The sequence below is a fragment of the Prosopis cineraria genome, unplaced genomic scaffold (assembly GCF_029017545.1).
Source record: "Prosopis cineraria cultivar Desert tree isolate PC_DT_omini unplaced genomic scaffold, ASM2901754v1 PC10, whole genome shotgun sequence".
NCBI lineage: Eukaryota > Viridiplantae > Streptophyta > Magnoliopsida > Fabales > Fabaceae > Prosopis > Prosopis cineraria.
In genome coordinates, this window is record NW_026555341.1 from 3928466 (window position 1) to 4052288 (window position 123823).

Sequence of the window (123823 nt, forward strand, 5' to 3'; positions counted from 1 at the left end):
ACCCAGAAACTCCGGCCCTCACTCTCAGTAAATTTGTTGATTCCATAGATCTTTTGTCTCTTGTTCAGAAGATAAGGGTCATTGCCAAGCCCATCAGTGATTGATGCTGAAAGCTTTCCTGCAAGACCACTAACCCCACCATGACATTTCAGCTTCTTTAAATCATGGCCTTCAACAATAGACCCCAATTCATCGGCACAGATCTGAAAACCTTCTGCTTTAACGTCCTCAGGTACAACATAATCACTTTGTGGCACACCTACAGATGCAGTGACAAGTAAGCATACAAACTCTAAAATGCATTTCAGAATAATGCTGAAGAAAATCACCTTGAATAAATTGAAATGCCGCTTTGGAAACTAGAATAGCAACCCTGAGGTTCTCCTATATCAAAAAGACAATGAACATTTGAGAAATATTAACATCGAATGTGGCATTAGGAAAAAGTAGAGTAATATACTCTTCAAAAGTATTTTCAAGTTCTTTTGCTATTAGATAATCCATACATACTTGTCCGAAAATAATAAATAATTTAGAGAAAGAGAGAATTTGAAGCTGGATGAAGAACTAACTGAAACACAAGCAATCACTACCCTTAAGCAAGAACTAGAAAAAATCGTAAAGGGCATGGAAAATCAATAGAATGACTATGTTGGGACGGCATTTCCATACCACATCAACTTCAACATTGTACTATTTCTAATTCCCTTAGAATTTATGGCCTGGTAGTGGTAGATTGATAGCGCCTTTATTTTGAAATTGTTGATATCGCAAAAGTATCGGACTAGTACTGATTCTCTCGATTTGCATTGAACATGCTTATCAACAAAGCAATCTGACCTATCATGAGGCCGGAGCCACTCTGTTTTCTTCACAGCTTATCTTATTAACTATGTTAGCACAATCACATACCACTTGATGGTAGCGCCTGTGTATTGCATGAAATCACATAGTAAGCCATACTGTTTATTGGAGTGAACAATACAACTTCTTATAAATTTGTTACACACACACATATTCTACTGTAGGTCTCATCAAGAGAAGCTTCCAAAAAGTATGTTTTTAAACCATGTAGAAATCTGCTAAGTTAGCTACATATTGGAGCATATCCTTCCTCTCAGTAAGTATCTTCAACCATAGATTATAAAAATATTCTTTTACCCAATCAATGGCGGAAAAACAATGACCCTGTCTTGACATTTTGGCTAAATAAAAATATTTATTTTTTCACAAAAGAAAATATTTCTTCTGGAATACAAATTTAAAATATTTTGAAATCACAGCATTATTGCGCTGCATTCAAACCCCCCCCCCCCTTCCAAAAAAAAAAAACCCAGAAGAAAAAAATGAGTCTGATAAAATACTATGATATTTGAAGCAAATAAAGCAGATAAACCACACGATAAAATTCAACCCCCCCCCCGGCCAAAAAAAAAAAAACACCGAAAAGAAAAAAATGAGTCTGATAAAATACTATGATCTATGAAGCAAATCAAGCAGATAAACACGCGATAAAATATGAGTCACGAAGATACATTTGTCCTTGCATAACGCGATTTAACATTTTAAGATACGTCTACCAATAATTTAGGAAATTTAAGTATTAAAACTAGAAATCTCTGTTTTTTAAAAATATCATTTAGAGCCATTTTAGTTTGTTGCTGTGCCGAGCATGAAGAGCTAATTAACAGATCTTAGATACAACCCGATTCATCTCTCGCAGTTCTAGGGAGTCAAAGAACAGAATCCGTGGAGAATAGGTTGTTTCCCTCAGATGGAATTATAATTTCTTGCGACAGGGCATTTCATATGCCGGACGAAAATGCTCGTGTGTCGACCAAAAATGAATCCCTTTCTTTGGCTTTCATAAATTCATTGTTCGTATTGTTTTTATCCACGGTCTGATTCAACTAAGAAGCATCTTGAATCTGTCGCAATAGTCTTCAACAATGGACCATACATCAACGATTCATACAGGATTGAAATACCTGGTTGGTACGACGTATAGCCTCCGCTTCGTCTCGCTTTGAGAGATTGGCGGTGAAACGAAAGCGTCGTTTGGGGTTCTTCACTATGCCGCAGAGATTCCTCCATTTTTCAAGAGCTTCTCTTGACGAGTTCTTTGATCGCACTCTCGTAAAGTGTTCATCTACAAGATGATCCATCGCCCTTCAGTATCCTTCTGCTTTGCTCTTATCTTCTTTGCGTTCTAATTATTCCTTCTCGTATCGGATCCTTTCAAACCCTTCTTCATCTGCTTCATATATGAATGCCAAGCCCACCTTCCACGAAGATAGCCTAGCCTGCCAAAAGGAAAAAAGACTTGGTGGGGACCTCGCGGGGGCCAGATGTGACCTTAGATGCTGCTAAAGCCGCGGAAAACTTGATTCAAACAGAAGAAGAAGAAGAAGAAGAACACGATGCCATTATTATTGGGGAATGAAGTATAAGCAGGGCATTGTGAGGATTACAGATCCGAATTTTGGCTTGTTCTTCTCTCAATGAATAAACGATCTCCTCGTTGGCTGTTATTGCAAGAACGAGATGAACCGCTTCGGCGAGGTCAACGTCTGCGCCTAAAATTAATGACTATATTTATAGAATACTACTGCTCTTTTTAATAAGAAAACAAATGTTAGATCAAGTATCTACGTAATTATTATTATTATTACTGGTATTTCAAAATCGGGAGATAGATCCGTAGAAGAGGTTAGGTGACGAGGGGGGGGGGGGGAGCTTCTTTACATCTTTTTTCTTAATAAAAATACCGAACAAACAACTAGGGTTACATTTTAATATTTTTCTCGGCTTCTTTAGTTTTGTTATGACGTCGATTTTGGGAGATTTCATTTTTTTTTTCTTAGTTCTTTCATTTCAATTAGCAATAAAACTCTAACTTGAGAGTTTATATTCAAGTTATTAGACCTGTTTGTTTAAAATTTAAAAATAAATAATTTTTAAGTAATTTAAATATTTATAAAAAATGATCTATTGTGTAAAAATTTTATAAAAAGCAGAGATTATTTTATATTTAATTATAATAATTAAAAATTTATTATTAATTAGTTATTTCTAAATTTTATAATGTATTTTTTATTTTTTTATAAAATTAATTTATTATCATATTATTTTAAAATTTTATAATATTTTTGTACATTTTATTTTTTTAAATACTTTCTCGGATTAGATTATTTTTAAAAGTTATTTAAAGTAACTTCTTAAAATAATAAAAAATATTTTTTAATTTAATTATTTTTAAAAATTTAAACAAATATAATAAAAATTTATAAAAATATATTTTCTCAAAAAATAATAAGCAATTTTTTATAAAATAAATTAAAACAAAAAAAAACACACTATAAAATAGTAGCCCTTTAAAGGTAAATGGTGAATTGTGCGATTTCGAGTCATCTTCATCACCCAGTGCGCCACGCGGCATCGTTCTTTTAAGGTTCACCGGACGCGTTGTTTCTTTATCACTCGTTAGAATAGTATTATGCTGCTCAGTGCTCACGCGGTTTCGGACGTTGCTTTTGTCCGGACTGTATTCGTCAGCCTAATGCTGATTAGATCCTTTTTGACGCGTATCAAAAGAGCGAAAACTTACACAAGTCTAATAGATTCTACAAGTTTAAAAGTCTTTGTTGTAATTTATCTTAAGAATAAAAAATAATTTTATTCTAATATAATTTAAAAACTCAATTCATACATAACACAGTATCTATCGATGAATAATATAATATCTATACATATCTAATTAATTACTAGATTTAATAAAATATATAAGTGACGCACACAATATACAATACAATATTCATAGATACACAATACAATGTTTAAGCATTCTCAGCTAAATGTTTCATGTGTGGACACACATGAACATTGTATTAAGAATTCATGAATATCTTCACGTGTATTCATAGATATTGTATTATGCATATATGAACATTGTGTTGTACATAATTTATGTGACTTTATTTTAATTAACCTATAAATTAACTAAATATGTATGGATATTGTGTTGAAAATTCATAAATATCGTGTTTTGTATCTATTGACACTTTGTGTGATATATATTTTAACTTGCATATTAACTAGACACATATGAATATCGTATTATTCATTCATGGATATTATACTGTACATGATCTGAGTTTCAAATTACATAAAAGTAAAATTATATTTTCACTCTCAAAAAAATTTGTAACAAGAGTTCTTGAGCTTGCAATGCAATGTCAAAATATATCGGGTCTAAAGTAAAAATTTTTATTATTTTAAAACTTGTAATGTGATTCTTTCAATTTTTTTTTCCCATTTTGATCTGAAAAGTTTGATCAAGTATGAAACATTTAAATTTTGATTTACGTGATTTAAATTTAATATTATTCTATTTTATATTTATTAAATAAAAAATTATAAAATAATTTTAATAAAATTTTTATTTTTTATATTATTTAAATTTAATTTAATATTAAAATTTTATTATCTATATATTAACTATTCAGATATAATTTATATAATTTAAATTAATATTAGATTAAATTTAAATTATACAAAGTACCTTTGAATAATTAATATGTAATAATTATAAAAATTTTAATATTAAATTTAAACTTTTAAATTAAATCTAAATCATATTAAATATAAAAAATTATTAAAATTATTTTATAAATTTTTATTTTAATAAATATAAAATAAAAACATATGATAATATTTTAAATTTAAATCTTTTCCTTTTGCCTTTGGCCCAGAAAAAAGGAGGCCCAGCTTTTGTCAGGGACCCTCGACACATTAATTGAATTTGATTATTACGTGTCAGAACTTTTTTTAAAAAATTGTATGTCAGAACGCGTTGAGCGAATGAGCGGAGATCCATCGACGCGTTTTGAATTTCTCCGCATATATAGATTGACTAACTCCATTGACGGAGATTATGGCCTTTCTGAACGAAGGTCCGTTGCTAACCTATTAAGCGAAACAACGAGAACCGTTGAGGAGTCTATTTTCAATTTTTCATAATAAACTTGGTTTTCGTGAGGCAGGATTTATTTTCTGCCTGGATTATGATACATGATTAAACAGAAAATATTTTTCAAACATGTCAGAAACAGAAAGAGATGGATATGGCCACGTGGGTGTTAAATTCGAAGCTATTTAATTATCGAAGGTACCATCATGAATGACCTTGGTGAGTTGGTTGGCGCTTTAATAACAGGTTGCCTTCAAAGGTTTGCCGTACAAGCAACAACTTAAAAATCAAACCAAATCAAATAGGTGAATTAATTAAATTATCGACTATACTTGAATCATTAACAACTCAATTTAAATTCAAAAATTATTTTTATAATTGAGTTAAATTGAATTAGAATTGAATCATTATTAAGTTAGTAATTGAAGAGTTTTTTATAAAACTAAACAATTTTAAATATAAAATTAAAAATTTTAAAAATTACAAATTTAAAAATTAGATCATACTGAAAGTCAACTTTATTTTTAAACAATTCAATTGCATAAAATATGATTTGAGAATTTTTTGTAAGTTATTAACAATTATAAGTATATATGTAAATACTTTTAAATTTACTCATATCTAATTTAACCAAAATTCATATATATTTGACAAGTTATAAAATTATAATTTATAATATTATTAATTTATGATTATGTTATGTCATTTATTAACATATATTATATTTTTTCTTATATTTATTATATATATTTAATATTATTTTTATTTAATTATAACAACACTAATTCAACCGCTTGTCTAATCAATTAGACTATAAAAATCAAGAATCGTTTACTTTTTCAGTTCAATGTCTTGTCTGACTTTTAAAATATTGCTTTCAAGTTCCAATATCCCTTACTTCAATTATAATCTAAAATATATAAAAAATAACTTTTTACTTTTATGTTATTTTAAATAATTTGTTGTTTAAAAAAATTATAAATTAAAAACTTAAAACCTGTGAATTAGATTTAGATTGTCCAATTTTTATTAGAACCCTATACGAACATCACATACTAACGGCTTGTTGGTGAAGGAAAATTTTGTAGGCCATGGTTAGGGAGAGGCACCAAAATCTTCTTTACAAACACAATATGTAGTCGTGGGGGTAGGGGGTTTTTCAAAATTCATTTTAATTTTTTACAAGTAAAAAATACAATTTTACTAAAGTGTGGTTGGAGGGGGGGAAGCACCCCTACTCATGGCTAATTAAAAGCTTTCACTTATTTCATCTTGTAGGAAAAATCTCTAATGATTAATTTCTATTCTTTTCCCCGTGGAGACGTTACATGCATGTTGCATGTTTGCTCCTCTTTGTTGATTCCTTTTCTCTCCTGGGTCATATTTTCCCTGTTGGAGTAATCACAACGCAATATTTTTCCAAGACTCTTGGATGGAAATCTCCTCGGAGAATTTGTCCGGGGCCCTTCCGCTGAATTTCTCGAATGTGGAAGAATTTTCCCTCCCAATTTCCAGATGGTCCTCGTGTTTCTTCCGAGTTCGCACGCGGAATATGACTTTGGACGACCAAACTGACCGAGTATGTGCACTTGATTTTCCGCCATAAAGTAACGTTTTCAACGGACAATGATGAATGGTTTCTAATTTTTTTTTTTATTCCTTATTCAAATGTGTAGAAAGTTATGTCTTTTTTAACAAAATTTATGCTATATTTTATATCTTCAATTCTTGATTACATTATACGTCAGGATGTCTTAGTGTGAACAGACATAAATTGATATCAAAAGCCTCAAATTAGATAAAACTGAATTTAATAAATAGCTCATAATAAAATAAAATAAGATATAAACTTAAAAATTTAAAGTTTTGAATTAAATATGTGTTATTAGTTTCATTATTCACGACTCATTTATCATCTCTATATGTTTTCAGGCTCCACTTTTCCTTCTTTACAAGGTCTCCAATTTGTGACGCTAATGGACTTGAATTTGAAGTCAGTCATTTTTTTCTCACCTTTTCCATCCTACGTTCGCAGCTTGTTCCGAATATATAAAATCTGTTTGACAACCTATTTTCAAATTTATTTTTTGTTATGAAAACTAAAAAAATGAAAAAGTATATTTAAAAATATGTGTTCATGTTTGGGAGATGAATCAACCAAACAATCAAAATATCATGCATGCCAAAGATGTGGAGTTTGAAATAAATTGGGTTCCCAAGCTCTTTTACCTTAATTTACCCGAATACAAACATGCAAGTTAAGATAGAATGAAACAAGTCTTATTAAAATAGTTTGCATAAGCACAAATTAGAATGGGTAAATTGAATTGAAAAGTAACACTAAACTAGAAAATAAACTACGTGTATATTTGGTTTTTAATTTATTAAAAGTTCATTTAGTCAAAATTTATTTAGCAAATGTCAATTTAGTGAAAATCAGTTATTGCAATGAAATTTATATTTGAATATATTTTTTAAAAGTTAATTTAATACATTAAAATTTGTTTAGATTATGATAGTAAAATGTGTTTTTAAATATACAATTATCAAAAAAATATTGATTTATGATAATTTATAATTTTTGTTATACAAGTATAATATATTAAAAATATTTACAAAACCGTGATAGAATAAAATGTATTTAACAAGTTTTTAACTTTATTCTTATTAAGTATACATAGTTAAAAAAATAAAATATTCTAACGTTTAATGACTTTCTCAACATTTAATAAAATAAAAGAATAAAGATGGATATAATAATTATTGAAATGCCTTACAAATAAAATCAAAATAAATACTCTCTATTTTATAAATAAGACCAAAGCCCTATAAATAAGTTGAAAGGACTTTTGAAAAGCTTATAAATTGCACCTTCTGAAATCCACTTCCAAGTTAGTTTACCAAAGTCCTTTTGCAATGTGAACTTGCACCTATTATAATTACTCGAACAATATTTGGCATTTGAAAAGTTGAAAAGGGCTTTTGAAAAGTGGGAAGTAACAAATCTAAACGCACCCTAAGGCTCAGGTAAATGATTGAAAGAACTCTTAAGAGTATTGTTGCGTGATTTTTGTGATGTAATTTTCCTTGCTTCTGTTCTCGTATTTATAGTGTGCACAGGCCATTATTAGCTATTTATAATTGCCAGCCTATGTTTTCTAAATATCCATGGATGAGGGTCACAATCTTATGAGATTCAGGGCTCGTTGAGATCATGGTCTCATATAAAGACAAACGGTCTAGCTAGTAAAGTCTTAAGAGATTCCAAGACCCATGTTGATTCGATATAGTCATTATACCATGATGTGGACCTGTCTTTGTTGGATCTCTCATTAGGCCTGATGCTTCACTCACTCGACCCAACATTTACTATAGGCATTATGACCCTTGACTAGGTGACATTTTCATTTTAAGCCCAAACAATGTGTTTTTTATTATCTATTCTGAAAAATAAAAAAAAGTTAAAAGTTGTTTTGTAGAACTAAAAAACTAAAACATCTTTTAGATGTGTTGTTACCTTTTGTTCTACAAAACTAAAAAGAAGGTAAAAAAATATCATGCTTTCATAAATGACAATTATGTTAGGGAAAATTTCAGTGAAAACTCCTTGACCAAGCTTAACTTCAGTCAAAACCTCTAGAATTCTAAAATTTTACTACACACGTAGGGGATTGAAATGAAATTAAGAGCTAATTGAAAGGACTTTGTTGTCCCTAAAAAGCTAGATACTTGAGCAACTCGTATAGGAAAATTAATAATTGATGTTTGAAAAATGAGCAACTAACGGTAGAATTTACAGCTCTCGTTAACACTGTAACATCATCATGAATATAAACAAGAGAATTTAGGTGCATGAAAAACTCATATAAAGAAAATGAACTGTTAATGCATGAAAAATGAACAACTAATATTAGTGGAATAAAAGTTGCAAATTTACAATGGTGTTATGTTATTACTTCTACGATTCTACCTAGTCAGTTGTTCATTTTTCATACATTAGTTATGAATTTTTTTTACATATACTCCTACTCAGAATATGAATATATATATAGATATATATCTCGTACCTTTAAATTTGTTTTCTTTAGAACTCCTGCCTGATAAAATTGAACGTTTATTATAATTTACCATAAAAAGTCCACAATATATGGTAATTAAGTAACTAAAAAAAATCAATGCTAGAAGATGCTGAAGCTAGCACTTGCATAAAATATAGGATTGTTGATAATTCCTTATAAGCACATCTCCTGGAAACACAACCAGCATTTAAACAACCAATGAAGACATCAAATGTGGATTAATATATTTTTCCAACCTTCTTATTTGAACTGTAATATCGCACTACTTCTGTAGGAAAGAAAAGGAATGATCACATGAATATATAAACAAGCTTTAATTTTTTATGCCATGAAATATACAACAAACAATACTAGATTAGGGGTATAATGTGTGTTACATTGTTAACCACTTTATTTAATTTCTAATTTCAATTTTGTTGCCTAAACATGTGCCAGAATATGGTCTTCTCCTTCCTCTTTCTTGATTTTGGGAGAAGTCATGTACAAACTCAAATCATGTCATCATGTACTCATAAAAATTAGTAGCTTTGGCACTCTATTTGAATCCCTCGGCCACAAATCATATTATGAGTTAATACACCAAAATCAAACAAAGTAAAAACTAGATATTTGAACTTATGTCATTTCCTTTGTAATCAACCGAATGAAATTTATCAATAGGCAATAGCTCTTAAGATAGTTAGAACCAATGGATAAATTTAAAGTCTAAGTCTTGTTAAGGACACTGTCCTTGAGAGTTATTCCACTACACTGTATCTATCGCGTGACATGTAACATCCTATTTTTTACTCTAGAATTTAATTTAAAGAAATATAAGATTAAATTTTTATTCAGGAATTTAATTTAAAAAAATTATAAGGTTTAATTAAAAAGTAAATTGTGTTTTGAGAAAAATTAATGTTAATGAGTTCGAGTTCCTTTGTTATGCTGAAAAAGGCCTAATACTAAAGCCCATTGTGAGTTTTTCTAAGTAAAGTAAAGAGGGGTCAAATTAAGTCATGAGAGAAAGATTATATCCATGATTAAGCTATAGTCATCTGAGAGAAAAGTAGAAAGAACATTATTTTTGCATCTACACAAAGTTCTCTTAATAAATCAATATTTAAGAAATCGTTAAACATTGGATCAGGCTTAAATTTGGTCATACGATTTATAAAATCTAAATCATCTTTTTCAAAGGCTAGATCATCGATTACTGTTTTGATTAGAGAGTTATTAACTTTGTCATTTGTAACAGCTATTTTCATATCTTCATCAAGAAGTCTAGGTAATCAATGTTTTTGAGTTTATCCATCGTTAGATTGGGCTTAAATTTGGTCATCAAGTTCATAACATTCAATTCATTCTTTTTAATAGTTAGATCATTGATTAGTTACTTGATTAGAGAGTTATTAATTTTGTCATTTGTAACAGCCATTTTTGCATTTTCATAAAGTAATCTCAGTAAATTTTTGTTTGTAAATCTATTTACCATTAGATCTAGTTAAAATTTGGGCAGAAGGTTCATTGCATCTAATTTAGTATTGTCTATGGTTGGCCCTTTCTTTGTTCATCATGTAAAATTTATTAATTTCATCTTTCATATAAGATTTAACTTGAATCCTTAAACCTAATAAAGAATCCTTATGATTAAAGAACAGACTGTGGAGACTTAGAGTGGGTTTAGTTAGACTCTTAAGGATGTCATGAATTTAATAAAGTTAATGAAAACTCAAAAATAATTAATGAAATGAGTTTAGAGTATTATGTTATGTCATGGGTAGTTTTAGGCATATAACTATACCCAATAATGATAAATCTTATAATGTTAATTGTAAATTAATGTTTTGTGGATGCTGTGCATGATTTGAGACCATCTAGAAGTGTGCTTTAAGTGTCCTTTTGATTGACTTAATGAGTAGAGGTAATCAAGAACCAAAATTCCTTCGTGTATTAATTCTAGCAATTATTATATATTTTTCTAAATGATATTCTTAGAAAAAAAAAGGTGTAAGCATGAACTATATATATATATATATGAAAATGTGTGAAAGATGTATGTGTATGTAATTTATGTAATGCAAGCTGAGTGACGAACTAAAGTATTGAACTATAGTGAATAAATTGAGTTTGTGGATCTGAATTTTGGCTAAAGGGCTTGAATGGGATGTGCTTCTACTTTAGATTGGCATCCAAAATTAATTTAAACATAAATTAAATCAAAGGGAAAGCTTACACTTGGTGCACATGCCCTTAAGTGGCACCTTTTCATTGGTTGAGGTAATAATTCATATGTGTATATAAATATTCTCATGCTTTGCATTTAGAAAATATGATCTGACCCATCCTTTAGCCATTTACCATGCTACTCATGCCCAAAATTCCCTTCTTGTACTTTCTTGATCAATTGATACAAGTCCTAATGCATATATGTCATTTATGCCATGTAATGAACAAGATTAATCAAATAAATGCATGTGACATAATAATTTATATTTTGAAACATGAAATTAATTATTTAGATGGGAAAAAATAATAAAATGCAATCCAAGGGCTACCTCATGTGAAAACTAACGCACACATATATGCACAAAACCATAATTAGGTAAATAAAGTTACCAACTTTAATGTGATTTTTAATTAATATCTCCCAAACTACTTTAAATTTTCAAAATCTAATTTCACGTTCGTTTTTCTAGGAATCAAACACATTTTGAATAATTATTTTTCTATATTTCCTTAAAATTCAAATTTTTAAACCAAAATACCATTAGTGCACAAGTTTGCCCCTTAGGCAATTCTCTTACTTTTAAGACCATGAATGCATGAAAATGGAGAATATATCATGTAAAATGGGTCTTAAATGATTGGATGAAATATGTAAATAATGTGTCTTATCAATATGTTTCCCCCGGTTACCTCAAATTTTTAAAAAGTCAAAAGTTTATTTTTCAATAACTTACTTTCAAGTTTGCTTTTCAAGCTAAATATGATGCTTGAATGATTAATATATATATAATCACGTCTAAACTCACCAACATTACCAATATACACTTTTAACTCTTGTTTTTTTTCATTTCTAAATACTCAAAGCCCTTATTTCTCATATTTAGGCTTACTCATTGGGTATATTAACTCTTTCTAGTTCCCATTAACTTTATTAAATGTTTCAAAGGTCATTAATGTCTCAACAGCACTTATAAATTTAAATTTAATGTCTATTTTCAAACATTAATGAGGCCCACCCACCAAAAATGTGAAAAACTCTCAATTATTTGTTTAGATACCTCAAATAACTCCCATTAACTTCATTTTAGTCAATAGGTTCAAACTCATAACTTATATTGACCAAAAATGGTCCCCCATTGTGAAATTATAACCAAAAGCTTAAGAAAATGGGATGGAAAGGAAGAAGAAGAAATTAGAAGACTTGTTCTTAGGATTTAGAAACTTCAAAATGTCTCCAATCTTCTTGCAATAGAATCCCAACAGAACCTAAAGCTCTATCCTTCTCTCCCTCTCTCATTTTCTCCTTTCTTTCCTTTGTCGTTTTAGTTTGATACATGACTTAGTTCTCTAGAAAGTAGGTCGTGCATCATGGCATATAGTATAAAGAAGGCTAGTTTTATGCTTCCATACGCGGCGGCACATGCTACATGCGATATGACATGTAGCACAGATACTTCCTTACTTGGTTTTTCTCTACTTTTAATGCCCAAGTGACCTAAATTCACTTTGGGCCTAAATTTATGGCTAAAAACACAACTAAAATACTTATTAGTCCTCTCTGACCACACACCACATAAATTCTGTTTAATTATGCTAATTATCAAGGTTTAAAGTTTAGGATGTTACAGCTTGGCTTAGCCTGAAAGCTTGTTTAAAACTCTACTAAATAGTAGGAAAATACTTACTAAATAAGGGCTTTAAAGTTCTCATATAAGTTTTAGGATTATTAAAGTCTACATATGTAGAACTTGATTTACTAACTAAAATACATAATAAGTAAGAGGACTTATCAACAATAATACAATATTATAGTAACAATATTAAAACCAATACATGCATAAGTTCAATCTAATTAAAAACATAACCAAGAAACCAGAAATGAAAAGGAACATATTGATTAAAAATTAAATGGTAAAACCTATGTATAATAAATTCATCATACAAAAGATATTGAAAAAACATAGGCAAAGAACCATCTAGAACTTTCAAGTTTCAAGAAGGGGGTTAAGAAAGGGGGTAGAGTTAATCATATCCAAATTTATAAATTAAATATTATATATTTATATCTTATATATACTTAATATGTTATACTTCTTTTAGTCCATATTGTAAGACATATTCAATCATTTCACGCATTTTAAAAAAATTAATTTTTTCTCATTATCACAAAAATGAGATGTACTTTATTTTTACCTTTGAGTTTTAATAATGATCACTGTTATTAGAACTGGATTAGGCCAGCCAGTTCAACTGGGAATTGATTAGGTATCTGGTCTAAAAATGATGTAGAACTAGGAGAACTCAAAATCATCCTCAAACCGCTTGAACTAGATGTGAATGGAACTAAATTGGAGGAATTGATGGTTCAAGCAGTTCAGATGGTTCATTCTTATATTTTTTCTCTCCTCAATTTCAACAAGACAAAGCCTGTTTTGCTTTTTTTTTAAAAAAAAATCTATTTTATAACCTAAATCACTTTGCTCTTATAGTTGAACCAAAACCCTAACCTCTCTTATCCTTTAACCATCTTCATCATTTAGTCAATCAACACACTCCTTTCCTTTGTCCGTCAATCTCTTCAGCTTTAAGGATTGCCCGCGACTGTCTTCCTTCATTCCAACCATGTTTTTCTTGTTTGTGCTGTTCAAGTTTCTCTCTTTCCATTGTCTTCTTCAATTTCCTTTCATTATCTTCAACTCTTCATCATAGTCACGTAGTCGCTCATTCTCAGTCCTAATCGACGTCATCTTAGTCTCGAGGAGTCAGCATCAATTTGTTTGTTAGTGTTTTGAATTTTTTATTTTCATTTCCATTGACCCACTATTATTTTTTTTTAATTGACTTACTATGATTCTATTGAATCAATTTGCATACCATAATCGATAACCTCTCTATATAATGAAATATAACTACTGTATGTTACCTTTCTAGTTAATACTTTCTTATTTATTTATTTAATCATTTAATAAGTTTCCTTGAGTTTATCACTTTACCTATAATTTTTAGTATAAAATATTTAAAATATATTAATTTAATTATAAAAAGTCTAACCTTGGTTCGACCTTTGAACCGTAAACTAGTGCCTTGATTGATTCAACAGCTGGTCCGATTTTAATAACATTAATAATGATACAACTATATTAAATACTTTCACATTAATTAAGAAAAGATAAAATTGAAAAAAAATAGTTTAAACATTATAAGGTATCTTATATTTTAGACAAAAAATATTTTTTAAAAAATACTTTATAAATAAGACTAGAAGGAGTATAATAATATACATGTAAATAGACTAGTTTATAAGGCTTGTAAGTTAGGCCTTGCAAAAATAGATTATTTCATTTATCTAAACTAGTAAAGTACCCGTGCATATACTAAAGTTTTTATAAACAAGTATCAATCTTGCAAAAAGATTTTTTTAAAAGAATAACTTATAGCATACCATCTCCAATACTCCATATCATTTTATATGTAGTAGGGCTATGTAATTATCATTTTTAACATCAAATATGCATATCATAGCTAAGTAAATGTAAAAACTAAATGAATACGTTATGAATGGATATAATAAGAAGCATATTAATAAAAATTCATAATTAATTAGATCAAATTGTCAAAAACTTTCCTATTAACAACATTAGAAGTTCTGTCTGTGGATTGATCATCCTTATCAAGAACTAAAATTTTTAAGCCCTTCCTGCTTTAAATATAAGAAACAAAAACATATAACTAGCCTTGCATGAAGATAGGACAAGGCAAGTACAAACTGACATTGCACAGGCTTTAGCCTTGACTCTTATTAATAGTCATTACAAAGGCCAACATAATAGAAAATTGCCTCCTTTTCATGGTAAATAAAAACCTAAAATCAAATGGACACATAGCAATATAAGGTATACATACTTTCATCCTTGTAGTTGACTTAATTCTTAAGCCTTAATAACATGTTTTTCAGTTTGTGTAATTATGATATGTGTATTATTACACAATCTTATAGACTTATCAATGTTTCACATTAAAATAATTAGGGCACTGACTTTCAACCTTATTTCATGATTCAAGAGTCCTGACATTGTAATTGAATTTATAAAATCTATAAGGTACAAGTCATCAAGTGAATTCATGTCCCCATCATCCTTCACAATGCTATTAGAACTCAAGTATACAACTTCCTCTTTAAGGATGATGAACAACATGTTCCTATTTACTTTTTCAACCATAGGCAACATAGGTCCTAAGATAGCCTTATCTCTAAAATGTAAAGAGTTATTGACATTGTCAAGGAAATTTGGCAAAGTTGAATCAACAATGGACTTTATTTAAATCATCTAGTAACAAATCAATCGAGATCTTAATATCCACAGATCCTTAATTAACTCCAACAATAGTCTTATCGCTAATTGAGATGATTCAGTTAGCAAAATATTGAATAGTACTATCAGATGCCATATTATTTATTACCATAAGTCTTATGCTTCTTGTTAGTGTAAGGAGTTGACAATTATTCCAAATTTATGAAGAGTTAATGATAGTAAAAACAATCTCTTCTCTAGATCCACTTGGAATAACAAGAAGGACTTGCTTGAAGTTTCCACCAAACATAACAACTTTACCTCCAAATGAAAGATTAGCAGCTAATGAATTACTAAACTTTAGAATATCTTTTAAGCATTTTTCAAGAGCTTCAAAGGCATAAATTTGACCTAACCTTTCAATAAATTGGCTTGACTTGCAATAGGTTAGCCTGTAGGCTCTTGATAAAGATGTGATGTACTTCCTTTTTTTTTGGCATGCATCCACCTTTAGTGATATGATGGATGCCATTAATAGTAATGATGGATATCTTTAAGACACGAAGGTTCATTGCAATCAATGTGCAGATAAGCTTGTTAAGCTTAACGTGAATGAATATGGGGGTTTTCACAAGTCAAAAAAAGCGTGAGCATTACTGTCTTATGTCATTTGTTGTTACTTGTTAGAACCAGGCAAATGGGTTAAACTTGGATAGGTTCAAAGCCAATCCGATTTAACCTATTGCACCTAACTTCTCAGAAAAGCAGACTATCCCATCTATCCTGGCTTTTATTTTTAAATGTTAAAGTTTTTTTTCTATAATTTTCTTTGAGAAGTGTTAGATATTTTGTATTAATAAGTGAAGAATTTTTTTTCTTAAATTATTTTTTAGGGTAGCAAAAATTTTTATCCATTAGTGATCTATTAACCATATCATTTTCTGCTAATGTAACATGTTATTTAGTGCTAATTTGTTCATGAACTCTTTCTCTAAGAACGTTGGGCACCCCAAATTTTGTTAAAATAAAATTTATAAATATTATTTAAATTTTTAATATTTACTAAGAAAATTATTTTTAGGAAAATTAATATTAAGTAAGGCTTTTAAATTCTCTAGGTAATTTTTTTTAATCAACTAATGGTCAAATTAACAGATATTTAGAACTACAGTTTCAATTTTTCTTAATTGGCATTTTCATAGAAATTGATAAAATTAATATTACCTTGTTGAATTTGTAACCCATTTTTCTAATTTTAAAATTGGAAACAAATTACATTATATGAAAATACTAATTAAAACCTTCCATTTTAAACATTCATTAAGTTGACCATTAGTGTGGTTAAAAAAAATTATAGAGAACAACCTAAAAACTTTTTGAGTCTTAATCAACGTTGATTTTCTTAAAAAATTATTTTCTTGATAAATATTATATTAAATATTTTAATAATATTTATTAAATTTTATTTTAACAAAATTTTAGAATGCTCAGCGTTTTTAGTAAAGAGCTTAAGAATAAATTAACATCAAAGAACATGCCACATTAATAAAAAAAATGATAAACTTAATGGATCACTAATAAATAGAGATTTTTGCTTGTTTGGACAATTGTTCAGGGAGAAAAATGCTGCATTTGTTAGTATGGGGTGCTCAGCGCTTTTTGAAGAAAAGTACAACAGTAAAAATGAACCACTTTTTTTAAAAAGTATTTTTTTACATTTTTACTTTTACTGTAACTGTAAAAAAAATTTGCGTTTATTTCAAGTATAATATTTATTTAATATCATGGTTTTGTTTCATGTTTGATTTCTCATTTTCTTTATTAATATACTAATTTTATATTGAAACAATAATTATGTAAAATAGATTATATGGCTATATTTGTAAGTATGTAAAATAGATTATATGGCTATATTTGTAAGTTTTGGAAGGAATTTAATCACAATAGAAACAACTTGATTTTATTCTATAAAATTTATAATTTAATTTAAAAGTTAAAAATTGATTTGAAAACGTTTTTTTTTTTTCAAAAACAACATGTAACTTTATGAAATGTATTTCCAATCCTGTTTGTTGTCTCAGGACTCTTCACCAGTAAAAATTAATAATTAATAAATAAAATAAACGGACTTTAATGACATACTAAATTTTAATGATAACGGTAGATCATATTATTTTCAGTGGAAGTATGTTCAATTTTTTTAATATATTCAATTTAATATTATATTATATACTCGTATTAAATCGAAATGATGGACCACTCGCATTCAAAATCACCCAAGCTGTTTTTTTCAAAAAAAAAAAAAAAAATACAGCGAGACAGCTTATTTGCCTCCATAGAGTGCTAAGTGTTGTAATCAGTGGAAGAAACATTATACTTTATACATTAAACTTGACTACTTTTCTGTATTAAAAAATGAATACACACACGCACACACTTTTGGATTGAAACTTAAATTTATATTCGTCGTGTGCTTTTAATAATTAAATAAGATCAAATAAGTTTAATTTAAAAATAAGTTTAAAATATTAATAATAAAAATTATTTATGATATAAATATGAATAAAAACTTTACTTATGTTATATAAGAAAAATTTACCTATTTTAATTTGATGGGAAAAATATAAAATTCAGCACACCACTAGAGTTTGGGAATATAAGCTAACCCAAACTAAATGAATTGGCTCATATGAGTTGGAAAAAATATGAGTTAGGTTGAGTTTAACATATTTTTATGAGTCGAAAAAATTTTAACCCAACCCAATTTTTAAAAATTGATGGGTTGAATGGGCTAACCCTCTAAGTCATTTATTTTTTAATAAATTTTAAGAAAATACACTTAAATGATGAGTTTTAATTTGATATTCCTTCATAGTTCATTCTAAATTCTATATATACTAAAATATTAATCTATAATATTTGAATAAAATATATTAATTGATTTAGTTAAGCAAGTTATACTCAATATAGTTCATATTCACTAAATTTCTCACCTTTTTTATTTTTTTAATTTTTTTAAAATATGGGGTCAAACAGACCAACCCTAGCCAATGGGTTAGTTGATACTTCTCTAATTCTCTTTATAAATTATTTTTATCAATTTTCTCAATATTAATGTAAAAAAAGTATAAGTAATAAAAGTGCATACACTTCTAAATATGTTCATGCATAATAAATTCAAAAAGTAATACATGTTACTTTTTTTCTCTCATGAAGGATAGTTTTAAAAATACTTTTTAAATATTATTTAAAAAGTCATATCATGACTTATAAATGAAATCAAATAATCCTTTTAAAATGTAACTTATAAATGAGACCGAAGGGATTATGGTTTAAGGGTTATATAGTGCAGGCTAGAAGAAATTCATTTTTATTTGAGTAAATTTATTTTAACCTAACTTATCATTTATGACAGATTATTTAATTTAATCTATATAACTAGATGTGAGAATTAGGGAGGGCCCAACCTTATAGGCTCAAATCCTAAAGCTCGGTTACTCAAAATTTAACTTCATTTTGAAACCTAACCCTTTTTTAAAAGGCTTAAGGCCAGGTCCTTAAGCCTTTTTTCTTAAAAAAATTAATATTTAATTTAAACAGAACATTTTAAAATTCAACATGAAACAAATCAAAGCGTTACATAAAATTTGATAAAGATTTAAAATTTTAAATTTAAAATGAAGATTAAAATTTTCATCAATGTAAATTTAAATCTTCCTCCTCATCATCTAAAAATAAAATATTAGAGTTGAAGATAGTGGTGAAAATTTAATATCAATTATCTCTGCAACTTTTTCGTCACCTCCTACAATAAATATTAACCAAATTATATCATTATCAATCAAATATACTCCATTTATCTTTATATATAAGATATTTTTAATTGAATCATACAAACTAATAAAAGTTAGTTATCTAATTAAAAGCACGGAAACATTCTAATTTTGCCTCTAATTATTGTAAATAAAAAATGAATATAATTTTTAAAATAAATTAATGAGAGTACTTCTTTTTGCTCTTTCCAATTTAATAAGGGCATAGTAGTCCATTCATAAAAATATACTAACAATATCTTATATTTAAGGATAAAAAAAGCTTTAGAAAACCTCTTATATATAGAGATGGAGGGAATATATATACATATGTGTGTGTATAACATAACTGGGTTTGAAGGACCATCAGAGTTTTTTTTTAAAAGACTTATTAAGATCAGGCTTTTAAGTTTGATTAGTTTAAAAAAATTTAATTTTTAAAACTTAAATTTTTATCTAAACAAAATTTTTAAGCTCGAATTTTATTTCTGAATTTATATATAACCTAGCTTCTATTCTCGGTTCTACGCACAAGTAATTTCTCTTCACTTATGACGACAACTTATTAAAAAGAAGGGGAAAACAAACTCATTTTCCTCGCCACAGCCTCCTTCGGTTTTTCGTCAACCTCAGGGCATATCTCTAGTAGATCCCTGTTTCCCGTCGCCACTCTCCCCTTTCTTGGCTGCGTGAGCGTGCAAGGCCTGCGAAGATGAGCAAGGGACCAGGTCTTTTCCCCGACATCGGCAAGAAAGCTAAAGGTGCTGGCATTCAAAATTTGAATTTTCTCCCTTGTCGTGATGATTTCATAACACTAGTCGGAGGCAAAAAAGAAACTCATTCGATTTGTTCTTGCTCCTAGATCTTTTAACTAAGGACTACAGCTCCGATCAGAAGTTCACCGTTTCTACCTACAGTGGCGCCGGAGTGGTAAAACCTTTGGGATTTCAATTGCTTCCCGGTTTTTTTATTTTGATTTTACAATTCAGTTGGTCTGTTCCTTGGTGCTATTTCTCTGTTGAAAGTGTATTCCATTATTCAGATATTCTCCTACGTTTTTTGAACAAGCTCGAGTAGTTTCTTTATGTAGTTTTTTTTTTTTAAATGACAATGCAAATGCCTAAATTAGATGCTTATGTGTATGTGGTTATTCATTTTGTGGTCAACATCCATCGTACCTATGATCCATTCCATAATCGCCGTGCTGCACTTGTGTGGCATTTCAGTGATTGGCTTAGTCCATGTAAAAACATTGAAAAGACAACTGGTTAGTGTCCTGTCTTGCTTTGTTGTTTAAATGCATCCTGAAATTGCCTCCAGAAGCTGGACTGATTTTTTTCTTCTACCTGTTAACAAAGTATGGCATTCTTACATGCGATTGCTAGTGCGTAAGTCAATTCGTATAATATCAAACGAGTAAATGTAGAGTATTTAATGGCTATGTGCTACGTTAAGATTTCTCTTTCTTCGTAAATTTTCATGATGGTAATTCCATTTATTCTCATCACGTATTCAAATAAATCTAATTATCCCAGTCTGCGTCTGTGGATATGCATGCTTTGAAACTTGGAATTTTAGTAAAATAAATTTTAGGTGTTTGCTATCAATTTTTCAAAAAAAAAAAATATATATATATATATATATATCGTGTAAACTTTTTGAAAGACGCAATGATGAGAATATTTAAATGTTTAATTGTTATTTCCGGTCATTTTGTGTGTTTCCCTCTTATGACTAGTTAAGCATGGTGATGTTTACATGACCATGGTGAGGTTAATGGATTTCATTAATGTTGCAATGCAGTATTGAATATGTCTGCAATGTTCTGTCGTTAAGTTTTGAGTTTAGTTCATTTAGATTTATTTCTGGAGCTTATAACACTGAGGGACGTTAGGCTAGTTTATATTAAAAAGAAAATCTCTACCTGTTACGTTTTTGTTGGACAACCTGGATTTCAAACTCTGAATGCTTGTCACAAAAGATCACGAAAACTGAACCAGCATCATATCTGATTTAGAATCCTAACATAAGGAATCACGTTTCTTCTTCTTCAACAAATTTTGAAAATATAGACAATTTTGCAGGTAGAACATGACATTTAATTGATGTGCTTGATGCCCTGAGAAGGTGTTGAGGTTCTGTAATAGAAGAAATGTAGATCCTGAAGTGAAATCAATATTTGCAATTTAGAATGTAGGAATATAAATTAATTGAAGGGATATGGTCCGTAACTTCATATTCATTCTGATAAAGTGTCTGGTCAGATTTGCTGTTTGTAGTCACTCATAAATCATAAAGTTCAAGCTGGTGAATGTTTTCTGGAAAGTGATATAGTTGGCATGGGCAAGTTGTGTGCCTTCACAATTAAGCTATCTGGAAACTGTATGACTAGACTCTGAGCATCAGCACAGGCTGTGAATGGACAGCTGAGTTTGAGATCATTTTCAAGGAGCGCAGAATTCCAAATTTTTGTATGGTCTGATTTGTGTTTCCTCCCTTTTGTTTATCCATTCAGGCCCTTACTTCTACGGCTGTGAAGAAAGGAGGACTCTCCACTGGGGATGTAGCAGCACAGTACAAGCATAAGAACAATACTATTGATGTCAAAGTTGACACCGAATCAAACGTGGGTTGCGCTGTTTTTTAGGCTGTAATAGCGTGTATTTTGCTTTGGTAAATCATTTCATTTGCTTTTGGCAGATCTCTACAATGCTTACATTCACTGACATTGTTCCAGCCACAAAAACCATCGCGTCGTTTAAGCTGCCTGATTATAATTCTGGCAAGGTACAGAAGTTTGTATTACTAGCTGGGAAATTTGCGCACACATTTGTTCTGAAAAATATGTTCACCTTGCCTTTGGCAGTTGGAGGTTCAATACTTCCATGACCATGCTACTGTAACAACAGCCATTGCATTGAAACAATCGCCTATTATTGATGTTTCTGCCACCATTGGTACTCCAACCATTGTGTTTGGCGCTGAGGCAGGCTATGATACCGCATCTGGTGCTTTTAACAAGTACACTGCTGGGATTGGTGTGACCAAACCCGATTCATATGCTTCAATAATTCTGTAAGTTTTTGGCATCTGGCATCATGATAATGGTTCCAAATATTTAGTAATTTGCAATCATTTTGAGAAACGTTTAAATTGTTTCAGTGGCGACAAGGGAGACAGCATTAGAGCTTCATATGTGCATCATCTAGACCAATCTAAGAAAAGTGCTGCTGTAGGAGAGATCAGTAGAAGGTTTTCCACGAATGAGAACACTTTTACGGTTGGAGGGTCATTTGCTGTTGACCATCTGACACAGGTCAAAGCAAGGCTCAACAATCATGGGAAGCTTGGGGCTCTCTTCCAGCACGAGGTCATACCAAAGTCAGTGCTAACCATTTCTGGCGAGGTTGACACAAAGGCCTTGGATAAAAATCCCAAGCTTGGGTTGGCAATTGCTCTCAAGCCTTGAAGCTTTTCTACTTTTAAAATTGCATTATCGGAATTTGGAACTTAATTCAATTTTTTTGGGTGGCCCAAAATGGCGGGGCAGAATAAGTAGTTTCACAGATTTCTAGGTTCGTGACTGTGAACTAAATGTTCAGGTATCCCGGTCATCAGCTACAATCTCTTCTCTTCCCCAACATTTTTTGTCTTAATTTTCGGACGTTACCCCTTCCTTACATGCTGTAGTCTTTCTGGGATGTGGTAGTTCACTAGCACGGACTTTCAGGCATCGTGTGCATTTGTCAAATTGTAATCTTGTGCTTGTTCGTCGCGTGTTTCTGTGAAATTCTAGCGTCGTGGCTGCATTTCTTTCATTTTGGTCTTGGGCTTATAGCAGATAGCAAAATCAAGGTCCAGTTATTCTATCTCGTTCTCGCGTCGTGGAAGAGATGGAAACACGAACAGACTGGTTGTTAGACCCTGCCCGGAAAGAAAAAAAACAAATTTGCCAGATGGCAATAGGATACAAAAACAGATAATTAATGAAACATGGAATTTTAATGTCAAGAATGCAATTACAATGGTGAATCTATGACGAATTTTTATGAGAAATTTTGATAATTCAAACAACCCAGAGGTTTAACGAGTATTAACTTTATTTCATAGCGGCACTCAATTAATCAGCATCAATTTATCGATATATAATAAAATTCGTAAATTGTTTTATTCGTAATATAAATGATATGCTCGTTTTTCAAATTTTATGCAATGACACTTGAAAAAGAAATGCATTTCTATTTAACACCAAATTAACACCACATAATTAGTTTATTTATTTATTTATTTATTTTTCTTTGTCCTCTAGTCAGAAAAATTAAAATTTGTTAAAAATAAAATTAAATAATAATTAAAACAGAATAAAAACATAAAAATAAAAATAAAAATAAAAATTAATATATATATATATATTAAATTACATATGTTATCAAAATAAATACATTATTTAAACATATGACTATTATAATAATTTAAAACATATAAAATATTATTTAAATAAAAAGATTCAAATCCACTGAAATTAAAAGTGGTGAATGTGGATGAAGTTTTCTTTATTTAGTATTTTTAATTATTTTATAATTTTTTATAAAATATAAAATCTTTTTTTTTAAATAAAAAACTTCAAATAAATTCATAAATAAAAAATTTAGAGGATTTAAATCCTAAATAGAATTATAAAAAAAATAGTCACGGAAGGCGACTGTGACTGACATCAGCAGGCACAGATTACTTCCCACGAAAAAAAAAATAATAATAACTTAGAAAAGGAAGAAAAGGCAAGAAGGATATTTAATGATTACAAAGAAAACCCAAGAAGCTAATAGAGGTCAATTCGCTTACAGTTCACATTCAACCGCTGGCAGTAGGTTTGGTGAATACATTGATTAATGATTGAAATTGATAAATTAAATTTTTAACAATTACTTTCCTGGTAACGTCAGTATGTAGAACGGTAGCAGCGGGCTCCAAAGGCTTACTTTTCAAAGCCGAAAACAAAATGCTCACAATTTATGTCTGGTCAAAGTAAAACCTTCAAGAACATGTTTCAACCAGCAGAATAGATTCACCTTACCAGACGACGTTTTTGAAGATCACACGCTGGTTGACATTCACGGGCGGCCTCTCTGTATATATTGCTCAATGCATACAGGTCGATTTGTATCAAAATTGAAAGGATGATCATGGAAGATAACTTGATCTGTTACTTTGCTCTCTGCCTTCTTATTCCGATCACTTTGAAGCTCTTGTTCCAAACAAGATCAGGATTGAAAAAGCTCCCTCCAAGTCCGCCTTCTCTTCCTATACTGGGCAACCTTTTGCAACTGAAACAACCTCTCCATAGCCACCTTCATTCCCTCTCTCAAAAATATGGCCCCATCTTCTCTCTCCGTCTCGGCTCTCATTTTGCTGTCGTCGTTTCATCTCCCTCCGCTGTTGAGGAGTGTTTCACCAAAAACGATATCATCCTTGCCAACCGCTTTCGCAACAGCAAGACCGAGTACATCAGTTACAACAACACCGTGCTCATCACATCTTCCTACGGGGACCATTGGCGCAACTTACGTCGTATATGCTCCCTCGAGATCCTCTCAACACACCGTATCAACTCATTCTCCAATCTCCGAGTCGACGAGGCCAAGCTGTTGCTTCGCAAGCTGTCTCGCCAGTCTCGCAAAGACTTCGCGAAGGTGGAGTTGAGGTCAATGTTTTCAGATCTGACCTTTAACAACATAATGAGAATGGTTGCCGGAAAACGGTATTTCGGCGACGAATCTGATTTAACCAACATGGAGGAAGCGAAGCGGTTTAGAGATGTCATGGACGAGATCTCATCTTTCAGTTTGGGATCCAAGGAGTCAAACCTTGGGGATTTTTTGCCTCTGTTCCAGTGGATTGACTTCAATGGTTACCGGAAGAGATTGCGAAGTGTTGGGAAGAAGATGGATGAGCTGTGGCAAGGGCTGATCGACGAGCATCGATATAAGAAGGAAGGATTGGAAAGCACTAATACTTTGATAGATCATTTACTCGCATCCCAAGAATCACAACCCGAGTATTACACTGATGAAATTATCAAAGGCCTTATTATGGTTAGTTTTCCAACGTCTGCCGTGCGTGTCATTAAACTTGCATGTATGACAAGAGTTGGTTCTCTCCATTTCTTTTCTTTTATTTTTTTTTTCATTTTTTCATCTCCACAATTCATTAATTTTATTATTTAAAAAATTATTTAATAAAATAATTTAAATAGTAAAAATTAGGAAAATGAAGGGAAAAAATGGAAAGATCCTCTTCCTGTATGATAGCTAATTAGCTATACGTGAAACACTTGTTTTGCAGGCGTTGATAATAGCAGGAACAGAAACTTCAGCGATCACATTAGAGTGGGCAATATCACATCTGTTGAACCATCCAGAGGTATTAGAAAAGGCAAGGATTGAGTTGGAAGCTGAGGTTGGAGAAGAGCGCCTTGTAGAAGAAGCAGACGTGGCCAGACTGCCATATCTTAAGTGCGTCATCTCTGAGACTCTGCGGCTGAGCCCGGCGGCCCCAATGCTCCTACCCCATGTGGCTTCAGACGATTGCTCCGTAGGGGGTTATGATGTGCCACGTGGCACAATGTTGCTTGTAAATGCGTGGGCTATCCACAGGGACCCTAATCTATGGACTGATCCAATGAGCTTTAGGCCCGAGAGGTTTGAAAATGAGGAAGCAGACGCCCGTAAGCTGATAGCCTTTGGAATGGGGAGAAGGGCCTGTCCAGGAGCAGGCTTGGCCCAACGAACAGTAGGGTTGACTTTGGCAGCATTAATACAATGTTTTGATTGGAAAAGGGTCGGAGACGAATATGTTGACATGACTGAAAGGGCGGGATCGTTGATGTTCAAGGCCATTCCGCTGGAGGCTCAATGCAAGGCACGTCCCATACTCAGCAAGATTCCATTATAAGCCTATAACCGTAGACAATACTCTGATCGTGCTGTTATTTTAAGGCTTCAAGTCAAAGTCCAGCATATTGGCTTCGGAGCCCGAACTTGCTTTATGATTTGTTCTCTGGTTTTATGGGTTCCTCTTTGATTTGACAATTTACCTCATGCAACTGGCAATGCCCTGCTTGTAATGCTCTTTTTTTCTTAAAAAAAAAAAATCAACATATATATATTTTAAAAAAAAAAGGCATAACGCTCAAATTACATCAACTCCGACCAACACTTTTCCCAGCTTATACATGGAAGCAATCCAACGCCCAGCTACTAATACGTGGGGCAGATCATTCTGTGCCTCAGGGACCAGACACTTGTTCCACGAATGCTGGAAGAATCCGATACTCTACGATCTGCAGGAACGTCACTTGCAAACTTTTGTTGAGTTTATGTTCAGTATCAACACCCTGCCCGATTTAATTCTCTACTCAAACCTAGCACGACAACTAACATGTAGCTGCTGCACAAGAAGCAGATCCTCTGCTACATCCCTTCCTTAAAGTCTCCATTTATCATATTTAATCAAAGGTTTGAATAATGAATATCCACAACACGGCATAACAAGCAAGGACCATCATTTCACAAGATCAAAGTTGGCGTAAGTTACCGGAATTGGCCTCCAATTGGCAACATACAATAGACAACACACATAATTCCTTACCTAAAAGTAAAAGGGCGCAGCTTATGCAACTCATGGCTATGATTATGACACATACTCTCCAATGAATTAAGTTTGGGAGAGGCAAAAGATGCACGATGGATTCAATCACACCCGTTCAATATATCAACTTTTAACACATTTTAATTGGCGCCAACATGATACACATTACAAGAACAGGAACATATACTCAACGAGACACATTGAGGTCTAAATCTACCAAAGAAACGCATTCAAACAACGCAAATATGATTATAAGACCAACTAATTGAATCGTAAATCCGTAAAAATGAACATAAAACTAAGGAGTACTAGATTGAAATACAAAACCACCCAATATTGATAACAGTTGACCCAATCGAATGTCACTGGTATTGCGCTCGATTTTACAAATGGATACCAGATGGATTTAATAATCATTAAATAGAGCACAAGGTCAAGACAGGAAATTAATTACTCACTTAGTACCTCTCTATGCCCTAAGGAATGAAACCTCCACCATCTACATTGGAGGTAAAATGTAAAATTTTCCACATTAAAACATAACTACCTGTGGTTAGAATATCATAGGATAAGCCAATTACTATGATTCTGCATTATAACGTGCGAAACTTAACTGCAGAGGTATGTTGATCAAAATAGGACGAGTCAAACGAATAACCAGGTACACGAGATTTTCAGGAGTAATATCAATCAAAACATTTCTTTAAAGCATGAAAAATCAAGTCCTCCAAATACTCGAATTGTTCGAAATGAAAATCACAAGGCCCGCGATGACAAATTATCCCGTTTTCACTTAGTAAAAAGAGCAAAACAACCTAATACATAAAATAGCAAAACAGATCTAAAAGAAGTTGTTTTGATCGACTAATCAACATTTTGCATAATGTCCTCGGCAGTAAACTTGGTACCCTTGACCTTGTCGGCGGCCGCCCGTCCCTTGGCTTTGCGATCAAGCAAAGACTTGCGGTCCTTGTCCAACCTCAGCTTCGTGATGACAACTTTCGAAGGGTTAATCCCAACATTCACGGTTGAACCATTTACCTTCTCGCGAGTAATCCGCTCAATGTGAATGACCCATTTGCGGCGGTAGACCTGAACCACTTTGCCCTCACGTCCCTTGTAGGTGCCTCGAACAACTTGAACCTCATCGTCCTTGCGAACCGGCATGGACCGGACGTTGTATTTGGAGCGAAGGTCATTCGAGAGAGGCGCACTCATCAGAATACGGCGAACGCTGGACGGCGCCGTGAAGTGTGCCTTGCGATTCTTGCGACGAGAGCTGGAGACCCGAGGATTGTACTTCATGTTCGCTCTCGATGAAGGGTCTCTACCTGCGGCTTCCTTCTGGCCTCTGCTAGGTTCAGCAGCGCATGTCTTTTAGGGTTTGTGAATTTATACCGATGGCCACAGTGAGCGTTTCGCCTCTTGAGCTAAGTTCGTGTATTTGCCTTTTGAGCTTGGATCGGGTTTTGGTATACTCAACAAAGCACAGCCCAATACATGGCATGGGCTATGCAGGCCTAGCTTGACTAGGCCACATGTTTATGCCCAGTCCATCCCAGAAATAAATATAGTACTGTGTGTCTACCCAAAAAAATGTAGTACCGTGTCTGATTGCTTCATATCATCATAAGGCAGCTTATCATCTTTTCACATTTTATACCTACAATTTATCCAATATCCGATAGGTTAGTTTTTTTATACAGTTAATTTAGATTTTCTCAATTCATTCAGTATCTGATATATATTTTTTATGAGAGCCAATTTCTTAAAAATGATATTATTTTTATATGATTATTTAATTAAATTAAATTCAAGCAATGTTGAGAATTCAAACAACCTCAAATTCAATATATGTGCATGTATATATGCACATATAGCGTGAAAGTTTGAATTTGATTTGAGATTATTCATATATTTTGAGTTTTAATTGCATGTCAAAGTAAAAATTTATGACCACATGATGTTATAAAATTAAAATTAGCAAGGATTGTAAAACTTAAAAGAAAAAAGTTGTATATTTTCACAAAAATCTTTTTAAACATTTTAAAAAAATAAAAAAAATGGACAGTTTGTAAGTTTTAAATGAATCTAAAATGAACCATAATCCATCTCTTACTAAATCTAAATTTTTGTATTTTATATTGATGATCTTATTAAAATAAACAAATAAGATGGCAAAAAAAGTAAAATAAACAACTAAATGTGTGGGGAAAAAAAAAGGAGATTGGAAACTTGAAAGAAAATGGGAATTGCTGCGTCAGCCGCCGCACAAGCACGGCGGTGATAGGCGAGTAGGTGTAAATTGTAATTTCTGAGGCGGCTGCGAGTGCCCAGGCCTGAAGAAATATCCAACTGCCTCGCTCTGAAGGTCACATAAACAACGAAGAGAAACCGAATTCGCTAGATTTATCTTTACTTGTTCTTCTGCAATGCGCGAAGCGATTCTACCGGAGCAGTGATTCAAACCCTATTCTTCTAAAGCTATCCCGGAGGCGGCACGATGGGGAAGAAGCAGCATAGCAAAGATCGGATGTTTATCACTAAAACAGAGTGGGCGACGGAATGGGGAGGGGCCAAATCCAAGGAAAATCGTACCCCATTCAAACGACTTCCTTTCTATTGCTGCGCGTACGCACTGTATTCACATTCCAATATTCAAAATTAGCTGTCACCCTCTGATGTTATCATTGAGTTCGAAATTTATAATGTGTACTCTTTTGGGTTCAGGCTTACATTTACACCGTTCGAGTATCCGGTATGCACAGCTGATGGAAGCGTTTTTGATGTTATGTGGGTATCTGTGATTTCCATGATGTCACAATTTTGAGTTTTCCCTGGTGATTTATGTTCAAATGCTATTTGATTTTTTTTTTTTATTCAGTTAGTTGTGGTTTCACAATTTGGCTGCAGGAATATAACCCCGTATATTATCAAGTATGGAAAGCATCCTGTCAGTGGAGCTCCGCTTAATCAGGACGACCTCATTCCACTAACTTTCCACAAGAATTCAGATGGTAATTACTGATTATTATCACACTAGTTTTGGACTTTAATCCACTTTTCTTCTTCTCTAACGAGCATTTATCTCCGTTGCATGGTTTTGAATTGTTTATCTGGAATATCTGTGATGTTGTTGGTAACTATATCAGAAATCTTGGTGGTTATTATGTCAAGGTTGGATAACTAAGTTTTTAAGTTCATATGTTGTTTTTTTTTACAAGTTAACACCTACGGGATAATGGTCTGGTAAATAGAACGTATTGAAAGCTTTAAACTGTCGAAATCTCTACTGAGACTGAAAGAACAAAATATTTGCATGTAGAGTATTCATGGCTGTTTGAAACTGTTTTGAGAACTAGTGTTTTGTAAAACATATTTTGAGAACAAAAAAATAATAAAAATAGGTGTTTTTTTCATTATCTTTTGTTCTCCAGAACAATAATCACAGAACACTTAAAAGTTGTTTCTATTTTTCTGTTCTTCAGAAGAATTTTTTATTTTTTGTTCTCCAAAATACTTTTTAAAAATATGTTACTAAACAGATTTTTTTGTTCTCTTGTTCTAGAGAACAGTTTAACAGGCCCCCTCTCCGGAAAACTGTGCCATCGTTATTCTTTTATGTTTCAAGATTTTTCCCTCCATCCCAGCCCTTGGGGTTGAAGGGTGGGGACGGAGGGCTGGTATGGCTTTCCTAAAACTGTATCCTCTAACCTTTCTCCTTTATTTTGTAGGGGAATATCAGTGCCCTGTGCTGAACAAAGTTTTCACTGAATTCACACATATTGTAGCTGTAAAGACCACAGGAAACGTTTTCTGCTATGAGGTTTGTGTTATTTGGGATTTGTAGTGTTAACTATACCAATTTTGTCTCTATGGTATATTCATGTAATGTGTGAATTCTTGAAAATAGGCCATCAAAGAATTAAACATCAAGACGAAAAACTGGAAGGAGCTCTTGACTGATGAGCCATTCACTAAGGATGACCTCATAACTATTCAGGCAAGTGTCACCTTTGATTGAAAATGGAAATGTTTTATCTATTTTTGTTCGGTTGGCATTAATATCATGCTGATATGTATGTGTATACTCTATGCAGAATCCCAACGCACTTGACAGCAAGGTTCTTCTGGATTTTGACCATGTTAAAAACAATTTAAAAGTTGATGATGAAGGCATGCAATGTCTTGCAGCTCCATCTTTTGTCAGCTATAATTCTGTTCTTTTATTTATTTATTTAGTTATCTTTATGTTGATGATATTGTTGATTCTATTCTTGCTTGTAGTGGCTATGATATCATTGGTCTTTCTTTTTCTCAGAACTAAATAGAATGGGTTCAGATCCAACCTATAATATAAATGTGTCTGGAGATATCAAACAAATGCTTCAGGAGCTTGGAACTGAGAGAGCAAAGGAAACTGCATTGCATGGGGGAGGTGGGAGCAAGGCACAAAAAGAAAGGGCTGCTGCACTTACTGCCATATTAGATGCAAGGTCACGTTTGAAGGAGGATTCCAAGTCAAATGGAGATGCTAAAGCACCTCAGGGATTTAGTATAGTAGACGCTGCTTCTGCTTCAGTGCATGGAAGAAGTGCAGCTGCTGCTAAAGCCTCATCAAGTGATAAAACTGCTGCTAGGATAGCTATGCACTTGGCTGGTGAGAGGGCTCCATTAAATGGGAAGCTGGTGAGTTTCACAGATTTGATCTTGCTTGGATTAGTATAATATGTAATTCAGGCTTTTGTGCATTAAGTGATTGATTTGAATTCTTTTGCATACAATATGAAGGGAGTTCCATTGACCACTTCTCTTTTCTTCCTTTTTCATTTTAGTAGCTTTTTCATTCATGTCAATTGAATTCCATATCTATGTTTTCTGGTGACATGGATGCATTCATCAACTTCACAATTTTAATAAAAGTTCTTCATTTCAGGTAAAAAGCCGATTCACAACTGGTGCTGCTTCAAGATCCTTTACTTCGACATCTTTTGACCCAGTTACAAAAAATGAATATGAATATGTAAAAGTGGAGAAAAATCCGAAAAAGAAAGGATATGTACAATTGCATACAACTCATGGAGATTTGAACATTGAGCTGCACTGTGATATAGCACCCAGGACGTGTGAAAACTTTATCACACTTTGTGAGCGTGGTTATTATAATGGGGTTGCATTTCATAGGAATATACGGTATGATGACCTTTTTTCTTTCAACTTAATCCTTGTTCTCCCTCCCTCCCTTTAGATAATCTTGATTCACATTTGTAGACCTTAAATGCATATTTCATGCAGGAATTTTATGATACAAGGTGGCGATCCTACTGGGACTGGGAGAGGAGGTGAATCAATATGGGGAAAACCATTTAAAGATGAAGTTAACTCCAAATTACTTCATTCTGGGAGGGGTGTTGTTAGCATGGCAAATAGTGGTCCACACACCAATGGCTCCCAGTTTTTTGTCCTCTACAAATCTGCAAATCATTTAAACTATAAACACACAGTTTTTGGCGGAGTGGTTGGTGGCTTGACAACATTGGCAGCCATGGAAAAGGTTCCTGTTGATGACAATGACCAACCTCTGGTAAGTCAACATTATATTCATTTTCACTCTTATGTAGGTGTCGATAGACTTTTCCTGCTTATCTTGTTTGGTTTCTCTGAACTGCATCAAGTTTCAAATTGAGTGATGAAAAGTATACCATCACACAATGTGGCTCTGCTTTATAAAAAGAATCTTCTGCTGTACAAATTTTCTTTTTCTTTTTGGTTGTATCCTTGAAAATTTTATTTGGAGTACTGCATGTCATGTGTAACTAGAGTGTTTGCAGAAGCTTAGGCTTCCATTTTCAAGGTTGAGAATTAGGCTATATTGAGCACTTTTTTGTGTCTCGCTGTGCAACAAGAGCTTGCTGTCTGTTGAATGGTGGCAAGGTTTTCCTGATTTGGAGAGTTCATATATTTATTCATGCTGAGACAATTGGGAGCTTCTAAAAAATTCCATAAACTGTGCTACGTCTTACAGTTGGTTATGTTCTATTTATCTTTTGTCTTGTAGGAGGAAATCAAGATAACAAATGTCACAGTTTTTGTCAATCCCTACACAGAACCGGATGAGGAAGACCAGGAGAAGGCTGATGTGAAGAATGCGGAGGATGAAGATAATGTTTGTTTTATACTCTCTAGTGCATTTCTTACTGGTTATTTTTACTCCTGCGGTTTTTTATTTATTATTTTTGCTCCATTCTTTCGGTTTACTGTTCAGGATAAGGTTGGAACATGGTATAGTAATCCTGGTGCGGGAACATCTGAATCTGGAGGCGTGGGTGGTGGTGGTGGTGGTGGTGTTGGCAAGTACTTGAAAGCCAGGAATGCTCAAGATTCTGCTACTGTTGACAATAGCACATCAGTTGCAGGGAAGAAAAGAAAAGTGGGGGTTGCCAGCGGTGAATTTAAAGACTTTTCAGCATGGTAGGATTCCCAACCTTGTACCACTACAAGATGTTAAACATTATTGTAGGTTTCTTGTAGCATTTATTTGAAGAGGAAAGACACGAACTGTGGCAGCATTCCTGCACTCGGTTGTGTTCCGAAAGCATGTGTACAGTAAGTGTGTTCAGTGAGAGTATATTGGTTACAACTTGCAAAAACAAGCATTTTGCCCCTCGAGCGCCTTCTCTCATCTGAACTAGAAATGACAAGTTTCAATCATGTTCTGTCGCTGCTACGTCGGAAGTATATAACGTGCTTCTCTGTATAATTGGTTTGTCCTAACAGACGGTAATATAATTTTAATGGGGCATCGAGAGCTTCTTTAGCAGCTGCCTGATCTTCCCTTTCTGAGGGCGTTACCAATCCAATCGATCTGGCTATGACATAGGTCAGAGGAGAAGTTGGCTCTTCTATTTTGGCTGAATTGTCTGGCAGGAATGCTGGATTCAGCAATAGTTGTCTTTGACTACGAGCTTCTTAAACGGATTTGGTTTATTTGTGTTTGGGTAAATGCTTCACTCTTTTTCTATTTAACTTTGATTTTTGTTTCTGGCAACAAGTATAAGGAAAAAAGAAAATCAGAGGCTAAAGAGCAAAGAAATTGGATAACTCATGCAAAAATTATCATCTTGGGGATATTACAAAAAAGCTGTTGGGGAGTGCGGCAAGTGATGAGATCCAGGATCCAGCGTAATGGTAATATTTGGCATGCGAGTCGGCAAGGCAATTGCCTTATCGGCAAACATGGTTAGTGTCAACCTGCCAAGCTCGAGAACTAATGTTCTTGAATTTCATGAACCAGTCGTGAATTTAATCTATTATACTAAATTTTTTTTTAAAAAAAGGAATTCCATGTAGATCAAAACATCGCTTGCACTTTGATATCAAGTTTGATGGGGGCGGTTAATGAAATCTTGACGTTCAAATTCATGAATCCATGAAGTAAACTCGATGGCATAAAAATATGGATAGAAATAATTTATTTAGTATATTGGAATATGAATATTGATTTGGCGATAGTCGAATTAGGCATCGGAGCGAGGGATAGAGAGTTCAGAGTAACGAATATTAACTTATAAGGGTGCTTTTGCAATGATTCTACGGATTATATGGAGAAAGAGACAAAGGAGGAAGGAGGAAGGTAAGGGGAATACTGGTCAGGGTAGCTTCCTAATTCTTGCCCCTTTTCTGCAACACTCAGCTTCAGATTGGACGAGTTCAGGGAATTAGATTCCTTGTCGACTTTTATGATGATCTCAAAGATGGAGTATCAGATTGGACTGGTTTTATTCAAAACAAACCAAGCACACGCGTGATGTACCCTATTTGATGTTTCTTTGTAGAAAAATTAATCTTTTAATTTTTTAATTTTTAATTAACTTGTAACTCAATCTCCTTAATTATGATTCATCTACAACTCAATCCCTCAACTTTTGACTCACTTATAATTTACTCCCTCAATTTTTATTAATTGTTTTTTTTTATGTTAGCTTAAATTTCACATTAAAGAGCAAGAGAAGGGTATTTTAAACCAATATATGAGCATTTTTTTTATCCTTTTTATTTTATAAGGAAATTTTTTTAAAAAAAATTAAAAAATAAAGACCGAATTATAAGTGACTCAAAAATTGACAGATTAAGTCACAACGAATTATAGAAGAGGCATTGAGTCGCAGCGACTCATAATTGAAGGATTGAGTTACAAGTAAGTTAAAAATTGAAAGGTTAAAAGATTAATTTTCTCCTTTTTTAACAAAATAACAATAATAATAATTAACAAAACCAGATAAATAAATAAAAGTGCCGACTCTGGCGTGTCGTAGGCGCAGCTTTACAGAGAGAAACATGGTCGTTTCCGTAGTTGCTTAAAGGGAGACATTCATCAGATGATGAAATAGCCATCTATTCTTTTAATTTCGTAAAATCTTTTGAAATGAAGGGGGGATTAATAATGATGATGGTTGCTGAAACTAAACTCTCAAGACGTGGTCTATCTTTGCCATGCTCCAAGCTCCAGAGGGAACATAATTTAGAATTGAGGGCGGTGACGTTTCAACTATATCCCTTCTTATGGCTTTCTATATAAAATAAAGTACGGGGCTCGCCTGATTGAAGAAAAAGGGAATATAATAAAAATCATAGATATCAAGCCGTGAACGTCCATGTCTCATTTGCTTTCATTATTTAATTAACATCAGAGAAAAGGGTATTCAAATCATCAACCATATGAGCATGGATATTTTCTCAGGCTTCATTCAAACCTGCAGCCAGCCTTTCCGGAATATATAATGAACTCGTGTCATTTTGTTCGAGATTTGATCGCTAAGGAGAATGAAAGGCATACCTCAAAACACAGGACAAGAGGGTCAAATGATTGAATTGTTCCTATAGCTGATGCTGTGTGAAGAGAAATAAAAATCTTGAAGGCTTCCAAGCATGTGATCTCAAGCAATATATAAAATGGTACTGGGAAAAAAAAAGAAAGTAGCAGACAGGGGAATACGGAAAGCCCCTCGGAGCAAACAATAATGGATATATTTAACAAATTGCAAGTTGCGACAAGGCAAGACACTACTACTGCGAGGGCACGTAGACTTATGAAAAATGAAGCAGTGTCATGGGGAGTAGGGAGCAGTAGGGAAAATGACCCCAAAACAGAATTAGACCAAGACATGGTAGGGAATGAAGGGCGAAGGCATGCCCTGGCAGTTGGAGAAGTGTACGCATTGGTAATACAAGTGAATATTATTTTATTCTCTCTCTCTGTTTTTTTTTCCCCCTTGAGATGAGAATGAGTACGAAACGTTTGAGAGGTGGGTGATGGGTAGGCGCATTGGGCTTGATCATGATGATCATTACACGACGCTGCCTTTTACTCTCTCTCTCTCTCGAGACCCAATAAGCAATTTCGCACGCCAACTCCCACTCGCTCATTTTACTTGATTTTTATTTCTCTCACCCCAAAAATCTAAACGCTAATCCACTGACAAATATGGTTCTCTCTCTCCCTCTCTCTCTCCCCCCTTGCTTACTTTTTCTCCTACTTTCATTTTTTTCATCTTTTGTCAGGTGAGCATCACAATTCTACTAGGTCATGACAGAGAAACTCTTCATCCCATTCTCAGTCAATACCCCCTCCACAAACCCGTCCCCACTTTTCCACAAATACGAATATAGACCCAGTTAGCTTCTAACCCAAAATGGAGTCATTCTCCACCCAATTCCCAAGGTTAAAAACATCACTGTAGTTTATTGATGTGGGTCCGTTTGTTGTGGATTAGATGATGGATACCTTGTTTAGGGTACTCAATTTTCAACATCAACCTCAGCCCGATCACTCCCTCAACTCCACCACCAGCCTCACTACTTCTGGCAGCTCTAAATCTTCCATGCACAATTGCTTCCCCCCGCCACAGCACCAAGAAGAATGCTTCAACCTTTTCATGGATGAAGAAGACTTATCTTCGTCTTCTTCTAAGCACTGCTATCCCTGTCATCTCCATCCTTCCCCCGCTACCGCGGCCGATTTTTCCTTCTCACCCACCAGTGACTTCAACTCGGAATTCTCCGGCAACGCCAGGTGGGTTTCCGATATCCTCATCGAGACAGCTCGTGCCTTTGCCGACAAGAACAGCCCCCGTATCCAGCAACTCATGTGGATGCTTAACGAACTCGCCTCCCCTTATGGCGACGCTCATCAGAAACTCGCCTCTTATTTCCTCCAAGCCTTGTTCGCTCGCATGACCGACTCTGGCCTCCGTACCTACCGTATCTGGACCTCCGCGTCTGACAAGAACTGCTCCTTTGAATCCACCAGGAAGACCGTCTTGAAGTTCCAGTAGGTCAGCCCTTGGACTGCCTTCGGTCATGTAGCTTCCAATGGCGCCATCTTGGAAGCCCTCGAAGCCGAGCCTAGATTACACATACTCGATTTCAGCAATACTTATTGCACCCAGTGGCCTACTCTTTTAGAATCTTTGGCCACTCGCACTGACGATGCGCCGCACCTCCGCTTAACCACCGTCATCACCAGCAGACCAGGAGGTTTCGTTGCAGCAGTTCAAAAAGTCATGAAGGAAATAGGTGCTAGGATGGAGAAATTCGCTCGTCTCATGGGTGTGCCATTCAAATTCCACGTCATCCATCACACCGGTGATCTTTCAGAGTTGAACTTCGCGGAATTAGATATTATAGACGACGAGGCTTTGGCTATAAACTGTGTGAACGCTTTGCATTCGGTCACGGTCATTGGTAATGGTAATCATCGTGACGCGTTGATATCCTCGTTTCGGAGATTACAGCCTAGAATAGTTACAATAGTGGAAGAAGAAGCTGATCTTGATGTTGGTTATGATGGTTTTGAGTTTGTGAACGGGTTTGAGGAATGCTTGAGGTGGTTTAGAGTTTATTTTGAGGCGTTGGAGGAGTGCTTCCCGAAGACGAGCAACGAAAGGCTCGTGCTTGAGAGAGGGGCGGGACGAGCGATGGTTGACTTGGTGGCCTGTGATCCGTCAGAGTCGGTGGAGCGGCGGGAAAGGGCGGGACGATGGTCACAGCGGATGCATGGGGGTGGGTTCAATGCGGTGTCGTTCAGCGACGAGGTTTGTGACGATGTGAGGGCGCTGCTGAGAAGGTACAAGGAGGGGTGGTCAATGACACAGTGCTCCCACGCCGGAATATTCTTGTCGTGGAAGGATCAGCCGGTGGTGTGGGCCAGTGCATGGAGACCTTGACGACATGATGCGTGGAGCGTGATGTATTCGCACGTGTTCTCGGTTTTTCTGGCACGTGCATGGGGGCGCTAAATAAAGAGTTCTGCAATGTGCTTTTCCCCTCCCCCCACCCCCTTTTTTTTTAACTTGTTAGTTTAGGAATCCATAGGGATAAAGGAGGATTTGGGAGAGGAACATGCTTGTGTTAAAATTGGAAAAGGAACGAAGGACACTGGTTTTCGTTAGACTGGTTAAATTTTTGGGTTTTTTGGATCATTATGGCTTGAATGTGTGCCGTGAAGTTATTCTATTGATCAATTCATTTCTTGTTATTATTTTATTACTGAGCCATGCCATATATAGTTGAATAAATCTGATCTTATGGGTTCATCCACATTGAGTAGTAACTATGTAACTGATGGTTACTTTCTCTTTTGCCAAATAATTACTGCACTGGAGTTCTCTCTCTCTCTCTTTTCCTGATTGTTTTGGAATTTTCGTTTTACTAACATTTTAATTCTTATTGATAAAAATAACGGTGGTTGGATATAAGAACGTTTTAATCAAACAGTATTTGATTTTATTAGAAGTTAACCCATATTTAATACTAAACTTTTTAAATCTTTATGCATAACCTTCAATCATTTTAAAAGTGAAGTAGCTTAGTTTAAGAAGTCTAGTCTCCTTGTTTGCAAATTGATTATAACTAAAATATAATATTTTTTTCATGCTGGTACAAATTTGACCTGAGATGAGTTGCACGATAAATAACAAGTCGTTGGGGGAAATCATAATTAATCTGTCATCCTTGTATTTTTCATAATATTTAAGGTGTTTTTTAGTTGTTGGACTTGGCCTACCGTATTTGATCTTAATTTCTCTAGACAAATCACAAATGGATCCAAAAAGAAATTGGGTTTGGTATTTGGTGTGTAAGGATGATATCAGCTAAAAGAACATTAGGATTTAAATTACCAGGATGGAACTTGAGATTTTATCAGGTCGTTACATGAACTTCAATAAAACAAGGCTCATTATCTTGTTTTTGGACCATAGAATCTTAGGACGGCCACTGAGTTAAATGGATTTGGACTCTCTACATTTCTGTTCCCTCCATTTCCCTCATTTCTTCTATCTTCATCATTTATTAATTTTATTATTTAAAAAAATTATTTAATAAAATAATTTAAATGGTGTAAATTGAAGAAATGAAAAAAAAATAAGAAAAAAAATGGAGAGGAGTTAAATGAGTCATGTTTGGGGAATCTTATGAAAAGGCGCAGTAGTCATAGTGGCTTAAGGTCTTTAGTGGCCTCCACGCTGTCTTGAAAATGGAATTCTATTTCTCTTTGATTTTTCTTGTTTTTCAATCGCTTCTACGGAGTCTGTCACACATATTTCAGCTTTTCGCTCTTTATGGTCCCACCAACCCTGAACTCTTTCTTTCATGGAAGTTTCATGATGGGAAACTTTTGCCTTGAAATCCAATATTTTTTTCCTATTAAAAGGAAAAAAAAAAAACCAATATCGTTTTTAAGTAAATAAACAACGAAAAGGCAATATTGTAAACAGTCGGTTCATCTTTTAAGGTTTACATTTCTTGAACTGCTCCACGTTTACATACCCACTCTTAATCCCTTTGAATGAATGAATATATATATATATATATTTTTTTTTTTTTCCTTTTTCCCTTCGGATTATAAAATAATTCTAGTTGCTTTCATTTAGTATTCTTTAAGGTGCTTTGATGGTGGCCCATGCCGCCTTCTGCAAGTTTAAGCTTTGGAATCCTTTTCTATTATGCTGATAACGACCAGCTGATCCCCTCGTTTTAACGGGACCAGGTTCAAGCAAAAAAGCTAGTTCTGGTGTATGAATACAAATAATAAAGAAAAAACCAGTCTGCTAACTTCAGTCTATTGCAGCAAGCAATAGATACGCAAACGCAAAATGATCGAAGAGACCCAGAACCATAAAAGAATGAAGCTGTCGACTCGTATGTCGTACGAGTAAATCTACTCTCCTCATTGTCTGAAGCTTCTCACTGCAGGACAATATATTCCTATGATCGTGAGAGAAGAATATGGGTTTAAGGACACAATTTTGGATAACTTATCCATTTGAGTTGTCCACAAAGCTGGATAGGTAGCTCCCTATTTCCTTCCCCACTTGACCGCCCAGAAGAGCACCAGAAATAGAATCATTGGTTTAAAGTGGGATTCCGAGTCAGCTACTTTTTGAGATTCTGGGAAGATTTACTTTTTGTATAGCACAAGACGACAAAAGTTTGAAAGTTTCAATGACCCACATAGCATTTTAAAAGGGGCATGTGGAGCAATTCCACTCTTCCAGATGGTGTAGCTCATAAAAATAAAGGAAAAAACGACATACCCACAAGAATGAATGAATCATTTATACGTATACACAAGACATCCTGATACAGCTGATAGACAATGCTGGCTTATTAGCAAAACTCCACCCAGCAGGCAACTCGATAAGAATCAATCTCAGACTAATACAGCCACCTTCCCAAAAGAAAACCGTCAGCGCTCTGCAGGTTCTTTCACCCTTAGGTTGCTATGTCCGAAGCAGGTGAATAGCAATAAAACTCAGCTGAGAGGTTCATCGAGACTTCATATACCATTACAAAATATACAAAGGAAAAAAAAAAAATTCTAAACCCACCCCAACCGAGACAGTCTCCATTTTCTATGCCAATAGATAGAAACTCTTGACCACAATGGGAATTCAAAGTTGAACTCTAGAGGCCGATCAGCAGGTCCTGCCACTATCAAGGGCAACCACACATATCTTGAGTCCCTTAAGTCAGCTGAATTCCATCGATCAGCCATGAAAATGAATGAACCTGAGAGCCCAGGCAGAGGAAAAACAAAAGTGCTCTGAGCAAAGAAGGTTGTTTGTTGAAACACTTTGTTTCCTCCAATGCATGGATTTCCCAATGTCTCCCAAGGCCCCAGGATTGACTCGGCTGCATGAGCCAGTGCCTCATTTGGGGCCCATCCAGTGCAGCCTGATGTAATCATGTAATATGTGCCGTGGTGCTTGAACAGGGCTGGCGCTTCCCTGTGTTGTCCCACAAGAATCCTTCTCATGACAGATGTCACATTGAGATAATCTTCAGTCAGGGGTCCTATGTGCAGTTCACTATTGTCCTCAGAGGAATATATCAGATACGCTACTCCATCATCATCCTTGAAAATCGTCATATCCCTGCTTTCACATCCATGCGGTCTTTGGCTACCAAGATAATCAAAAGGACCATCAGGAGTATCACTGATTGCTACTCCAACAGCTGCCTTGGTATAGTTGGCATCATCAATATGCATCCACATCACATATTTTCCAGTCTTCTCATTGTAAATCACTTTCGGCCTCTCAAGTACATTGGACTTGTGCAGATCATGGGTTTCATTTGTTTCCTGAGCTGCCAGGACGATTCCCTCATTTTTCCAAGCCCACAAATCCTTGGAGGAGTAGCAACCAACTCCTATGATGTCCACCTAATGGAGAAAGTGATGTAGATTAATCTGATATTTGCCACAAAGGTATGCAGCTTAGTAAATACAATATTGATTGAAAAATGTGTTCCCTTGACAGCCACAGAAAGATGAAGTTATAATAGCATGAACTGGAGTCATCGTATTAAAAGAATATCAGGACTATAACTAAAGTTTTAAAAATCGTCGTTTCATTTACAACAGTCATTGAAAGAGAAAAATTGATTTTATCAAGAAGAAGTTCACTTGAAAGACATGAATTAGAGGGAGCAAAAGGAGAAGCACAGATAAAATAATACTATTAGGGGAGTGTATTAAGTGAGAGTGGAGATCTTATATAAAAGGTGAGAAGAGGAGAAAAGATCACCCTTTCCCCTTAGACTAGAATGCAATAATCAAAACTAGTTAAGATTTTGTCATAAATGTGTTTCTTAATTTTCAAATGAATGGTTCTTACATCAATAATAACCATTGGTTTGTGATTTAAGGCTAATTACTTATACTTCTCACCTCTCACCTAGATAATTCATTTCCCTTGATAGAATTAGAACCCCATAATACTCGTGCTCTAGAATATCTTTCAAAGTTATACTTATACCAACTTCATGACATTGCATGCCAATTCAATTGCAAAACCATTTTAGCTCGTGTCAAAGAAAAGTTCCCCTGACCTCTGCAATCACCTAAAACCCTACTCACAGGGTGAGAGAACACACCACCAGATGGAAAGCCAACAACAATCTTTCCCTTTCATTGTTTTTTCATACAATGGCTTTTCCAGATTTTGTCCAACTTAAGTAAAAGCTTGAATGATTTAGAGAGTTTAGGAGACCAATTTTTCTAGGGATTATCAAAATGCCAGAAGTACTGTGATCTCTTGGATGTAAAAACTTCCCTTGAGTATTATTATAGGAAATCATAATAAGTGGACTTTGAGCTTTAAATCGGAGACAAGAAATTTTATGCACCACCAGTTGTTCAAGAAAGTCCCATATTCTTGGAAAAGTATCAAGTCATCAAGCCTTGAACTAAGTATATCAAGCAAAACCATTATATATATTAAATAGACAACACTTCACAAATCCTATTTGCCTCAAATAGAACTGTCAATTAGAGCTAGGCCGGCTGGCCCTAAGCCCGATTATACCTCAAGGTTACATTTTGCAAGGCTCGACCTTGGCCCTCAAGATTTTAGGGCCAGCCCTACAAGCCTCGGTCCTATTTTTTTTTTCAGTTTAAAAACCTAAAAAAGCATATTTATAATTCAAAAAAAGTTATTACACATAACATTAAGTTTAGAAAAATAAAACTAGGTTAATCTACACCACAACAAATATATAAAATTTAAATTTAAATATCCAAGTCTAATATTAAATAACAACATCAAAATTAACACTAATAAAAATTAGACTTTGTTAGCATCATTAACTAAATTTTGATAAATGAATGAGGGAGGGAGGAATGACTCTAGCGTTTTCATTTCTTGTAGTTAAATACTTAGTCTTAAATTTTTTTTAGATTGAAATTTGAAGAAAAAAATAATAAAAAGGCTTAAAAGGGCTTATCTTTTTATTTTCAAGCTTAAAAGGAATGACTCATTTAAGCCTGAATTACCATTTTCCATCCTAAAGTAGCGGCCTAGCCCTAATTATTTTAGGGTTTAAAAGGGCCGAGACAGCTTTGCTCAAAATAAAAGTGCATTTTTCCTTTTAAACCCCCCCTGGTGGTAATATAGTTGGAGGTAAAGCTGGTTCGTTTAAGAATTCTTAACTATATGCGAATTAGATCACTTATTATAGAAACAAAATAAGAGAAAAAGACACCAGCAACAGTGTTTATTGAGCATTAGTAGTTATATCACCTGGACCATTTTCTCTACCTTGTGCCAATATCTTTCCATAGATTGAAGAAACTGTCAAGCTTATATCTCTCAGTATGGTATTATTTGCATTTGCATCACGTTGGAATACTCTTACAATTACAATATCTCCTCTGTCACATTAACAGATCATAATATATCTGCTTTCGTAGACTGATGAGAATATGGTACTCTTATGCAGTTATGCTCATATTAACATTTGAAGAATTGAATAAAAAATTATTTAAAATACCATTTTTCTGCCAAATATTTGGAGTATCGATAATGATATAGGGAATGATCAATGGTCCTGAACTCAAGAAACTGGGTACTTCATTTGAAAGTTGAAACTGACATAAAGAGTAAGGCCCCTTAAACAACAATCTAACATGAATCAAATTCATATCCAAGTGAGCACCTGAGGAAAAGGAAAGATCCAGGAAGATATGAGATTCAAATGCACATCTTTAATCAAGTGTATTCCTTATTATCATTTAATATAGCATTGGCATAGCCTCTGCATCAACCATTAATGTAACTTACTAGGATAGAATAAAGACTAACTATACAAACTCCAATTGCCATAATGGAAATCATTTAGTTAAGAATAAGTCGTCTTTCAAATTAAATGACATACCCGTGCAATTCCATTCTTGGGAGATTGGTAGGTGGGCCCTTCTTTATACTCACCATACCAATAGTACGTCCTTGATATTTTATCAAACAGAATGCCCCCTCCATGGGCTTGAATGGGATTTCCATCAGTATCCAACCAAATTCTCCCAGGATGATAGTAATAACTATCATTTCTATCATCCTTCATTGGATCTACAGCACTCTCCTGCCCAGGAAAAAATACGTGTCTCAGTTGGGATTCTTCATTCAGGAATTCATCTATCAGTGTGGTTGCCCGCTTAGGTCTGCGTTTTTCTGCCCGAGGAGACCTCTTTCCTCTTGGTGGGGGAATTTGAATGTTCTCCTCATCCACTTGTTGAAGTTCATGAAATAGAGGATGATGACTTGCAAGCAATTGGAACTCTCCATACTCTGTGGCTTTGCGGCGAACATTGGAAAACAAATTAAGCAACAGAAGGCAACCAACCAAGCTCCATATCACAACAGATGTTGAGCACCTGCTTCCACCGTAGCAACGTAAAGTAGCAGATTTCCTGTGTTTGTTCCTCATCCTCATTTTCTCTTCCTGTTGTCTTCAAGATAACGTTTGGCCTTAACGAGTTGCAACCTATGGCCAACAACCCAACTAAATATAAGTGACAGGCTTCCAATCCACATTGTAGTGAAGAGAATACCCATTCATTGGGATGCATAAATGAAAGTACTGAAATTGGTGACACAGGGTTTCATAATTGGACTTCGTCCCTCTCCTGGTTACATGATTTATACATGCATTTTGAACGAAAAGTTAAATTACTAGAAGCACAATACTCAATTTATTATCTGACATCCTCTCTCACTCGTACATGTTGGCCGGAACTAAGGAAATTTTTAAAGCACCAAGGGCCCCTTGGTGATCACCAAGGAAAACATTCGCTTTCCAATACACAAGAAATCAAAAAGAGATACATTATAATTTTATTACCATAGTTTAGTTATAGAGTTTTATACTTATTTGTTTTGTATGGTGGATGGCGTTTTCCATTCTTACCATTCTACCAAACACTCTGTGAGACTACCATATTTCGTATCTAAGTAGTAAATAGTAACCGCCATCAATTCATCATATGAATTTTCAGGAAACGAAAAGGAATTAATGCACAAAGACAATCGGACTAACAACTGCTTAGCTACGGTAAAGAACTAGGTGCAATACGATATTTCCCATTAAAACAAAGGCATCAGAATTCGATCCCAAGTGTCAGGCGTCTAGACATTCCCACAAAACCATAAAATAGCTCGGTCCCAAAAGACATCGCTTCCGAATGAAGCAAACAGAAACTCATCAGCAGATACTCGGGAAAGAAAAAGAAGGAAACACAGAACGTAATAGATACAGGATAAAAGCTTCTAAAGTCAGAAACCAGAAAGCAAGGCGAGGCAAGAATCGAAAAAATCACCAGGTATCGGCCGAACTGCGAGAAGAACAGTACAGTCGGACATGGAATTCTCTTGCCAGCGATGTTGCTGATAGAACCAGCTAACTACGGTAAGCCCATTTGCCAGGAGAACAGCAAGTCAGGGGAGAAATGGAGGACGATGAAAAGGATATTAATTAGATGTGAAGAGAAGTTTGGATCTGAGGATGACGATGTTGACTAGATACCAAAGCTGGTGTCTCTGTCCGCCAGTGAGGTTCGGTCCCTAATCCCTAATGCCTCGCAGGTCTCAAAGCTTTCACTCTTTCGTTTTTCCTTTTTTGTTTTTATTTCCATGTACTGTTGTTAGCGATATAACCTGCAGGAAATAATACAATCCTATAATTCACCGTTTAGTGTTTAGCATCCAAAATGACTGGAGCGGTTGGCTGGCAATGGCAACATAATCATTTAATTGCAGCATCTATATTTACGTGAACACCACGCGATTCACTTCACTCGCTTCTCACGCTCCCATTTTTATTTGACTAATTTTATATCTCACCAGGCCACCGATGAAGATCAACCTTGTTACACATTTTCAAAATCAATCTTTTTTTATTCTCTAACATCATGCCAAACAAGTTAGTTTTTTCTCCTTATCACAGTCCAACCATTATCCCTAAAATCCAAAAGCTAATTAGAAGAACTTTGTTACACTGGCTTCGCTTTCTCTTTTAAAAAACTTATATCTAACCTCAGTTTGAATTTTTTAATGTTCAAGCTCCTCCAACTTAAATTTTTTTATATTTAAACTCTCTATCTAATTGTTCCTTTTATCAGAGGTCCCATACTAGATGAACTTATGTGGTATTTCTACTTGAGGAGTCAAATCGCTGATCCATACTCACTTTTCTCAATCAAAAGAAATAATCCAAACTCTTAATCTTGACTAATGTAGTATTTATGCAACTATCGCTAAACAATACATCATCCTTGAGATAGCATAGCTCTTGATTGATTGATAAATTGCCCATAGTTATACACATCTTCATGTCGGAGCCATTAGCCTTATTCTTGCCTTTCTTGGAAGAAGAGGTATGGTAGTCACTGTTAGAATTGCTTTACTAAATTTCACCTTCAAATCACATATAGCGTCCTAATCGGTGCTATGTTAACTACTCTCAGTAATGAGATCGTGGTTCTTACCATGACCCTTGATTTTAATATCAAACTTACAAATCCAACCCTTTCTAGAAAACTAATATAATAAAATATATGTGACAATCAAATGTATTATTTTTGTAAAAATTATTATACATTATTTATTTTTTTACCATTGTCATTTCCCTTTTTATTGTTTTTATTTTAAAATATAAATATTATTTATTATTTGTCTTGACCCTGAAAAAGCTAGAAAGTAGGATTTTATTTCCTTGCCATTGTCAGAATAAAACATGCTTGAGATTCCCAAATAGAGAGGCTGACTTGGATTTGTCTACTAAACTAACCTAAACTAAACATGCCCGCAATCACTGAAACTGCTCATAGCATCTCAGTGCTAGAAGATATTACACATTATTCAGATAAATTTGTTGTGTGTTATTTCATTATTTGGATGGGACGACGGAATTGGCATGACCCGATTTAGCAAGTCTATTAATTGATACTTTCACGTGCATCAAAACGTCTGTTGATTGTTTAATCTAGTTTCAATCAAAATATTTGCATGCTTTCAAAAGTAAAGTAAAGAAATGACTAGTTTTGTTTTCTTCTGCACGTAAAATTATTATATTACTATCAATAAAACACAAGTTCTGCCTGATTAAAACGTGCATGTATTTTTTATTACAATCGATTCCATAAAACATATAGATGGAGAATTATAGAACATTCCATCTATTGTTGGTAGCTGCTTCTTCGTATATTATTATTTTTAGTGATGGCTTCTTCTCTCCCACAGAAGGCAAAGACGAAGTTTCTCTCCCATAGTATGTCTGGGAATTTAATGTATAATGAAAACATATAGAGCAATCCTTAATATAATAAAGTAAAATAAAATAAAAGGTTATGTATGTTGCTTGGAAGCTTTATCGAGGGAAGCTAAGGAAAGGTTTTATTTGACTAGCCATTGTTTAAAAATGACCATAAAATAGATAAAATGTAAGGTCGGATCATAGCCTTTTGTTTCCAATATTAGCCTTAGAATTTAATTTATGCAACATTCTTTTGAGCAAAAACACATTTAAGATGGCGTATTCATAATTTTATTTAAATGATTATTTCAAAGGGACAACTGGCTTGCTTGTGAATGTTCAGTTCAGGAGGGGGGTGGGGAAGGCTTGTGATTATACCCTTGTGAGATGATCATAGTATAAGGACTTGAACTCATAAAAAGTCCAAACGATATTATTAATTTTTAATTTTTTAAATAGTTCGTAGAGATATTTTAATATTTTTTAAAATAAAAAATATTCTATCTCCTTTTTAAATACAAATTTTATAAAATTTACGAATTCTTAGTTTCAGAAGATTCATTCTTCTATGTTGTAGATAATTAAATATAAGTTATTTTTTTAATGCAAGGTATCCATGGCAAAAAAATAAAATAAAAGTAACGACAAACACAGCAAAATCAACTTAGATAAAGTCATACATATTGCCCACGTCGCAACCTTAATTTTTGTCTTCCAGATGATAGAAAAGGGGCTCGTGGTAAACTAGTAAAAATCTAGCGACAAGGTTGACTGTAATTGGCTAGACTTCAATTTTTTTTTTTTTTTACAAAAATCTCTTCTTAATTGAAAAATTCAATTACACCGAATCTAAATTAAAATAAAAACATAAAGTGAGAAAATTTAAATTTATAACGAAGACCAAGCATATATTTTATTAAGATTAAATTCTTAAACTTACATATTTTTTCCCTTTGCAATAAAGAGGCAAGCAAAGCTTGAAATTAGAGAAAATAAAAGTTGGAAAAAGATAAAAGCAACGACAACTAGACCTAATCTAGGAAATCAATAGCAGGCACAAAACGCCTGTCAATTGTCATCCTAATTAGCTTGGGCACAATTGTGATGCACATGCGAGAACAGGCGAATGTTAGAGAGTCAAGGAAAGGAACACCCTTAGCCAGTGACTCCGCACAGCGAATCACTCGTCTTGGGAACTAACTCATCTGAACATTTCATTAATCATGTATCATCTCACGTGCTCCTAAAAGAATTGCTCGGAGAGGATGGTCAATCGAGCTCTCGTGCAACAGTAGACCAATAGCATTAAGTGAATCTGAGTGGACACAAACCTTGGTGAAGTCTATATTTTTGTAGACCTCCATCCCTCTTTTGATAGCCATTACTTCTGCTGCAGTTGAGCCTTGGCATCCTAGGTTCTTCATTACAATTTTTTTTTTCCCAAGTAATGATGTGCGCAAAAAAAGACATGGACCAGGCATATAAGAGGAACACTGGGGGAGAGAGAAGATCTTTTTGTTGGTGGAGAGTGTGACGAACTAGCCCAAGATCGAATGGACAAGGAAACGAGTAATGGGCTAGGAGGTGATATTGAGCTTAAGAGCCCATGCCGGAAGAGGTTGGTATTTTCTGGGAGGGGCAAGAAGTGAGAAGGCAGTGAATCAGGGGTGTAGGATGAGAACGAAACACTCTCAAACCGTGTTCCGTTTTGAAACAAAAAATTAAGATTAAATTTTAATCTCATGTTCCATCTTATCTCAAAAGTTATCTCATCTCGTTAGGAGTTGGGACGAGACAAAATCAAGAAGATGGGACGTCCCAATAAATGAGATAATATTAAAAAAAATTAAATAATAACATTCATTGAAATTTTAAATCATATAATTTATTAAGTTTAAAATTAAAACAACACAAGTATATAAATCATAATAATTTAAAGTCAATTATTAAATTATATTAATCACAACTACACATTATAATAGCAAATATAAGTGATCTTTATGTTATAAGAGTAGCAACAACAGGCAAATCAAGCACAACATCAAATCATCGTTCTTCTACTTTAGTAAAAATGTGCTAAGCTAATTACTCTTTAAAAAATAAAGCAAGAGATACATTATAAATAAAAGTTATTAAATAGATAGATATAAAAATAAATTATATTAATATGTTATAAAGAAAGATATCGCCATGTTTATTCCATGTCATTAAAATTATCAATATATAAAAATTTTAGTTTTAAATAAGAATTAAAAGTATTAAAATTATAATTGATATAATTAATAAAAATATAAATTATATTAATATAATTAATATATTTAAAATAAAAAATAATATATATAATAGTCGGGACAAGACAGGACGTTCCGATAATAATCCCGTGTCTCGTCCCATCTTTTATGCCTCGTTTGATATCCTGAAAATGTTTTTGATAAAAATGAAAATGGATATGGAAATGAAAATGAAGGTGAAAATAAGTTTTAAAAGTATGCTTGGTATGTACATAAATTATGATATATTTTTTATTTAATATATATATTTATATAATCAATATACTAAAATACCCTTGTCAATTTTTCTAATTATAATATACTTTTTATTTAATATATACATTTATATAATTAATTTACTAAAATATCCCTATCTATTTTTTAAATTATGATATATTTTTTAATTAATATATGTATTTATATAATCAATTTAATAAAATATCCCTATCTAATTTTTTTAATTATGATACACCTTTTTATTTAATATGTGTATCTATATAATTAATTCACTAAAATACCCTTGCCAATTTTTTTAATTATGATATATTTTTTATTTAATATATGCATATTTATTAAAAAAATTTGATTTACTTTAATGATTGATGAATGAGCAAATCTGTCAAACAATTTTATAATTGAGATTTTTTTATCTAAAAAAATTCACTTTTATAAAACTCATCTCATTTTTATGGATCTTATTATAAAATTTAATTCAACTTATTTTAATGAATTTCATTTCAATATGAAAATTTATTTTTTACATATTAAATAAAAAAATATATGAATTATAATTTTATTTTTATTTTCATTTCTAACATATCAAACGGAATATTAAAATTTTATCACGATTATTTTTAAATTGAAACAAGACCTATTTTTTAATATGATCGAACAGGTTCAAGTTCGTGAATGTCGGCTTCTTCCTCTGGACTCTTCTCTCTCTCTATCTGTTTCTATTTCTACTTTTACTGCTTATGCATGTAATCTGCACTTGTTTCATTTTATCCTGTAATTGCAAATTCTGTATCAGATTTTGTGATTAAGTAGGACTATTGTTGTTGGAAAGTGGTGAACATAAAGGTGCTTTCACTGAGAGACCTAATGGCAGAGCACACTGCAATAGAAAAGATGACTGTGAATATTAAGAGGTGCACCGATTGCTGGGATCATATGGAACGCTCCGTGGAAAAGCTATGCGGGTCCGTTTTAGAGCTTTTTCGCGTCCTTGGGTTCTCAGCTCAACGATCCGCCACTAGGTCTTCGAACGCTGGAGCGACGATCACTACCGGGGTTCCATAATCAAGCTTTGAGCCAAGTGACGCGGTCGAATCTCTAGAAGTCATGCAATGTACACCGTCGCCACCACCAATTGCACCATAAATAGAACTTACTGTCGTTGAAGAAGAGGGTGACACCAATGACTGCACAATTCTCATCCCCTTAAAATCTGAGTTTAAGGCTTCCGAAGTTGGTGTTGATGGTCTCCTCCAAAATGATTCGTGCCGCGCGATGTTTAACTCACAAATACTGGTAAGCCAAGAGTACTGTTCGGTTACAGAGGAAAACAACTCACTCAAGCAAGATTCGGCATAGGCGGGTAAAGGAATGATCAATGACGTAAGTCATTACACCACAATTGATCCGGGTATTTCCCTTCCAGGTTCTCTAATTTGAGCTTCCATTTACAAGCTCATTTGGTTTGGTCTAAGGAACACAGACAACTCAATGAGTATAGAAGTGATTTTATTGGGAATGTGGTTTAGACGAGGCTTGTTGATAATTGGATTCCTGGTTTAATAGTTGGTATTGAATCCAATGTTTCCCTTTTTCACTATAACTGTTCTAGTTGTCTTCAACTCACTGCCTTTTGCAATATTGGTATTCCATGGGATGATGATTTTGTTTATGGCTATGTTGTTAGAATCCGTTATGTTCAAGTCTCTACTAGAGAATAATTTTTTTGTGGTGCTATGGATACCCTAGTTTATAGCTCTAAGTTGTTCTAAGATTATTGGCTCTCTGACTCTTATTTTTAGGGCACACAAGATAATAGAAGGACCTGGTAGCGTGGTTTCTATCTTCATCTATGATCCTGGAATTATCCTGGTTGTCCTGCTCTCTTTCATGCCCTGTCAAGTTATGGGGGTTATGTTTAATTTTCACAAATTGCTAGATGGATTTGGTTCTAGATCTGTAATCAATGTGGTTGATCATGGCTTTTCTATATTCATCTTTGATCTTGGAGATGTCACTACTAGTGGGTACTTGAAATTGGATGTTGAGATTTATCACTTAATAACTAATTTGTCTGCTGCAAATGATGCCACAACAGTATTTCCCAACTTTGGTTTTATTACATATCTCCATTCATTGCATCGTAGCTTGAGTCTTCAAAAGTTTTGCACTGCTCAATGCACTATGATGCAGTTTGCAGTAATTGATATTAGGGAATCATTAATCTGCTCCATCTACGAAATTTGCTTATCAGTGGCCACGTGATTATTATCATTAAAGAATTAATTTCACAAGTTGGCTTTGGTCCTTGTCTTTTATTTCATGCCATCTTGGGCAAGTTGATAAGGAATAGTGAAGAAAAGCAAAGCTTTATGGGGTTTCATTCAGGGTCACTATTTTATACTCTGGTGATGACACACATTGGTTCAATGTTGATACTAAGATGTCTCAATTAATTGTTGTGCTTGAAGCTTGCTGCATTGGACTTGATCTTTCCAATTTTGTTTTTGATCCTGGAGAGGCTACATGCATTGAAGGGTTGCAAAGTGTTGATGCATTATATCAGAGTTCTTGCTAGCGTGAGCCTTGGAAAGAATGCTAGAAATTGTTGTACCTGTTTACCTTGGATTGTGCCCCATAAGACTAAGATTCCAGATGTCATTTCAACGCTGGTGCATTCATATTGTAACAATTGTTAGGTGATGGCTGACCTGTACTATCATGGGTCAATTTGTTTTAGTGGTTGGTCTTTAAAAGCTGTTCTGCATGTATGGAGGGTAAGGGCAGACATGGAAGAATGATTTTTTTTCCAAAATCTCGCCATGGATGGAGAAAAAACTTGAGAAAAAAATATAGTGGGTCCTACTCTCCATTTTTTCTCCCACTTTTCCTTCCATCCACTTTTCTTTCCTCTTCCAAACAAAAAAAAAAAAGTTATTTTCTCTCTTATTTTACTTGATAGTTTTCTTTTCCCCCATGTTTCTTTTTCCATCCAAATAAAGCATAAATTGGCAAATATTTCATCTTCTATAAGCATTGAATATTTTAAATGCATCTTTAGGATTTAAAGTGCTGTTCAATATAAAAAAATTTTATTGCTTGTTTATTGAACTTATTATTTAATTCTTTGAATCAATATGTTTTTCATTCAATATATCTTAGAATTTTTGTTGCAGTGTTTTATTAAGTTTGTTAGTAATAATTTTTGTAATTTTTTTTATCGAATATAAAATGAAAGTAAAATCAAATGATATCAATATTTTAAGAGTAATTGTAATATTATTTTGTTAAAAATAATTAAATTTTATGATAATTATATCTTTAAATTATTACAAAAGTTAAATTATACATACGTAAAAGATTGCTATAAAATTAAAATAAAAATTATATTTAGTGTCTTAAGATTTTTATAAAATGTTAATTTAAGGTGTTGAAAATAATCGTTATATTTTGTTTAAAAAAAAAAGTTGGGGTGTTGTGGTCTCTGCTAGTTTTCCCGTCTTCACCCCTGCTTACAGAAAGACTGATGAAGTCGACAAATGTCTTGTAGTTAGCTGTACATGACCACGAAAATTTCAAGTGTTCACCTGGCCGTAAAATGAAGCTTTGAATGTGTAAAGAGATAATGTTCGCCATGAATTTCTCAAAAACATAGTAACATGACTAAGGAGCCTGGACTTTTTACTTGTACTTTTTATACCCTCTCTCTCTCTCTCTCTTTTTGTTTTAATGTTCTTGATACGCTCATTGACTTATTTTATAAGTATGGAGTGTCATGAATCAAGACCTCTTTGTTCGAAACGGAAAAACCGAAGCACCAATAATTTCGGCCCAAAAGAACCACAAATAATGAAACTTTAATATTAAGTTATTTAAAATGCCATTTTCAATGCACTTATAAATAACATAAACTTATAGCAAATTATTCAGAACTTAAATTTGGGGCAAGAATCTGAAAATAAGATTCTAGATAATTTACTAGCAAGTTCTCGTTGCTTAAGACTAAGCTTTTGATTTATCTCATTATAATTGCTTTAAAGATGAAATCATTTTATGAATTTTGAACAAAAAGTAGCGATGGAAAAATATATTCTTTATTTATTTTAAGGATTAATGAAAATATTTATTTTTTATGAAATTGGTACATATTGGATAATTCACATTTTATATCATGTATAATTATAATATTATTATCTTGTTAAAATTAAAAAGTTAAATGAGAAAAGCTTTACATTTCAATCTCTTTAAAAATAAATCCTTTTAAAAAATAAAATTTTAAATTTAGATTTTAGACAGCACATGTCTCATTTAAAGATAAACAAAAAATTACAATCAAAGACTTCTAGAGATAATTAATTACGCTACAAGATCAAATAATTATAATATTATTGTGCAGGACCTAAATTTAATTAAAACTTCTTGTGAAAAGACAAAACTACCCTTGATGTATTTTTGTTATAATGGAGTAATTGATTGTTGTTAAAATAGGAATATGACTTTTTTTTTCCTAGAATGAAGACTTGCTAACCAGATTATAATAATTCATTTACCACATTAATATTTCGTAATTGTTAATGAAGGAATTGATTATTGTTAGAATGAAAATGAAGTTTATTTTTCTCAAATAAGAACCTATTTAGTAAATCACAACATATATTCTTTTCCACCATTAAGTTAATTTTTCAAAGTTGTTAACAAAAAAATTGGTTGTTATTAGAATGAAAATATAACTTATTCTTTCTCATATGGAGATTTGTTCACCAAATCATAACACTTATTCCTCTCCACCACCAGATTAATTTCTTAGAATTGTTAACAAGAAATTAATTGTTGTTAAAATATGGATAAGATTTGTTTTTTTTTTTTTGGAATGAGGAGTAGTTGTTGTTAACACATGAAGGGTATTTTGTCTTTTCACAATAAAGGTGAACACTTTAGTTCTGCAAAGTAATATTAGAATCATTTGATCCTACATCATAATTAATTATCTCTAGGGGTCTTTGATTGTGATTTTTCCAAAGATAAATGCAAAGTCCTTATCACATATTATTTCATAGTCCTTATAATTAAATTTTCATAAAAGTTTTGGAGGTGCTTTCTGAATAAATTAAAAAATTCTATCAATGTTCCTTCCTGGGATATTTATTTTTTAAAAAAATATACGTTTTTTGCATGTATACTTAATTATCGTTAAGAACAATAGAAATATATTTGAACTATTATGCATAAAAATAAATTTGACATGTTAACAAACAAGACTTGATTCCGTTATCCGTTGGCTTGTAAAGCAGTCCAAATCGAGATGAGAAGCCTCTCTCCTTTCATGTTTAATACCCATATTTATTCCATTTTTCCTCACATCTAACATCAAGTTTCGTCGCTTTTTCTGTTTATATTATATGATTTTAGCCTTAGTTAACAATGGCGGGACATTTGGGTTGATAGATGTAGGAAAATTTTTAATAATGACAATAACTGTGAATTGAAGACTCTTATCTAGTTTTTTTTTCGGAGCTTGCTTGGATGCTAATTTATTTAAATTAGCCCCCTCCTTGTCTTATGAAATCAAACACTCCAGGGAAAAAATATTACCTAGAGATGACTCAATCAAGCTTGAAGTTGATGGATCTGTCTTACTTAGTGGAAGCAGTGGTTATGGTGGTACTATATGGGATAGAGATGGGAATTGGGTTGAAGGTTTTAGTTGTAAATTAATGTTCCTGCTACAATCTCAAAACTTCTAGCTATTATACATGGCCTAAATCTCTGTTGGGCTAGAGGCTTCCATACTGTGGACATTTTTTGTGATTGCAATAAGGTTGTGCTTCTGCTAACTAGGAGATGTAATAATTCTCACTCATTTAAAGTTTTGGTTGGAGATGTAGGATTATTATTCCACAGGGATTGAAATTTAGTCATTACTCGTTTCAGTAGAAATTTGAATTTGTATGTTAATTACCTAGCTAAACTGTTTCATTCTATGGATGTATTTTTTTGGTATCTTTGATCAACTCCCACTTCACTCCCAGGAGGTGACGGATGATGAAAGGAATTTGCCAAATGACATAGTCTCATTGTAACGTAATGCACTTTTCTAGTTGAAAAAAAAAAGACAATGGTGCATTCATTAGGAGCATGGATTGGGGAGTATGGGAATGTTGCAGGCAGCTTTTAATTGTGCATGTGTTATTTTTGGAGTAAATTATCTACAATTGCAATGCTCCATTTCAATCTAGCTATTGTTCGGCAGATGCTGGTCTTTGCCCTCTTTGGACTCGGCTCTTAAGCATATCTCTTTACCTTGGTGTTTATCCACGGTTCTTCTCATGCCATTGGGAGTTGATTGTTGTGTCTTTGCACCCCTCATCCTGGTGCAGTATTTGGTCCGGCATTTTGTTTGGGTGGTTTAGTAGTTATGCCTGATGTCTTTGTGCATTTTCTGAAGAACGTTTGGGTCAGTTGGTCTCTTGCGCGTGTTAACTGTTTTATGCGCTCACTTTTTTATATAATATGATTGATTACTTCACTAAAAAAAATGGTTCGCAAACTCAACGGTTTTCTTGCCAAAGTTTAGTTCTGAGGTCATTCTGTGAATTATATTATCCAAAAAACTTGTTCTCTGCACGATTGGAGACTATAACGAGTCCATTAATCGATGTTAAACTCATCACGTTGCACTCAAGCAGGCATGCTCCGGCTCTGGCACACAAAATGACGACACCTTTTCCATTCCAATACAGTTTTGTGCTCGTTACCTTGAACTCTTCCATTAGCCACAAGTAAAAGGGCGCAAACTAACGTTTATAACGACCTCAAAAGTCTAACAAAATGTTTCACCCATCAATCCCGCATATTGCGAATTTACAAGCCCGTATTTTGTAATAAAATGTACAGTCACTGAATACAGGCAGGAGACGTAATAGAGGAAAGCTGGTGACGATGCTGCCTGAAGTTCACACCATCTGCGAAGTATTTTAAACCATCAAACAAGATTAGAAAAAAAAAAATGGAATACGACATCACCAGTTAAAGATGTCATGAAGAATTCAAATATGAAAAACTCCATACACAGAATGCTGGGGCATCTACCTAAAAAATTGGGGATTAATGCTGAATGGCATTGGAAATGAACTAGTAAAGAAGACGAGAATTTTATGCAGCCTGTAATTCAGGAGCAATTAGATGGACTTTGGGAAACTATAGAATGGAGCAGCAAAGCAGACATTACCAGTGTTTCATAGATGAGCTGGGGTAAAAGATGGGAAATTAAAAATAGTTTGCAGTGTTAAAGCCCTTATGATGTAACCATAAAAAACGCATTAAAAAAAGTTGTTTGCTGTATGATCTTTGCCCATCTACCGGCCAAACTCCTAGAAGTGAAGCGAAACTAAAAAACTCATTAGAAAAGTCTACAATATTTACCACTTAAAACTTCAGTACTAAGTTTCAGAGCAGTGGCTAGCCGGAGAGGGAAGAGCACCAGTACCACATTATTTGAGTAGTTAACATAAGATAAAGCGTTCTAAAAAGGTAAAGAACTATACGAGAAATCTAAAAAAACACATCTCGAGGCATCTTTAACTTGGGATTCTAAGTTAGGAAGCTACCAAATTTGCAGTGTTCTGCATTTTAGTGCTTTCATTGCTGCTTTTGCAAACACTTGTGCGGCCTCAGCTTCAGCTTCTGCTGCCTCTGCCTCCCTAGCTGCTGCCTCTGCCTCAGCAATTGCAGCTTCTGCTTCAGCAACTGCCTTTGCAGCTGCTGCTGCAGCTTCTTGGGCTGTCACGCCCTTCATTTTTGATAGCTCTGCGTCAATCTGGGATTTTGAAAGGATGTTGACATTGGTCTTCTCCGCTTTTGGAGAATCTTTGGGCCTCCCTTCCAGGAGTAACAAATTAGAGTATCTTCTTTTCTCAGAGATTGCAGAACTTTGAGCGATCCTGTACTTGTGTTTTACCTGTCATCATAACTTATACAAAATATCAACCAATTGAATACATATAATAGTAATAATAAGCAACACCAAACGTCTCATGACGAATATAAGTCATGATTGACAAGTTTTCAGTATGATCTCCAAGGCCCCAACCATCATTCAGATGAATGTTCATGCGTTACAGGTTTGTGGGCAAGGACTCTACTACTTGGGATACTTCTCAAAAAAATGGTATCCAAATGATCAACTATAGCATTAACTGACAGAAAAAAATACCTTAGTCAATTTGCCACTAGCCACCATATGCTTCAGTTTTGTTGACAATAACTTTCTGAGGTTCGGTGGAGAACAGTAATGCTCCTGTAAAGATAAAAAATGATAAAAACCGCTTTCAAAGAGACAATGCATGCATATGCACCCAAACAAATAACAGATTCCAGCTCAGTGTCCACCAAAACTACAAGTAAAACCATGCTACCTGATGAGATAGACAAAATAAAGCATAAAAAAATAATGGTTGGTTCAACTGACGCCATGATTTGTGATCAGTGTTACAGTGAAAGATCATCAGTTCAGAAAACGTGAAGAAAAAGCAAATGTTGAGGCTTGTTCAATCAAAGATATTTAATGTCTATTTCTAGATGTCACAAATAACAACCAATTCATGAATTAAGAAGAACTTGATAATGAAGATGTCTGCTAAAGCAGGATTTCAAGTAATCTGTCTTGCATTTCTAGTTTACAAACATAGCCTCTTGATCACCATTTATTTCTATATTGAGGTGTTTAGATTCTAAATCATCAGCAGAACATGTGAAGTCTAGATACCTCTATGTAAGCAGCAATAGCAGCCCTGTCAGTACCCTTTGGCTCCTTCAAATTGATAATAGCCTCTAATATAAGATTATCCAACCTGTCATAATTTAAAAAGAGTATTGTTACCTGATTAACAGTTATGTTATGCAAAATATTCTATGTAGTTGTATCTTGTGACGTGGATGGAATATTTATGACAAAAACACTAAAAGCAATCACAATCACGGAGTGTGCTTTCCCTGATATGGCAACATTTTTGCAATATTTATACATATCCACACTGAGGATCACAGGCAAGCAAGCAAAAATTATTTCCACATTGAACCAAATCACCACAAAAACTCATTGGTCTTTGTTGTCATCAAGTGAGACTCCCTCCATCAACCACCAAAAAAAGATCTTTGCTAATGTATAAAGTAATGCAAAGATACCAGGTCAACATGTAGAAATTAGCACAAATCCGAATATAAAGAGGAAAAAAATGTACAAGTCCACAGAATCCACTTCGAGGCAATGACCAACCATGAAAGTAGCATGAAGTTTTCTTGCTTTCCATTTTTTCCCCTTCACTTTTCCCTACATAGCTTATATAACAATCTCTTTTCATGCATCTTTTCCATGCTTAGAGCAAAGTAAATCATGGATTAATTGGAACGTTGAAACCCCATGGTACAAAAAATCACAAATTTAGATTGCAATTAGGTTCAGAACTAATCACTTGAAAGAGAAGTATCATTGACAGATTTATAATGTTGGTCCATATGCTAGAAAAGCAGAATGGCAAACCAGCCAACCACTAACATTATTATCCTTTCTTTCTTTAGATAATGAATGCCATAAATATTAACAGGAAATAATATAACCTAGATATTTGTTCTTTTGGATTAGCAGACTGTGACATTCCACCAGCGACTGCTAGAGGCTTAGTATCAAGAACTTCTTCACCATGTTGAACTGCAGTACTCAGGGCCATATGGTTGTTATCATTTTTGGGGGCTGGTAGGTTCCTTTTAAGTGCAAGTTTTGCCTTCTGTCTGGATCCCCATATTGCAGTCACATTTATATTCCTCCATTTATCCTGCTCAAAACTCAGAATATATATCAAGATCCATCATAACCTTGCAAACTTTACAACAGAAATATGGTCATTTGGAAAGTTAATTCTACATTCCTAAGTGGACATAATAATTTCTGTGCTGTCATACTGACCCCAACAAGCTAAGCTCTTGACATACCTTCAGATCTACATTTGAACGCATGCGCAAAATAGCACTGAACTCTGGGTCTGTAAGTATTGTGCGCCACTTTCCTGCCCCATGTTTCATTACTCCAGCTTTCAGTGCCGCTTCTTCTTCAGCAGTCCATTTTTGCTTTGGAGCCCCCATTAAAAGCAGTTCAAAACCCTTCTAAAACAGTCCAAAATTTTCTTCTATTCTATAGGAAGGGTGGGAAGTTGAGTTCTGACTTCTGCATGTTTATCCACAAACAAGAACTGCCTTTTGACTAATCCAACGTGAAGATTTTGATACCTGGCTTTGGATTAACCCAATATGAAGATTTTGATAATCTACAAACCAAATCAGAAGGAAGAAAGCCAACAAATGTCAATCCTTCAAGAATTTTATGGTTCAAAAAATAAATAAAAACACAGCCCATCCCAGAAATACCCAGTGCAGAAACATCAGCCAGACATAGTTTCTAAATTCACTTCAATCTGATCCACTATACAACAACACTTTGCAAAGGAAGCGCAACAGTGAAAAGAATGATTTTGTGAGGACAGAAAATTAGTGGTGAATGTTACACGAGGTAATATGGGAATCAAGAGAGAATATGGAAGAAATGAAAATGAGAGAATCAGAACATATTGTTTTAAAATTCTACACACATAATTAACCTTTTTATAATACCATATCCACGAATATCAGCTATGCCTGAATATAATTTAAATTTTCTTTTGATTTTCGTTTCCCTCATTTATATGCCATCCAAGCAACAGAAGATAAAAATGATAGCTACTTCCTCGATTTCATTTCCCTTACTTTCTGTCCCTCCTCCTTGTTCCCAAATAATCATAATGTTCATCGAAAGATCAACTTCAAAAGCTCCAAGTAAAACAACCAACCTTTCTGGTTAAGAGTAATATATCAGCACTTCATTGCAATGCCTATGCAATTTGGCTTTATGATTGCAACAAACTGTACCAAAAACACACGGAAAAAGTTATCCTACCTATTTTAGCTTCTGATACAAAAAGTTCGAAAGCTAACCACGATTCACAACAATTGCCACCAATAATCTGAGTATTATGCAACATTCCTAGTTGCAAATAGGAAGGACTTAATTTTCTCAGTTTGGAATTCAGTGAGTCGTTGCAATTTGCATTAAACGAAAACATAACGCCAACAAAAATAAACTTCCTTTTACCTCCTAGCCTCATACAGATACAATCGACAAAATTTGAGCGAAACGATTGTAGCGAATAAGCACCGAATGCATATGATTAAGCTAGTATCACCTACAATAACAATAGCAGACTAATAGTGGTTTGCAATTTGATATATAGCAAAATGCGCAATTTTCTTCCAGAAGCGATGAGCGAAACACAAAGAAGCAATCGATGAAATAGGCGTACCGCATCAAAGCATCGCAAAGCCGACGAAAATCGGAAGAGGTTGTAGTATATAGGCTGGCAAATCGAACCAATCCAAAGTTCTGCGAAGAACTGGAGAAGAAAGAAAATAAAAATAAAAATAAAAAAACTCATCGACCGAGAAAAATGGGCGTTTTATTCAGTTTAGTGATGTTTAAAGCTATGCTTTTAATCATCCAAGGGAAAAAGAAGAAGAAAATTAAGCAACCAATATTTCGGAATTGGCAAAGTGCCCCTTGCTTTCTCAAAAATACTTCAAATGCTAAAATTACTTCTTGGGATTATTTTTGGGTCGCATTATTCAGAGAGAATATGGGGGCAGAATTGCCGTTTTTTTTTTCAAAAAATAAAATAAAATAGAATTGCTGTCTTTAGGGATGAGAACAGGTTGGATCTTGTTTAAATAAACTTGAGTTTGTAACAAAAAATTTAAAACCTAAGTTTATGTTCATGTCTTTTTAAGCTCAAGCTCAAGCTCGTTATAAATCTGGCTTGAGCCTAAATTTTTTTCTTTTTAAATAGTACTTTAAAAAAGTTCAAGAAATATGTTTTAAAGAACCTTAACTAGACTTTAAGCCTATTTAAATTGTTAACAAGGCAAAATCATTCAAATAGAAGAATATAAATTAAAATATAATAATATAAATTAAATATTTTTAATATATAAATAAAATATAATATATATAAAAATTAAATAAAAATGCAAGTTCGGGTTTATTTAGCCAAAAATGCCTTAAAAACAAACCTATTTAACTAAAGAAACTCAACTACATAGGCCAAGTTACAACCGAGTCAGGTTTATGGGTTGCTTGATAAGAACCTAATTTATTTTTACCCATAATCTTTTTTAGTTCCCTTTAATTATATATCCTTATTTTGTTTGACTTTTCAACTTGTGATTGATTTTATTTGCTTTTGAAAAATAAAAGAATTGTTTGGCGATGAGTAGGCATTTTACTTAAATTAATATATATTTTCTGCTCTTTTATCTACTCATTAATGTGTAGATTGATAAAAATTTGAACATAATACGTCACTCAGTTATTTTTAGGCATTTTTAAGAAAAATAAGGAAAAAGAACATATATAAGGTCAAAAATACAAAGCACCAAATTAAAGCCCAAGAAATAGGTCCGAAAGAGTTGTCCACTTACAGACAAGTAGAGAAGCAATTCTCTTTACCCATGGACAAAGTAGCCAGCATGAAGAAAGCCACCCTCTCGAAGCTCAATCACGTGCGAACATGGTGAGGCATGACGTTTGCCCTCGCATGGAGGAGCTCATAGACATTTGTCATTTGACCACACGAGGACATGTAGAGGAGGTGTGCCACTGCACACGAACGTGAGGAAAAACACATGGGAGAAGCTCATTTAAAATTCAAATGTGAAATTAAACAATATCTCATCAAATTAGATAAGAGTGAAATTAGACGTAAAAAGAGTGCAAAAGCGTTATAAATAAAGCTCTTGCATATTTCTAAGGGAATGCATATATTTAAAATTGAGAAGGTAATTCTAAAGCATAAAATAAAATTTAATTTAAGAGGTATTCTTGAAAATTCAGAAGATAAATGAGCGATTCTTGAATAGATATTATGGCATTCTTTTATTTTTCTATGCTTTTTAATCTCTACATTTAATTTGAATTATTTTACATATTTAGGGTTATGAGTGGCTATTTTTCTTTTATTTTTAGGAATTCTATGAACTTTTAATATTCTATAGGTAGATTTTTTTTTAGTTATTAGTTTTGATGAACGCTTTAATACTTAATATGATTTATTTTATTCTAATACTATTGAATAACCAACTTTAGTATGTGAGTGAATCTTGAAATTTCCCTTTGACAGAGGGAATCTCAACTAAATTGTTTATATTAAGAAACCTAAGATTGGAATTAATTTAATTTGCGCTTAAGATGGACATATATTCAAGAGTCTTAGGTAATCTTTTAAGATTTATGCATAATTTGATCGGAACTTTCTTGAGACATCATAGTACAGTTAAATCACAGATTTTGTAATTGACGGATACATAATCTAAATTAGAGTATTGATTTTAAAGTTAAATTGAAATGCGATAACCAGAAGAAATGAAATCGCAAAGTATAAAAGGGAATTAGAATTTCTAGGATACTCTTTAATTATTAATCTTACCTTGGATATATTCTTTGATTTTATTTTATTTGAATTTTTAATTTAATAAAAATTTCACTCTTTGATTAGATGACTTAACCATACGACAACATGCTATTCAAGTGAGCATCAATCTCATTTTTGCATATATCACATATATTTATCATTTTCAATCTTAACACAATTATATTTATCCCAATATACTTAATCACAAATCAAATTTATCATATCAATCGTCAACTACTCATTTTAATACTACATTATAAATTTGGAATTCATTTCAAATTCATCTTTGCATTTCTGTTCAATCAAAGAAAATATACTCACTCATATTTCCTAAGATGTTTACACATTCACAAATCACAATTGTACATGCAAATAAACACATTTCATGTTACAACACAATTAATAAATAACTATTCAAAATAGAGTTTTTCTAGTTACCTTAAACTTTTGAGAGGTCAAATATTTATCCCTCGATAATTAGCTTCTAAACTTGCTTCCCAAGCCAAATGTGGCGCTCAGATGATTACTTTACAATTAATCAGGTCCAACCTCAATTAACATTGTTACAATACATTTTTAGCTCTCATTTTTCATGTCTAAAATATCCAATACCCATATTTCTTACATTTAAGCCTACCCATTGGGTTTATTAGCTCTCTTTATCTCCCATTAAACTCTCAAACCATCATTAATGGTTCCCAACAAACTCCAACTCCCTTATTTATTCTACATTTTCAAGCATTAATGCCCTTCCAACTGCTTAAACTTGTAAACTCATAAATCTTAAATTTAAATTCCATTAACTTCATTTGAGTCAATAGGTTTGGACTCATAACTTGTATGGATTGAAAATCATCATCCCCATTCAAATCATAACTTAAATCTTTGAGAAAATGGAAGAGGAATGAAGGAAAGGGGTTTAAAAACCTTACTTAGGTGAGTAGGAGCTTCAAACCTTCCCCAATCCTCCCCAAAATTGTGCCTTAGCAGAGCTTTCTTCGTTCTCCTCATTTTCATTTTCTATCTCTTTTGATTTCTCATTAGGTTCAATCCCTTTTTTTGCAAAATTCACACTGTGCTCCACAGCATGTGGTACAAAGAGGGATATTCGTGGTTTTGGCTTGTGTGTGCTGCGATGCGTGCATGTGGCATTGAGGCTTTTCTACTTATTTTTCTTCACTTTTTGATACCTAAGTGACCTAATTTCACTTTAAACCCAATTTATATATGAAATCCTAATTAAAAACATTTATTAGTCTCCTTTAACCACACACCATGTAAATTCTACTTGATTACTCTCCATTAGGATTATTATTATTATTAGGGGGTAAATTTTTAAGATGTTACAAATTTCATAATTGTTCTCCTTAACTCCGAAAGGTATGGTAGCATGATGGTGGTAATTGATAAATTTAGCAAATATGCCACCTTAATACAAGCCCCTGTGGATTGTAAGGTAGATGAAGCGGCACACTTGTTTTTCAAGCATGTCATAAAGTTATGGTGTAACATCCTTATTTTTAATTCCCTGATTAATTAAAATTAATTAGGATAATTAAGTAATTTGAGATGGTGTGTGGCAGGGAGGTCTAATAAGCATATTTAATCGTATTTTATCCCAAACTGTAGGTTCGATATTAAGTTGGGCCACCCAGGTATCAAAAGGAAAAGAAAAATAAAGAGTGATGTTGGTATGTCACACGCTATGGCATGAAGATCATCCGTCATGACACACAGACACTTCAAATGCAAAGGAGGACCTCTCTATGCCATGCGCCACGGTGCATTGTGCGTCCGTTGTGGTACATGATCATTTTTTACCAATATTAATCAAGAAAATGAGACAAAAATAGAGAAAAAGAAAAGAGAAACTGAAAGAGGCATGTTAAGCTCTGTTAGGGTTTTCTAATAGAGGACATTGGGAGTATTTTGAAGGCTACAAACATCCAAGATAGGTATCACACTCATTAATCTTCTCATTTCTTTCACATTTATGAGTTTATAGTTTGGGTTTGATTGTAAAAAATAATTTTCGATCCATATAGGCTATAGGTCCGAATTTATTGACTCAAATGGAGTTAATAATAATAGATTAGAGTATCTAAATGTAGTATAATAAATTTTTAGTATTGTTAGATGATAGGCTCCGTTAATGTTTGAAAATGGACATTAAATTTGCTATTATTATGGTTGTTAATGTATTAATGGCAATGTGGCAGTTCAATAAAATTATATGATGTTATAGATAGATAATGAACCTAATGAATAGACTCCAACTCATGTAGAGAGAACATTGGGCAATTTAAAAGTAGAGGATTGAGGGTTTAATGCTTGAATTAATATTGTTGATAGAATTCAACTTGATTGATTGTAGTTTTTAGCTCTTGGTTACCTATTTGGCTTGGGAATTCAAGCTTGAAAGCTCTTATACTGAGGGGTAAACCTTTAATCTCTTAAAGGTTTAAAATAACTAAAGGAACTCTACTTTGGGTTGTTATATATTAATTGATTGTTAAATGTGACTTGTGAATGTTACATGCATGGGATTAATTTTCAATGTGAAATTATGTATTAGTTTCAATGAGTGTATGAAAATTTAAATATGCATAATGCTATTTTTTGCTTGAAATGCAAAATGTGAAATTAAGAGGATTTTTGAACTATGTATATGCTTATGCTTTTGAAAAATAAATGTGATATTGTGTAAAGGTAATTATGTGTTAATGAGAAGTGAATTTGATATAAGTGAGAATAATGTTGAAAAAATGATGAGAATACATACTTGGGTAGCACACGGTCGTGAGCTCAACGTGATTATTGTGATAATGAGTAAATGAGAATGAAAATGTGAAAATGTTTGAGTATCACATAAGGCATGATCATTTGGTAGGAGTTTGCCTAAGGATTAGGAGTAGAGAAAAAAATTCATATAGTATTTAGGCTGCCCTCCAGTACACAGAGGTATAGCCTTATCCCACAGTTTATTGAGGAACTATCCCATAGTTTGTTGAGAGACTAAAACCTAGTTATCCCCAGCGGTTCAATGAGCAGAATAGCTTAAGGTATGAGATACCTCAAAGATTCAAAAATAAGAAAAGCTGTGGTCTGAGAGTGAGTCATTTGATCTTTGGCTAGGTCGCATCTCACGATTGGTGAGTTTGGATAGTCCAGTCACATGGATGGAGCCCTAATTAGTGTTATAGCCCTTCGTTTCAATCTAAGAAAAAAAGGAGGGTATAAAGTTGGATGATCATTGCCTAAGTAAATATATGACGTGTCACATGAGTTAAGTTGTGCAACTCGCGAGAATAATAGGTCATGGTTACATATATGAGAATATGGTGACAATGTACCTAATATATGTGAGATAAGTAAGTTATTAAATAAATGATGACAAGTTATGATATGTGTGAGCATGTTTTACTTATTTAGTTTCTTATGAATGTATTTGATTTATAATTAATATATAATTGTATAGGTAGGTTTAATCTTGGTTACTGAGTGGCTAAATTCACCCCTTTCATTTAACACTTTTTAGGCTCTAGTTCTAGTACAGAGAGGGAGAAGGATCAAGAGGCTATGAATTAGCATATTCCTATTGTATGCCTCTGGTTTAGATTTATTTTGTATAATAGTATATAAATGCCAATTTTAAATTGTATGCCATTACACTTGCACTATTTTGTTGTGGAAAATGTTAGATTTGTATTTTGGGTCCTAAGTATTTGTACATGTTGAGATATATATGTTTATAAGGACAAAATACTAGTGCAAGTGTAAAAATAATGATTTGAACATGCTTTGATTGATTTAGGTATAAATAAATACCAATTTGCCTCCCCCTTTATTTTTGGTAAAAAGGAGTTGAAGAGTGAATTTCTGTTATATTATGATTTCAATGTGTGTGACATGTTGTATTAGTAGTGTTGAGTCTAATGGATATAGTCTAGGTGTTAGAAAAGGCTTTTGGCACATGTTGAGGGTTTTTGGACACCTATTTTGAATAAGAGTTGTGAAAAGCGATTAAAATACGTTTGAGTGTCTAACTTCCTGGTGTGACTTGTTTTGAACGTGAAACCCATGTCATTAGCTAGTTTCATGTAAGAAAATTTCGTAGATATCTAGATCATGTCATTTGAATATCAGATGAAAAATTGAAGCATGGTCAAAGTTCCCCAATTATATTGTCAAATAATAGCAGAATCAGTTGAATTTTCATGCAACACACTACAGCGCATGACGCCTAAGCCGTGGCGCATGACATAGAGAGCAACATGCCGTGGCATGCTGCTCTGTACACATTATAAGAGTCATTTTTCACTTGTTTTTGATTTCTTTCACTCCTCTAAGGTATTTCATATTGTCGTAACTTATTTTTACTCTGATATAAAGGACTTTGATTGATTTAAACTCATTTTTATTTAGAAAACTTGAGATCCCTTGAATCTAAACTAAAGCTTGGCAATCACCTTTTTGAGTTAAGTCTTTGATTACTATGAATTATATTGATTTATTATGTTTAGTGGAGTAAGATTTTACATATAAGGAATTCCTCGAAGCATTGTTAGTAATCGAGATCCCCAATTCATTGGGAAATTCTATAGGGAAATTGTTCAAACTCTTAGGGACAGACTTGAACTTCTTAACAAGCTTTCATCCTCAAAGTGACGGACATACAAAGTGAATTAACACTTTGTTAGAGCTTTACCTTTGACATTATGTAAGTAAACACCAATGGGATTGGGCCATGTTGCTTGATGTGGCTTAATTATCTTACGACTTGAAACGAAGTGAGTTGACAGGTAAGAGCCCTTTTGCGATAATTACTAGGCAAAACCTCTAACTCCTACTGTACTTGCAACATCATATAAGGGAGACAATCTAGCTGCATACAAATTTGCTAAGGAACAGCAAGAATTGGATAAAGCCTCCTAAAAAATGAAGAAATAGGTGGACAAGAAACGACGTCCTATTAAATTTAAAGCTGGTGACTTGGTGATGGTAAAGTTATTGCCAAATCAATTTAAGTCATTGCACAAAATCCACAAAGGCTTGGTTAGGAGATATGAAGGGCATTTTCCCATCGTCAAACATGTGAGAAATGTTGTGTATCAAGTACAACCCCCTTCTAAGTTCAAGATTCATGTTGTCATTCATGTAAGTCTCTTGAAGAAATACGATGAAAAAAATCCATCTCGAGATATCTCCAAGAGAGCATCAACAACAATTGTCATTAAGTAAGATAAGGAAATAGAGATCCTCACTGATAGGGTGATCAGAAAGAGAAAAGTTCCTAATTATATTGAGTATTTAGTCAAGTGAAAGGACAAGATGACTACAAAGCAAGTTAGAAACATGAAGACCTCTTGTAGGAATTCATTTTATTCAATGCTATAAGGAGGAAGGCACGACGAAGGTGTCGTGAAATTAAGTGAGGAAGGATGTCACAATTTGCAATTTTTCAAGAAGTTAAGATAGTTCAAAATATTATAGAATCCTCTAGAAAACTCTTGATCAACCTTTTGAGATAGCTAGAATGTACAAGATAATTCTAGAACAATCTAGACATCTCTAGCATGAATATCTCAAGATAAAATTTAAAAAATTCTTTATAAATATCTAAATATTTATTGTAAATATTTTGTAGAGAACTCTAGAGAATCAATATCAATCGTAGGATCGAATTCATGTCCACCGTGAGGTGGCCACATTCTAGATACAAGAAAAAATCTATAAATATTTCACCCCTCTTCATTTATAACCATATTTAAATTTTTGAAACAATACAAATCTCACATTCCTCAAGCTCTCTCATTCAACCTTTGCTCTCAAAATTTTCATTCCTTAACTTGACCAAGCATCCACCTTTTCAACAAATCAAGTTTATTTAACATCTTCCATCAAAGAAGGTCTAAGTGCTACATGAGCCAAAAAACTAACCTCATAACATATCGCTAATTATTAACCTTCTGATGAACCAACAGCCTTGCAAATAATTATATTTAGCTCAGGTGATAAAATTGAAATAAGATACATAAATGATGACCCATAAACATCCATCTTGTGGATAAACTATGTTCTTTAAAGAGTGGAAGAGTTAGACTCGAATCAATTGCGTGGACAAGCAACCTCGTGATTCCTGCTTTAAAATTAATCTTTTATTTGTTGACATGAGGGCAACGGGGCAGGAGGGGGGGGGGACTCAATCTGGAAAGCAATTGGGAGTACGTTCATAATCACAACGATAACAGAGTAAATGCAACTTATGCAATACATAAACCAGTCGGAACTGCTGATAGGACAACGACAAGATTATTGCCTGCAACATTGCATAGCCCCTTGCCTAACCCACCGAAAAAAAAAAAAAACAACTAAACTAGACAACGCTAATCCTGTACAAATTTCCTACCAACTGTAATTCACTTCTGTCGGGTAGAAGCCTCTTCATATAATACTTGGAATTACGGGACAGATTGATTTTGCCCCTCCTTTTCTCCGGTATATAATGAATTGAACATTCTGAAAATCCACGCCTTACAAACCTGTCAAGCAATAGTTGAAGAACTTTTCTTGAGACAAGCCCTAGTGGAGCTAATAACATACTTGAGAGCGTAAAACTAACAAGCAAATTACAAATGCCATGGATATGAACCTAACAACTTCGTTACACCACACACCCAACGCACATTTTTGCATCAAGTGTCTTTAAGACTGACAACTGATAACCATAACTTGCAAGAAAAATAAGAAAATACAACAAAAAATTATTCTCCGCACAACCTTTTGAGTTAGAATCAGCATTAACATGATATCAAATCATCAATGACCAAGGTGGTTTTGAAATGATCCATACAAAAACAGACCCAGATTTCTTGAAATGAGGGGGAAGAAAAAATGCAGGGATTTTGAACAAAAAATGTGGGTTAATGAACAAAAGGAGAATCCGAGACTAAAAGGAAAATAAACTGAAAAAAGCAGGAATCATCCACTGTACTCGTATGAAATGCACTTGGGACAGTTCCATACCAATCTGCTGTCCGAGTAGTAAGCAGGAAAAGCATGTTCAACCCAAGAGATGAAGCCTTCTTCTCAATATAGTCTGCATATATTCGGTCACTGGATTAAATAAACACTGAAGGAAAAACAAGTGACAAGAAGCTATAGAGAAAGAAAAAACCAAAAGACTACAGTAAAATAGCTGTTGGATTAAACGTCCTTTCAGAAAGAAGCACCATCATTTATAAAATTCAATGCATGAACTAATAAAATATGTGCCCTTATGCACCCTAGAGGATTTTCAGCTTTGGCTATTTATTGCAGATAAAAATTGCTAACCGCTGAAAATACAACAATACAACAACAACAATAAGCCTTTATCCCATTAAATAGGAGATTGCAAGATGCCATTGTGCTTTATCATTTACTAAGCTTTTAGAAATATTATTAAGCTTTTAGAAATATAGTAGTGAATGCTGGGCTCTAACGGGACAGCAAGAGCATAAAGTTGGAGTAGCAGAGATGAGAATGTTACGATGGATGTGCGGACATACACGTAAAGATAAAATTCGAAATGAGCACATACGCGAAAAAGTGAGGGTGGCACCTATTGAGGAAAAAATGGTAGAAAATCGGTTGAGATGTTTGGGCATGTACAAAGAAGACCAAGGGAGGCACCGGTGAGAAAAGTGGAACATATAACTTTGAGTCTGATTAAGAGAGGTAGAGGAAGGCCTAAGAGAACACTCTTGGAAGTTATTGAACGCGATCTGTTAATTAATAATATTCCTAAAAGCTTGATAAATGATAGAGCACAATGGCGTCTTGCAATTCATGTAGCCGACCCCACCTAGTGGGATAAAGGCTGCTTGTTGTTGTTGTTGTTGTTGTTGTTTAAGAGATCGCATTCAACAACTTCCGAGAGTGTTCTTTTAGGCCTTCCTCCACCCCTCTTAACAGGGCTCAAAGTTATATGTTCCACTCTTCTCACTGATACCTCTCGCAATCTTCTTTTTACATACACAAACCATCTCAAATGATTTTCTACCATTTTTTCTTCAATAAGTGCTACCCTCACTGTTTCGCGAACGTGATTTAAAACCGCAATTAAAAATAACTTTAATTGCAACAAAAAGTCAGAGATGACTACAAGTTGTTATATTCTCTTAATCTTAGTCAGAACAAAGTCAGATAAATACCCACATACATTCTGTACATCAACTATTGAGAACAAGAAGTGTAAATCCATCTTATTTAAGAAAAGAAATGTAAATACATCTTATTTAAGGAAAGCATTGTAAATCCATATGAGTAGCAACATACCAAGCAATTTGTCACCCTGTCCTTGGCCTCGACAGTCTGGTGACACTGCAATGGCAGCAACCTCTCCACACTTCTCCTCAAAGAAAGGAAAAAGGGCAGCGCAAGCAATTATTTGACCCTCCCTTTCAACAACAATGAAGGAATCCACTGCTTGACGCAACTATGAACAGCAAATGGTAAAATTTTAGAGGCTACATGGCAAATTTACTAGTTATAGACATAAGTTATGGCACCTAATATAGCTATGGAGAATAAAAAATAGAAGCTAAAAAAACCTCCTCGTCAGTCCTCTTAACCAATACACCAGATGCTTCCAAAGGCTGAATAAGTTGTTTTATTCCAGGAACATCTGCAACCCGAGCCATCCGAGTACCTTCATACAGATCACTGCATTGACAATAAGCTTATGAAATCAATGACTCCAGGAGATAAAAATTTCCCAGCAGAAGCAAAACCAAGCTTCATCAGGTACAACCATGTCAACAATTTGACCTATATAGCATATTGCTAGGAGATTCAAGAAAAGTAGTCAAACGCAAAGAGGGCCATTATAGCCCTAGACCTCTAAAACACCTAACCCAGACCCAAAAAAGATCCACGTCTGAGTGACCAGGTTTGTAACTACCTAAATTATCCTATCACTATTTTAATTTTCGGGCTGGGTATATATAAGTTGGTCCTTTTTCTTGTTGCCTTACAAACAAAAGGCAGCAAAGGTGCATGATTGGCATTGGCCATGAAGAGTGCCTTGCCTCTGTGCTGTAGACTTCATTAGCTTTAGGACTAGGCTTTCCTCTAGATTAGATTTAACAGAGGGGATCCCACGACACGAACACTGAAGAATTTGTTAATTACTTATGTTTGGGGGGTTTGAGAAAGAAGAGAAGGGAAGATCTTCTCAGGAGACTGACATTTTTGCTGTGGTATGGTGAGTCTCCTTCGCAAGGTAACAAGATGCAGATGTGTTGAACATGAGTATGCCCTTCAGCGCAGATTAGATACCACTTGTATTTATGTTTGTGTTAAAATTGGACGTAAGTAGAGGTGGTGAACGGGTGGGCCTAGTCCATAAAGGCCCAGCCCTTATGGGCTCAAGCATTAAAACCCGATTCCCCTGAAAATGTCCTATTTCTAAAACCTGACCCTTATTTAAAGGACTTAGGGCCGAGCCTGTATGCCTGTTTAAAAAAAAAAAATAAAAAAAATAAACATTACAAATTAAGTAAAATATTCTAAAATTCAAAGCTGTAATTTAAGGGGCGAATGGACAATATCACATTTATGGTATATATTTGTTACCATTGCAATTTTCCATAAAGTTGGTGATGAAACCATTGTCAACCAATCCTATGGCTTAGATTAATGCTATGAATGCTATCATAGTCATGGAAGCAGGTCTTCATCAAGAGAGGGTGAGAAAGAAGGCACACGGACTTGCTAGAGTTACAGAAAGAATATGAAGAGCACTCAAAGAGCAACAGTGTGATAGCATTAATAGCAAACCAGAAGTAATCTATTGAAAATGAGAGCTTAAACAAATATTTGTATTTTGTCATTTGGCTCACCGAAAAATCACTAGGTGAGTGAGGAAACCAATAATCAGATGAGTAAGGAGAACCAGAATGAACCCAAAAATAAGCAAACAAGGACCGTTACCTGTAGCTGAGAATCAAAGATCGTGAGATGAACACTCATTGCAAGAATCAGACTAAGTAAAGCACTAACACTACCGAGATCAAGAGGATGGAGCCATGGAGGAGAGCACCGACACTGTTGAGATCTAAAGAAGGGAGGAGAGCACAGATGCTGTTGAGATTGAGAAGAGGGAGGAGAGCATTATGAGATTGTCATGACTTAAAGAGGGAGAAGAGTATCGCAAGATTGTCATGACTTAAAGAGAAGAGTTTAGAGCCTTAGAGTCAGATGGTATGTTTTGAGAGATTTTTTGGACCAGAAAAAAAAATTAACCAACCTTGGATGACTACTTGGGCCAGAGCCTGTTTTTTCAAGGCTTAAAAAAATTTCAATTTTTCAAAACTCGAATCCTCATTTAAATAGGGCTTTTAAGCCTAGCCCTTTAGGCCTAATCCTTATCCCTAACTTTAGATGTAGGAGATGTGAGGGGTAGCTTCTGATTACTATCGGTTTCGTATTGATTCTCTTGTTGCTTCTATTTCTTTACCTTATTCCCACCAGTTCCTGTCAATCATTCAGATAGTTATCTATTTCAATTAACTACTCAACTTTGTGAATGATCGATATTTTCATATAAGGTGGAGAGAAAGCAATGTGTAGAACTTAGAGTCAGATCATATTCTTACACAATCTGGTAAAATTAATGCCACAAGGGTCATCTAGTAATGCATACCTGGCCACCATTGTTCCCATTCCATCTCTCTTAAACAATTCCAACAACAAAACTCCACTAATAGTACCATCCAACAAGTGAACTCTTTGAACACCTCCCTGACAAAAAATTGGATGGCGCTGTTAATGATAAAGTTGAGACACATGAACTGGAATTTTAAGCAGCAAAATCACATTTGAACAAAATGATTCCATAAAGAAACTAAAATGTCAAGGGAAATCACATATTATATGGTAGCAATTATTATGTATTGCAGTAGCAGAAACATATGGAAAACACGATAACAACATCTGGGCAGTCTCAAAGAGGTCTTGATTTGGCAAGTGCTGGCACTCTCACAACTGCTTATGCATAGCCACAGCAATTTCTCATATAGAAATCAACACTCTTAAATGTACTTTTTGGTTGTAATCCTGGAAACACAGAATATAGTACAAGATATCCTTATATTATGTAATCTGTCGGCAGTTTCATCCCTAACATGTGATATAGCTGAATTCCAGTAGATAGACAATTGAGTTTTGGGATACAGTGATGGAAGGTGACAGAAGGTAAGAGTTTAAGCAAAATGGATGAGGGAAAGTTCAGACATAATGTACGTACTCTGCAAACAAAAGCTGCTGCAGCCAATTCTGACAGGTAACCATTCATTCGACTTAGCCGCTCTTGACCTCCAATAGCAAAGCCTTGTTCACCAGACCATAGGCCATTCCCATTGTCAAAACCCACACCATTATGAAAGGTTGCATTATGGGTTGGAGTAAAGGCATCTCCATTCTGTGGGGAATGGGCTGTTCCATTAGAACTTTTATGACCAGCAGAGCTGAAATTATTTACATCAACAGCTTTCACATAGTTAGCAGCTATTTCACTTTGCTCGGCCCGTTTACGAATTAACAAATCTGCTTCTTGAAGAGGCAAGTAACGAATAAGATGTCCATTCTCATCAAGTATTAGACCATCTATAATGCAAATAAGCTTGTCTGCTCCAATAGCTAATGCACAAGCTGTTGCAACTTCATAGGTGCTGGTGGGGGAAAAATATCATCAGTATGTAGCCACAATACTCCTAACTGGTGGGACAAGGAGAACTAAAATTTAAGACTTGAAACTCTAATGGTTATCTATTAATATTTCAAATGAGACACAGAAGCCGGTGATTCACACAGCATATGGAATACCGATTACCTGTTCATACATGAATGCCAGTTAATAAGTTTTAAAAGAGCATATCACAAAAACAAATAGCAGAGACGTGAAGTTAGTACTTCATTAAAGATTCTAATTTAAGGATTACATTTGAAATATACATATATATATATATATATATATGTATAGGTAACATAGAATTTAACTACTGATAGCATAACATGTCATATCCTAAACTGCCATCTCATAAAATAAAGTTGTACCAAGCTTTTTATTTTTACCCTGGTAGAAAGATACTATTGGAAGCTCTGAAACATACTTGCAATTTAATACTTCTCCAGAGCTGGAATAACCAAGGTTACTTAAAAGAACTATACAACCACCATCAAGCCTCTCACGCATGCGAGAAACATCTACTTTCTTAACTTCTCCAGTTGATCCATAGTCAATTCCATCAACAACCCCTCTTCTCTGCCAAGCCAAAAAAAAAAAAAAAAAAAATCTTACTCTTTTACAATGGCACAAACTGAAAACAGAGACGCAGCTTCAGAATGTCCTTATTATCTTAACCTAAGATAATGGCAGTTGAAATGAATCATCACTTTAACAGTGAATCACAAAATTCAAACCTTAGCTGCGAGAAAGTTACCACTAGCAACACTGACACCAACTTCATGCCAACGACTATTGCCACCATGTCGACGAATATTGCATATGGACGGTCCAGGAGAAAGTTTTGCTTCCATCATCAACCTTATTCCCCCAGCTGCTTCCATTGCAGCAGCAAGAGATTCATCATCGGTAATCCTATATCGACCAACATACTTAGGTTGGCTCCCTACAATAGCAAGGCAGTTGATCATTCATAAATTAAGAACTCCTCTCTTCTTTTTGCTTGGCAAAAAGGGAAATGGGTTTGGTAACAGCCAAAGATAATAAACAAGAGTGATCTATTGATAACCCTGATAATGACAAAATAATTGCTAAATATTAAACAAGTATTTTTTTTTTCTTTCCAGCTATGAGATTTTGCTATGATCATACTTATTCATCACACAACTCAAATCAACCTGGTTGAGAGTTATTGATCATTAAACAACTAAATATTTTAAGAAAATAAACATGAAATTATGGACAAAATATTATTTTATATTTACTTATTATTATTATCATTATCATTATTATGGTTCGCATATTCAAGTTCATAAGACGTAAGCATTGCTTTTAAGTTTCTAAGTGAAAGAAAACTAGATCATCTGCTGAAATCCATAGTACACACACACGCTGCGGCTGATACTCAAGAAGAAGCATAAGCAATAACTGTGACCAACCTCTCTCAGTCAAAAGCTTGTCTATTTGCACATGGGTCCCCGGGACAAGAACAAACCGAATTCCCAGGTGATGAAGGAAAGCTATATCCTGCAAGCAGAAACGTGTCTATATAGGCCGCTGAATAGAAGAAGATTAAAAAAAAAAGATTTTAAATGGAGCACATCTTTTAGATATATCTTTTCGACAAGTTCTAAAGAACAAACCAGGTTTAAATTTTATCCTAAAAGAATGACCTGCCTTGAGAATAGGATCTAAGAAAGGACTGGAGACGATTTCACCGGAAATAATCACGACGAAGGTGCCGCCTCTATGGGCCCACAAGTAAGGCCAGGCCTCGCGAAACCAGCGCACAAATTGCTTATCTTCCACCGTGCCGAGGCTTTCCCCTTCCGCGCTTTCTCCCAATTCGTCGCTGAACCCATCGCATTTGGTTGAGGCCGCTTCATTGAGCTTTGCTTTGTCATCGGCGGCTAATGCTAAGGGTTTTAGGGAACGAAATCTTGCATTCAGTTGCGAGTATAAATTGCGAGAAGAATAGCACAGGTCAGTACGCAAGTGGAAATCTGAAAATTTGCGAGAAGCGTGCAGAGAAATGTAAGAGCTCGGTATTGGAGCCGCCATTGAGAGGCTATCAAGAGCAAAAGAAGTGTCATATTTCGGGGCGGGTGACATTAGCGAACGAAAGAAATTTCTAGGGGACGAGAAGCCGCCATCCATGGCTGCAGTAATGGGACCCGAGTCTTAGAAACTAATGAATGTAATTTTACCAACGTTGAACTTTGAAAAGTAAACTAGAAAACGTGCACCTTGCATTCAAAAAATAGAAAGGCCGGGACTGGAAGTAGTTATAGATAGCTAGATTCCGAATCTTGGTGCGTTCCCCTTTTTTTTTGGTTGGAATTATGAGTGTTCGAATAAAAAAAGAGTAATATAACATGTAATCTGCTGATGAAAAAATATAACATGTAATCTTTGTAAGAGTTAGGATTAAATCAACCATTAACGTGTATATCATGAAATCTTTTTGACTTAACAAAAAAAAGAGAATTCTTGTATCAGTTAAAATTATGTTACATTAATTTATAATTTATAAATTGTTTAAAATGTCCATAACTTATCATAAATGTTTTTGGGATAGCCAAACGAACGCTTAAATTCAATTGATATGGTATTGTTTTAGTTTAATTTAGCTCGAACTTTGAGAATGTAGCTAACGTGATAAATCCCACAAGGGGTGTGGTAGAATTCCTCCAAATATGAGTGACCAATCTCAATCCAAATTAATTTGACCTACTATAGATATATATATATTTGAAATAAAAATAGACTTCAATTCAATCAATAATGTCATTGTTATTTGATACTTGCCCTTTTGGTAAAATTTTGAAAATTGCCCTCTTAATTTTTTTCTCCTCTCTCTAAGTAAGTTCTTGTATTATTTTTTGAAAAAATGACAATAAAATTTTAAATACATAAATAGTAATTTGATCTCTGAAATATCATAATTCCTCTAAAATTTTTTAAAACTTTTATCATTAATAAATTTATATAAATTATCAAATTGCCCATGTTGAAAATAAATGATTCATAATTTTTTTAAATATTCTTGACTTTTCTTTTTATATTTCGCAACAATGCATGTAAATATAAAAAAAATTGTGAATATTTAAATAAAACTTATGAATTATTTATTTTCAACAAAAATAACTTAATAATTTATATAAATTCATTAATGACAACAAAGTCTTTAAAAATTATAAAAAAATTATAATATTTTAAAAAACTAACTTATCATTTATACATTTTAAAAATTTTTTATTATTATTATTATTTTTATTTATTTACAAGTATCGAGGATTCAAATGTAAAATTAACTGTGCAGTTAAAGAGAGAGAAAGGCGGAATCACTTTTCTTCCTTCGGGCTATGGATGAAATTGATTCATCCAAACGAGATTATTTTTGTTTCTAGTTTTTATTGTCGTCGTCCATTGACGAGACGCAGCAGAAAACATGTTTATGTCGTAGTGATCAAAACGCAAACATACGTATGGCCATCGGAATGAGATTCGCAGACGATACAGGAATTTTTGGAACAAAAAACTGAGCCAGGAGCCCAGGACGCAGTTTCGTGCAACCCTGTGCTGCTCAGGATGGCCGTTGAGAACCCACCATGGACAGAGGATTGATTAAACAGTGCGCGGCAATTAGGGTAGATCACACCGTCTCTAATTTTATATGGTTCAGTACTAAGCTGATCAAATTAAGAAAAACCACTGTCCCAAAAAAACCTATTCCTTCACAGGAAAACTGAGCACTGGTTCTAGTTTTCTAGTAGGTGAATTTCGGTGGGCACAATACTAACGAATGTAGGGCTCTTTAATGCATCCTTTTTTAATGTCCAGCGTTTTAATTTCGTTTGTCATTTGTTTTTTAATCATTCACTTTTATATAAAATAAGAAATATTTAAATATTTTAATGTTTTAAAATGATGAAAAATTCATATTTTTTATTTTTTTAAAATAAAAAGATATATTTATGATATTTTTCTTTAAAAAGTAATAAAAATATGAATCTTTATTATTTTGAGATATCAAAATATTAAATCTCTTATTTTATAAAAGTCAATGGTTCAGAAAAAAATAAAAAATAAAATTAAAAATTAGAACATTATAAGAAACGAAGGACATATTAAAGGCTCCACCGAATTTATACAACAACAGATGATTGTCGCTTCTAATGACTAATGAGGCATTGGTTCATCTCTCGAGTTAAAGAAGATTATTAAAGGACTTTGTATGGAGGCAAAAATAATTTGACAGACTCAATTGTTCAGGTGTCCAAGTGAAGACCAGATTGACGCCTGTTAATGGAGGGAGTGTATAAAATTGTGAGACTATACAAGAGAGATAATAAGAGGCTAGTGTGGAGAATCTAGGGTGTTCTCGGCCGCCGCCGAGTAGGATAATATCTATTTACCAATCTTCCTATTAATATTGAGAACATGTGTTGGATTTGGATTCCTAGCGTTTCATTCCATCCTTCCCACATTTTCGTATTTATCGACTATGCCCTTCCTCAGTTTTAAATATTTGTCCCGAGTCCGCCTCACCGAGTCACTGCAACTATCGAACTTGACAGTGACAATGACACATCGCACCGCTCCTAAAAACAAAAACAAACAAATGAAAAAAAATCTATGACGCTGGGGAAATCTCGTCGAAGCAGAACATTCCGGCCATTAGCCGGATCGGAGGCCGGAACGACTATTCAGTCCGTCACAAAAGTATTGAGCTCAGTCAACCCGGGGGTGGGGGGAAGTGTGAGGGAGGTACCTTGAGAATGGCGTCCAAGTGGGGGCCGGCAATAATTTCTGCAGAAATGACGAGGACGAATATGCTGTTTCTGTGAATAGAAATATAAGGCTGAGCCTCCCGCAGAACCTTGACAAACTCTTGGTCTTCCTCGGCGGCACGATAGCCGTCTCCCCTGTTTGGGTCACACCGGCATCCTCTCACCACAAATTCTGCTGCTTTCTTTCTAGTTTCCGGCCTCCCACCAAAGCCACAAGATTTGACTCTGGGTGCAACGTTGAAGGCCTGAAATTTAAGGCTGCCGGAAAGCCAACGTTCTCTCTGGCTTCTCTGCCACACCGGTGGCTTTGAGCTAGAACTACAGGTAGCCATTTTCCTCTGCATTTGTGCCAGAAAATTCAGTTCACAGGAAGTTTTTTTTGAGGGGGAGGGGGGCGCAGGTTATAGAAGCGTGACACTGCATTCAACCAGCACAATGGATGCATTAAGATTAAATAGTTGATTAAATTCATTGTCGTAATGAAAATAGATACTACCTCCCACGAAAATATCATAATCCAAATAATTTGGGAATATTCCGAAAGGGCAATTGTAAGAAAATAAAACAATAAAAAGACGCAGGATGGTGAAAAGAGTAACATTCTATCAGACCGGACGCAGTAAAGTTTTACTTTTTTCTTAATTAAAAACTCCAGTGGATATATCCAATAATTAATTAGTGGTTATGTCAGAGTTCGCTAAAATCAATAAATTATTACTCGTTACATATTTTCCCCTTTGACAACAGTTCAAGGCGTCTGGTGAAGGAGAAGCGGGTTCCTGTATAAAATCTGTTTTTGATAACTACGTCAATAGATATTTACGTTTTTATTTGAGAATATCTTTTAGTTGAGATTATCACGTTTAATTTTACAAAAAAATAATCATACAGAAAAAAAAAAAATAATTGCCTTACGCGGCGAAACGGGGACGTGGGGGAGAGGGGGTAGTATATAACGTTAATATAATATTTTTTTGTTTAAAAATATAAAATATTTTTAATTAAATTTTATCTTTTAATAAAGTAATTAATTATTTTTAAACTAATCCTATCTTTTTATATTTATCTTTAGTAAAGATTCTATAATAAATATAAAATTATTATTAATAGAGATATTTTAAAAAAATAATAATTATATTTTAAAAGATTAATAATATTTTATATTTTTAAATATTTAATTTTTTAAAAAAATATTTTACATTTTCAAATGAATTAAATGAAGGGAGCAAGAAGAAGAAGAAGAAAAATGTCTGAACCAAAACATGGACTGTGAGTGTGAGGATCGAGGAAGAATAGTAGTTGGTGTGTGTGAGGTGGACAGCACCAAAGCTAAGCGTGGGAGATACGCGGGGGACAGTAGACAGTGGAGACTAAGGGAGGGCGTAACTTGACCTCAAGTAGCAATCTCCTTGGAATTGCGATCGAGCATCTTATCTCAAGGCCGTTCAAGGCTACCGCGTCCCCGTCGTGCCTTTTCTTCGATTAAAGAAAAGAGGTAAACGACAAGCTCAGTGAGGGCGTTTCAAGTCTGATATTTTCAGACCAATTACCAAGCAGTAATGATTCGGGTGGGCCAAGCGTTAGCTAAAAGTGAGGCCCGTTTCACCCGGCTAATCATGGCAGCAAATGGCAATAAATCCAGGGGGATCTTAAAAAGAAGCCTATCCTTGGGTCACTAGCCACTAGGTGCTTAGCTAATAGCTATTATTGTCCTTTCTATCTCTCAACTCTCGTCAATATGTTGACCACTGCCAAACGATCCTTAACATTGTTTGTACCTTCACCGAGTGGCATTGCTCTTCATAAACCACAAATATCAACGGAGATAGACTTATGTTCTATGTCATCCCACCACATGTTCCGGTATCTGCTAAGCCCACTCTAGAAGACTATAACACTCAGAAATGTTTGTTTGGTACGTTCTGACTTCTGAGTGTTCTAAATTCGGCTTGGTTGACGAAAGCAAGAGCTTCTAATCTAGCTTTACAACTTTTTTTCGGCTTTCTATGAATTATTTACGAAGCAACAGAAAGTTTAAGAAGAAATTAAGATGGCCATATATTGAATTTATCACACAAGTCGCAGCGGAGGTACCATGGAAGCAGGCCAGCTTCTTGTATCGAGAATTCAGATGCCAGTCATTTCCAATTAACGGCCACTCCACGAACCAAAATCCCCAACAATAGTCACGATCTCTGGCGATTTGTGGTAGGGAATATAAGTTAGATTGGCCGAAGCTGTTGGACATGACGTGCCTTCCCACGCGTTGGCAACCCGGTGCGGTCATAGTTTTGGACGATGCACTGATAGATAATACAGCTTTTGAAGTCGAGCAAGAAGCACACGCATAATTTTCGCTACTACCGGACAAGATTCTTTTGATCAAATTATAGGTTCATGGTCAAGATTCTTTTGCTTCATGAGAAATCGCATCCAAAAAGCTAACCCACAGTCAACTTGGCCGAAAGAAAAGGGGAAGAGAAAGGAAGGGCAGGCACTCACATGTCAAAAATTCAGACAATAATGGAGTCTTTAAAAATATCCGAGTCGTGCTAATACATTTCTACAAGTTGTGGTCTGTGGCAAAAGCTAACAAAAGAAATCCTACTATTGAATTATATCATACTTGAAAGAAGATGACAATGATGCTGCCTCCTGGAATGACCGCGCGAATGTGCTGAACAGACACCTCTCTTCAAAAGCAAGCATCCAGCAGGCAACAGCAGCAGAGTGCCGCTAAACTGCAAAATATACAGACTGGTAAGTACAGACTTCAAAGGCTAATTCATATGCAATTTGATGCATGTTACATGTGACTTTTCTCATCCGTAATAAAGGGCAATTAGAGTAACACAACAGCAGAACAGACATTATGCTTACAGAGAACAGCACTTGTATTTTTATTTACAATCCTCGTACGCTCATGTTTTCGAGATTATTTGGAAATACTTCTATCCGAACAAATTTCGTTCAACATTTATGTTTTGCTAGACAGCTTATAACTTTTTTGAAATCTTACAAAGCAGGATAACAAGAAAACAAAACAGGACCTTAGCTTACAAAGAAAAAAGAAAGACGAAACCTCAAGAGGATAGCCACTACGACTTTCGAAACGGGGAATAAACAAAGGAGATAAACATGCTGTATTTTATAATCCGAGTCCGAGCTAAAGACCCCAAGAACTTGAATGATCAAACAACGCTAGGTTCAGCTCAATTGCAGTCGAGCTGTACTAACTAGTTAAATTCCTACCAGGAATATAATATCTATCCAAAACATGCTAGGCAGATTTCTTGAAATAAAGCGGACGGCATGTGCAGAAGCAATTGTCCAAGAATTTCGGAAAAAACATCATCTACAAGCGTGAGAAAGAGAAGGGCATACCATCCCTCAAGAAAACTGGTGTCTTGCCTTGGAGGTGGAGCCTGGGCATACTGTGGTGGAGCGTACCCTTGCTGGGGGTAGCCCGGTGGAGGATATCCTTGCACTGGGTAGCCTGGCGGAGGATAAGCATCCTTTGTTGGATACCCTGTTCATTATTCAAACCAATAATTTCACCAATCGCTCTCACGTCGACAATTGATCAAAAAATTAAAGTCTTGAAAATAAAATTCCATGGTATAGAGGGAATCAAACGAGAGCAAATTACCCTGCGGAGGAGGAACGCCGATCGGAGGCTGATGCTGGTGTTGATCGTAGTAACTCATCTCGATGCGTAACCTGAAATTGGAATGGAGGACTTGACAGTGACAGAAATTAAGAGATTCTTGCAAGTCTTTTATAAGAAGCGAGGGGGGAACCTGGAAGGAAGTTTCGTCGAGTAACTTAGGCAGGTAATGGAACAAATGTGAGTAACGCGTTTGATCCTGCAACGATGCTGAAGATGCTTGCTTCAAGATTTACTTGCTTTTACTCTCCCTTTTGGCTTTTTGAATATTATTCTTCTTTCCCTTTTAACGGCTTTCGTGCGGCTTTCTCTTCCATAAAGTGACTTTCATTTTTGACTTTACCCGTTACCCCAACGGCTTTCCAATCGTCCTTCACCGTTCAAATCCACTTCATCTTCCATTTTTCCATTTTGATTCTTCATGCCCGGTTTCCGATTTTATGATTTTATCTCTATTCAAAAGTATTATTTTTTGTTTTAACCTTTTACTTGATTTATTTACACTTTGATGTATGTTCTGGTTGTGTTAATTTTAGCTCATGCTATTGATGTTCTATTTATAGGCGGTCTCTAGCGTTTTCTATTTTAAATTTCGACAAGGATCAACAATGTCAGGAAGCAAGAACTGTCCACCTCTCAGCAGCAAAATGAGGAATGGAAAGACCTGTAGCCCGTAAAGGGTATAAATGGTATTGACTAGTTCAATAGAACCACTGAAGTTTTACAATGTGAAATATTTATAAATTATAATTTTGTTGAGGAAGCGAGTGAAAACTATCGCTATGTTAGGGAGCATGAAGAAAGTAGATGGTGATGAAGGACAAATGACAGCGAGTGGTGATGACTAATAACTATTCTCGAAGCTGAACGGTTGCCTTCGCCGCTGATAGCAATCAACAACTAAACCATCGGAGAGGGTTAGTCAACCGACAGAATTGTGAAAACTATTGGCTATATACCAAATTTTTCAATTTCGTCCTTATTTCGCGAAGGATGATTAGGGGGGTCAATACTCAATACCCAAAAGCCAAAACCTTTATCCTCCCACGCTGGGGTAAGGGAACAATGAAGAAGACAGGCTGTTGCAGTTGCAGTAGCCCAAAGAGGACAATCCAGTCCAATGACGACATAACAAAACCTTGATGGTGTGTTTGGGTTGGACTGCCGTAACTTAGACCCAAACCCTCCTTTTGGTTTCACCACATTGTTGTGTAACGTAATCCCTCGTTTTTATCAAAAAAAAAAAGAAAAGAAAAACACAATACCTTGTCGTGTAACCAAAAAACAAGTGCTTTGTTGTTCGGATATGAATTTTTACACTGTGTCAGTAGTCGATCGTTAAACCATTGCATAATACCACCCCCATTCCAAGAGCTGAGGAGGGGAGGACTATTTTGCATAGAAACGTTTTTTATCCGTTATGCTTATTCTTTCATTGCTGACACTAGACAAACTTACAAATCCAATTTGAAGTAAAATTTATGCTCTGTTTGGTTGGGAAAAAAATATAGAGAAAAAAAATATGGATAAAAAATAATTTTTTCCCTGCTTGGATAGGGAAGAAAAAAAAAAGAGTGAGAAGAAAATAATATATGAAACTTATCGTATTTTTCTTTCAACTTTTTTTTTCTAAAAGTAAAGAGATTTTGGAAGTAAAATTTTTTTCACTGTCTACCCTCCCTCTCCCTCTTATCTATTTTGTGCTCTAACTCTCGAGAAACTATTTAATTACATTAATTTAATTTTAATTAAATAATTTGGTTTATAATTTTTAACTTTTATGATTATAAATTACATTAATTTAACCATTTAATTAAATAATAGCCATTCGCCGGTTCAAGTGTCCAGATTTACGTGATAGAGATCATCATTGTCATGTGAGCAACTCCAGAATTCAGGGGAGAGGTGTTCTTCCTTTTATTAATTATGTAAACACCATTTTTTTGACAATCGATTACTCTTAATCAACTTTGAAAGTCATTCATTTTGTGATTTTTGAATCTTAACACAAAATTACAAAATTTTCACCTTCATGACAGCTATTGTTTTGTTTCATACTACAACTTAATGCTACTAATTATCAAATTATGTAGGTGCATAACCTCTTGAGGTTGTACAATGATATTAATGTTCCTTCTCAAAGCCTATTGTTTAAAATTCCTTCAACATGGCAAGTGTATGATATTGCAAATCAAAATTGTTATCATGACTTTGAGTTATACTTTATTAGCTATTGAATTTATGGCCTATTTTTTATTTATTTTTTATTTTAGGGAATAGAGGTTGCAAAGTTACTTGAATATGAGTAGTATAAACACATTTGACTTTTGTTTATAATATTTCATTATCAATGTGTGGAGATTTTGTGTTTATAATTACTATGTTTAATTTTATTAGTGCCCACTTTTGATTTTAAAATGTGAAAATAACATATTTTACTAAATTATTTGATTTTAAAATACAATATAAAAATACATTTTTAACAAGTAATTTGATTTTAAATTAATTTGAGTGTGTTAATTTTAATATAATTTTACTTTCAATTTATTTACAAATATAATTACATGAAACATGATATATTTTGATATAAAAAAATTATAATTATTATAATATCTGTTCATTTTCTTTTCTCCCTATATTCTCTTGTCCATCTAAATAGGAAGAGTGATAATATTTTTTTTCCATTTTCTCTTTTCTCTATTTTCTTTTCTCTCAACTTTTTTTTCTATTCAAATGGAGGGGTAGGATGGACCAAACTTAAAAAAGATGAAAGTTCATTTGTGGCTTCTTTATGAAGACAAAATCACATGCTAAGGCTTGAGCGCTTTATTGAGCACAAACCTCTACCCCTTGGAATGTAGGCATGGACGAATCTAGGACTGAACCTATGGAGGGGCCAAAATACAAAACAATATTATAATGGGGGCTATTATAATAAAATAGTTTTTACATTTTTTAACAAAGAAAAACAATATAACTTTTAAATATATTTTTTATAATAAGGTGCTTGTCCTCTCTAAGTTTGTCCCTAGATGCAAGAGGAAGGAAGACGTCCTCTTTGTACTTTTAGACTGCCCACATGTGGAAGAGAGATGGGCAAAATTTATCAAGCCAAAATTCTTGACCAAATTCAAGAACTTAAATAGAGAAGCATAACATTCTCAAAATTTAAACTTGATTAATTAAGACTAATTAGAGTAATTAAGTTTATTTAGTGATGTGTGTGGTTAGAGAGGTCTAATGGGCTGTTTAGTTGTAATTTCAACCCTAAATGTGAATCCAAAGTGAAGTCGGGTCAACCTGAATGTGAAAGAAAAAGAAAATTCAAAAGGTAAGATTCTGTACCACATGCCACAGCTTGTGGATGATCCTCCGTGGCACATATACATGAAATAGCTAAGAAGGCCTCTTTGTGTCATGAGCTATAGCGTATAGCCAATTTTTTGCTAAAATATAGCCACGAAACTGATGCAAAGAAGAAGAAAATGAAAGAGGAAATGAAAGAAACACAAGAGGCTCTGCTAGGGCTTAGAGTTTAAAAGAATTTGGAATATTTTGAAACTTCTAAATACTATAGGTAAGGTTGTCAAGCTTAAATCTACCCATCTCTTCCATTTTCTTGATATTGAAGTTAAGGTTTAGTTGATAATGATGATTTTCGGTCCATAGAGGCTTTGTGTTTGAACTCATTGACTTAAATAGAGTTATGAGAGTTATTTAACTAATGAAACCTAGCATTTATGGTTTGTGATGGGTAGTGGTTAAAGAGCATTTAATATCAAAAAATCCACCATTAATAAAGTGGTTGGGATATGTAGCCCCTTGAATGATTATATAAGAGTTTAATGATATTAATGTGAGTTAGAGGAAGCTAAAAAAACCTATAAGTACTTTTATATGGAAGGAATGAATCTTAGGAGTGAAGAAGTACTTGAGTTAATGAGGAAAAATTATCCAAAAGGGTGGATATTAAGGAAGTATATTGTGATTACTTGTAGATATTTTTGTACCATTCAAGCTTTATGGAAGTTTTGGGAGTGTGTAATTGAGGGATAAAATCTTTGACCTTTTAAAGGTTTGAGATAACCGGGGTATTCTTTCTCATGTTTTTGTATGTTAATTAATTTACTGTTTGACATTTGATAATTTAAATATGAGAATTTGAGATGAAATGCAGGTGTGGCTTGTCTTATTTGAAAATCCATTATATTTTTCTAGTAAGGTTCAATGAATTGTTTTCATTTGAAATTTGATGATGTGGTTTGTAATGGATTTTCAATGATTGTTGTGATAGAAGAGTTCAATAAGCATATGTGAATTGTTTAGAGTTCAATAATTGTGAAAATATAAAGTTCAATAATTGTGAAAATGTGAAGTTCAATGAGTGTAAAATGTGGAGTTCAATGATTGGTTGTTATTTGTTGTATTATAACCATGTGTAATATGAGTTTAATGATGATATTATGCATGTCGTATAATGAATATTTGCATGCTATGAGAAATTTACATGTTGATGCACTACATGATTAATGAGAGGTGGGAGTTGGTAAAGCTTCCATTAGAGCTTAATGGTTAGTCTAAATTTTTATTTATATTGTCTCACTTATTCAACGAGTGATTGTACTACTAATTCAATGAGGACTTGAACCTAACTAACTATCCACTTGTTTGATGAGAAAATTAATCTAAGGAGAATGACACCCTATAGTATGAGAAATAGTGGAAACAATGACCCACTAGTGAGATGGGAAGCCTTGATTAGGTAACCTCTCACAAGTGTTTTGATTAAGATAGTCTTAAATATAGACAAACTTAACGTGTTATAGCCCATGGTTTTCTTATCAGAGGAATAAGGAGGATATAAGAGTGGTATGATCGTGTATGTATGGATAAAGGGCACATGATTGATTGCCTTGTGATCTTAGTGATGAAAATCATGAGTTCATTATTATATCCATGTGAGAATGTGAAAAAAATAGATCTTTTAATTGGATCTTGTTTTCTATGTATATGATAGTATTATTATATCATCAACTCATAATTATGTTCTTCGACAAATGAGCATTATGAATTTCATACTTGAACATTTTCATGTTTAGAATGTTTTTATTCCCACTTGCATTTAATTAATTGACATTATAACATCCTAAATTTTAATTCCCTAATTAACTAAACTTAATTAGGATAATTAAGTAAGTTGAGGTAGTGTATGGCCAGGGAGGTCTAATAATCATATTCAATTGTGTTTCAATACTAATTGTGGATCTGGCATCAAGTCGGGTCAACTGGGCATTGAAAAAAGAAAAAAATAAAGAGTTAGTGAGGGCATTGAAAAAAGAAAAAAATAAAGAGTTAGTGTTGCTGTACCATATACCGTAGCGTGAATCACGTCTGCTATGGCACAAAACACTACAGATGAAAGAAGGGGACCTCTCTATGCCATACGCTTTGGTATACAGCCATTTTCTTTAGCATATTAGTCACGAACTGAGACAGATATAGAAAAGAAAGAAAGGAGAAAATGAAGAGGATGAGTTGAGCACTGCCAGGGTTCATTCTTGATGGCACTGGGAGTATTTTAAAAGCTACAAACACCAAGATAAGTATCACACTTATTGATCTCCTTTATCTTTCACATTTATAAATTTATAGTTAAGGTTTGATAGTGGAAGATGATTTTTAGTCTAGGTTATGCGTCCAAATCTATTAACTCAAATGAAGTTAATAGGACTAGATTGGAGAATCTAAAGTTAGATATAATGAATTTTGATATCTTTGATTGTTGGGATTCATAAATATATGAAAATGACATTAATGATGGTTGTTAGAAAAGTGTGATGCCAATAATAAAAGTTTAATAACTTATTAATGTTATTAGAGACTAGAGAGAGTTAATAAACTCAATGGATAGGCCCAAACTCATATCAAATGGGCATTGGGTAATTTAGAGAGGGAAGACTAGAGTTGAAATGTGTGAGTTTGACAATATTAATGAGAGTTTACCTGATAAATTATAGATTAAGCTCTTGGACACTGATTTAGCTTGGGAATTCAAGTTTGAAAGCTATAGCATTAAAGGGTAAACCTTTGACTTCTCAAAGGTTTAAGGTAACTGAAAAAATCCTACTTTAAGTAGTTGTATGTTAATTGTTATGTGATGTCAATTGTGTGGTTATCATACGAATTATGACTTGTGAAATTGAGTAACATGCAATGAAACTTGGTGTCTATGTAAATTTTGTGATGTGTATTAAACATGTGAAAGTGATTGCAAAATGAGTTTTGAAGTGGTAAATGTGATGTTTGAAAAAAAATTTCTCTTTACAATGTGTTTTGAATGAGTGATTGATGATGAAAATGATGTGTTGATATGATATAAGTGAAAATAAAAATTTATGCTCACTTAGGTAGCGCATATTCGTGAGCCCAACATGTTAAGTTGATATTGAATAATTGAGATTGTGAAAATTGAGTGAGCATCGTATATGATATAATCATTGAGCGAGAGTTTGCCTAAGAATTGAGAGTAGAGGAAAATTCATATGATATTTAGGCTACCCTCCAATGCATGAGGGTATATCCTTATCCTACAATTTGTTGAGGGATTGTCTTATAGTTTGTCAGAGACTGGAACCTAACTATCTCTATTAGTCCAACGAGAAGAATAGCTTAGAGTATACGATACATCAAAGATTCGAGAGTGGGGGAAGCCGTAGTTTGAGAGTGAGTCATGTGATCTTTGACCCAAGTCACACCTCACAATTAGTGAGTTTGGGTAGTCTAGTCATATGAACGAAGCCCTATTTAGTGTTATAACCTATGATTTCAATTGAATGAAATAAAGAGGATATAAGATTGATTGATCATTGCCTATGTAACACGTTTTGTGTTGTGGCAAGTCGTGTGATATATCGGGCTATGGTCACATGTATGAGTGTCTTGTGATTATATACCTAGCATGTGTGAGATGAAAATATGCTAACTAAATTAGTAAGATATGATATGTGTTAAAGCATGTTTTTGGAACTTGATTTCATATGCATATGTTTGATTTATAATTGATATATAACTGTATAAAGTAGGTTTTACCTTGGTTATTGAGTAGCTAGACTCACCCTTTTCATTTAACATTTTTAAGCTCTAACTTTAGTACAGAAAGGGAAAGACTCAAGAGGTTAGGAATTAGTTTCATTCCTACTGTATGCCTCTAGATTATGTTTATTTTGTGTAATAGAATATTTTTTCAATTCTAGGATGCATACTATTACACTTGCATTATTTTGTTGTAGCAATTATCTGAAATGTATTTTAGGCCCTGAGTAATTGTGTATGAATATATATATATATATTATGTGTGTGTGTGTGTTGGTAGGGCCAAAATACTAGTGTAAGTATAGAAATATTGTTTTAAAGATGATTCAATTGAGTTTTGATGCAATACAATGAAAATTGCCTCCTTTTGATGTTTTTAGAAAATAGGGTTGAGGAATGATTTTAGAGGTTAAATTGGTATTTAAGTGTTTGTGACGTGTTGTGCTAATAGTCTAAGTTTAATGGGTATGGTTCAGGTGTTAAAAAAAACTTTTGGCATTTGTTTTGGGTTTTATACACCCTTTATTGTGAAAAACTGTGAAAAAATGTGTTTAGGTGTTCAGCTTCCTGTGTAACTTGTTTGGAAGTAAACCTCATGCCATTAGCTAGCTTATAAAAAGAGCTTTCCATAGACACCTAGAATATATTATTAGGAAGTTGGATGAAGAATCAGGATGTGTCAAAAAAATTTTGATTTTATTGTCAAATGACAGCAGAATTTTCTATCATTAGTATGCAACACGTCATAGATTATGACATAGAGAGTAACACGCCTTGCCACAGTGTGCACAAGCCATGGTGCATTACCTTATCTCACAGCAAACATATTATTTTCCAACTGTTTTCTATTTTTTCACTCCTTTGAGGTATCACATGTATCTGTAACTTATTTTTACTCTAATATAAAAGACTATGATTGATTTAAACTCATTTGCATTATGAAAACTTGGGATTCCTTGATTTTAAAATAAAACTTGGTAATCTCTTATATAGGTTAATCCTTTGATTATCATGATTTTTGTTTGATAAATTGTGGTTAGTAGAGTCAGATTTTACAGACATGCATTAGTATGAGTTAGATAGACTTTCGTAACTGAGTGATTATACTCACCTCACTATCTTTAATATTTTAGGAACTAGCTCAGGAGTATCAGACTCCTATTAGTAGGCCACCTTTACCTTTTGAACATTTATGTGTATATTGTGCATGATTTGCCAATAGAGAATATTTCATTTGTTACTTACTTACACTATGTGTTTTGTTAATTATGTAGTGTATTTTGGGCTTTAAGATGTATGTTTATGAATTGCAAGATCTATAGTAAGGCCAAAATATTAATACGAGTAAGAATGCATATGAAATGTGATTCATGTGGATTAATTGATGATTTATAAGTTTTAGAGCTCTCCTTCTATTTTTAAGATTAAGGGAGTTGAGCAATGAAAATTTATTTATAAGTATGGTTAATGATATGATGTGTTATTAGGTTCGTTGTAGTTGTTGAATGTGGTTTAGTGAGTGTTTGTGGCTTTTGGTATTGAGTTTGGCACTCAGTTTTATGTTAAAGGTAAAAAAGTGAGAATTTTTAAAATGAGTGTTTAACTCTTGAATGAGAAATAATTTGAGTGTAAAGCTAAAGTTAATAGCTAGAGTAGGAGAAAGCTCTTTATAGACACTTAAATCATGTTAATCAGATGTCAGACTGAGAAATAGGGCCTGTCGGAAGTTGTCTTGGGTGCTGTCAAATGACAATAGAATTTTGATGTCATGGAATGTGCAATGTGCCACAGTGCATGGTATAGAGGTGCACAAGCCGTGGTATAAGTGCCACAAGCCACAATGCACGCACTGCCACAATGCACGCCTCTGTTTTTGCACTATATCACAGTTTTTGAATATATGCAAATGCACTGACCTTTTTGAGATTCCATGCTTTCGCATACAAAATAAACTTTGATTCTTCAATGTAAAGTTCTTTTGGAGTGTTTTAAACATTGAAAACTTGGATCCCTTTTGTTTAAGTTTGATAAATTTGTTATCCTCACTTGTGAAAATTGACAAAATTAGTAATTATTATTATGTTTGGGAGATTGGGGAGGATTAGTAAGGGTAACCTTACTTATCTAATATTTTTATAACTTATTTGAACTTGACAAACTTGTCACTTACTTTGGGAAAGTCTCTTGATTAGATGGAAATTTGAAGTTAATTGGAGAATAATAAGGGAGATTTTACAAAAGTGGTGTGAACTTAGGAATGTAATTGGTAAGGATTTTTACAACCTGTACCTTGCGATGTTCTATTTGGTATATATGCTAGAAAATGGTGCTTTAAGAGGATAGGATCGGCTTTTGTAACAATCCTAAAGATCACCACTGATCTTTTGTATCAGAGCTCCAACAATTGGGAGCTTGATGCGTGTAAGAATGTCATTGTGTAGGATTCCAAATAATGTTCTGTTCCCACATCAATATATCCACCGATCTTGATAGATGTAAAAACTGCTAATGGTTGATTAATTTCACTGGTCAATAAATTTGCACAGTGTATTAAGTTAATTAGATAGTTTGTTATCTATTTTTCCTGCTCTATAGCATCTGTATGCATATATATATATATATACACAGCTTACTCAATTAATGAAATCACGTTTTTCCTCTATCATGTTACTTTTGTGTAAAAGTGACGTCATCTATGGACTTAAATACGATAATGCACGAGGTCTATCAGCCAGCCCAGTTGCTTCTATAATTATTAATTGTTGTGCAGTGACTGAATGAAGTGGTCAGGCATTGATGGAAACCAAGCAGATTTTTCTTAATATAATGCTTTTCAAGTCCTGCATTTAGAGGAGGAGGAGGAGGAGAAAGAGTGATATGGTTGATGAAGAAGCATGAGCATTCAGCCCTCAAAAAGTGAAAAGCACACATCTTATAATGCCGAAGAAAGCTTACATACATGGACGGAGATCTTGAAATAAAAAAAGTCAACGTGACTGAAATTAGAATTCTTGAAAGGACCTTGGTAGAATTGGGTGTCATTAGATGCAATTTGGAATAGTTTAGAAAAGACAGAAGAGATAGATGCAGAAAACAAGGGGAGATAAGCATGCATTTAACAGTGAGAGAAGATTGGGAACCGAAAAGGAAATATGCAGAATGATTACATCCCTCCTAAGTGGTTTGGTAGGTGCCGTGTTAAGCAATGAGTGGTAAATGATGAGAAGGCTGGGTGAGGATTGGGATGTTTCTTAATCAGTCCTTGTCAATCCCGCTCCTGGTTCCCAGTCCCATTCTGCTTTTGGGCATGCTTCCATTTTACTTTTTCGCTTCTAAGTTCCAACCCTAGGTATGCGTTAATTTCAGTTTTTTTGCTATTGAATTTTGTTTGCTTTCTGCTGATTCTCGTATTTTTAAAAACCAAAACTACTAAACCATACACGATCATCTATATATCTATTCATTGTCATTCATTATTTCCCGTTTTCCTTCATTAATTATTTGAGGGCAGAATATACATTTTCATACATTTTTTTAATTTTATGTCTATCATCAGTTTAAATTTTTGAGAATTGGTTATTTCTGGCTCGGAATAGAATTGACGCAATCAATTTCAACATCTATATATCCAAATACGTAAACTCTGTATGTATTTGATTAATAAATAACTCTGTTCTCAAGAAGGAATCTGAAAGCATGCAGGATCTGAAACAGAGGACTATCAACATGAGACATGAGCATGGATAATATTTCATTTTCTATCTGATTTGTTTCATTTGGGTCCAAGCTGTAAATATATATAAATAAATCCTAGATCCTGACAGATAAAAACCACACAAATTAATTAAAAATTACTCACTGTCATGAGCACAAATTCTTCGTAACTTTCTGTAGAAAAAAAAAAAGTTGAGCATTCTAATTTTAGACATACATCTTTCACAAAGTTCATGCCTTAACACGCCTCCCCAAATTAAACTCAGAGATCTCAGGCCACTCTGTACTTTAAAAAAGAAGAACCAGTACTTTATATACTTCTGAAAAAAAGTTCATTTCAGGCTTTGGCTTACGATAGTCGCTTGAACGTCAAAGCGTTCCTGATCTCCTGCGAGCAGCATAGCTTTTGCTTCTTGGATATATATTTGGCCTGATTGGTAGATCGTCTCCGAAGTCACAAGGCTTGTCCTCGTCGATTCTTCCGATCACAACGCTGCGACTCCGAGGCACTCTAGCCGGCGGAGCAGGCTGTTTGGCCGGAACACCAAATTCAACTCGGCTGACAGGGGAAGTCCTTGCAGCAGCAGCAGCCTTGACAAGGTCCTTGTAATCTTGAACGGAGCTTGATCTGGTAGAGCTAACGCTAAAGCTGCGAGGGAGGGCAGAGAGTTGGCCGGTGGGGCAGCCCATGGCGGCGTCGAGGTAAGGGAAGCGGCCGGAGCACTCGGTGATGCTGTGGATGTAGAAGTGCTTGGCCTTGGTGAGGAGTCTGATTGGTGCCTTCATGCACTTGGTGAACCAGCCATGTTTGGCATTGTTGTGGTCTTTCATTTTTGTTTTGTGAAGAGATGATCTCAAGTCGAGACCTTTTAAATGCCGACGATGGAATTTCTTGGACCAGAGAGAGGAGTCAGAGGACACAATGGCCAAAAAATGGTTGGCCATGAAATAAGGTATTTTGGACTTATGGTTCGACGCACATTCACATGATTTGTTTCCCTTCTTTTTCTGTTTCGTAATTATTTATGTACAATTAAAGCTTTTAATATGGTTGGAGTATTCCCTCACACACACGCAAGTGATGTCTTTGAGAGATATATGTATGTAATTTTGTTTGTAAGAATGACTGTCACTTTCTTACCCTGGTCGTCTTTACGACGTACATGCAGTTTCCTAGTAACCCACAAAACTGGGGGCAAGAATATCCTGATTCGGTGATTAATTCCTATCGAAGATCAAAAGAGCATACACATATATGTTGAATAAAGAGAGAACGGAAGAAATATATTAAAATTGCCTAATTGGTGGAGGTAATTATGGCTGGCGGATTATATAGTAACTCTATAAGCAGAAGTGTGCTAGAAAGTAATTCGTTTTGATCGATAATGTATATTTGTCATTTAATACCTATAATTCGTTTTATAATTATAATTTTAGAAGTTGCGTTCAACGACTAATTTGATGTAGTGTATGGTTTAACAATGAGATGTATACACCCAAAATGTAACATCTAACGTAATTTATGTGTATTTAATGATGACTAAAGTGGATTCATCATTCATGTATATTAGTTCGTATAATAATTAAAAATAATTTATGTGTATATTTATGGATATAAAATGAAATGCACATAAAGTGGTGGTTCATCCAATGAAAAGTAACAACTCTTTAAGTTCAATCGACGAATTGAATAGACTTATTTCTCATGTACAGTGTGAATAAAAATAAAAAATACATATAAAAAGTTTTATGATGTGAAGTATATTCTCCCTTTTAAAAAAGTGTAAAATTTTTTTAATTAAATCTCACTTTATAATAAAGTAAATAATTATCTTTCAATTAACATTATTATTTCATATTTACTTTCATTTAATATAGTGTTTTACTTTAAAACAAATGCAAAATAATTTATTTGTTAAGGACATTTCTTAAAAAATATATAAATTACATCTTAAAACACTAGAATTATTTTATATTTTTTAACATCTAACTTTTAAAAAAATATCTTATATTTTTAAATGGAGGTAGTATATAAATTTTCTTAGAACAATTAATGAATGGAGTATAAAATCATGAAAAGGGTGGATTTTCTTTTGGCCTTCGGAGCAGGTGGAGGAGAAACCATATAAATTTTGAGCGTATTTTAAAACACGATAATGTTAAACGAATCCAGTTATATAATCAAGTAAAAGGTTCATATTATATTCTTATCCTGACTCCTGAAAGTTAAGTGAATATCATCACTAACTATTTATTTTTTTAATTGAACACCAGCTTAATTATTACAGCTTTCAATGTTTGTGAATCGTGAGCGTGTATATTGTTAAGGAAAATAACCCAGCGGTACTAAAATAAATTATTGCGTGTAATAATTTCAACAGTATTCAATTCACAAAAAAAGAAAAAAAAATCAACAATGTTTCCTAAATAATCATCACCAAGCTCATCTAGTTGTTATTAAGACAGTGAGAGAACGTTGGCTAGGCATATTGATGGTGCGTACGGAGGGCGAGTGTTGGGAAGTCCGTTCCTTATTTCCATGCACTGGTGAAACACATTTTGCAGGAAGGTTCGGTACCATTGTTCAGCTCTCTGATAAAACAATGCTATGCACTGCAGGACTGTGCGTGTCTGCGAAAACAGAGTCCGGGAATTTTGAGGTGGACAAATAAATATCCACGAAGATGAGAAGGAGGACCCGGCATGAGTTGAAAGAACAAGGTGAGGAGTCACTGTCAAGAGGCATTGTTGAAACGAAGGTTCAATTACTTGCTGGGATGGCCAATGAAACGTGCAATAAAGCAAACTTGCTTCCACAATTATTAATTGCCGAGCATGGTACATGGAATGTGCGTGTGATTGAGTAGGAGTGGGGACCCCGATGAGTAGACAAACAACTTTCTGCTTTCACGTAGCATCTCATCATCACACACTAATCTTCCCCATTTCTGTAACTCTACCTCTCTTTCTGCTCTTGTTTCTTTCCCTTACCCCAAATTAGGTTGGCAACCTTTTTGCCGCCTCCTTCCCTCCCTCCCTCCCTCGTAAACCAGGCCACCCATCCAATTATTCTATACATCCCCTTCCAGTATACGAACTTCAACTTTACACAAAGTTGTCATTGTACTTCAATTTTTAAACCATTCCCACTCCTGTCATGGGATCTACCCAAGGGACGCTTCCATTTTTCTTACCATGTATTCCATATATTTTTCTAGGAACAAGTCATGCAATGACAACTTTGCATATATGTATGACTTTTGTAAACAATGTGGCTCCCTCTAACTTCCGTCTGTTGGTGTGACAGATATGTTTGATTATGGCATTTGTAGGGAATGGTGAAAATGCTGGTCAATGGCCACCCTCAGGAGAGGGGTCTTTCCCCTTATTTTCTATCATTTTTCCTTTTTGTCTTAATTTTTATCATTGATTTTATTTTATTAAATAAATTTATTTTAATTATAAATTTAATGAAGGGTGATGATTGAGAAAAAGATGAAAAAGAAAGGGAGAGTCCTTGATCCAAGCCACCCTCGGTCTTCAGCAGACCCACGCGGCTGCCATTCTATTTCAACATGTCTGGTATCAGTGAATCCATTAGATGGGCTTACTTTCATAACATGTCCAAGAATGGCCCAAATTTAAAATCGAAAAAGACACAAGAAACCCAGTTCTACTAGACATTACTTTCTCACAAAAAGCAAAAAGCCATATCGAAGGAAAGCCACCACCGTGTCCGTGTTTAAGAGCACGGAAGATCCAATATCGGGGCGAGGAAGGTAAAAATGAAATGAAAATCACAGAACCGGGAAGATGGAGTTCGGGATGAGAGAAGTTTGCAACTTGTAATGTGACATTCCCAAGTATAAACAGATTTAAAAAATAAGGGCGAAAATTAAGCAGATGCAGCTCTTGCATATATATTTTAAATCGCTGCAAAATAGATGTAGTAAAACGATGTCTGTTTAACTAGCGCTTTTGTTTGAACCCATTTCTTGTTCCGATGGAGTTCTGAAGGAACAGGGAAAAAAAAGCTTAATAAAAAAATATAACACACGAACGGAAAAAGGGTTTTTTGTTTTTGTTTTTTTCCAAAATAAAGGCAAAGGAAGTGTAGGAGAACGTAGAAGCAAGTAGGAGGATAAAAGAATATACCGGGCAGAACAACAGGAATCAGTGTTGTTCATGTCGAAGGCTAACCCTAAGCTGGGGAGTGCTTGTGTCAAGAATAATATTATTATAGTACAGAGATCCTCGTAGTGATCGCTTAGAATGACTGACTAAGTACGCGGATCATGTGACTCCCTTTCCCTAAAATAATGTTCTGGTCATGTGACTCTGAAAGTTGAATCCCCACAGCAGATACTTCTTTCTCTTTTCAATGATTTTAGGCTCCCCCCATTATTTTCATTTTACCAATGACTTCGCGCTCACAACACCCAGCTTTCATTTCCATCTAGATCGAAGACCACTAAAATATATACTATCAAAACGCCACAAAATGATATGATGATTATAATAACAATAACAATGGGACTGTCCCGAGTCCCAACCTATAAAAGATCCAATCTGGACACAACCTTCAAACTACACCGCACATAATTCAAACCAGAATATGGCCCAATCCGTAATACTGCAGCTTTACGAATCCAACCAAAACCCATTCATTTTCCTTTTTTTTTTTAAAAAAAAATCGCTGATTACAACCCACCGTCTCAAGAAAAAGCAACCTAATACCTTTTTTTTTTTTTTGAATTAGTTGAGTCAAAGCCTGGTCTTTGTGAATCGTGATAAGATTGATTTGATATAATAATTATTAAAAGATAAAGAGCAGCTAAAGAAACAGTGATAGCATACTCCAAGGGAAGGAGGGTGGGGAGTGAGGAAAGCCGGGGGACAGAGATGTCAGGGTCACGTGTCGGTGTCCGATTGGGTAGGAGGGAAGGCAGTGCACTCGACATTTGCAAAGCTGGTCAAAGCAAACGACCGGATAAGCAAAACCGATACGTACAGTCAAAGCAAACCCTGTCACGGTCAATTGCTTTGCTGGCTCTTTCCCACTCTCTATTATTTCCCCAAATATATATTTTAAAAAGGCGAGTGTTTCGATTTATGAAGTAATTTCTTTCTATTTATAAAAAATCAGGCGATTAAATTAAATATTGAAACTTCAAAGGGGAAAATGGGGCAGATATATGGATTGGGGCATTCGATTTGGTTGGGGGGCCCACTTGTTATAGTCTGGGAGTGGGACCAGCATGGTTGTTCCCGGGTGCTCGTGGGGCTTCCCAGGCTGCACTTTTGTGAACCCCACCGCCACCCTTTCTTGCTTCGTGTCCCTCACCCCAAATCTCTTTTTTTATTCATTCAATTTTCAATCCCTGGGAGCCCCAGTTTTACGTCTTTACACTCTCCTTTCCCATCTCTTTATCATTCAATTTCATTTCTTTTTTCTTACATGCTGTTGCTGTGCTGTGGTAGGATTTCCAACCACCTTTGTTTACATCTTTTAAAGTTGTAAACCAAACTCACCTTAAATGCCATACATTTTTCTAATCGATCGCATCGTATAGGTGCCACTTCTATTCATATGAATCTAACTGCACCTTAAATGTCACCACCTCACCTCCTTTTTAATGCGTTTTCACCCGAGCGCATTCGACAGATTCATTTGCCTCCTCGAACCATTTCCAGCAATTCCGCTCTTATTTAAGGAAATGACATTTCACTGAGATGAAAAGACGGTTAATACGAACCAACTTCAACTTGTCGTGAGGAATAATTTTAGATATCTGACAGGGATAGATTATTATTATCAGTATTATTATGGTGATTAGTATTTTATCTTTTGGGGTTAATGATGGATTGCGATGTGAGTGTCATTTTAAGTGGGCAGGGTGATGAGTGAACGCTAAACAAAGTGGCGGAGTGGTATGTGAATACGTGATGACTGCACGTGTGGTGCGCGGGCCGAGGGGCTCCTGAACCGGCTGCATCCCGTGCATCCCGGTCACCTGGATTATTATTGTTATTATCTTTTCCAGTCCAAACAAAAAAGATAAAGAATGGGGGCTAATCTAATATTTCGTATTTTATTTTTAAGTTTTTTTTTACCCGTGATTAATTTAATTTTCTCTCTTGCCCCAAAAGAAGAGCTGTGCTGCCAGGGATGGCTTTTCTGTGCTGCTCCCTCCCTCCCACTGTCTCTTGCCTCTTGTGGTACGGACCTCCCTGTTATTTCATCTCCGGCTCTCCTGATTCCGCCTGTGGTTCCTGATTTCGTGATCCCACTCTCTGTTCTTTCTCTCCGTCTTTCGACTGTTTGGTTCTGTTAATCTGCTTGTGTTAGTGGAGTGTTTGTCCGCACTGTTCGGTCTTTGATTGGGTTGGATTCTTTTTCGGTTTCCTCGGCATCTTTATTGATTTGCTAAAGGGGTTACTGATTTAACCCTTTTGAAGCTTGAGCATCAAGTGAAAGAAGCTTGATTGTGTGTTCCTGATGTGAGATAGGATGGTAATGATTCTTTTGACCATTGAAAGAGATCAGATAAAGCGGAGAAAAAGAAACGGGAGAGGGTTTTGTACAATAAAGCAGTTTTTGTTGCTTGTAAATTGCCCATGAGAACTCGCCTCGCCGGTTTTATTCCTCTTTTCCTACTTTTCCTTTTCCACACAGCTCATGTGCGTACTCGATGTAATGCCCCTTGACCGGTGCCTGTCATTGTAGAGATTTTGGGTGGGTTTCGTGTGCCACTTTGCATTTTCCGACTAGGTCTTTCTCCCGAAGGGTTTCCAAAATGCCGATGTACCAGCCTTCTAAACGTGATGTGGTTGCTGGCTTCGACGGTGGGGGCGACGGTCAGATTCTAGATCTGGATACTGCCGTCAAGGATGGGGTTTTGGGTGGCGTTGACGGTGGGATTATCGGAGCTGGGGCCGCTGAGAAATTGGATCTGGGGAAGATGATTCAAGAGCTCGACTTGTCCGAAGTTCCTTCGGTGTTTATCTGCCCAATCTCCCTTGAGCCAATGCAAGATCCAGTCACGCTCTGCACCGGCCAAACCTACGAGAGGTCCAACATTCTCAAATGGTTCAATTTGGGGCACCTAACCTGCCCTACCACGATGCAAGAGCTCTGGGACGATTCCATTACTCCAAATACAACTCTTTACCGTCTGATATACACTTGGTTTTCTCAGAAGTATCTGCTGATGAAGAAGAGATCGGAAGATGTGCAGGGGAGGGCGTCAGAACTCGTGGAGACGCTGAAGAAAGTGAAGGGTCAAGCTCGAGTTCAAGCCCTCAAGGAGCTCCATGATGTAGTGGCTGCTCACTCCACTGCCCGCAAGACAGTCGTTGATGAAGGTGGAGTCTCAGTAATGTCTTCCTTACTTGGTCCTTTTACTTCCCATGCTGTTGGCTGCGAGGTCATAGGTATACTTGTATGCCTGACCCTTGATTCTGAATCAAAAAAGAATTTAATGCAACCTGCTAAGCTTTCTTTAATGGTGGACATTTTGAACGAGGGTTCAACTGAGACCAAAATCAATTGTACCCGACTGATTGAATCATTGATTGAGGAGAAGGATTTTCGTTCTGAGATTATTTCAAGCCATAGCCTCTTGGTTGGGCTGATGCGGCTTGTGAAGGATAAGAGACACTCAAACGGAATATTTCCTGGGCTTAACCTCCTTAGAAAGTTATGCTTGCATAAAGAAGTTAGGAATTTGCTAGTGAGTATTGGTGCTGTTCCTCAGTTAGTTGAATTGTTATCCGGTCTGGAGCCAGAGTGTTCTGAGTTGGCGCTTTCCATTTTAGATGCATTGGCGTCGATACCTGAAGGCAGAGTAGCGTTGAAGAACTGTTCTAACACCATACCCAATATGGTGAATTACCTGATGAGAATCTCAGAGAACTGCACCCAATATGCATTGTCGATCCTATGGTCTGTATGCAAGCTTGCACCTGAGGAGTGCTCTTCCGTTGCTCTGGATGCGGGACTTGCTGCAAAGCTGCTACTCGTCATCCAAAGTGGGTGCAATCCTATATTGAAACAACAATCTGCTGAGCTTTTGAAGCTGTGTAGTTTGAATTATTCAGATACTATCTTCATTTCCAAATGCAAGCTTACTAGAACCATCCAATGAGTTCGCGGGCTTTAATCTGGTTGCATCAACAATTCATGGGTTTGCAAGGCAGGAGAAGCTAAATGATCTGCCACGTCTCAGATCGCATGACTCAGGTTAACCCCGATACATGATGATGGCGTGGAGTTCTGTTCCAACAATTAATTCAAATGAAGAAGAATCATAATTTGGACATTCTCGAATATAGCCAGAGTGGGTTCAATTCACTCCTGCGAGTTGCTTGTCCTTTTTTTCCTCTTTTCAAATAAGCCCGTCAAGAAGATACCAAGACTGTACACTGTTTTGGGGCATGCGGATGTGAGAATTGAGAGCTATTGTTGGGATAAAGGTATTTCTTTGGAGTGAGCTCGCGGCAAAGATGGATCTGGCAATGTCAATTGTAATTGTTGAGAAGTTGCTTTGCTCCATGGCTTCCATGTGCCATCGATTTTGGAACTGAACAGCCTCCAAGATTACATTAAAAATAGTGAGAATTTTGCTTTTGACGTAAAAGAATGTAGAGACTTTTTCATTTAATGTGTACAATGCACAAACCATTTCTGTTCTCAGCCGTTCACATAGCCTTTCGTTGTTAATGCAACTTGGTCGAATGACGACATTCATATTGATTAATGATTCGATATCAACCATGTGGAGTTTTAGAGTGTAGACGGAGTGGATGGAACAGTATAAAGTGATGTGAAGTGGGATGGCTTGATTTCATCAGGAAGTCCGCGGAAGACTGGACGTCTCGCGTCCGGGTGTTCATGCATCTACATTATCCTTCCTTTCCTTTTTGTGATTGGGTCTGAGGAGGGGGACCCCCAACGTAACCTCTCGCTGATCTAAATACGATGCTTTGCTGCTCGGAAAAGAAAGAAAAGAAATATTTAAAACAGGAGCGTTGAATTGTTGTTTGGCTTCCACATTCCTCCAAATCGGGGAGCAGTCGCCTCTTTATACTCTATCACACCGTGCATGTGTGTGTTGAGTTTGTTTCCAAGAAATTGCAGATTTCATATGAAAACCTGCTCGTAGGATTAAAAAGAAGAGGGAGGAAATAACTGAAAGTTATAAATGGGTGCATGCACGCTTTTTTTTTTTTTTGGGAGTAGTACAGGCAAGAACAGTGCTTGAAAGCAAACAAGAAAAAAACCTACTACACTAAAAACTAAGCTAGGAAAAAACACAGGTGCATGCACAATCTATCCCATTGTGAAGTGATATACGTCCTCAGGCCTCTAGCCACTGACGTCCCTTCACCAATTTCCCATTTAGGCCACGTTGTTTGCAATTACTAACTTGCTATTACGCACACACATGCGCCCACGCGCTCAAACCTTCATCAGATTTCAGTATATTTACAGTTAGTTACCATTCAATAGCAATGAGACTTAAATGGAACTGGTCCTTTAACTTCTTTTTTGTGAAAAGATTGTATTTTACTCAACTGTTGAAAGCCGCAAATCCTTCCAACTCTAACAATCAAAAGCGGTACTTGAGTATGCTGAAAAAAATTATCACCGGCTGAAACCTCCGTTTTAGGTTTGATGCAGATATTCGGAATCCACTAGAACGAAGCTACTATTTATTTGTAGAGCCGATAACATGTCCCACAAAAAGGTGACGGTCTGGGCTAAAAAATAGGTTCGTTTAGATGCAGGGCAGTATTAACTTAAGCCGCATACCCTGAACTCGTGGGTTAGCGCTCTTATATTTAAAAAAAAATAAACAAAAAATAAATGAATGAGGTTTAATTTAAAGAAAATCATTCAAAGTAAGCATCCATGGAATTACAATTTAAGCAGTTGACCCTTATACATTTATTTAATTTAAGTTTAAATTATGGCATAAAATAATAAAAACACATCACTTGTATATAAGTTAAATATCTCAAATCATAGTATTATATTTTTGTTTTGTCCATATAAAGATTTGATTTAAAAATTACCAATCATTTTCAGTAATTAATTGGACCTAGTCATTTATGTTCTTTCAGTGTTGAAGAATTCTAAAATCTAAGCAAAACACAAAAAGAAATTTTGAATTTGAAAAAAAGAAACTTGCATAAAGTGCAAAGATAAGATAACTAAAGAATCACAAAATTAAATGAATTTATATTTAAGTGATAACTAAAAATACATGACATTTTTGAACAGAGAGAGTATTATATTATATATATATTTTAAAAATAAATATTTTTTATTTAGGTATTAGAGCCAAGTCTTAATTCGATTGGGCTTGGCCTGAATTTTTTCAAACATAAAAAATTATATTTTTTTAAGCTTGGTTTTAAATTTTTTTAGACGGGTTCAGGCTAGTGTAACAGTACGGAGCCACCCCTTGGGCCTCAACTCGGTACTGGACTCTGGCCCATCACTGGACCAAAGCCGACTTTCCCACAGGTGGTGACCCAATGGTACCAGATTTCGCCTCAACTTCGTTAAGGTGGTAGAGGTTGGAGGTTCGAGTCTGGGGAGGTTCCAAAAGACCCTGGAGAGGCAGTGGTGAGGAATAACCACAGTACCACCTGTGGGAAAGTCGGCTTTGGTCCAGTGATGGGCCAGAGTCCAGTACCGAGTCGAGGCCCAAGGGGTGACTCCGTACTGTTACACTAGCTCGTTAGATTAGACTCAAATTATCAACCCCACCCATTGCTGGCCAACTCACAACTTGCAGATTGGCTGATATTATTAACTTTATTTTTTCATCAACTTATCAAAGTGACTTTAATTAAGAAATCAAAGGATCTAATTGCATTTAAAAATAATTTAAAAGTGGACAAGAAATAGATGCATAAATAAATTCACTGATGATTTATTTTACAACATAGAAAAGCCAGTAAAAAAAATTAAAAGAATGCTAGGGGATTATGATTCACCTATCAAGAGGGATTGTTTTAAATCTTACCTTCTAACTAAATCATGAAGCTGTCATTTAAGCGACCACAAACTTCTCAATTATTCATAATTTAGTTATATGTGTCTATTTTTTTTGGTCTAGGTAAATTTTTCACCTTTTAATTCATTAAACTACCAACTAAAAATCTATATAACTGATGTTTATATAAAGAGTAATTAAAACATAAAGATAAATGTAAAAGCAAGCATAAATTCTCGGAGATAAAAATCAATGTTCAATGAGAAAAATAAAATAACTAAATAAAAGAGCAAATTCATTCTAGTCAAGCTACTCCCTAACTTTGACTGGGAGTTTAGCAAAAACTCAAAGTCAAAACTACAATATTAGATAAGATATAAAAAAAGAATCTAAAAAAAAGAGAAGAAAGAAAGCTCCCAACTCAAAAGATTTTTGTGGATCCTATAGTATCCCTCATCATAAATGTTAGAAGGGAGATTTGATGTCTTCCTCTTGATAGAGAGGAGTATTAGTTTAACTAGAAGCTTCTCTTTTCTTTTCATAATTGATGTGGGATTCCAATATACTCTTTCTAATATCATTTATAAAGAACCTTTTAGAAGGTTCATTTGATTTTATTTATAAGTTATGGTGTAGCTTATTAGGTAATATTTCAAAGGTATTTTTAAAATTACCCTTCATAAGAGAGAAAAAGTAACATGACATTACTTTTTAAATTTGTTATATAGGGGCATATTTGAAATTCTACACACTTTTATTTTTTATATTTTTTTTGCATTGATATTGATGATATTAACAGAAATGAGTTATAAAGAGGATTAGAGGAGTATAAATTATACTCCCTTTGCTCTTATTTATAGGATAGGGAGAAATTTTTTTTGATCTTATTTATAAGTCACATCACTAAATTTTTATTATAATTTTTTTTTTACCTTCCATTGAATGTTGGAAAAAAAATATATTATTGAAGTGTGTACATTTAATAAGGGTCAAGTTGAGAATTTATTAAATTTTAAGACAAAGTTAATAAATTTTAAAGTTTTTTTTATACTAATAAAATATGTTGAAAGTAATTTATAAATAAGATTAGAGAAATAATATGATAAAAAATCACTTCCAAATGCGAGATCTTCTCCTCTTGAAAATCAAGTATAGAATGCACCCCAACTTGTTAACATCATCTTCTCTAAATCTCCAACCAAATAATTTATATATATATATATATATATATTTGTTTTCATAATTATGGATATGCTGCTTCTCCTTTGTGTGTATATATTTCTTTTCATTATTCTTTTCCTATTTTCCTGCACAAAATATAAAAATAAAAGGATATAAGTAGATTTTGATATTTTATGACAAAGATTTTTCTTTATCTTATAATTAAGTGATAAAAAAAAATATAAATATCAATTAAATAGATATAAAATTTTAATAAATTTAATCAAATATAAATCAAAATAAATGTCTATTGAAGTTTAATTATAAAATATGTACTTATTATATAACAATATAAGATTTGAAAATTTTATATTGATATTTTTTACCCGTAAAAAAAACCTTATATCTTATATCCAACGACATAGTCGTATATACCTGGTGGATTTCTCTTTCTCTGCACCTGTACAAAATGCGTAGAAATATCTCCCTTCAAAATTTGAAACTTACCTTTTACTGGGGCCTACTTTTAAAGACTTTACTCCCGAAATGGTGCAAATTTTGGCAAAAAAATCACTTTGCTTTCAGACGAACTTGTTAGAAATTAAGGCCTTAAAGGGCTAATCGGCTACACGGGTAGGACAGTTAAGTCATTTAGTGTATCATTCAAAACCACCTTGACCGATACCCCACGATCCAAAGGGCAAGACGAGAGAGAAATGCTGACATCAGTAACTGTCGTAACGGAATTTGAGTTTGCATGTGCATGAGATTCCAATCCGAACATCTTAAGCCCAATGTTCAAAATTTCCCCCCTGTACCTTCTTCCTTTCTCACCCTCCAACTCACAGAACTTTCCGACAATGCCGTCCAATTCTGGTAGTAAACGTCCCCCACGGCCGCCGTCTCCACCACCACCTCCTCCTCGTCGTGTGAGTCGTCGACGCAAAAAAGTATCAGAGTCAGAGGAAGTCTCACAAGAAACAGAGTCAGAGGAAGTCAATTTATTCAGAAAAAAGTACCAGCGTAGACACGGGAAAGATATATATGAAGTGCCAGATGAGGTTCCTCCTGAGTCGAGTAAAGAAGCCAAGAGAAGGCGCAACTTGGTCCAAGATCATCAAGAACTCAGTAAAGCTGAGAAAGATGAGCTCCAATCCGCGGCCGTTGAGCTTTTCCTTTCCAATAATCCGACGCGCTTTCTATCTCTCGTCTGCGACTTCGCTAGCTCGTCCGTTTTTCATCAGAACCCACAATCACAAGTTAAGGCCCTCTGGAATTTCTTTGCCCATCAATACCCAAATGCTTTATCTCTCATGCTCGCTCGCCTCCTCAACTCGCGTCTTCCCTCTAATACCGTAATGTACACCGTTGATCTGCTTCACCTCACTATAAATCGGATTCACGGTCAAGATCGGTTTATAATTGATAAACGTGTCCTTTTCCATCTCAAACCCCTGCTTCTTAACGTTATTCAGAACCACGAATCAATACCGAACCTGCTTAATTTATCTGAAATAGCTGCCAGGATATTTGAAATCGAGAGGTGGGGTGAACTTCTTGACTATCTTTTACACGCCCTTGACACGAACTTCGAAACGAGGCAAGAAATGGCACTCAGAGTGCTATCGACTTTGCCAGAGTCGAGGGAAGAGTGTCTCGGGGCATACAAATTTTGGTGGGCCAACCATAAGTCGCTTAACGTTAGATTCGGCGAGCTATTTGATTCCCCCAATCTCAACATCCAGGCTCTGACATTCGATTCCTCTATTAAATTGGTACGCCTGCTGCACCGGTGGAGGTTTTACAGCGAAATCGACGTCCTATTACCAAAGATGATTTCCTTCCTGCGAGCAATTCACGGCGACGGTCAAACCCGTATTGTGGAACCAAGAATAATGGATTTGGTGGAATTAGCCAGTTATTACACGGACCCTTTTTTGACGCAACTTGATGTTGTCTTGGACTGCATGTTCCGAATTGCGGTGACTGCAGATGACAACACTTTTCTCACGTTGCAGGCGATTAAAATTATTAAGATGGTCGATGACCAGGCTGTGGACCGGGTTTCAGAGTTTCTTGTTAAACTTTCTGAGGAGGCTAAACGCAGTATTTTCAAGAATTGCGTGCGCTTGCTGGTTTGTATTGCAGACGTTCCTGCTTGGTATGATGTGGACATGACTTCGAGTGAATATATGGGGATCTCAGAGAAGTACATCCTAGGAAAGTTCTTACTCTTCCGGCTCTGCTGGGATTCACACGAAGACATGCTACTTTCCTTTGGAATTGAGTTGATACCACAGTATTTGAATTCTGAAGATTGGCAGACACGTCATGCAGGATTGGTTGCCTTTGCTGAAACTGGAAGCGCATGTAGCCCCGTAATCTAATCTTTTCCCTGCGATCGTTTTAACTTTGAAGAGTTATTATAGTTTAAGAAAGTCGCAATTCCTTTTGCTCCTAAAGATCTATATGCATTGCATATTTTAGCTTTCTGTTCAATAAATTTAGGAATATGTGTTTAACTATTTCCTTTATTTTTGTCTTCTTATCGTCTCTCCATCTCTCTCTAATCACTTTCTATATTTCTCTACGGCTGCCACGCAGGCGATGATACGTGACCATGCTGAGAGAGTGCTAGAGATTTCGCTGACTGATCCCCACCCTCGCGTTCTGTGGGCTGCCATTGAAGTAATTAGATGTTTAACTACAGACTCTGATCAAGAGCATGTCCGATATCTAAATAACTTCGTCCCTAGACTAGTCACCATAATTAGATCAGCTTCCATTTATCCACGTATTCAGGTATAAACAGACACCAACAGGAGTTTGCTATCTTTGCACCCAAATTAATATTACCTGTATCCTTAAGATCGAATTTCCGTGTGAGATTAAGTATTATATCCTCGTTCTTAGAATTTCCTACGTACAGATCTGCATTACATAGCTACAATAGTCGCTAACTTGCCTATACATCAATGTGTGTGTGTGTGTGTGTGTGTGTGTGTAATCTGCAGTTGCATGCTGCTACAGTAGTTCGTCGCTTGATTAACAATTGCGGCGATGAAGAAGTGAAGTCATTCGCGGAATGTTTGGAGCCTGAATTGCTAAAATTTGTTAAGGTATAGATGACTAGGCATGGATATTTTTGGGAAATCATTGGCTACATCAAATATATATATATCTATATTTTCTCTAGTATTCACAGTTTTATGTAAATAACCTCTTTATGCAGCAAGGCGGGGTGTTCCGTGAAGAAGCTATTGAAACACTGAAATTATTGGCAGCATCATTTCCGGTATATCAGGACATACACCTCAGACTCAAATGGCGTCGAACCATGATGATGAATCGATGTGGGTTTTATTTATCCCATAAAACTTCAATGCGTCAATTTGTTGGGTGCAGGTCATTTTTCGAAGGCACTATCAGGAAACAATGGATTCGCTGAGAGACCTTGTGTCTCAATCCTTGTTTGGGGCACAATCTATGGAATACTTGAGTTATATTCTCTCCGGAATTCTCTCGGACGAGTCTCTTTTCGTTTTAAATGATTCTCAAGAGGTAATCAATAATAATTCTTAGCGTTAAGGGAAGAAGCGAGCGTTGATCTATAAAAAATCTTCTGTATTCAATAATATATACTTGCATTTTCACTCCTAATTATAAAATACTTTCCAACATTTTTTTTATGCAAAAAAGAAGAAGAAGAAGAAGAAGAAGAAGAAGAAGAAGAAGAAGAAGAAGAAGAAGAAGAAGAAGAAGAAGAAGAAGAAGAAGAGAGAATCACGTGACATACACATAATTTAATTTAATGGCTTTGATTAGGGGTAAATTCAAAACGTTGTTGATTGTTCTTGAAAAAAACTAAAACCGCTAAAATAATTGTTACTAACAACTTTTATAAATGTGTGGTTAAAGTGTATTTAATTAAGGAGGGATAAAAATAAAAGTAAATATTGATAAAAGGAAAATGATTTCAATATAGATTTACGTCTTTTTACATTACCATCTCTCTTCTGTCTGCATGTCATTTCTCTCCTTTTATCTAAATACATTTAAAAACACATAATTGTGTACACTTGACTGATTATTTTCTTCTTTCTATTATAATGTTGCTTTAGCAAAGTTGCTTGTTTAAAAAATGATTATGGGCAGTCAAGGATGAAAATTAGATAAATATATTTTTTCTAGTTATAATTTTAATGAACCCTGTGTGTTTGGTCACTTAGCTTGGAAATCTGAGTTAAATGTTGTTTATCTACTTTGATTTTAGTTTGGCTTCTAATGTATATGACTTGTACCCCTTTGAAGGTTTTCCTCATTTTGACTCGAATTGCAAATAATTGGAATGGTACCGACAGCAGAGCAAAAATTGACGTCTTAAAGGTATATGCTGTTTCTCCTCTCGACCCAGTAAATAAAGAGGTCATTTTTATGTATTTCAAAATATCATTCCATTTTTTTTTTACCTCAATCGGTATTTTGTGAATCTAAAACTTGGTTTAAATCCAGAGAAAAGTGAAAAAAAAAGAATGAAAAGAAAATTAGAAGGAAAAGTTTTTTAAAAATAATAAAAAAATTTATTATTCTTGAAAGCTCTTCCTTATAGTTTTCCTTTCTTATTTTTTTCTCCACCAAGACTAAGAGACGCTGAAATTAAAAATATTATTTTTATTTGACGAAATTCATAGTAGGATGACTTTGCTTAGAAATGATCAACTAACTCCTCGGTGATCATTATTTGCTTCATTAAATTCTTTCTAAAACAATACTTGCATCAAAAACAGTTGAATGATATTGCTTGTATGCTTGGATATTTGTATTCACAAATACTAAAATATTCATGTTAACATTCTTCCTAGCAATATATTTAATATAATGAATAATTGGTTATTCTCTCATTAAAATATATAATTAATCAAAAGATAATTTCGTTAAGAACAAATAAAAGCCAGGAAGAGCAGTTCTCACAACATATAGCTAGATTTTTGTTTTATTTTCAATAGCTCAGGCTATAAATAGTCCAATGATTTCTTCCTTACATGTATTATCAACGCGATGCAGGCATTGTCTCAATTGTGCAAACTACAGCAGCTGGAAGCTGACAAATTTCTTAACATGATCATGCCAATGTTGATTCAGACCCTTGAAAATACTAATCCCTATACCATGTTTGGCTTCTAATCTTCCCTTCAGCTCTACGTGAATTCTTTTTTTCAACATTGTTGCCGTCTAGCTACTTTGAGCATAGCGGCCGCCATCATTCATAACAATATATCTGTTTTGTAGGGCGCTGACCACCGATCAGCAAAGTACGACTTGCCCTGAGCTAAGACTTTTGGCTTGTGATTTACTGTCAAAGCTTGCTGTTCGATTCGAGGACGAATTTGAACCTTGGGCTTCCAGCGTAATACATGCTTATATACATAGCTTTGATTTCGATAAATATAGAGATTGAGACTTTTCCTGTGACTGATTACGACTTCCAATGATTAGGTCGCTCGTCTTTTGACCCGCCTGTTCAGCAGTACTGACCCTGATGCTAAAATCGTATCTGTTGAAGGTATTTTCTGATTCCATCATAATAATATTATTTAAAATATTGGGTTGCTAAGCTTCCCTTAATTTCTGTTTCTAGTCCTTCCAAACATATTGCTTCCTTGCCATAATTGGAAAGAAGGTCGTCATAGATTTTTGTTTAACTTCAGTGTACGAGCTCTGGTCGAAGCTTTACAAGAGGTATTTGGTTGTGGTCGTTAAGATTATTAAAACATTCATTGGTCTCTGTTTCAACCCGCACTGTCGTTGCCCAATTTCTTTCACTGAACCAGTGCAAGGTTCAATTTACTGCAGGAAATCGACAAAGTGAATCGTACAGTAATGTTAAAAAGCCTCAATGCATGCATTGTGGTAAGTGGAAACGTCCGTTGAAATCACAAATATCTATGAAGATATTCTTGGCTTATATTCTTCTATTACGGATATCACAATGTGCTCGTGCAGATCTGTGGAACAGTTTTAGATGTAGACCTAATAAGGACGATTGCGGATCAGATATACCATGTACTCTCTCAGAAGTCACTTGCCAATATGGAAACAGAAGAGGGAGAAGAAGCATCGTCTGTTGCAATCGCATGTGATAAACGGGAACTGGAAGACGAGATAATTCAAGTCTGTGTAAAAGTTCTTTTTTCTTTTGGCCTAATAATGTTTCAATATTGAACATATTGTTTTCGGTTGAAGGGTTCAAACTGCTTAGTGACAATGATATCTACATTGGAATATGCGTTCTTAACTCATGTTGACAGGCTTCTGCCAGCTGTTGAAGCGCTATGGGTCAGTCCCACACTCATCTTGCTACTATTCTCTGTATGATCATGCTATAAAGTACTTGTTGCATAAATATAATGACTACTAATATTCTCAACTTACACATATGAAGCATCATTATTTCTTCATCATCTTGCAGCAGGGTCGTGATAATTACTACTCAGATAGAGTGAAAGCAGTGGCAATCTCGATTTTTAACTTGATTTTGAAGGACTACCCAGATAAATTGCAGAGGTTTAATTTGTCATACATCAGAATTCAATTACGAGCCTTTAGTGTTCACGACTCATTCGTCTATGTTATATTCGATGATCAGGTATCGGGATACATATGCTCTGGTCGTCATGGACGCTTGTTACTCAGAAAGTCCTCAGCTTCGCCGGGTATTTATTTCTGCAAAATGTTCCAGCTGCTCTGGTTCTGTTGTCACTTATAAGCTTTTCTACATTTCTCATGGGGCAATGTAACTAATTATATAGGAAGCTGCACGTGGGATTGGTTTGTGTGCTACTCGTTGTGAAGTTATATCCAACTTCGATGCCCCCGGTAGCCTCCTTACACTCTTACAAATACAGAAAGGATGTAATAGCTGAGTAAACTTGTTTGATTGAATTTTGTGCAGTGGCTGTCGACAGCCTATGTTATGTAATAGAGTGCGGAACTGAATCGGAGAGTGTAATGACACATGATGCCGCTGTTTCAGCTTTGGGAAAAATATGTGAGTTCTGGCGTGACACTATCGACGGGTCTCATGTACGTAACATTTTTCTTTCAATCTAACGTGCTCTTGTATTTACTTTTGAATATACGTGTTGCATGTATAGATAGCTCTGGCGCGGCTTTTTTCCCCTGTATTATTTAATTTTGTCATAATATATGCTATATTTTGTTTCTGCTAAGCAGGTGGTTCAAGTCTGGCTAAACTTCTTGCCGTTGAGGAACGACTTCAAAGAAGCCCGGTATGCACACCAACTACTCTGTCAAATGTTAGAAAGGTACCGAAGTTCTCTCTCTGGTTTTTTTTTTTTTTGGCCCCCATTTTTCGAGTCCCATCCATTATCTTCGAAAGTAAGTTGGAAACTACTCTATATATTGTCGATCATCTTCTATTTCGTTTTAGGGCTGATCAGGATCTCTTGGGGCTTAACAACGAGAATCTTGGTCAGGCTACTCAAATTCTAGAAGAAGTAATGATTTCATGTTAAACTCCATTCTCTCTTTGCTTCGAATTCCAATAGATTTTGATTTATTTGGGTAAATTTCTTTCCTTGCAGATTTTATCGCAAAGTGACGATCTTGCAACTGAGGAAACGACATGCCGGATCATTTCTTTGCTGAGCCAATTTGGGGCCATGTCATGATCGTTTATTGAACTGCAAACCAAACACTTTTTTTAGGCAACGCCGCTATACGCGACTGTCTATGAGAGAGGGATTAAGAGAAGAGTGATCTTCTCAACGTGCGTAGATTAACATTATGTTATTGTAAAAATGAATAAGACACTAGTTGGGTAGTTGTCATTGATTTTCTCTTCGTCAATTGGGTCATTTTACATTGAGGCCGAATTTCTCAAACAACGTTGGAAATATATTCAGAGAAGTTGAAATTCCCAGAAACCCGGCCAGTCTAATTAAGTTACTCTATATTACATCAACTTATCATATGTGAGTTTTAATTAACACATCTAAGCGTTTAATTTCAATAGAAATATAACTTAAAAGCAGACAAAACAACTTTAACGAAATAAATAACACTTCCATCAACCTCTATAAATCCTGTGCAAATCAAAAGGTTAAAAATGCAATTCGATCCGTGGCGCAAGAATTCTCATCAACAACACGAACATCCCTTCTGCCTCAAACGTTTAAGAGATTTTTTTACACCATGATGCAACCAGAGCTGCCTCTCAAGAAGACGGGGAAAGGCCAATATTCTAGAACATTTTTATTCAGTATACAATCAAAACTGAACAGAACTGAGAACTCTAGTTATATCGAGAGTCTTAAAACAATATAATAATAATAATTTAAATTCAAATCTTAGATATAATTTAAATTTTAAAAAATGCTAGTAGGATATCTTAATATCTTATTTTATTGAAAATAATCTAATATCATGGTAAAATAAAGTAATAACTGATCATGATAGATAAGTATCCTTATTCAAGTATATCCTTAACTCACACTAAACCACAAACAACACTTGAAAAACACCAGAAACATTCCTACTCATGATTTGGAAACTCATTAAACCTTCAATCTTGAAGGTTTGTCAGGATAATGAAATATAGACTGTCCAAATTTTTTATCTAGATGATCTAAATTTAAATTTTATATTTATATTTATTAAAATAAAATATTATGAAAATTATAAAAAATTATACAAATCTATTCCTCTTCAATATAGATTGATTTAATTTAGATGACTAATTTAACGTAAGATATTTTGATAATTTTTATAAATTTGCTATCTAGATTTATTTTGGATAGTTCAGATTTAAATTTTTTAAATTCTAATAATTTTAAAAAATAATTTTTAAAATTGCCCATCAAAGAATTCTCTTTATTTTTAATATTTTATTTATCAGAATAAAAATTATAAAAAATTTTAATATTAAATATGAACTAAAATACATTTAAGTAGTCAAATTATAAAACTTACAAAAAAAGAAATATTAAGATAGTTCACCTAAATTAAATATGTATTGTTTAGGTTGATGATAAATATATTTATTAAAAATTTATAAACATATATTTTAATAATATAAATATAAATATAAAAAATTTAGGCCATCTAAATCAAACACATTGAAAAGGGACCCATGTCATGTGGCTTCAATGTGTGGGGCCCATCTAATGTTTTTTTTTTTTAAGTGAAATAGAGGCAAGCAAAAGCTTGAAAGAAAAACTATAAGAGAAGCTCCGTAACACCCTCAAATTTACAAACCGATTTTTCACAAATTATTAATTCAAGAAATCATTTTTTTTTTCTTTTTTTTTTTCATTGAACCCTTATCATACCCTTATCATGGTAGAAAAATTTCTACCATGATACATCCAAGACAATATACCACAGGTCTTAAAATATCTCAAAAAGCAATTAGAACCATGAGGGACAGACATGATCCTCATAGCATGTTATTTAAATTAGGTCATGAATCAAAAGGGACAGACATAATCCTCTTGGACATATAAATGCATTTAATAAAAAGGATTAGAGTTTACATGCTCCATAGACAAGATATGTCCTAAGTTGGCACAAGATACATTGTATAATCCAAAATAAGAGGCAACGTAAAAGATGGTGTCTCATACACCATAATTACACCTCTGGTGCTTTCTCGGCCGGATTCGCTCCTGTAAAAATATTAACCACGGGGAATGAGACTTAAAAGTCCCAGTAACCAAAAATTAATATGTAATGATGCATGCGGATGTAACTAATCATGCGATTGCTAAGTGGGCACACAAAACATTTAACCGAACAATACTTTCAAACAAACCGAACAAGTATTTAATTTGCATGACTGCACCTTATATCCTCCTTTCGCCATGCTCGGACGCCAAATCACCCGGCCAAAGGTGAGTTGGACCAAGCGACACGCCACTCATTGGGTCCAATGAGGGCTTACCACGTGGTAATAATTAACCGAACAGAAATTCCATTAACACCATACATTAAATACCCTGACAAGTCATGCATCATTCAAATATCCAAACAGGAATATATCCGAACAATAATATCTCATCATGATAAACAAAAATAAATTTTTAACCCACTTGGCAATAATTTCAAACAAGTATATACAGTATTTATTTTCAATAATTCATATTTTTTTCAAACAACAAAACAACACATAACCATTCACAAACACACCCATCACAACACATTAATAATGGTTACCTTGTGTCTTGAATAACAAGTTCCCCTTCACAACTCCTTTTTCACCACTATCTTTGTCAATATAATCTACATAATTATTTCACAATACTATATATTAATTTTACATTAAAATAAATAACTCTAATTTAAAGAGTTAGAAAGTCTTAATCTATAGTCCATATTAACACTAATTTAAGATTTATGCCTCATTTAACTTCCAAATTCTTTTCTAAAATTCTCGTACCCTAATGAACTATTTTTTTTTATCCTCAATTCACTTCTAGTATCACAATTTCATCCTTCTACATTCTAAAAATTCATCCAAAAATAAATTAAAAATTTTAGAATTATCCTGAAGCCTCAAATCACCTTTCTATAACCTCAAAAATACCTATTCATACTTAAATAAATATTTAATAATCATAGGTTTATCCCTACGTCTCAGATTCCACATAAATTCAACCATATAGATCTAGATTTTAACTCAAAAATTCTTAAACATGAGTTTCAACCTTAAAAAAATATTCTAAATATTTTTATTATATCCCTAAGAATTTTAACCTATATTTTTAATCCATCATATCATCAGATTAACTATCCTATAGAAAAATCCTAATCAAAATATTTACTCTATCCTACAAAATAATCATATCACTAGAAAGCTAATATTATTTAGAAAATAACTATAAAATTAATTTTGTAATTAAATAAATTTTTAAATGCTAATCTAAACAGGAAAGTTAGAACATACCTGAAGAAAAAGAAAATAATCCCCCCTTGCGAGAAAACGCCGAGCAACGTGAGAGGAAGAGAGAAAAATAATATAAAAATGGGATTGTGAGTCCCAAAATTATATTAAAAAAAAACTATAGGTTTGAATTTAATTATTCAAACCTTTGGGCCAAAAGTTGCAATTTTCTCTAAATTGCATCTTAGCCTCTCATGCTTCCTAATGCACACACCCCTCCTTTTTATACATGAAGGCACCTCTTCTCTTCCCTCATCTAACCAATGTGGGACTTAGAAACAACAACCTTCCACCCCCTTTTTTTTTGTTCCTTCTACCTTCTCTCTTTTTTTTTTCAACACATACATAAAAAAAATTATTTATGTATTATATCTTAACTAAATATTGCTTATGTGGTTTTAAATTTAAATTTTTAAATTCATAATTAAATACCTAACCATAATATTATTTCTAAATAACCTCAAATAATATAAATTCCTATTATTATCATTTTTTTCTCAAAACCTAAATTCCACAATTTCTTTATTATATAAAAAATCAGGATGTTACAATTCTCCCCTCCTTTTAGAAATTTTGTCCTCAAAATTTAATAGATAAGCTTAGAAACTATGTACCTAAGCAAATAAATGTGGATAATCTCGCCTCATACTCTCCTCGGTTTCCCAAGTAGCATCACCTAGGGCTCCACCCTTCCAAATCACCTTCACGAGTCGGATGGTCTTATTGCGTAGTTGTTTGTCCTTAAAGTCCTCAATTCGCTCCGGTTCGGATCTAAAGGTCAAATTCTCCCTCAATTCTACTTCTTCAGGTTCAATAACATGGGAGGGATCCGGGTTGTACTTCTTCAACTGTGATACGTGGAACACATTATGGATACCTGCAATCTGTGGATGGTAATGCAACTCTATATGCAGTAGATCCAATTCGCTCCAAGATCTCATACGGGCCCATAAATCTAGGTGTCAATTTCTTTGCCTTAATGGATCTACCAATGCCTGTCACTGGAGAAACCTTCAAAAATACATGATCTCCTACTTCAAACTCTAACGCGCCGTCTCCTCTTATCAGCATAGCTCTTCTGTCGGCTCTGAGCGGTTAGCAATTTTTGCTTAATCATTGCAATCTTCTGGGTGGTCTGCTCTACAATTTCTGGACCAATGATACTCCTCTCACTTAATTCTGTCCAACACAAAGGCGATCTACACTTCCTTCCATACAAGGCCTCATAAGGCGCCATCCCAATACTAGAATGATAGCTGTTATTATAAGCAAATTCAGCTAATGGCAAATGATTATCCCAACTACCTGGTAGTTCAATGGCACAAGCTCTCAACATGTCCTCCAAAGTCTGGATCGTCCTCTCTGTTTGTCCATCTGTTTGGGGGTGGTATGCGGTGCTAAAACTCAGTCTGGTACCCATAGCCTTCTGTAGCGCACCCCAAAAGTTTGAAGTGAACCTTGGGTCACGATCTGACACAATTCTAGAGGGTATACCATGAAGTCTAACTATCTCCTTAATGTATATCTCAGCAAATTTCTCTAATGTAGAGGTAAACTTGATCGCCAAAAAGTGAGCTGATTTGGTGAGTCGGTCTACTATCACCCAAATAGCATCCTTACTCGAGGGTGTTCTTGGCAGTCCAGTGATGAAATCCATGGAAATATCATCCCATTTCCACTTTGGAATATCTAACGGTTGCAGTGTTCCAGCTGGCTTCTGATGTTCTATCTTTATCTTCTGACACGTTAAACATCTAGAAACAAATTCAGTTACATCTTTCTTCATTCCTGGCCACCACCAACCTCGCTTCAAATCATGGTACATTTTAGTTATACCGGGATGAATTGTATATTTGCTCCTATGAGCTTCTTCTAAAAGGATATTCCTCAATCTTGGATCATTAGGTACACAAACTCTACCTTTATACTCATCACTGTGTCCTCAGAGATGGTAAAATTTGGGGCCTTACCTACCACTATCTCCTTCCTTATATTCTTAAGTAGTCATCACTCTGCTGTGAGACTCTGAGATCTTCCCAAATTTGCTCTCAAAGTCTGCTACCTGGAGTGCGGCCATTTGATGTTCAATCACATCTACTGGAACATCATGAAAACTGTTCCATAAATGATATTCATGAACCATCAAATGTGCAGCATGAATAGTCTTTCTACTTAAGGCGTCAGCTACCACGTTAGCCTTACCCGGATGGTAATGTAATTCAAAGTCATAATCCTTCAGAAATTCCATCCATCGTCGCTGCCTCATATTAAGCTCTTTTTGATCAAATAAATACTTCAGGCTCTTATGGTCACTGAAGATTTGAAACTTAGATCCATACAAGTAGTGTCTCCATATCTTCAGAGCAAACACAACTGCAGCTAACTCCAAATCATGTAGGGTAATTTTCCTCTGTGTGGTCTCAACTGTCTGGAGGAATAGGCAACCACTCGGTCATTTTGCATCAAAACACATCCTAAACCCTTTAAAGAAGCATCAGTGTACAGAGTGTACGGCACCACAGGGTAGGAATAGTCAATACTGGAGTAGTGGTTAACCTCTTTTTCAATTCTTGGAAAGCAGCTTCACATTTGTCAGTCCAAATAAATGGGGCATCCTTCTTAGTCAGCTTAGTTAAGGGCATCGCAATTTGCGAAAATCCCTTAATAAAGCGACGATAATAACCTGCTAAACCTAAAAAGCTTCGTATCTCTGTAACAGATTTTGGCTGTTCCCACTTCATCACTGCATCAATCTTGCTAGGATCCACCGCAACTCCATCTCTGGACACAACATGGCCCAAAAACTTTACTTCTTGGAGCCAAAATTCACACTTGCTTAATTTGGCATAAAGCTTATGTTCCCTCAAAACTTGCAAGACGATTCTTAAATGTTCACCATGAGCCTCCTCATCCTTTGAATAAATAAGAATGTCATCAATAAACACTACTACAAACTTATCTAAATAGGGTCGAAAGATCCTATTCATGTAATCCATGAATACCGCAGGAGCATTCGTAAGTCCAAACGGCATCACCATGAATTCATAATGCCCATATCTCGTCCGAAATGCTGTCTTAGGTATATCCTCTGCTCTCACTCTCAATTGGTGGTACCCTGACCTTAAGTCAATCTTTGAGAAAACTGCGGATCCCACAAGCTGATCCAGCAAATCATCGATTCTCGGAAGTGGATATTTGTTCTTGATGGTTACTTTGTTCAATTGTCTATAATCAATGCACAATCGGAGGCTTCCGTCCTTCTTCTTTACAAAAAGGACTGGAGATCCCCAAGGTGAAACACTCGGTCTGATGAAACCCTTCTCAAGTAGCTCTTCAATTTGCTTTTTCAGTTCCGCTAACTCTGAAGGGGACATCCGATAAGGAGCCTTAGAAATTGGCCCTGTACCGGGTACCAATTCAATTGAGAACTCTACCTCGCGCTTTGGGGGTAAACCGGAGACTTCGTCTGGAAATACATCCGCAAATTCTTTGACAATTGGGATATTCTTCACGCCTTCATCAATCTCAGCTTGGATAGAGAAGAAAACCATGTAGGCCTGGCAACCCTTCTTCATACATCTATCAACTTGCGCCGCCGACAAGAAACATGATCTTGAGTCTCGACTGGGGTCACCGACAAAGAAGATAAAGACACACTCCTCTCTCTACAATCTAGGATAGCACCATTTGCAGCCATCCAATTCATTCCCACAATTACATCCATACCTCTCAGTGGTAGGATAATTAAGTCCATAGTTGTTTTCCTATTTTTAAACTCGACTACTAGGTTAAGGCATGCCTTAGCGGTCCTCACAGATTCTCCCGCAGGAGTAGACACATTCATATCAAAAGGTAAAATACACACAGGCAAATCAAGGTTCTTTACACAAGTTTCAGAAATAAAAGAGTGTGTAGCACCCGAATCAAATAGTGCAACAATATCATGATGAAGGATTTTGATGTTACCTCTAATGGCATCTGGGGAGTTCATGGTGTCCTGAGTAAGAGCAAACACACGACCAGAGACAGTAGGATGTTGGGAAGGGTTCTTCATATTTGAGCCCTGGTTGTCCCCACAAAACTTTGCAATGTGACCGGGTTTCCCACAAATGTAACAGACCCAGCACTGTCCGAAATGACGACGCCCGCATTTAGTGCACTGTTGAGAGCTCGCTGTACTCGGGGCAGGGTAGATACTGTTGGGCTCCTCTGTGACCCGTGATAACTACTATGATAGCTCCTCTGTCCTTGGCCCCTTTGAAATGGACCCTTCTGCCTTCCTTGGTTCCATGAGCTACTCGAACCCTGATGGTTTTTCTTCATAATGCCTCCGGTGGGTCGAGGGTAGGTTGGGGGTCTACTATATGAATAACCCCTCTTCTCTCTCTCAACCTCCTTCTTACTGCGAGCTACTACTTGTAGTTTTTATGCACATTTCATCATAATCTCGGATATCTAGATGAGCCAATTGTTCCCTCAATTCTGGTCTAGCCTTCTCCAATAAGCGCTTAGCCTTCCATTCGGAATCATCCCTATACTGCAGGTACGTGGAGTATCTAGATAACTCCTGAAACTTAGCAATGAATGTGTCCTCATCGAGGTTCCCTTGCTTAAAGGCATGGAATTCCGCTTCCTTCTCAGACCTTAACTCTGATGGAAAGTAATGCCTGAATAATTTTTCCTTGAATTCCTCCCAGGTGAGTGTAGAATCATCCCTGGGCCCTGCTGTCTCCCACCAATCTCTTGCTCCTTTCACTAGGAGCACTAATGCTACTTGTACTTTTGATTGCTGGTGCATGTGACTACTCGAAAGATGGATTCGAGTCTCTTCACCCATTCCTCTACCACGGATGGTTTAAGGTTACCATCAAACGTAGGAGGGTTAAACTTCCTAACAGTTTCCCACACATCAGTAATGGTCGGTGGGGCTCTCTGTTCCTCCTGCCTAATTTCTTCCTTCTAGACTCATGATCTCTCGGAGTGGCAGGATGTGAGGAACTGCCTTCCCCCACATGACTCTCAACATGAGCCCTATCTCCATTTTCAGTTACTTTTGCCTCTTTAGCTCCGTCAACTCTTGTTCGTATCCTTGAACCTTGTCTGTTAATGTTTTTACAAGCATTCTAATTCCGCCAAGTCAGGCTCCTCATTTGGCAGTGGCGGTGGCAGGTGCTCATGTTGGAATCCTGAGTTACCACGAGTAACAGGCATTTTCTCTCCCCTCCTAAAGGATACAAGATATAAATAATAAAATTAGCCTAGCTATATCATGGCCATACAATGAGAAGCACCATAACAATGTATATTGCCAACCGACTATATGCTCTGATACCAAATGTAACACCCTCAATTACAAAACCGATTTTCACAAATTATTATTTCAGAAATCATTTTTTTTCTTTTTTTTTCATTAACCCTTATCATACCCTTATCATGGTAGAAAAATTTCTACCATGATACATCCAAGACAATATACCACAGGTCTTAAAATATCTCAAAAAAGCAATTAGAACCATGAGGGACAGACATGATCCTCATAGCATGTTATTTAATTAGGTCATGAATCAAAAGGGACAGACATAATCCTCTTGGTCATATAAATGCATTTAATAAAAAGGATTAGAGTTTACATGCTCCACAGACAAGATATGTCCTAAGTTGGCACAAGATACATTGTATAATCCAAAATAAGAGGCAACGTAAAAGATGGTGTCTCATCACACCATAATTACACCTCTGGTGCTTTCTCGGCCGGATCGCTCCTGTAAAAATATTAACCACGGGGAATGAGACTTAAAAGTCCCAGTAACCAAAAATTAATATGTAATGATGCATGCGGATGTAACTAATCATGCGATTGCTAAGTGGGCACACAAAACATTTAACCGAACAATACTTTCAAACACCGAACAAGTATTTAATTGCATGACTGCACCTTATATCCTCCTTTGCCATGCTCGGACGCCAATCACCCGGCCAAAGGTGAGTTTGGACCAAGACCACGCCACTCTTGGGTCCAATGAGGCTTACCACGTGGTAAAATTAACCGAACAGA

The 123823-nt window shown here is 34.7% G+C and overlaps 14 protein-coding genes and 1 long non-coding RNA gene across 21 annotated transcripts in view; 8 read left to right on the plus strand and 7 right to left on the minus strand.

Moving 5' to 3' along the window:
- Positions 1 to 2556, minus strand: part of LOC129322142 (calcium-transporting ATPase 2, plasma membrane-type-like) — a 6216-nt gene extending 3660 nt beyond the window's left edge. The window contains exons 1-3 of the mRNA XM_054968224.1: positions 1989 to 2556; positions 330 to 384; positions 1 to 259 (exon numbers count right to left, since the gene is read on the minus strand). The exon at positions 1 to 259 is cut by the window's left edge and continues 1690 nt beyond it. Of these exons, the coding sequence (XP_054824199.1) occupies positions 1 to 259; positions 330 to 384; positions 1989 to 2165 (491 nt within the window). The 5' untranslated portion in view covers positions 2166 to 2556. The remainder of the gene's footprint in view (positions 260 to 329; positions 385 to 1988) is intronic.
- A 17380-nt stretch (positions 2557 to 19936) lies between these two features.
- LOC129322032 (mitochondrial outer membrane protein porin 2-like) lies at positions 19937 to 23150 on the plus strand. The gene is made up of 6 exons (XM_054968061.1): positions 19937 to 20121; positions 20223 to 20290; positions 21876 to 21986; positions 22061 to 22147; positions 22227 to 22435; positions 22523 to 23150. Exons 1-6 carry the CDS (start codon positions 20073 to 20075, stop codon positions 22827 to 22829), a joined length of 831 nt encoding a protein of 276 aa, XP_054824036.1. The 5' UTR covers positions 19937 to 20072; the 3' UTR covers positions 22830 to 23150.
- A 1214-nt stretch (positions 23151 to 24364) lies between these two features.
- Positions 24365 to 26405, plus strand: LOC129322031 (cytochrome P450 81E8-like). Its single transcript, XM_054968059.1, has 2 exons — positions 24365 to 25452; positions 25703 to 26405. Exons 1-2 carry the CDS (start codon positions 24538 to 24540, stop codon positions 26309 to 26311), a joined length of 1524 nt encoding a protein of 507 aa, XP_054824034.1. The 5' UTR covers positions 24365 to 24537; the 3' UTR covers positions 26312 to 26405.
- A 1273-nt stretch (positions 26406 to 27678) lies between these two features.
- LOC129322033 (60S ribosomal protein L26-1) lies at positions 27679 to 28393 on the minus strand. The gene has a single exon (XM_054968062.1). The coding sequence runs from the start codon at positions 28310 to 28312 to the stop codon at positions 27872 to 27874; it is 441 nt and encodes a 146-aa protein (XP_054824037.1). The 5' UTR covers positions 28313 to 28393; the 3' UTR covers positions 27679 to 27871.
- Positions 28394 to 29216: 823 nt separating this feature from the next.
- On the plus strand, positions 29217 to 33676 carry LOC129322745 (peptidyl-prolyl cis-trans isomerase CYP65). Its single transcript, XM_054969110.1, has 11 exons — positions 29217 to 29638; positions 29738 to 29800; positions 29921 to 30024; positions 30742 to 30833; positions 30921 to 31010; positions 31108 to 31183; positions 31329 to 31696; positions 31944 to 32200; positions 32303 to 32591; positions 33066 to 33173; positions 33273 to 33676. The coding sequence occupies exons 1-11, from the start codon at positions 29511 to 29513 to the stop codon at positions 33480 to 33482; spliced, it is 1785 nt and encodes a 594-aa protein (XP_054825085.1). The 5' UTR covers positions 29217 to 29510; the 3' UTR covers positions 33483 to 33676.
- A 2763-nt stretch (positions 33677 to 36439) lies between these two features.
- LOC129322746 (protein SHORT-ROOT-like) lies at positions 36440 to 38551 on the plus strand. Its single transcript, XM_054969111.1, has one exon. The coding sequence runs from the start codon at positions 36781 to 36783 to the stop codon at positions 37339 to 37341; it is 561 nt and encodes a 186-aa protein (XP_054825086.1). The 5' UTR covers positions 36440 to 36780; the 3' UTR covers positions 37342 to 38551.
- Positions 37570 to 38232, plus strand: LOC129321995 (protein SHORT-ROOT-like). The gene has a single exon (XM_054968022.1). It carries the CDS (start codon positions 37570 to 37572, stop codon positions 38230 to 38232), a length of 663 nt encoding a protein of 220 aa, XP_054823997.1.
- Positions 38552 to 40607: 2056 nt separating the features above from the next.
- On the minus strand, positions 40608 to 45974 carry LOC129322747 (uncharacterized). Its single transcript, XM_054969112.1, has 3 exons — positions 45663 to 45974; positions 44225 to 44830; positions 40608 to 41732 (listed from the first exon to the last, which is right to left on the minus strand). Exons 2-3 carry the CDS (start codon positions 44777 to 44779, stop codon positions 40887 to 40889), a joined length of 1401 nt encoding a protein of 466 aa, XP_054825087.1. The 5' UTR covers positions 44780 to 44830; positions 45663 to 45974; the 3' UTR covers positions 40608 to 40886.
- A 10866-nt stretch (positions 45975 to 56840) lies between these two features.
- Positions 56841 to 61654, minus strand: LOC129321225 (telomere repeat-binding factor 2). Of its 5 annotated transcripts, XM_054966919.1 has the most exons (9): positions 61488 to 61654; positions 61280 to 61370; positions 60978 to 61050; positions 60088 to 60419; positions 59716 to 59930; positions 58865 to 58949; positions 58313 to 58396; positions 57708 to 58057; positions 56841 to 57062 (listed from the first exon to the last, which is right to left on the minus strand). In XM_054966919.1, coding segments are annotated over exons 4-9 (885 nt in total). In that variant the 5' UTR covers positions 60238 to 60419; positions 60978 to 61050; positions 61280 to 61370; positions 61488 to 61654; the 3' UTR covers positions 56841 to 57061. The 5 variants fall into 5 exon arrangements, with proteins under 5 accessions (XP_054822894.1, XP_054822897.1, XP_054822898.1 ...); XM_054966922.1 differs by lacking the exon at positions 61280 to 61370; XM_054966923.1 differs by lacking the exon at positions 60978 to 61050.
- Positions 61655 to 69759: 8105 nt separating this feature from the next.
- Positions 69760 to 80697, minus strand: LOC129322173 (probable amino-acid acetyltransferase NAGS2, chloroplastic). Of its 3 annotated transcripts, XM_054968287.1 has the most exons (11): positions 80665 to 80697; positions 80150 to 80506; positions 76815 to 76902; positions 76113 to 76321; positions 75803 to 75954; positions 74938 to 75361; positions 74335 to 74432; positions 72242 to 72353; positions 71967 to 72126; positions 70674 to 70746; positions 69760 to 70189 (listed from the first exon to the last, which is right to left on the minus strand). In XM_054968287.1, exons 1-11 carry the CDS (start codon positions 80680 to 80682, stop codon positions 70024 to 70026), a joined length of 1857 nt encoding a protein of 618 aa, XP_054824262.1. In that variant the 5' UTR covers positions 80683 to 80697; the 3' UTR covers positions 69760 to 70023. The 3 variants fall into 3 exon arrangements, with proteins under 3 accessions (XP_054824262.1, XP_054824263.1, XP_054824260.1); XM_054968288.1 differs by lacking the exons at positions 80150 to 80506; positions 80665 to 80697 and adding an exon at positions 77053 to 77597 and having other exon boundaries at positions 74938 to 75157; XM_054968285.1 differs by lacking the exons at positions 80150 to 80506; positions 80665 to 80697 and adding an exon at positions 77053 to 77596.
- A 1974-nt stretch (positions 80698 to 82671) lies between these two features.
- LOC129321880 (protein CYSTEINE-RICH TRANSMEMBRANE MODULE 13) lies at positions 82672 to 84124 on the minus strand. The gene is made up of 4 exons (XM_054967822.1): positions 83969 to 84124; positions 83818 to 83888; positions 83553 to 83697; positions 82672 to 82909 (listed from the first exon to the last, which is right to left on the minus strand). The coding sequence occupies exons 2-4, from the start codon at positions 83873 to 83875 to the stop codon at positions 82864 to 82866; spliced, it is 249 nt and encodes an 82-aa protein (XP_054823797.1). The 5' UTR covers positions 83876 to 83888; positions 83969 to 84124; the 3' UTR covers positions 82672 to 82863.
- Positions 84125 to 100757: 16633 nt separating this feature from the next.
- On the plus strand, positions 100758 to 103336 carry LOC129321462 (U-box domain-containing protein 30-like). Its single transcript, XM_054967228.1, has one exon. The coding sequence runs from the start codon at positions 101439 to 101441 to the stop codon at positions 102786 to 102788; it is 1350 nt and encodes a 449-aa protein (XP_054823203.1). The 5' UTR covers positions 100758 to 101438; the 3' UTR covers positions 102789 to 103336.
- A 4332-nt stretch (positions 103337 to 107668) lies between these two features.
- LOC129321996 (importin subunit beta-3-like) lies at positions 107669 to 110390 on the plus strand. Its single transcript, XM_054968023.1, has 5 exons — positions 107669 to 109186; positions 109413 to 109610; positions 109823 to 109927; positions 110041 to 110103; positions 110214 to 110390. The coding sequence occupies exons 1-5, from the start codon at positions 107669 to 107671 to the stop codon at positions 110388 to 110390; spliced, it is 2061 nt and encodes a 686-aa protein (XP_054823998.1).
- A 1920-nt stretch (positions 110391 to 112310) lies between these two features.
- LOC129321605 (uncharacterized) lies at positions 112311 to 114596 on the plus strand. The gene is made up of 12 exons (XM_054967436.1): positions 112311 to 112371; positions 112447 to 112547; positions 112662 to 112718; positions 112812 to 112979; positions 113052 to 113144; positions 113278 to 113372; positions 113455 to 113521; positions 113618 to 113684; positions 113761 to 113891; positions 114042 to 114133; positions 114259 to 114325; positions 114413 to 114596. The coding sequence occupies exons 3-12, from the start codon at positions 112689 to 112691 to the stop codon at positions 114497 to 114499; spliced, it is 897 nt and encodes a 298-aa protein (XP_054823411.1). The 5' UTR covers positions 112311 to 112371; positions 112447 to 112547; positions 112662 to 112688; the 3' UTR covers positions 114500 to 114596.
- A 1760-nt stretch (positions 114597 to 116356) lies between these two features.
- Positions 116357 to 117944, minus strand: LOC129321698 (uncharacterized). The gene is made up of 3 exons (XR_008596080.1): positions 117772 to 117944; positions 117042 to 117107; positions 116357 to 116494 (listed from the first exon to the last, which is right to left on the minus strand). It is a non-coding gene; the product is annotated as an uncharacterized LOC129321698 (long non-coding RNA).
- Positions 117945 to 123823: the final 5879 nt, after the last annotated feature.

Excerpts from the sequence above, each read along its gene's own strand:
- LOC129322032 (XM_054968061.1), top strand. The coding sequence starts at position 20,073 with ATGAGCAAGGGACCAGGTCTTTTCCCCGACATCGGCAAGAAAGCTAAA. Across the intron at positions 20,291-21,875 it reads CCTACAGTGGCGCCGGAGTG|GCCCTTACTTCTACGGCTGT; the intron begins GTAAAACCTTTG and ends TTATCCATTCAG. Across the intron at positions 21,987-22,060 it reads AAGTTGACACCGAATCAAAC|ATCTCTACAATGCTTACATT; the intron begins GTGGGTTGCGCT and ends TGCTTTTGGCAG.
- LOC129322031 (XM_054968059.1), top strand. The coding sequence starts at position 24,538 with ATGATCATGGAAGATAACTTGATCTGTTACTTTGCTCTCTGCCTTCTT. Across the intron at positions 25,453-25,702 it reads TTATCAAAGGCCTTATTATG|GCGTTGATAATAGCAGGAAC; the intron begins GTTAGTTTTCCA and ends CTTGTTTTGCAG.
- LOC129322033 (XM_054968062.1), bottom strand. The coding sequence starts at position 28,312 with ATGAAGTACAATCCTCGGGTCTCCAGCTCTCGTCGCAAGAATCGCAAG.
- LOC129322745 (XM_054969110.1), top strand. The coding sequence starts at position 29,511 with ATGGGGAAGAAGCAGCATAGCAAAGATCGGATGTTTATCACTAAAACA. Across the intron at positions 29,639-29,737 it reads CTTCCTTTCTATTGCTGCGC|GCTTACATTTACACCGTTCG; the intron begins GTACGCACTGTA and ends TTTTGGGTTCAG. Across the intron at positions 30,834-30,920 it reads GAAACGTTTTCTGCTATGAG|GCCATCAAAGAATTAAACAT; the intron begins GTTTGTGTTATT and ends TCTTGAAAATAG.
- LOC129322746 (XM_054969111.1), top strand. The coding sequence starts at position 36,781 with ATGATGGATACCTTGTTTAGGGTACTCAATTTTCAACATCAACCTCAG.
- LOC129321995 (XM_054968022.1), top strand. The coding sequence starts at position 37,570 with ATGAAGGAAATAGGTGCTAGGATGGAGAAATTCGCTCGTCTCATGGGT.
- LOC129322747 (XM_054969112.1), bottom strand. The coding sequence starts at position 44,779 with ATGAGGATGAGGAACAAACACAGGAAATCTGCTACTTTACGTTGCTAC. Across the intron at positions 41,733-44,224 it reads CCAAGAATGGAATTGCACGG|GTGGACATCATAGGAGTTGG; the intron begins GTATGTCATTTA and ends TTTCTCCATTAG.
- LOC129321225 (XM_054966920.1), bottom strand. The coding sequence starts at position 60,237 with ATGGGGGCTCCAAAGCAAAAATGGACTGCTGAAGAAGAAGCGGCACTG. Across the intron at positions 59,931-60,087 it reads GTTCAAATGTAGATCTGAAG|GATAAATGGAGGAATATAAA; the intron begins GTATGTCAAGAG and ends AGTTTTGAGCAG. Across the intron at positions 58,058-58,312 it reads CTAGTGGCAAATTGACTAAG|GTAAAACACAAGTACAGGAT; the intron begins GTATTTTTTTCT and ends TTATGATGACAG.
- LOC129322173 (XM_054968285.1), bottom strand. The coding sequence starts at position 77,532 with ATGGATGGCGGCTTCTCGTCCCCTAGAAATTTCTTTCGTTCGCTAATG. Across the intron at positions 75,955-76,112 it reads GTAACTTTCTCGCAGCTAAG|AGAAGAGGGGTTGTTGATGG; the intron begins GTTTGAATTTTG and ends TTGGCTTGGCAG. Across the intron at positions 72,127-72,241 it reads TTAAGAGGACTGACGAGGAG|TTGCGTCAAGCAGTGGATTC; the intron begins GTTTTTTTAGCT and ends TGCTGTTCATAG.
- LOC129321880 (XM_054967822.1), bottom strand. The coding sequence starts at position 83,875 with ATGAGTTACTACGATCAACACCAGCATCAGCCTCCGATCGGCGTTCCT. Across the intron at positions 83,698-83,817 it reads CGGCGTTCCTCCTCCGCAGG|GGTATCCAACAAAGGATGCT; the intron begins GTAATTTGCTCT and ends AATAATGAACAG. Across the intron at positions 82,910-83,552 it reads ACCAGTTTTCTTGAGGGATG|TTTAGCGGCACTCTGCTGCT; the intron begins GTATGCCCTTCT and ends TATATTTTGCAG.
- LOC129321462 (XM_054967228.1), top strand. The coding sequence starts at position 101,439 with ATGCCGATGTACCAGCCTTCTAAACGTGATGTGGTTGCTGGCTTCGAC.
- LOC129321996 (XM_054968023.1), top strand. The coding sequence starts at position 107,669 with ATGCCGTCCAATTCTGGTAGTAAACGTCCCCCACGGCCGCCGTCTCCA. Across the intron at positions 109,187-109,412 it reads CTGGAAGCGCATGTAGCCCC|GCGATGATACGTGACCATGC; the intron begins GTAATCTAATCT and ends GCTGCCACGCAG. Across the intron at positions 109,928-110,040 it reads AATTGCTAAAATTTGTTAAG|CAAGGCGGGGTGTTCCGTGA; the intron begins GTATAGATGACT and ends CTCTTTATGCAG.
- LOC129321605 (XM_054967436.1), top strand. The coding sequence starts at position 112,689 with ATGTTAAAAAGCCTCAATGCATGCATTGTG. Across the intron at positions 112,980-113,051 it reads TGGAAGACGAGATAATTCAA|GGTTCAAACTGCTTAGTGAC; the intron begins GTCTGTGTAAAA and ends TTTCGGTTGAAG. Across the intron at positions 113,522-113,617 it reads AAAGTCCTCAGCTTCGCCGG|GAAGCTGCACGTGGGATTGG; the intron begins GTATTTATTTCT and ends CTAATTATATAG.